General features: G+C 48.9%; 6 protein-coding genes and 2 pseudogenes across 10 annotated transcripts in view; 4 read left to right on the top strand and 4 right to left on the bottom strand.

Moving 5' to 3' along the window:
• Positions 1–8,840: 8,840 nt before the first annotated feature.
• ZNF135 (zinc finger protein 135) lies at positions 8,841–19,488 on the bottom strand. 4 transcript variants are annotated; one of them, XM_030912844.1, is made up of 5 exons: positions 19,420–19,485; positions 18,711–18,777; positions 16,840–16,966; positions 15,039–15,134; positions 8,841–11,507 (listed from the first exon to the last, which is right to left on the bottom strand). In XM_030912844.1, exons 2-5 carry the CDS (start codon positions 18,741–18,743, stop codon positions 9,787–9,789), a joined length of 1,977 nt encoding a protein of 658 aa, XP_030768704.1. In that variant the 5' UTR covers positions 18,744–18,777; positions 19,420–19,485; the 3' UTR covers positions 8,841–9,786. The 4 variants fall into 4 exon arrangements, with proteins under 4 accessions (XP_030768704.1, XP_030768705.1, XP_030768703.1 ...); XM_030912845.1 differs by having other exon boundaries at positions 18,711–18,772; positions 19,420–19,455; XM_030912843.1 differs by lacking the exon at positions 18,711–18,777 and having other exon boundaries at positions 19,420–19,488.
• A 4,316-nt stretch (positions 19,489–23,804) lies between these two features.
• ZSCAN1 (zinc finger and SCAN domain containing 1) lies at positions 23,805–46,336 on the bottom strand. Its single transcript, XM_010386971.2, has 6 exons — positions 46,204–46,336; positions 44,427–44,468; positions 42,391–42,865; positions 40,043–40,137; positions 25,799–25,937; positions 23,805–24,990 (listed from the first exon to the last, which is right to left on the bottom strand). Exons 3-6 carry the CDS (start codon positions 42,758–42,760, stop codon positions 24,368–24,370), a joined length of 1,227 nt encoding a protein of 408 aa, XP_010385273.1. The 5' UTR covers positions 42,761–42,865; positions 44,427–44,468; positions 46,204–46,336; the 3' UTR covers positions 23,805–24,367.
• A 6,732-nt stretch (positions 46,337–53,068) lies between these two features.
• LOC104680888 lies at positions 53,069–59,337 on the bottom strand (annotated as a pseudogene).
• On the top strand, positions 58,629–85,289 carry ZNF606 (zinc finger protein 606). Of its 2 annotated transcripts, XM_010386973.2 has the most exons (7): positions 58,629–59,051; positions 60,068–60,149; positions 60,694–60,750; positions 61,544–61,632; positions 73,001–73,127; positions 73,421–73,516; positions 82,075–85,289. In XM_010386973.2, exons 2-7 carry the CDS (start codon positions 60,119–60,121, stop codon positions 84,051–84,053), a joined length of 2,379 nt encoding a protein of 792 aa, XP_010385275.1. In that variant the 5' UTR covers positions 58,629–59,051; positions 60,068–60,118; the 3' UTR covers positions 84,054–85,289. The 2 variants fall into 2 exon arrangements, with proteins under 2 accessions (XP_010385275.1, XP_010385276.1); XM_010386974.2 differs by lacking the exon at positions 60,694–60,750 and having other exon boundaries at positions 58,634–59,051.
• Positions 85,290–87,910: 2,621 nt separating this feature from the next.
• Positions 87,911–104,532, top strand: C12H19orf18 (chromosome 12 C19orf18 homolog). Its single transcript, XM_010386975.2, has 6 exons — positions 87,911–88,130; positions 88,239–88,343; positions 89,927–89,968; positions 95,171–95,273; positions 101,966–102,126; positions 104,249–104,532. The coding sequence occupies exons 1-6, from the start codon at positions 88,010–88,012 to the stop codon at positions 104,365–104,367; spliced, it is 651 nt and encodes a 216-aa protein (XP_010385277.1). The 5' UTR covers positions 87,911–88,009; the 3' UTR covers positions 104,368–104,532.
• Positions 104,533–113,375: 8,843 nt separating this feature from the next.
• On the top strand, positions 113,376–119,769 carry ZNF256 (zinc finger protein 256). The gene is made up of 3 exons (XM_010386976.1): positions 113,376–113,658; positions 116,564–116,690; positions 117,955–119,769. The coding sequence occupies exons 1-3, from the start codon at positions 113,626–113,628 to the stop codon at positions 119,676–119,678; spliced, it is 1,884 nt and encodes a 627-aa protein (XP_010385278.1). The 5' UTR covers positions 113,376–113,625; the 3' UTR covers positions 119,679–119,769.
• An 81-nt stretch (positions 119,770–119,850) lies between these two features.
• Positions 119,851–119,956, bottom strand: LOC115892436 (annotated as a pseudogene).
• A 5,874-nt stretch (positions 119,957–125,830) lies between these two features.
• The window catches only part of ZNF418 (zinc finger protein 418), a 7,106-nt gene continuing 5,215 nt past the window's right edge, over positions 125,831–127,721 (top strand). Inside the window, exon 1 of the mRNA XM_030942361.1 lies at positions 125,831–125,908. Coding sequence (XP_030798221.1) covers positions 125,876–125,908 — 33 coding nt within the window. The 5' untranslated portion in view covers positions 125,831–125,875. The remainder of the gene's footprint in view (positions 125,909–127,721) is intronic.

Here is a 127,721-nt window from a genome sequence, read left to right as displayed (position 1 = left end):
TGGCTTCTGGGACATGGGAAATCTAAGCTCCCCAGCTCCTCACCAAGGCCACTGGGACTGCAGAGGTCTCTCCAGCTATGGCTCTGCCTGTCTTTTCATAGAGGTTTGCCCTGATGCCATGGTTTTAATGTGATGTCTCTCACCCCATTCACCAAACACAATAATCCTCAAGTTGTTATCATCTCTGGCTGGTATTCATCTTATCCTTTTTTTTTAAATGAGACAAAGTCTTGCTCTTGCCGCCCAGGCTGGAGTGCAGTGGCACAATCCCAGCTCACTGCAACCTCTGCGTCCCAAGTTCAAGCGATTCTCCTGCCTCAACCTCCCAAGTAGCTGGCATTACAGGCGCCTGCCACCATGCCTGGCTAATTTTTGTATTTTTTAGTAGACACGGGATTTCACCATGTTGTCCAGGCTGGTCTTGAACTCCTGACCTCAGGTGATCCACCCGCCTCAGCCTCCCAAAGTGTTGAAATTACGGCATGAGTCACCGTGTCTAGCCCGTCTCATCGTGTTTTCTCCACTATGACTCACCTTGCTTTTCTTCTGATGACCTGCTTTGCCTATCTTGCCCACTAGCTTGCAACCCGCATAGGGCAAGGGGCATTTTCTGTATGGTTTACACTTGTTTACTTTGGGCTCAAAGAGAAGAATAAACTAATCAATTCCTTTGACAGTAAACCCTGAGGACTTCCCTTAAAGCCCTCACTCTCCTAAAAGAAACATAACTTGGGGGTTGAATGTGTTGCAGAAATGCATGGAGCATGGTGGAGTGGTGGCTCATGCCTATAATCCAAGTGCTTTGGGAGGCCAAGGTGGGAGGACTGCTTGAGTCTGGGAGTTCGAGACCAGCCTGGACAGCATAGTGGGCCTCTGTCTTTACAAAAAATAAAACATTAGCTGGGCATGGTGGTGCATGCCTGTAGTCTCAGCTACTAAGGAGGCTAAGGCAGGATTGCTTAAGCCCAGGAGTTCGAGGCTGCAGTGAACTATGATCACACCACTGCCTTCCAGCCTGGGTGACAGAGTAAGACCCTAAGGATTAAAATATGAAAGAAAGAAAAAGAAATGCATGGAGCGGCCTTTGAAGGCAGGAAAGTCTCCCACCAGAAATCTAAATCACTGAGTTCGGATGTGGGCTAGAGCCAGCGACATGTGGTTTCATGGTGTCACTCTTGGCTTCTCCTAAGGACAGCTAAAGCTTTGACCACCTCCTGTCTATATGAATGTGTACGGTATGTAAATATATACGTCTGTGTGCTGCTATATAAAGTGTGTGTACTATAACAAAGAGACTGTCTTCAGAAACAGCCTCTTCTTTTGGGCATTGAATGGGCACGACAGTTTTACAAGTGACGCAAATGAACAGATGTTTTACATACACTTTATACTTTGCCACATGCTTGGGATTCCAGGAGCTCATTTAATCATCACTGCACATTGAGGGGCAGGCAATTACCAGTTGTGTGTGTGTGTGTCTGTTTCTTTTTTTTTTTTTTTTAAGTCAGAGCCTCTCTATGTCACCCAGGCTGGAGTGTAGTGGCGCAATCCCGTTTTACTGCAACCTCTGCCTCTGGGGTTCAAGCAACTCTCCTGCCTCAGCCTCCCAAGTAGCTGGCAGTAAAGGCATGCACCACCACACACGGCTAATTTTTTTTTTTTTTGTATTTTTAGTAGAGACAGGATTTCACCATGTTGGCCAAGCTCGTCTCAAATTGCTGACCTCAAATGATCCATCCGCCTTGGCCTCCCAAAGTGCTGGGATTACAGGCGTGAGCCAACACACCCAGCTTACCAGTTGTGTTTCTTTTTTTTTTTTTTTGGAGATGGAGTCTCGCTCTGTCACCCAGGCTGGAGTGCAGTGCAGTGGCGCAATCTTGGCTCACGGCAAGCTCCGCCTCCTGGGTTCACACCATTCTCCTGCCTCAGCCTCTGGAGTAGCTGGGACTACAGGCGCCCACCACCATGCCTGGCTAATTTTTGTATTTTTAGTAGAGATGGGGTTTCACCGTGTTAGCCAGGACAGTCTCGATCTCCCGACCTCGTGATCCGCCTGCCTCGGCCTCCCAAAGTGTTGGTATTACAGGCGTGAGCCACCATGCCTGTCTGTGTTTCTTTAATTGGATTGAATTTTCTGTTACTTGCAATGGGGGCTAAGCCAAAAAGGAATGTATTGGCTCAGGTAACTGAAAAGTCCAGAGAGGCTGGGCACAGTGGCTCATGCCTATAATCCCATCATTTGGGAGGCCAAGGCAAGAGGATCGTTTGGGCTCAGGAGTTTGAGACCAGCCTGGGCAACATAGCAAGACCCCATCTCTACAAAAAACTTAAAAGCTAACCAGGCGTGGTGGCACATGCCTGTAGTCCCAGCTACTCAGGAGGCTGAGGTGGGACAGATCATTTGAGCCCAGGAGGTTGAAGCTATAGCCTTGGTGACAGAACAAAACCCACCTCAAAAAAAAAATAAAATAAATAAATAAGTCTAGAGGATTTGGGGTTTCCCTTTTTTTTTTTTTTTTTTTTTTTTTTTTTTTTGAGGTAGAGTTTCACTCTTGTTGCCCAAGCTGGAGTGCAATGGTGCGATCTCGGCTCACCGCAACCTCTGCCTCCCGGGTCCAAGAGATTCTCCTGCTTCAGCCTCTTGAGTAGCTGGGATTACAGGCATGTGCCACCATGCCCGGCTAATTTTGTATTTTTAGTAGAGATGGGGTTTCTCCATTTTGGTCAGGGTGGTCTTGAACTCCCGACCTCAGGTGATCCGCCTGCCTTGGCCTCACAAAGTGCTGGGATTACAGGCATGAGCCACTGCGCCTGGCCTGGGGTTTCCCTTTAGACCATGTTGTTTCTACATAACGCTTACTGTGTAACGTGCGCATAACATCCTAATTTCTCTTTATTTTCCATTTCCCCACCAAAATATAAGCTCCTGAGGCCAGGAGTTTCATCAGTCTGGTTGCCAGAGTCCGGAATTGTTCTTGAGCTACAGTTGGTGCTTGGAAAATACTTGCTGCCTGAAAGAATCTCCCTCTCACATACAGTATAAATGGAGGCTCGCCGGGCGTGGTGGCTCACACCTGTAATCCCAGCACTTTGGAGGCCGAGACGCGCGGATCACCTGAGGTCAGGAGTTCGAGACCAGCCTGACCAACATGGAGAAACCACATCTCTACTAAAAATACAAAATTAGCCAGACGTGGTGGCGGGTGCCTGTAATCCCAGCTACTCGGGAGGCTGAGGCAGGATAATCGCTTGAACCCGGGAGGTGGAGGTTGCAGTGAGCCGAGACTATGCCATTGCACTCCAGCCTAGGTAACGAGTGAAACTCCATCTCAATAATAATAATAAACGGAGGCTCAGGAGGGACAGTGACTACCACATGTCAGTCCTACCCAGTGCTTCCATGAAACTTCCAAGGGCCCTGGCTGTTTTAGTCTGTTTACACTGCTATAAAGGAATACTTGAGGGTGGGTAATTTATAAAGAAAAGAGGTTTATTTGGTTCACTGTCCTGCAGGCTGTTTAGGAAGCATAGTGCTGACATCTGCACTATGAGGAGGCCTCAGGAAGCTTCCAATCATGGCGGAAGGCAAAGGGGAGCTGGTACATCACATAGTGAGAGAGAAAACGAGAGAGGGAAGGAGGTGCCAGGCTCCTTTAAATAACCATCTCTTGGGTGAACTCATAAAATGAGAACTCACTCATTACCATGAGGACAGCACCAAGCCATTCAGGTGGGATCCACCCCATAGCCCACACACCTCACACTAGGCCCCACCTCCAACACTGGGATCACATTTCAACATGAGATTTGGAGGGGACAAATATCCAAACCATTGCATCAGCTTTCCTGACTTTTTTTCAGAAACACAATCGGAAGCCAAAGCATAGTTAATTCTCTACTTTCTATGATTCTTCCACCCAAGATGCAGTTTTGACTGCCAGTCACCAGAAATCCAACTCAAAATTGTATACAGTTTAGGATATTATTTACTTATTTTTTTTAGAAACATGGTCTGGAGTGCAGTGGTGAAACCATAGCTCACTGCAGCCTCAAATACCTGGGTTCAAGTGATAATCCTGCCTCAGCCTCCTGTGCAGCTGGGAGTACAGGCACACACTACCATGCCTGGCTAATTTTTTGTCTGTTGTAGAGATTGGGGTCTCACTATGTTGCCCAGGCTGCTTTTGAACTCCTGGGCTCGAGCAAGCCTCCCAAAGTGCTGGGATTACAGGCATGAGCCACCACGCCTAGCTGAGTGTATTATTTACTTGCTATGAAAGACCAGGAGGCAAGGTCCAGGGTGGGGCCCCTGCTTGAACTGTAGATGAGCTTGGGCTTTGCCGTCTTCTCTGAGTTGACTTTGTCCAGGCTGGTCCTCTCTGTGCTTGCAGGTGGTAGGCAGCATACTTCTCCCTTTACATCCAGAAAGAGACAGAACCTTTCCTTGCCAAAGAACCAGACCTTCCTCTCAGTCTCATGGCTGCACGCCCAGAAACTGTGGTCACTGTGTTAGGCCGTTCTTGTGTTGCTATAAAGAAATGCCTGAGATTGAGTGATTTATGAAGAAAAGAGTTTTTTTTTTGAGACGGAGTCTCGCTCTGTCACCCAAGCTGGAGTGCACTGGCCAGATCTCAGCTCACTGCAAGCTCCGCCTCCTGGGTTCACGCCATTCTCCTGCCTCAGCCTCCCGAGTAGCTGGGACTACAGGCGCCCGCCACCTCGCCCGGCTAGTTTTTTGTATTTTTTAGTAGAGACGGGGTTTCACCCTGTTAGCCAGGATGGTCTCGATCTCCTGACCTTGTGATCCGCCCGCCTCGGCCTCCCAAAGTGCTGGGATTACAGGCTTGAGCCACCGCGCCCGGCCAGAAGAAAAGAGTTTTAATTGGCTTATAGTTCTGCAGGCTGTACAGGAAGCAAGGCACTGGCATCTGCTCAGCTTCTGGGGAGGCCTCAGGACGCTTTTACTCACGGTGGAAGGGCAAGTAGGAGCAGACATATCACATGGCCAGAGGAGGAGCAAGAGAGTGTGGGGTACAGGGGGTGCCCGCACACTTACAAAACCAGACCTCAGGCCGGGTGTGGTGGTTTACTCCTGTAATCCCAGCACTTTGGGAGACCGAGGTGGGCAGATTACCTGAGGTCAGGAGTTTGAGACTAGCCTGGCCAACATGGTGAAACCCTGTCTCTACTAAAAATACAAAAATTAGCCAGGCAAGGTGGCAGGCACCTGTAATCCCAGCTCCTTGGGAGGCTGAGGCAGGAGAATTGCTTGAGCCCAGGAGGTGGAGGCTGCAGTGAGCCTTGATCATGCCATTGCACTCCAGCTTGGTCAACAGAGCTAGACTCTGTCTCAAAAAAAAAGGGGGGGGTGGCATATGCAGGGATGACTTTTGTCAGCTCCACCATGTTTGGGGCCTCAGGTGGGAACCTGAAGGCTGAGGTACCTTGAAAGCTGGGAGGCTGGAATCATCTGAAGACTGTTCTCTCACATGCCTGATGAGGCTGGGGAGATTCAGACTAGGAGTGAACTGACATCCTAAGCAGAGTCTATGTGGCTTCATCCTCACAGCATGGTGGCCTTGGGCCAGTGGGTTTCTCAAGTGGTGTCTCAGGGGTCCAAGCACAAGTGTTCCAGCAGAAAAAGATAGACGCTGTATGGCCTTTTCTGAACTAGCCTCAGAACTCTCCGTTTCTTATTTAACCTGCATGCACCTATTTTCCCACTTGATCTTCTGCTTGTGTGCCAATAACTGAGGCATAGTAAGCAAGGTTCTCTAGACTCAGGAGGGTGTAACCCCCACAATGCCCTTCCACTGGCTTGGCACCATCAGGGAAAGGAATCTCGTCTCTTTCCCTGGCTTAGGAGAGAAGTGATACTGTGGGCACCTCTCTGTAGTTTCCAATCCTTGCTGTATTTCCCCTGTGTCGCTGAAGGAGGTCTGATGAAGAGGGGCTGAGCGGAGAGGAAGGAACTCCCATTACTGTTTCTTGGTGATTATGCCAATCTAGGACTTTCAAAGGACTGCAAAAGAGCATGCACTAAATTCCATTTTAACTGAACTGAATTGGAATAGACCGGCCATAATCTCTTTCCTGAATGTAATGCTCTGTGATAAGAATAATACCTTAGGCCAGGCATGGTGGCTTATGCCTGTAATCCCAGCACTTTAGGAGGCTGAGGTGGGCGGATCGCAAGGTCAGGAGATCGAGACCATCCTGGCTAACACGGTGAAACCCCATCTCTACTAAAAATACAAAAAATGAGCCAGGCGTGGTGGTGGGCACCTGTAGTCCCAGCTACTCGGGAGGCTGAGGCAGGAGAATGGCGTGAACCCGGGAGGCAGAGCTTGCAGTGAGCCAAAATCGCGCCACTGCACTCCAGCCTGGGGGACAGAGCAAGACTCTGTCTCAAAAAAAAAAAAAAAAAAGAAAAGAAAAAAGAAAAAAAAAAAAATATCCTAGAGAGCCTGAAATGAGTAGGCACCTGTCATTCCAATTACCTAAAACAGCAGATCTTCCTAGCACATTTAGTTTCCTTGAGCATAAGATGCTACACAAGGATAGGAACACAGGGAAAGGCAGGAGAACACATGTAGTAAAGGGAAGGAGGACAAAACAGCTGACCAAAGACCAAGCTGTTGAGCTGCACCAGTACAGCCACCAGCTGGCTACATGTGTCAAATGGGCACTTGAAATGTCACTATAGTGAACTCTGAGATGTGATGCAAGTATAAGATGCACACTAGGCCAGGAGTGGTGGCTCACACCTGTAATCCCAGCACTTTGGGAGGCTGAGGTAGGCGGATCACCTGAGGTCAGGAGATCAAGACCAGCCTGACCAACATGGAGAACCCCATCTCTACTAAAACTACAAAATTAGCCAGGCATGGTGGCACATGCCTGTAGTCCCAGGTATCTGGGAGGCTGAGGCAGGAGAATCACTTGAACCTGGGAGGCGGAGGTTGCAGTGAGCCGAGATTGAGCTACTGCACTCCAGCCTGGGTGACAGAGTGAGACTCCGTCTCAAAAAAAAAAAAAAAAAAAAAAAAGATGCACACTAGATTCTGAAGATGTCATGTAACAAAAAGAAGGCAAATATCTCAATACTTGTTTATATTGACATGTGAAACTGCTGACATTTGAGATATATAGGGGTAAACATTAGTTTCACCCGTTTCTTCTTGCTTTTTCTTTCTGAGACAGTCTCGCTCTGTCACCCAGGCTAGAGTGCAGTGGTGCAATCTTGGCTCACTGCTGCCTCCCAGGCTCAAGCAATTCTGGTGCCTCAGCCTCCCGAGTAGCTGGGATTACAGGTGCATGCCACTGCACCAGGCTAATTTCTGTATTTTTAGCAGAGACATGGTTTCACCATGTTGGCCAGGCTGGCCTCAACTGATCTGCCCACCTCAGCCTCCCAAAGTGCTGGGATTACAGGCATGAGCCACTGTGCCTGGCCCTCTTCTTGCTTTTTAAATCGGGCTACCAGAATATTTAAAGTTATTTAGGTGACTTGCATTGTTTCAGTGAGACAGTGCTGCTATGAAGCATGTACGCTGGCTTTCTCCAGTGGCTTTTATTTTTTTAGAGATGGTGTCTCGCTGTGTTGTCCAGGCTGGAGCACAGTGGCTATTCACAGGCACGATCCCACTGATGATCAGCATGGGAGTTTTTTTTTTTTTTTTTTTGAGGTTGAGTTTCACTCTTGTCACCTAGGCTGGAGTACATTGGCACAATCTAGGCTCACTGCAACCTCCACCTCCCAGTTTCAAGTGATTCTCCTGCTTCAGCCTCCCAAGTAGCTGAAATTACAAGCATGCACCACCGTGCCCAGCTAATTTTGTATTTTTAGTAGAGATGGGGTTTCACCATGTTGGTCAGGCTGGTCCCGAACTCCTGACCTCAAATGATCTGCCATCCTTAGCCTCCCAAAGTGCTGGGATTACAGGTGTGAGCCCTACCAGCATGGGAGTTTTGACCTGCTCTGGTTCACCCCTACATAGGCAACCTGGAGGTCATCATATTGCCGCCGAACTTAGTGTGGACACCCAATCAGCAGAGCACACTACAGCCCAGAACTCCTGGATTCAAGTGATCCTCCTGCCTCAACCTCCCAAGCAGCTGGGACTAGAGGCAGGTGCAGCCACATCTGGCTCTTCAGTGGCTTGTAAATGACAAAGGCATTTATCCCAAGAGGCACTCCACAATCATACTGAGAAGCAATACTGGAAGACTGTCTGCAACATGGTTTCCCCAAGAGAGAAATATCAAGTAACTGGAAATTTATATCCCAGCATTTGGATTAGAAAAATCAAACTGATGGATGTAACCACAACTGACAGGTGATAACCAAAAACAGCCAATGCAATTTCTTTTCTTTTTTTTTTTTTTGAGATGGAGTTTCGCCCTTGTTGCCCAGGCTGGAGTGCAATCTCAGCTCAACGCAACCTCCATCTCCCGGGTTCAAGCAATTCTCCTGCCTCAGCCTTCCAAGTAGCTGGGATTACAGGCATATGCCACCATGCCCGGCTAATTTTGTATTTTTAGTAGAGATGGGGTTTCTCCATGTTGGTCAGGCTGGTCTCGAATGCTCGACCTCAGGTGATCCTCCTGCCTCGGCCTCCCAGAGTGCTGGGATTGCAGGCGTGAGCCACCGCGCCCGGCCAGCCAATGCAATTTCTAATGAGGGCAGCAAGTCAACATTTAAAGGTTATAGTTGTCAGAAAGACTGCTATTTGTGGACTTAGGCTTTAACAAAATGTTAAATTGTATGAAAACAATGAAAAAGCAGTTTGAGAGGATTAACTTGAACATTTCCCAAAAAAGATGAATCTTGCAAAACAGAAGTTTCTAACACAAATTTGCTATTGCTTATAAGATGATGGTTTAACAAAGGAAAGATCTTCCTTTTTGTAAAACAAATACCTGTGTTTCTAACGCGAGTTCTGCAGAGAAATGTAGAGGGAGAACAGAGTAGCAAAAGCCATCTCAGAATCAGTGAGACTCTATGGAAGCAACTTTACATTTTAAGTCTTCCCATACAAAGCTTTTCAATCTCATTGCATATAAAGATTAATTGCAAATATAATGCAGGGATAACTAAAAACCTGTTTATAGTACACTGATACTTTGTCATATGGAATTCCAATCAGTGACTGGCTGGCACGTACCCTGATCAAACAATATACACACAAACCAGACAGCTTTTTACTGAGACAGTCAGTATCCATAGTGATTCCATAAAGATGCCACTCTCATTTCTGGAACACTCTGCCATATTGTCATTTCGGAATATCAGAGTCAACCTGCACCATTCATAAGCACTTTCCCCCCACAAAATGTGATGTGCAATAATGGCAAATTCTGACTCCATTTGGTTCTTGTATATATGAAAGGCATTTGTTGGGTTTCTCACCAATCTGAACATCTCTGGTTTTGGAATATGGTGAATCCTTGGACAAAAGCTTTCCCTGATTCCACTACACTTGTTCCATTTCTTTTTTGTAGGTTCTATAACGTAGCACTAATGGGCATTCGAGGGTGAAGGTCCTGAGTGCTGATTATCTCCACATTTCCCTATTATTTGGATACAGGGATGGACGACCTAGAGCTTGGTAGTCCTATGGTCATTTCCCATCAGTGTGAACTCTCTGAGGTGTCTGAGGGAAGTGCTGTGTGAAAAGGCTTGTGTATGAATATACATTTATCATGTGTATGATTGGGTCAAATCTGGAAAGGGATGAGCTATGGCTTAAGGTCTTCCTATGTCCCCAGCACATGTGGATGGGTTTATCCAGTGTGAGTTCTCTGGTGCTTGGTAAGGGAGGAGCTGTGTGTAAAGGCCTTTCCACAGTCCCTGCACGCATACGGCTTCTCTCCTGTGTGGATCCTCCGGTGCTGAGTGAGGTGGGTGCTCTGCCTAAAAGACTTTCCACAATCGTGACACTCATAGGGCTTTTCCCCAGTGTGCGTCCTTTCGTGCTGGCTGAGCGAGGAGCTGTGGCTGAAGGATTTCCCACACTCATTGCACCCATAGGGCTTTTCCTTGGTGTGAATCCTCTGGTGTTCGATGAGAAGGGAGCTCTGGCTGAAGGCTCTGCCACACTGGTTACATTCATAGGGTTTCTCTCCTGTGTGGATCCTCTGATGCTGAATGAGGGGAGCAAGCTGGCTGAAGGCTCTGCCACACTGGTTGCATTCATAGGGCTTCTCCCCAGTGTGGATTCGCTGATGTTTGGTGAGGGATGAGCTGTGGCTGAATGCCTTGCCACAGTCATTGCATTCATAGGGCTTCTCCCCCGTGTGGATTCGCTGGTGTTGAGTGAGGTGTGTGCTCTGCCGGAAGGCCTTCCCACACTGACTGCACTCGTAGGGCTTCTCTCCTGTGTGCGTCCGCTCATGCTGGCTGAGCGAGGAGCTGTGGCTGAAGGTTTTCCCACACTCGTTGCATCCGTAGGGCTTCTCTCCTGTGTGAATCCTCCGATGCTCGGTCAAGAGTGTGCTCTGGCTGAAGGCTTTCCCACACTCGCTGCACTCATAGGGCTTTTCTCCTGTGTGGGTCCTCTGGTGCTGAATCAGTGGGGTAATCTGGGTGAAGGCTTTTCCACACTCATGGCACTCGTAGGGCTTCTCCCCTGTGTGGATTCGCTGGTGTTTGGTCAAGGACGAGCTGTGGCTGAAGGCCTTGCCACACTCACCACACTGATAGGGTTTCTCCCCAGTGTGGATTCGCAGATGCTGGGTGAGGTGGATGCTTTGGCGGAAGGCTTTCCCGCACTCGCTGCACTCGTAGGGCTTCTCACCTGTGTGAGTTCGCTCGTGCTGGCTGAAGGAGGACCTAAAACTGAAGGATTTTCCACATTCGCTGCACTCATAGGGCTTCTCGCCTGTGTGAGTTCTCTGGTGCTGGATCAGTGGGGCAATTTGGTTGAAGGTCCTCCCACACTGAGTGCATTTATAGGGTTTCTCCCCAGTGTGGATTCTCTGGTGTTTGGTAAGTGCCGAGCTGTTCCGGAAGCCTTTTCCACATTCGTGACATTCGTAAGGTCTCTCTCCTGTATGTGTCCGGTGGTGTTCGATAAGTGCTGAGCTGTGACTAAAGGCCTTTCTGCATTCCTGACATTTGTAGGGTTTCTCTTTTACACACGTTTTCTGTAGAACATTTAGGTCTGGCTTCTCCCTTTTTCCACATGTTCCCCACATGTGGGGGCCTTGTCTTTCAGGAGTCATTGGTTGATGTGGGAGATTAGGGTTCAGACTTACGTTTTCCCCAAACCCATTCCTCTGCCACTGCTCCTGAACAGGCGTCTTCACAGGCGTGAAGGCCGCCGGCACTGCCAGGCTCTCCAGGCTTTCACAACTCCATTCCCAGTGGCCCTCAGTGTCCTCACCCCTGTAGTACCACAGACCATCCCACAGGAATCTTTCTACCAAGATGACACTGTTGGATATTTCTTCAGAGATGCCTTGTTTTAGAACTGACAGTTTGACTTTGGGTTTAGTTTCCAAGTCTGAAAGAAGCAAAAACTGGAAATGTCCCTTAATCTCTGTTCCAGGGCAAAAGAGTTTGTGGTGAGATGGGAAGAGGAAGGATAAAACTAGTGATTTTGAAAGGTTCAAGGTTCAAGTGGCTTTGACCATTTAAAAATATAGTTTTGCAAACCAGGAAAGGAAGAGAGGGAAACACAGAATAAGGAAGAGGAAAATAAGGAATAAGGAAAGGAAGTGGAAAGAACAGAATAAGGAAAGGAAGAGGAGAGGGAGGAAAAAACAGTTGGCACAAGAAATATGAATGGAATCTGTGAGGGGAGCACAGAGGCAGGTGCAAAGGGGATGCCCAGGAGACAGCACTACAGAGGCACTGGACTTGGAAGGAAAAGTGTGGCACCCAGGCCCCAGCTACAGTGGCCTCCACGATGCCAGGTGGCAACAGAGAAAACGGTGCTGCATGGGGAAAGTCGGCTGACACCCAGCTTCTTCCTGGTAGCATATGCTGTTGTACCACCTCACTCTAGATGTGAAGGAACCTATCTGCTCCCCACAAACAGGAATAGCTGCAACATGCATCACTAAGAGGAAGATAAATGACCCGTGGTGTAACAGAGTACTTTGATCTGCCTTATTTTGTCCATTTCACTAACTGGGAACCTCTTGAGGGTAGGGGTTTCTGTCCACCTTGCTTACCACTGTATCTATAGCCCACAGCAAGAGCTCAATATACATGCTTAATGAATGAACAAATGCACTCCCTCCTCCTCCTTCCTGGCAGGACTCTCTCTTTGCCCTGGTACCCAGTCCTCTCTGCACAGCCATGACATGGGTGCCTGCTGCCCCTACCCTGACCCCATAGTGGCCTAGAGGTGTGATGTGGGCACCTTCCCCATATTGTTATGTTTCAGTGAAAAGTTCAGTTAAAAAAAAAAAAAAAAGTTAAGCCAGGAGTGAATGGCAGAATAGTGGCTTCCCAAAATGCCCATATCCTAACCCTAGAACCTGTATGTCTCCAATTACATGGGAGGGAGGAATTAAGGTTGCTAATCAGCTAACATTAAGATACAAAAATTACACTGGATTATCTGGGTGGACCTGTGTAATCACAAGGGCCCTTAAATGGGGAAAAGAGGCAGAAGGGTCCGAGTCAGAGTGAATATGATGTGTGACTTGACCAGGGCTTGCTGACTGTGAAGATGGACAAGGCCATAGCCAAGGAATGTGGATGCCTCTAGAAGCTGAAAAATGCAAATAAATGGATTCTTAGCCAGGCACAGGGCTTCATGCCTGTAATCTCAACATTCTGGACAACTGAGGCGGGAGGACTCCTTGAGCCCAGGAGTTCAAGACATGCCTGGGCAAAATGATGAGACCCTGTTTCTACAAAAAATAATAAAAAAATTAGCTGGGCATGGTGACACACACCTGTAGTTTCAGCTACTCAGGAGGCTAAGGCAGGAGGATCACCTGAGCCCAGGAAGGTCGACGTTGCTGTGAGCCATGATCATACCACTGGACTTCATCCTGGTCAAGAAAGCAAGATCCCATCTCTTAAAAAACAAAAGGGAAAGAAAGAAAGAAATGGATTCTTCCCTTCCCTAGAGCTTCCAGAAGGAATGATGCCCTGCTGACATCTTTATTATATCCCAGAGAGACCCATTTTGGACTTCTGATCTTCTGAACTTTAAGATAATTTGCTTTGCTTTATGCTATGAAGTTTGTAGTACTGTTGACCCTTGAACAATGAGGAGGCTAGGGGCACTGACCCCAGTACAATAGAAAATCTGCGTACAGCTTTTGACTCCCCAAAAACTTAACTACTAATAGCTTACTACTGACCATACTGATAAAATAAATAGTTAACACTTTGTTTTCTTTGAGACGTGGTCTTGCTGTGTCACCCAAGCTGGAGAACAGTGGCGTGATCTTGGCTCACTACAACCTTCGCCTCCTGGGTTCAAGCAGTTCTCCTGCCTCAGCCTCCTGAGTAGCTGGGACTACAGGCGCGCACCACCATGCCCAGCTAATTTTTTTGTTGTTGTTGTATTTTTTTTTTTTTTTTTTTTTTTTTTTGAGACGGAGTCTCGCTCTGTCGCCCAGGCTGGAGTGCAGTGGCCGGATCTCAGCTCACTGCAAGCTCCGCCTCCCGGGTTTACGCCATTCTCCTGCCTCAGCCTCCCGAGTAGCTGGGACTACAGGCGCCAGCCACCTCGCCCGGCTAGCTTTTGTGTTTTTTTTTTTTAGTAGAGACGGGGTTTCACCATGTTAGCCAGGATGGTCTCGATCTCCTGACCTCGTGATCCGCCCGTCTCGGCCTCCCAAAGTGCTGGGATTACAGGCTTGAGCCACCGCGCCTGGCCGTTGTATTTTTTTTGTAAAGATGGGGTTTCACCATGTTGGCCAGGCTGGTCTTGAACTCCCAACCTCAAATGCTGCCTGCCTCGGCCTCTCAAAGTACTGGGATTATAGGTGTGAGCCACTGTTCCCAGCCCTTAGTTAACACATATTTTGTATATGTATTATATAATGTGTTCTTAAAGTAAGCTAAAGAAAATGCTACTTTAAAAAATCATAAGGAAGAGAAAATATATTTACTATGCATTAAATGGAAGTGGATCACCATAAAGATCTTCATCCTCGTTGTCTTCACAGTGAGTAGGCTGAGGAGTAGGAGGAGGGGTTGGTCTTGCTGTCTCAGGGGTGGCTCAGGCAGAAGAAAATCCATGTATAAATGGACCCACACAGTTCAAACCCATGTTGTTCAAGGGTCAATGGTAATTTGTTGCAGGAGAAGCAATAGAAAGCTAATATATTGCGTAAGGGCTGACTCTTATTGATGTGGAGGGACCCTACCGTGACCCTCTCCCACACTGGCCATCCCTCCTGGACTCTGGTGATAGGCCAGTCTTCCCACCTGATGCCAATGGGAAATTGACTGTCATTAGACTGGGATACCTCTGCTACCTACCAATCACCCTACAGGCACATGGCAGGGCCCAGCATGGATCCACTGACCCACAGACACATGAGTTATAAACAATTATTTGGTTTAAGCTACTGAGGTCGGAGTGCTTTTCCTACGCAAGAGCTGACTGATGCATGACTTCGGGCCTTTGCACCTGCTGTTTCCTCTGCCTGAAATACTACTATTCACTCAGACTGCCCCATGGCTCAGGCTTCAAGTCACATGTCACACCCTTGGAGAGGCTATCCCTCATCTCTCTGCTAAAGTCTCCTCACCCCCATCCTAGTCTACCTCATTGCTCATTTTCATTTTCTCAGCATTCATCACAATCTGTAATCATCCAACTCATTTTATTATTATTATTTTACCGATTTATTGTTGTCTCCCCGACTCCCTCACCAAGAATGTAAATTCAGTGGAGATGAGGACTTGCTGTCGTCACTCACAGCAAAATGGGTGCCCACTAAATCTTCACTAAGGCTGAGTAGTAAATTTTCTGTGAAGAATTAGAGAACAGATGCAGAGCGAGAAACCAGGAAGCAAGCATGGACAGGCTTCTCTCAGCCCCAGAGGGCTCCCATCTCACCTGGGTACACGCCTGGGGGAACTCCAGAGTCCACCGCCCGTGGCTCTGCCTCTTGCTCCAGCAGGGAGACGACATTCGGCTTCGGTAACCAATGTCCTACTCAGGGAGAGACCCACAGAGTGAGCATTTGTATCCCAGGACCCTTTCTGAGCCTCAGCCCATTCCACCTTTGGTCTTCCAGGTCCCAGATGGCTGGGGGCCCCTGAGAGACTTCAGCTGTCATACCCACAGCCCTGGATGTTCCCCAGGGACTCATTCCCCTACTCTCAGTCCCTGACCCTACCCCTGCTTCTGGGGTGGACATGTGACCCAGGCCTGGACAATGAGAACTCTGGTTCCTCCCCTGCCCGCTGGCAATAATGATCACTGTGAAGAAGACTTGGCAGCCAAACCAGGACAACCCTGGGACACAGACCCTGTCTTTTCTGCTGATCTTGGTCCCAGGAAAGGCACCCTGGCAGTTGTCTTGTCACCTCCAGGGAAGCTTCTCTGGAAATGAAGCCAGAAGGAGATTGCTATGGTCTGAATGTCGGTGTCCCCCTAAAATTTAGGCTATGCATAGTGGCTTATGCCTGTAATTCCAGCACTCTGAGAGGCTGAGGTGGGAGCTTTAGCCTAGGAGCTTGAGGGCAGCCTGGGCAACACAGCAAGGCCCTGTCTCTACAAAATTTTAAAAATTAGCTGGGTGTGGTAGTATGCACCTGTAGTCCCAGCTACTTGGGAGACTGAAATGGGAGGTTTACTTGAGCCAGGAGGTTGAGTGTGCAGTAAGTATGACTGTGCCACAGCACTCCACCCTGGGCAAGAGAACAAGACCTTGTTTCTTAAAAATAAAAAAGGTTCAGGCCAGGCACGGTGGCTCACGCCTGTAATCTCAGCACTTTGGGAGCCTGAGGCAGACAGATCAGCAGGTCAGGACCATCGAGACCATTACGGCTAACACGGTGAAACCCCATCTCTACTAAAAATACAAAAAAAAAAAAAAATTTAGCCGGGCGTGGTGGCGGGTCCCAGCTACTCGGGAGGCTGAGGCAGGAGAATAGTGTGAACCTGGGAGGTGGAGCTTGCAGTGAGCCGAGATCGCACCACTGCACTCTAGCCTGGGTGACACAGCAAGACTCCGTCTCAAAAATAAAAAATAAAATAAATAAAAAATAAATAATAAAGGTTCAAATGTTGGAACGTAATACCCAATGTGATAGTGTTGAGGTGGGGCCTTGGGGAAGTGATTAATTCATGAGGGCTCCACTCATGAATGGGATTAGGGCCCTTATAAAAGAAGCTTGAGAGAGCTCCCTTGCCCCTTATGGCATGTCAGGACACAGGAAGGAAGTGCCATCAGTGAGGAGCAGGCCCTCATCAAACACTGAATTTGCTGACACTTTGATCTTAGGCTTCCCAGCCTCTGGAACCATAAGCAACAAATAACTATTGTTTATAAATTACCCAGTCTAAGGTATTTTAGCAGCCCTAACAGAGTAAGACAGAAGTGCAGAGGGAGGTGTTAAAGAAGGAGGGGCTCCCGACAGCTCTACAGAAGACCCTGCTCTACCCTGGGATTCTGTAGTCTTGAGACCCAGTATGTTTCTCTGCTTCTGTTGATTTCAGGTTGAGCCTGAGACTTGCTGATATTAGTCCTAATTGATATTTCCTACATTAAAACAGTCAGGTTCCTAAAGCCCAAGACATACAGCCCCAGGCATTTGCTATTAAAGCTCCGTCCTATACCCATATTTAACCTAGTAGAATCAGAATGCATGTCAGGGACAGACCATCAGATAGGATATGGGTGTGGCCTTACCCACAGAGACCAGAAGCCTGAAGGTGTCCAGCATCACATCACGGTACAGGGTCCTCTGGGCAGGCTTCAGCTGCCCCCACTCCTCCTGGCTGAAGTCCACCACCACGTCCTCAAAGGTCACTTGCTCCTGAAACATCACACAAGTGTCCTCAGCTAAGCCAACCCTGGCACTGGCTGTTGGTGGGGTAGCTGGTGAATGCCAGCCAGGCTGGGTCAGATGGAGTTCTCGTTGGTCTGGGGTTTTGGGTCAGGTTTTTCTGTGGGGCCTGGATGGGGGCCCTGCTAATGAGGTTCAGGATCTTAGAATCTAAGGCATCATTCCCGTTTCCAATAATTTGTCTCTTGAAATAAGAAATGGTGCAGAGGAGCCAACAATAAAGGAGTGGACCAGTCCAGCATGGTGTCACACGCCCGTGGTCCCAGCTGTTCAACAGGCTGGGGGGGAGGATCACTTGAGCACACAAGTTTCAAGCTACAGTGAGCCGTGACTGCATCACTGCACTTCAGCCTAGGGGGTAAACAAGGTTATAAAGCTAGTAGCAGCAAGTCTAAAGACTGAATCTGAGTTTTTTTATTTTTATTTTTATTTATTATTATTTTTTTTTAGACGGAGTCTCGCTCTGTCGCCTGGGCTGGAGTGCAGTAGCCAGATCTCAGCTCACTGCAAGCTCCGCCTCCCGGGTTCACGCCATTCTCCTGCCTCAGCCTCCGGAGCAGCTGGGACTACAGGCGCCCGCCACCTCGCCCGGCTAGTTTTTTGTATTTTTTAGTAGAGACAGGGTTTCACCGTGTTCGCCAGGATGGTCTCGATCTCCTGACCTCGTGATCCGCCCGTCTCGGCCTCCCAAAGTGCTGGGATTACAGGCTTGAGCCACTGCGCCCGGCCTTATTTTTATTTTTTTTTCCAAGACGGAGTCTCGCTCTGTCGCCCAGGCTGGAGTGCAGTGGCGCGATCTCGGCTCACTGCAAGCTCCGCCTCCCGGGTTCACGCCTTTCTCCTGCCTCAGCCTCCCGAGTAGCTGGGACTACAGGCGCCCGCCACCACGCCCAGCTAATTTTTTCTATTTTTAGTAGAGACGAGGTTTCACCGTGTTAGCTAGGATGGTCTTGATCTCCTAACCTCGTGATCCGCCCGCCTTGGCCTCCCAAAGTGCTGGGATTACAGGCGTGAGCCACCGCACCCAGCCTGAATCTGAATTTTTTTAATTTTTTAGAGACTGGGTCTCGTTGTCATCCAGGCTGGAGTGCAGTGGCACGATCATGGCTCACTGCAGCCTCCAACTCCTGGGCTCAAGCAATCCTCCCCCGTAGCTGGGCTTACAGATACAGCTACGGGCCACCGCACCAGTCCCCTTGTATGGGTTTTCTGACATTCCCACAGGAGGCTGGTTTCTTTCGGGGGCTTATGGGTGGGGTTAATGTCATCATAAAATGGCGAGTTCCGCCCCCTTGGCCTCCAAACCGTCTGAGGAAGCAGCACTCGATGCGCCGCCATCTTGGAGCGCAGAGCATGCAAAGGCCTTCAACTTCAGACTGCAGAGTCAGCACCTACAGTTGTCTGACATCACCCAGCCTCAGGTATGCAATGACGGCCGCACAAACATAAAGCGCACTCAGACCGGGACCCGTGCCCGCTGACCGCCAGCGCAGCGTGGGCAGAGCAGAGGCTGTGGTTGGGGAGCCTGGCGCGGACCTCAGGAGGCCGGGCGTGCAGGCTGAGGCCGGGCACGAGCAGAGGCCGGGCACGCAAGTAGGGGCCCGGCGCAAGGAGGAGGCTACGCGCGAGTAGGGACGGGGTGCAAAGAGGAGGCCGGGTGTGAGGAGGCCGCGCACGAGGTGGAGAACACGCGCGAGGAGGCCGAGATTCTCACCGGGTCTGTGGAGACGCGCAGCCCAGGGGTCATGCCCTGGCTTCTGGCAGGAACGGCTGGCCCTGCTCTGTGGGAAAGGGGAGGTGAGCAGCTGGGCAGGCCGAGGCGGTGCTCAGGTCCCCAAGCCGCGGAACTGCGCCAGAGCCTAGCTCCGTGGAGAGCCCTCCAGGGCCCCGCGCACCCGTTTAAGCGCCTGCTGTGTGGGGGGCGGCCCCCCGCGCGGGGTAGGGCAGCCTAGGGTTTTCCCGCCTGTCTGAGGGAAGCGGAGGGCCTGGCGGGTGCCGACACATGCCTGCTGCGCAGACTCTGGGCCTTAACACTACAGTGACAAGGGCCGGGTGGTTGCGGTCCCCTGGCCCTGGGCACTGTGCCTCACTTTCCCTCTTCTATCAACAAGGGTGGCGGCCCAGTGCCCGGGGTAGGGCAGAGGTGGGGCCGGGGGCGGGGCGCGCGTTCCCTCAGGGGCTGTCGGAGCAGCTCCAGTCCAGCTGAGCGTTGGGCCCCGCCCTCCTCTCAGACCAGGGATGCCTCCCAAAGCCTGCCCCCGGCAGCCCCGAAACGGCCTTCCCCAGGCCCCGGGCAGCAAAACGGACTCCACACAGACGCGCGCTGCTGGAAACTAGCCCCGCCAGGGCCCCAGGAAGATCCCCGGACCCCCGCACCCGGCCCAGCCTGGCCTCCCCTCCCCCACCTCGCCGGCCTAGCTCACCCGCCTGACGGCTAGACAAAGGCCGCGGCACCGGCGGCCGACACTGCGCCTGCGCGCGCCTGACTCCATTTCCCAGAGAGCCGCGCGCGCATTTCCGGGCGCCAGTCCCCACGTCGCTCTCGCACTTGGCGTTGGCGGCCTCTCAGTGCTGCTGGAGCTGGAGTCACGGGGACTGGTGAAACAGGGCGGGCGAGGTGCCTGGGCATCAACGCGGGATCGGGGCCACCTGGAACGCCGTGAACTCCTGGCGCGACCACACGGGCTTTTGTGTTGGAAACTCTACCGTCAGCTTTATTGCTGCAAACAAAGCAGTGATTTTTCAAAACACATACTTTAAACCAAAGCATTCACCAAGATCGCACACACGGGAGTCTTTGCATTTTCCACACTGAGGCATTCATGGAGACTTCCCGCTGTATTTATTACATGGTTATAAGGAACATCATGTGCAAGACACTAACAATTATGACGACTTCGGACATTGCTAGGTAGTTGTCAAAATTGTGCATTTGAACAGCAGCATGATATTCAAAGCTGGTGTGTTCTCGCGGACACGAAATGAATTGTCATTTTTTGAACATTCACCAAAGCCTGCCAGTCGCTAGGCCCAGGTTCAGCAGCACACAGTAGCGAAGCCCCCATTCAAGCGGGCTTGGTTTCACCAGCATACGTCACACGTGCATGGAGCAGCCAGGCCAGAGGAGCTGGGAAAGCCAGGACTGAGCCTTGTGCTTTTGCCCTTTTAAGAGAGGACTGATTAATTCCAATCAGCCTGGGCTTGGGAACTGTATTTGAAGCTGCGGAAAAGTTTTAAGACGGGGCATTTTTTTTTTCTTTGAACTCTGAAAGCAGAGAACACAATACGAATTCTCATACCACACGCAGACACTTGAAAAGGTTTAGCTGGTTGACACATAAGTTAAGACTTTAAGCCCTAAAACAGTGGCAATTATGAAGAGATATAATGGCTCAAAATCATAATGCACTGATGTAAACAAAGCAAAGGCAAGCTTCTTGGCTTTTAAGGGTGTCCTGTACGTTCGAAGAGCTGTAAAGCCCCACATTAGTGACTGTCACACTGAAAGCCAGCCTGCTTTTCACTCTGCTGCAGTAAAGAGGCTTTCCATTATACATAAAATGCTATTTTTCAGTTCTCTCACTTACAAACCCAAATGCCACAAAACATTTTGTGTGTCTGTTTTTTTCTTTCACAAAATGTATACTCTTTTGTCCCCTGCCCCCACCCCACCTCCTCCACCTGTTTCCTTTTACTGGATCAAAAGGTATGAACACACAACTTATGGTGAAGTCTTTTTCCCAAGTGGTCTGACAGTCCTGGTGAGAAGCTGTCGGTGGTGCCACACTGAGCTCGCTCAGCCCTGATGGTGGTCAGGAGGCCCTGCCCAGCTCCCTCACACTTGCCCCTCTGTTTCCTTCCTCAGACCTTCTGATCCTCGGTTTTTCTCAGCCAGGTTTCTAAACCGTACATGCCAGCAGGGGCGGGCTCTTTCTACAGGGGCAGGTGCTGCTTGGCTCCAGTCAAGTGGGGTCTTGCAGACTGGTAAGCCCAGCGTCCCAGGTCTGGATTTCTCAAAAAAACCCACAGATCGTGATTTCTGTGTGAAATCTCTTGAGTTTTAAAAGCTGGTAGGGATTTCAAAGGCTTTAATAACACCACCAGTCAAATAAGATGAGCTGGAGGCTACTCCGGTGCCGCCCTTGCTGTGGTCTGAACCTCCTGCTCTCTCGTAACCACTGGCTGGGCCCTTCTCAGCTCCTTCTTGGCTTTCTGTCCGAATCTCCAAGCAGAGCATTGCTGGTTGCCTCTCTGTGTGGCCTGGGACAGGACCCCCCCACCATGAGCAGGTGGGCTGCACATCAGTGCAGCTTCCAAGCAATCCTGCAATCACAGCATGGATAGCAGAACTGTGTCACGCTGTATGTTAATGTTTAAAAAGCTAATCTGTTCAACATATACATTTAAAATATACTGTGACAGTTATAGCTCCCTGGACATATTTCTCCCTTAAAAAAATTTTTTTTGAGAGCTTCAAAACCTAGCAGTGTCTAGCCCTCCTCTGACCCAAGAGACCCTGGCTGCCAGGGAGAAAGGTGACCTGTGAGACTCCAGTCTTCCAGAGCATTAAGTGCCCAGGGCTGGGCTCACAGCTCCTGTGACAAGAGCTGGAGGACAGGAGACTGGGGCACATTATGATGGGGGTGTTGGGGTCTTTGGGGGGTGCTGGCAGAGGAAGGCACAGGGTGAGGGAGGCGTGCTGAGGTGCTGGGGCTTCCACAGCTGGGGTGAACCTAAAGAGAAGAGAGGGGCCAGCGCTGTGTCTCCCTGCAGCTGAGGCAGGGTCTTGGGACTGGGCAAGTTGGGCGAAGAACACCACGTGGTGGCTTTCGTGAGTTGCGGCAGCTGCCACAACTGCTCCAGGACCCTGGGCCACGTCCTTGCTTCTGTCAGCTAAGGTGGAGCGTGTGAGAGTGGCCCTCCAAGGGTGGCCCACCTCCCCTCAGAGGTTGAGGGAGGCTTCCCCGGCTGGAAACTGCAGCCCACAACGGTGTCTCAGTTATCTCCACAGGGACTTCCCCTCACTCAGAGTCATCCCTTCACTCTGCAGGGCCTGTTGTATGCTGAGTGTGGTCAAGTGTGGCAGTGGAGACTGTTCTAGGCACAGGAGGGGGCCAGGGTGAGAGGCAGTGTGGAGTTAGGCAGAGACACAGTGAGTTAAGGACACCAGCCTCCACCATCCCAGTGCTGGGAGCTGTGGAGGCACCAGGGCCACAAAAGACACGATGGAGCTGCCCTGCTGGGCTTTGTCTTTTCAGTGTCTGCATTTTAGAGGGACCCTGTTGGCTGCAGGATGGGGATGGGGCAGAGGGAAGGGGCTGGAGGCAGAGTTTGCTTAGAGGCAGCTGCAAGCCTTCAAGAAAAGGGGAGAGAGCCTGGGGCTGATGGTGCAGAGAAGAAAAGAGAACTGAGAGGGGTTGGGAGGTGGGTTCCCAGGGCAATCAAAAATCCTTCTGGGGCCTTGGAAGGTGGTGGTCCCTCTGAGGAGAGTGGGAACCCCAGAGGGGAGGCAGTTTGCATGTTTTTTGTTGTTTTTGCACAAGGGAAGATGAGTTATTTGGACAAACTCAATTGGAGGACTGAGGGACACGAGATGGATGTCTGTGGGGCCAGCCCGGGTAGGCTTGAGCCTGACTGATGCCCTGTGTTCAATGGCACCCACTTTCTTGTGCAATTCTTGCACCAACAAACAGCTGTGATTGTGCCTCCAGCAGGTGGAGACCGAGATGGAAACTGCATGGAATGAGCCCCTGGCTCCCAACAAGTGGGGGCACTCGAGAGAGCTATCTCTACATATCCCGTTGTCCGAGAGGATCGATCTGCCCCTGAGAGAAGGCTCAGGGGGGCTTCCGAGAGTAATGGGCTGACTGCGGGGCCAAGACCCCACCCTCCATCCTGAGCTCGGTAGAAGAAGCTCCTCCTTTGCAGGATGAGAGAGAAGGCCCCAGGAGGGGAGCTGGAGCCCACCAGCAATTAAGGCATAGGATAGAGCCAGGCGCCCCCAGTGGGGACTGCAGGGAAAAGCTGGGGATGCCGGAGGGTCCCCGGGAAGCGAAGTCCAGAGGCCCCGTTAGGGGGCGCTCCAGAAGGCAAGCGTGAGAAGGCAAGCGCGGCAGCGAGGATGAAGTGAAGGCAGCGGTGGGTCCGCGGGACCTGCGCAGCCCGTGAGGGCCTTAGGGGACAGAGGCCGAGAGTGGGGGCAGATTGGTTGAGAATCAGCAGCAGGCGGATGTGACGTAGGTAGGTCCAAAGGCTTTTGAGTTAGAAGGCGACTTGGAAAAATGTCTGCCTGTGCAGATTCACAGTCAGCCCAACACTGTGTTTCCAAGTGAAGTTGGAAGGAGAAAAAGAAAAAGACAAAAACTTTTAAGGCTTGAAAGAGGACAAGTGTCCGGCAACAATGAGTTAGGGATGGGTGAGACGCTGAATCTGAGGCTGGCTCCCCGCTGTGACCTCACCGCCTGCCCACCTCTGCTCCAGTCTAGCAGGAGAGGTGGCCCCACTCTTTGGAGACCATCTGGTTCTTCCCGGCAGACCAGATTGCCAGATTTTTATGGTTTAAACAAATGTTGGCATCTTTCTCAAAAAAAACTCCTTCTGTAAGTCAAACAAAATATAGGCAGGTCAGTTTTGGTCAGGTCTAAAGACTGTGCCGGAAATCCTTAGAGACAGGAAGCAGATTCTGGTTGTCAGGGCAGGCGGAAGGGCGAGGGCGTGGTGAGGCCTGTGGGCTCTTTCTGGCCGAGATGAAAATGTCTTTGGAGCTAGAGTGCTGGTAGTTGCACAGTGTTGTGAATGTGTTTAATGTCACTGAACTGTGCGTTTTTAATGACTGAAATGGTAAATTTTATGTTTCCCAAAAAAGGAAAAAAAAAAACAAAACCCTGTTTATCTGTTAGGTTCCAAGGGGGCTGAGCTGGCAGGAGGGCAGCCGGGGTCAGCTGCACCCTTCTCTGGAGTTGGAGCTGCCCAGGCCGGCTCCCGCCCTCATGGCCTCAGGGATATCCACAGTGAAATGAAAACCCAGTGGCAGAGTCTGCCCCTGAGTCAGGTGCTCACAGGGAGACCTGGACAAGGCTTCTGAAAGACGAGACGTGAATGAAACTCCTCTTCAAGCCACTTACAAAACACAGTGTGCAGGACTGACCAGGTTATGCTGTGGAACTGCTGCTACTCAGCCGAGATCCTGGGAAGCCATGCTGGGCTCTGGAACAGGTGTCCAGGATCTTCTGAGAAGCAGCCTGTGTCTTTCAAGAGGAGTCCCATGGTGGCCAGGGGTTGGTGGGGCTGGGGGATGTCCCCCATCTTCTGGGGCCCATCGGTGCTCCCCAGGGACACAGGCCAGGGTGGCCAAGGCCCGAGGCTGGCCATTCACATGTGGCCGTGGGCCGTGTGGAGTTTCTGATGGTCGATGAGGTGGACCATCCAGGGGAAGGCCTTCCCGCAGACACTACACTGGAAGGGTCTCTTGGGGCTGCGAGGGGCCACTGAGCCTTGGGCTCTATCCCTGGGTGGGGCGGACTCCCGGAGGCCCTTGCTCCGGGGGACTTTCTTCCTGGGTGGCTCCAACAGGTGGATCTTGCCGTGCTCAGCAAGGACAGAGCTGTGCAGGAAGACCCTGCCACACTCAGGGCACGGAAAGGGCCCTTCCTCGCGATGGGTCTTCTGGTGCTCGATGAAGTGGGTGACCCAGGTGAAGACCATCCCGCAGTCGGCACACTGGAAGGGCCGCCCACCCCGGGGCCCACGCAGCGTTGCCGAGACCCCTGCAGCAGCCTCTTGGGTGCCACCTTTGGTGTGCTTGAGGGATGGCTGGTGGCGGCCGCTCTGGTCAGTGTTCCTGTTTCTCCTTCGGGGACTGATTCTCTGAGCACTCGGACCCTTGGGGCCTGAGATCACAGCTCCTTCTGCACGCAGATCTGAGGAGGGCCCTGCGAGAAGATCCTCAGGCTCGTCCCAGATACATGGCTTCAGAGACAGGCGGGCCCGGGACCCTGTGGAGGGCGAGGGAGACGGGTCACCTGTAGTGAGTGGACGGCTTTGGCATCTCCCTGTGCCCCCCAGGGGTGTGGAGGACCCCAGTGACTGAGCCAAGTCTGGGCCCTTCTTCTGCTCAATATGTCCCCGTGCCCTCCGTTCTGTCCTTTAAGACACAAGGGCACATGTGGCCGGGTGCAGTGGCTCACGCCTGTAATCACAGCACTTTGGCAGGCCGAGGAGGGTGGATCACGAGGTGAGGAGTTCGAGACGGGCCTGCCCAACATGGTGAAACCCCATCTCTACTAAAATACAAAAATTAGCCGGGTGTGGTGGTGGGCACCTGTAATCCCAGCTAGTCAGGAGGCTGAGGCAGGAGAATCGCTTGAATCTGGGAGGCGGAGGTTGCAGTGAGCCAAGATTGCACCACTGTACTCCAGCCTGGGCAACAGAGCAAGACTCCATCTCAAAAAAAAAAAAAAAAAAAGAAGGTCATGTGTTTTGGGAGCAGATCCCACAGCACTGGCCCCTTGTTCCTACCTGGCTGGCCCTCTGGGTAGCCCTGTGCTCCAACACTCTCAGACTGTCTGCCTTGGCTGCCATTCAGGTGGGGAGGCTGAGGCCCTTCTCGTGGGCTGAACGATGTATGTGGCAGTTCTAGGGGCCCCCGATCTCAGTCCCCACAGGAGGTGTGCATGGTTTCTGGGGGAAGTGTGGAGTTCACCACCGAAGCCCCCAGCTCCACCCATTAACAAAGTCTGTGACTTTGGGTTGAGGTCCCAAACTCCATTTCCAACCCTTAATCCACGCAGGAGCCAGACTCACCCAGCAAGCCAGGGGCACGGGGCGCCTCGGCCTCCGCCCTGGTGTGCAGACTCTGCGGGAGCTGGGTGGGCTCCAGCCACTCACTTTCCTCAGGGAGTGCTGGGGCTGCTGCTGCTGCATCCAGAATCAGCTCAGACGCCTGGAATGGCAAGCACAGGACTGTTCGGCAGCTGCCCCTCAGGAGCCGTCCTCCCCACCACCACGGAACAACAAAGGAACGGGCGTCATCCCCAAAGGCTCTCTCCCAGGGCGGTGTGCGGTGGCGCGCCTGTTGTTCCTGTGCTTTGGGATGCTACTGCTGGAGGATCGCTTGAGGCCAGGAGTTTGGGACCAGCCTGGGCAACATAGCAAGACTCCGCTTATACAAAAAAATAAGTAACCACTCCTAAGGAGCTCTTACCAGGACCTGAGACATAATTCGAGGGGCCCCTGTACAAAATGGAAATGCAAATCCCCTTGTTCAAAAATCATTGATCATTTCAGGACGGTGACAACAGAGCATAAGATGGAGCCAGGGGACCTGTGCCACGGCTCAGGTCACTGTTATCCGCTGGGGCTCCTAACTCCCGTCCCCCAAGGCTGCACTGTCCTTGCCCACAAGCCCAGAGAAGGTGGGCGACTGCACAGACTTCACATCCCACCTGCGACCTATGACCTCTGAGGCACTTAACCCTGTCCCGCCCAAAGCGGGGATCACCACTTCCTGGGAGGAGACTGAGCTGTGGTTGAAGAGCAAGAATTCAAAACAGAGGGGCTTGGCTTGGTGTCCAGGCTCCAGCTCTGCTCGCTCTGTGACCCTGGCTGAGGAGCTTTAGCTCTCTGGGTTTCCAATGAGGATGTAGGTTCTACATGCCCAGAGCCTGGTACCAAGGGTTTGGTAAACTGCAATGGGGTTGTGTCAAAGGAAAACACAGTGACACTTATCAATGCAAATCAAGTTGGTGGAGGTGGTATGTCGAGTCAAACAAAGCATGAGAAGAGAGACCAGGAGTCAAGCACGCACTGATAAGGTCTTGAGTGGGTCTTCGTTTTCTGCTGCCCCAACCCTGACTGGATGCACAGGGACCTCAGGAAACTGTCCAAGATTCCCAACAGCTGGGCAGAACCGGAGTGGAGGGATTGCTGGGCTAGAGACAGAGGAGGGAGGGAGAGAGGGAGCTGGTGGCAGGAAGGGAGTTAAGGCACAGGAGTCTTCCTGCTCTCACATTGGGAGTATGTGGATGGTGTGTTTGGCTGGGCTGTTGATTTTTATTTCTTATCAAATGCTAGTTTTGATTGTAAAACAAGTTGAATTCTGAAATCGTCACCAGAGGAACCATCATCTGCAAGAGTAAAGGCGGGACTCCCTTTTACGCCTCTTTCCGGTACCTGGCTTCTGGGGGCCACTGTGGACAGTCAGCCTCCTCCCTACTTCACTCACCTTGGTGTCTATGACTAATCAAGGGCAGCAGAGGGGCTGCGTGGAGAGAAGAGTGGGTGGCCTGTGTGTGTGTGTGTGGAGACGGGCATGCTTAGTTCCCCTGACTCTCGGGAGGCATCTGAGGATCTATCGGCACACGTGGGTCGGGCACAGAAACCAAGACATTCCCCGGGCCCTATCTGTACCTTCAAATACAAACACATCCCCATAGCCCCAGTGAGCCACTGGCCACAGATCTGGGCTCTTATCCTTCCAGAGATGGACCCAGGTTTATTGTCTCAGAGATGACAGGTGGGAAGATTGGACAGGGGAGGGAGACGCAGTTACACCCTGGGAAAGTCCTAATGCAAACCAAGCAACCGAGAAAAAGAAAACAAGAATGAGGGTCCAGGCATGGTGGCTCGAGCCTGTAATTCCAGCACTTTGGGAGGCAGAAGCGGGTGGATCAAGAGGTCAGGATATCGAGACCATCTTGGCCAACATGGTGAAACCCATCTCTACTAAAAATACAAAAATTAAGTGTGGTGATGCGCACCTGTAGTTCCAGCTACTTGGGAGACTGAGGCAGGAGGATCACTTGAACCCGGGAGGCGGAGGTTGCAGTGAGCTGAGATTGCACCACTGCACTCCAGCCTGGTGACAGAGTGAGACTCCGTCTCAAACAAAACAAAAACAAGAATAAAGGAGAAATGTGAATGCCTGGCAACTTACTGTTTTTAAGGAATTATCTTAATGGCTCTATTTTATTTATTTATCTAGAGACAGGGTCTCGCTTTGTCACCCAGGCTGGAGTGCAGTGGTGCGATGTCAGCTCGCTGCAACCTCCACCCCCTGGGTTTAAGCGATTCTTGTGCCTCAGCCTCCCGAGTAGCTGGGACTATGGGCACGTGCCACCACACCCAGCTAATTTTTGTATTTTTTGGTAGAGATGAGGCTTCACCATGTTGGCCAGCCTGCTCTTGAACTCCTGACCTCTAGTGATCCACCCACCTCAGCCTCCCCAAGTGCTGGGATTACAGGCGTGAACCACCGCACCTGGCCAGAAATTATCTTAAGTTGGGGCAATGTTGCTGGGTTATTTTGGAAAAAAAAGAAAGGAAAGAGTGGAGCAACATCACCAAGACGGTGGAGTAGGAGATACCAGCCTTCATTTCGCCCTCCCTCTACCCACACACAAATCAACTACAGATAGATATTCACAAGCCAGAATAGTCCAGAATGCTTAAGGACCCATTGAAGATCTGCAGCAACACAGTGGAGTAAAACGAAAAAACCCGAGAATGTCCACATGAAAAAGTTCTCTGGTGAGATAATGCATGCCTGAGATGCCAGGAGAACGCTGTGAACAAAGAAGAAAAGCAGAGGCCACGAGTATCAGCTACACGGTGGGAACCACCAGGGACCCCAGCAGTTTGCTCCACAGAGGACACTGGCATTACTTACCACTGAGGTTCCAACAGTCATTCCCGCCAGGGCCTCCCGGAGCTACACCCATGTGATCTCAGGGACCTTAGAGTGCTACCCCCAAAGGGCTTCAGGCAGCTACCCTTACAGGCTTCTGGCAGCTCCCCACATGGGATGATGGCGTTTCAGTCAACAACGGACCGCACACACCACCGTGGTCCCGTAAAATTATAATGACTGTCTTCCACCACCATTCGAAATCCAACTCCATAGCATACACTGCTTCCTTACCCTGAGTGTGCACCAGCAGCCCCCTGCCTACAACTCCTCCACCAGCAAAGACCTGAATGAGTACCGCAAGCAATACAGAGGAAATCACAGAGGGATCCAACATCTGCAGGATGATGGTACAGTGTTACAAGCAAAAAGATCTGGTGATGTGTCTTGACTTAGGCAAGTTGCAGACTGCACAGTTAAAACAGTTACTGGAAGATCAAGGGGATTTGTATTTGTGCTTTTGCAAAATGCTAGTGCTGTTAGGGCCTTGGAATGGAAAGAACAGAAGCTGGATGGCAAATTGACAGGACCACCCCCCACCCCTGCCACAAAGAGCCAAAGCGTGAAAAGGGAAAGAACCCCCGGAAAGGTTTTTGTGGGTGGATTGAGCCCAGCTACTTCTGAAGAACTAACTAGTGGCCGGGCGCGGTGGCTCAAGCCTGTAATCCCAGCACTTTGGGAGGCCGAGACGGGCGGATCACGAGGTCAGGAGATCGAGACCATCCTGGCTAACATGGTGAAACCCCGTCTCTACTAAAAAATACAAAAAACTAGCCGGGCGAGGTGGCGGGCGCCTGTAGTCCCAGCTACTCGGGAGGCTGAGGCAGGAGAATGGCGTGAACCCAGGAGGCGGAGCTTGCAGTGAGGTGAGATCCGGCCACTGCACTCTAGCCTGGGCAACAGAGCGAGACTCCGTCTCAAAAAAAAAAAAAAAAAAAAAAAAAAAAACCTAAAGAATACTTTGGAGGCTTTGGAGAGATTGAAAATTTTATTTTATTTTATTTTATTTATTTTTTTATTTTTATTTATTTATTTTTTTTTGAGACGGAGTCTCGCTCTGTCGCCCAGGCTGGAGTGCAGTGGCCGGATCTCAGCTCACTGCAAGTTCCGCCTCCCAGGTCCACGCCATTCTCCTGCCTCAGCCTCCGGAGTAGCTGGGACTACAGGCGCCCGCCACCTCGCCCGGCTAATTTTTTGTATTTTTTATGTAGAGATGGGGTTTCACTGTGTTAGCCAGGATGGTCTCGACCTCCTGACCTTGTGATCCGCCCGCCTCGGCCTCCCAAAGTGCTGGGATTACAGGCTTGAGCCACCGCACCCGGTCAAGATTGAAAATTTTAAAGGCCAGGTGCAGTGGCTCGTGCCTTAAATTCCACCACTTTGGGAGGCCAAGGCCGAGACTGGAGAATTGCTTGAGACCAGGAGTTCAAGACCAGTGTAGGCAACATAGCTAAGTCCCATCTCTACAAAATTAGGAAATTACCAGGCACTGTGGCTCAAGCCTGTAATTCTAGCCGAGATGGGAGGATCACTTGAGTCTGGGCAGTCAAGGCTGTAGTGAGCTGTAACTGCACCACTACACCCCAGTCTGGGGAGACCCCGTCTCAAAAAAAGGAAAAAAGGGCTGGCCTCAGTGGCTCATGCCATGATCCCGGCACTTTGGGAGGCCAAGGCAGGTGGATCACTTGAGGTCAGGAATTCGAGACCAGCCTGGCCAACGTAGTGAAACCCCGTCTCTACTAAAAGTACAAAAATTAGCCAGGTATGGTGGCGTTCGTCTGTGGGGCAGGAGAATCGTTTGAACCCAGGAGGTGAGGTTGCACTGAGCTGAGATCATGCCACTGCACTCCAGCCTGGGCGACAGAGCAAGACTCCATCTCAGAAAAAAAAAAAAGAAAAAGAAAAAGAAAGTAACATGGTCTCGCTCCATTGTCCAGCCTTATCTCCAATTCCTGGGCTTGGGTCATCCTCTGGCCTTGGCCACCTCAAGCACTGGGATTACAGATGAAAACTCGGCTCAAACCACATCATTTACACTTAACCTACATGCCCCAGGGCAGTTAGTATACTCATTAGGAAACACTTGCAGGGTTAAAGCTATAAAATGCCTATTCATCAATTTTTTTGAGAATTCGTAAATATTAAGGATCTAGGCCGGGCGCGGTGGCTCAAGCCTGTAATCCCAGCACTTTGGGAGGCCGAGACGGGCGGATCACGAGGTCAGGAGATCGAGACCATCCTGGCTAACACGGTGAAACCCCGTCTCTACTAAAAACTACAAAAAACCAGCCGGGCGACGTGGCGGCGCCTGTAGTCCCAGCTACTCGGGAGGCTGAGACAGGAGAATGGCGTGAACCCGGGAGGCGGAGCTTGCAGTGAGCTGAGATCCGGCCACAGCACTCCAGCCTGGGTGACAGAGCGAGACTCCGTCTCAAAAAAAAAAAAAATATATATATATATATATATATATATATATTAAGGATCTAAAACAAACTTCTTTCTCAAATAATTGAAATCTGAAAGCCTTTGGAAGCCAACTGTCCCTGCACAAAGGTTTACAATTGAGAAATATCTCTTGCTCCTATTTTGTCAAGTTTCTCTAATGGCTGAACAAAAAGAAGCTTTGAGTAATGGAGAAGGCATCATCTGAGCGCAGCTGCTTTCCTGGCTCCCTGTGCTGTTCCTATGTCTTCCAAATCCTATGCTTGGAGGCCCCTGGAGGGACATTTTTGCCAGGAACCAACCTGATCTTAAAAAGATGAGTGTGAAACAGCCGGCTGGGCAGGATCGTGGAGGTGGCCACAGGACACTGCCTGCCCACGCCCTGCCAGCCCGACCATGCTGCCGAGTGCCGAGTGCGGGGAGGCCGCCCTACCCAGAGGGCACAGGGCAAACCCTAAGCACTGCAGGTGTTGTCATTGAAGCCCCAGGGGATGCCCTGTGCTGCGTCATCTTTGTAGCTTCGTGCTTCAGTGACCAGCCTGCTTGTTAAAGGAGCCCAGGGGCCTGAGCCTGCAACACCATAAGGGTTAAGGGCATGCTGGCCGGGTGCGGTGGCTCAAGCCTGTAATCCCAGCACTTTGGGAGGCCGAGACGGGCGGATCACAAGGTCAGGAGATCGAGACCATCTTGGCTAACACGGTGAAACCCTGTCTCTACTAAAAATACAAAAAAAAAAAAAAAAAAAAACTAGCCGGGTGAGGTGGCGGGCGCCTGTAGTCCCAGCTTCTCCGGAGGCTGAGGCAGGAGAATGGCGTGAACCCGGGAGTCGGAGCTTGCAGTGAGCTGAGATCTGGCCACAGCACTCCAGCCTGGATGACAGAGCGAGACTCCGTCTCAAACAAAAAAAAAAAAAAAAAAAAAAAAGGGCATGCTGCTGTAGGTGCATGCGAGGTTGAGGTTGCAGTGAGCCGTGATCATGCCACTGCACTCCACCCTGGGTGACAGAATGAGATTCTGTCTCAGAAAGAAAGAAAAAAAAAAGTAAAGCAAAAACTTACAGTTAAATAAATTATATTGAAGAAGGAAATATATTTGTCAGTTTAGTAGCCTCAGTGTGCCATGTTTATACAGTCCACAGCACAATAACTTCCCAGGCCTTCACATTCACTCACCACTCAGACTCACCCAGAGCAACTTCCAGTCTCACAAGCTCCCTTCCTGGCAAGTGCTTTATACAAGTGTACTATTTGTCTTCTATTTTGTATTTTTACTGTATCTTTTCTACGTTTAAATACACAACATTGTGTTACCGTCACCCACAGTATCCAGTGCAGCCCCGTGCTGTGCAGGTCGGTAGCCTAGAAGCCATGGGCTGTGCCGGCTAGGTGTGTGAGTGCCCTCTGCGATGTACGTACGCATGGTGACCAAACCGCCTAAGGAAGCAGTTCTCAAAAGGCGTCCTGATGCTTAGGCGGTTGTACTTGCTCAGCGATCGCCAGTTGTGCCCACTCCACAGTGCCTTCTGGCGAGCCCGGCTGCCCCACGCAGAGCGGCTCCACCTCTGCCTCCTCTGTGCTCCCACTCTCCAATCCCCGGCGGCTTCAAAAGCAGAGGTACCTCAGGCAGTGTTAGCTCCCTGGCAGCGGGAATGCCTGGACCGGCGCGCACCAGCACCATCAATGCCCCATCCCGGAGCTGCCGTCGCTCCACGCGGGCGCCAGGCCTAAGCCCTAAGGCCCCTCCCTCCACAAGTGCCGCTCACTCAGGGATGCTGGGGCACCCCGCTGCGGCTGAACCCCCCCCACAGCCACACCCAGCGCCAACAGGGATCCTCTCAGCAGCCTTCCCCACCTAGACCACCCAAAAAGAGAGTCCTTTGAGTTGCTGTGTGGTGAAGGGATGGCCTCTGAGCGCAGCTGCGGTTTCCACGTGGAGTCTGGGATGGGAGAGGGAGTCAGATCAGCACATCTGCCCGCAGAAGCTGAGGAAACCCGTGGCCGACAACTGTGGTCTACCCAGGTTAGATGCCTCCGTTAGATGCACAACAGAGACCACGGCCCACGAAACTTTGTTCTGGTGCAGGAGAGGGGTTCTCATGATGATCTTTAAATTTATTTTAGGGCCAGGCCCGGTGGCTCACGCCTGTAATCCCAGCACTTTGGGAGGCTGAGGCAAACAGATTATGAGGTCAGGAGATCGAGACCATACTGGCTAACATGGTGAAACCCCGTCTCTACTAAAAATACAAAAAAATTATCCGGGTGTGGTGGTGGGCACCTGTAGTCCCAGCTACTCGGGAGGCTGAGGCAGGAGAATGATGTGAACCCGGGAGGCGGAGCTTGCAGTGTTCCAAGATCAGGCCACTACAATCCAACGTGGGCAACAGAGCCAGACTCCGTCTCAAAAAAAGAAAAAAAAATTGATTTTAAAGTTAAATGGAAAAAACGAACATAAAGACTACTCCAGCCTGGAATATATTGATCTTTATACCAGTGTGGTCATAAAATATGTAATTAAAAATTTTTTTTCTTGAGACAGAGCCACCCTGAAGAGCCCGTGTCCCAGCAGCAGGGTCACGCTGGCAAGTGTTGGGTGGCTTGTGCAGCTCCCCACAGCAGGGAGGCTCTCCGGGGCCACAGAGATCTGCCGGGAATGATGATAGAGTGACCAGTCTAAGGACAATGAGGTTACCAACACTGGGTACGCAGGGTTCCTCCCAACTGCCTGATGCCAACACATCTTCGTACTTAGGGACTCAGGCTGGCTTGCCTCAGGCTGGTGTCAGACACAAGAACACAGTAGGCGGCGCCAGCAGCAGTGCTCACCTCTGACCCTGACTTCCCCCAGGTGGCGCAGGCGGTGCAGTCTCAGCCTCCCTTGGGTGCCCTCTGGAACCTCTGACACCATCCCCGTCCCCCTAAATGAGCCCTTCTCTGCTCTATACTCTTGAGAAGGTGACCATATCACATCTGAAAAATGGGTATGCCTCACATTCACGGTAGCTTGGCCTATATTTCTCACAGTCATCATCTCCATTGCTGTATTGGGCATTTTTTTTCTTTTTTTCTTTCTTTTTTTTTTTGAGACAGGGTCTTGCTCTGTCGCCCAGGTTGGAGTGCAACGGCGCGATCTTGGCTCACTGCAGCCTCCACCTCCCAGGTTCCAGTGATTTTCTTGCCTCAGCCTCCTGGGTAGCTGGGATTAAAGGTGTGAGCCACCACACCTGGCTAATTTTTGTATTTTTACTAGAGATGGGGTTTGGGCATGTTGCCAGGCTGGTCTCGAACTCCTGACCTCAGATGGTCCGCCTGCCTCGGCATCCCAAGGTTCTGGGAATACAAGCGTGAGGCACCGCGCCTGGCTGGGCATAGATATTCTGACACAATAAACAATAAATTAAAATTTGGCCAGGCCCAGTGGCTAATACCTGTAATCTCAATACTTCAGGAAGCTGAGGTGGGCAAATCACTTGAGCTCAGAAGTTTGAGATCAGTCTGGGCAACATAGAGAGACCTTGTCTCTAAAAAATATGAAAAATGTAAACAGGCATGGTGGCATGTCCCTATAGTCCCAGCTACTTGGGAGGCTGAGGTGGGAGGATCACTTGAGCCTGGGAGGTCGAGGCTGCAGTGAGCCATGATTAGGCCACTGCACTTCAGCCTGGGCGACAGAGTCAGACCCTGTCTCAAAATAATAACGATGATAAATAAAAATTAAAGTAAGTCTTTGTCACTTAAAAATTAGCCAGATATGATGGGACTTCATGAACTCCCCGGTAAAGTAGTTCATATTGTAAAAAATAAAGTAAGGCTGGGCGCGGTGGGTCACACTTTTAATCCCAGCACTTTGGGAGGCCGAGGCAGGTGGATCACAACAAGGTCAGGAGTTGAAGACCAGCCTGGCCAACATGGTGAAACCCCTTTCTCTACTAAAAATACAAAAATTAGCTGGGCGTGGTGGCATGTGCCTGTAATCCCAGCTATTCGGGAGGCTGAGGCAAGAGAATTGCTTGAACCAGGACCCGAGAGGTGGAGGTTGCAGTGAGCCAAGGTCCGACCACTGCACTCCAGCCTGGGCTACAGAGCAAGACTCCATCTCAAAAAAAAAAAAAAGTAAAGTAGAGGTGCAGACTTTCCTCTGCATCTAATTAGGAATAAATAGTAACTTCTGTTTTTTTTTTTTTTTTTTGAGACAGAGTCTCGCTCTGTCGCCCAGGCTGGAGTGTAGTGGCCGGATCCTGGCTCACTGCAAGCTCCGTCTCCCGGGTTCACGCCATTCTCCTGCCTCAGCCTCCCGAGTAGCTGGGACTACAAGCGCCCGCCACCTCGCCCGGCTAGTTTTTTATATTTTTTAGTAGAGACGGGGTTTCACCATGTTAGCCAGGATGATCTCGATCTCCTGACCTCGTGATCCGCCCGTCTCGGCCTCCCAAAGTGCTGGGATTACAGGCTTGAGCCACCGCGTCCGGCGTAACTTCTCTTAAGAAGCAAAATTTATTAAAAGACCTGTGCTAACATTCTTAAATATCTGCTAGCTGTAATAAAAAAAAATCAATGTACTTTATGTTCTTAGCTCCCACAATTTAGCCTAAATATTTACCCTGGCATGCTTATACTGGTCCAAGGTTATAGCTTGTTTCTCTTCCTTATTTGAAGGTGTTTTTACTTTTCTCAGCATTCCACAAGTTACTTCCTCCTTCCTTTGTTCTCCTCTGTCTTTGCCTCTTTTAAAAAGTTTTTTTTTTTGTTTTTTTTTTTTAAGATGGAGTCTTCCTCTGTCACCCAGGCTGAGTAGAGTGGAGCGATCTCGGCTCACTGCAACCTCTGTCTCCCAGGTTCAAGCTATTCTCCTGCCTCAGCCTCTTGAGTGGCTGGTACTACAGGCGCCTGCCACCACACTGGGCTAATTTTTTGTATTTTTAGTAGAGATGGGGTTTCGTTGTGTTAGTCAGGATGGTCTCCATCTCCTGACCTTATGATCTGCCCACCTCAGCCTCCCAAAGTGCTTGGATTACAGGCAGGAGCCACTGTGCCTAGCCGCCTCTTTTAAAAAGTTCTAAGTTACTAGCCAATTAGGACAAATACAGAATGTAAGGTCCCCTTCCAGCCAATGGAAACCGGACACAGCAGTAGGGTGGACACATCAGGTTATAAATGACCCTGTCTCCTTTGTTCAGTGTACTCTCATAGCAAAACTGCTAGTGACTGTACCCTTTCTGCAGAAAGTAAAAATGGCCTTGCTAAGGAAATTAAGTTTATGTTCAAGTGCTATTTCTTTACGGCACCAGGGAACAAGCATTTCAAACAATATGGTCACATGTCAGTTAAAACAGGACCTTCATGGATTAAAACTCATTATCTATAAAAGCTAATTAAGGCCAGGCACCGTGACTCATGTCTGTAATCCCAGAACTTTGGGAGGCTGAGGCGGGTGGATCACTTGATCAGGAGTTCGAGACCAGCTTGGGAAACATGGCAAAACCCCGTCTCCACTAAAAATACAAAAATTATCTGGGTGTGGTGGGGCACACACCTGTAGTCCTACCTACTCAGGAGGCTGAGGTGAGAGGATCACCTTAGTCTGGGAGTTTGAGGCCACAGTGAGCCACGATTGTACCACTGCACTCCAGTCTGGGCAACAGTGAGATACCCCCTCCCCAAAAAACAGAAAACATGGAGGAAACCAAAGATGCTGCAAGGCTGTGAGTGGATGGTACAGAGGGCTTGGGGGGCTTGGAGGGGAGGCCTGCAACCTCAGTCAAGGATGAAGGAAGCTGGGTGGCCCTGAGGGAGAGGTGGGGTTGTCCTGGGGCTGCCCAAGGTGTCGACAGTGTGCTGGAGGGATTGAGGTCCCAACACAGCCGGGGATTGGCAGTTATTTTTCAAGAGGACAAAGAAGAGAGACAAGGTTATCATTCAGAGAAGGAGAGAGAGGCCTGCGGTCTGAAGAAGAATGAGGACATGGCCCTGTCTGTTCAGTGCCAGAGGGAAGGGGAACCGATTCGATTTTGTTGCTGCTCTGGTCTGAATGTTTCTGTCTCTATGAAGTTCATATGTTGAAGCCCTAACCCCCAAATAGATAGAGGGGATTAGGAGGTAGGGCCTTTGATAGAGGATCAGGTCATGAGGTTGAAGCCCTCACAACTGGGATTAGTGCCCTTTTAACAGAGCCCCAGAGAATTCTCTTGCCCTTTCCACCCTGTGAGGTTACCTGTGAATGAGGCAGCCGACCCTCAGCAGACACTGGATCTGCTGGCAGCTTGACCTGGGACTTCCCAGTCTCCAGAACTGTGAGAAATAAGCTTCTGTGGTTTGTTTGTTTTGTTTTGTTTTCCCCAGGTGGAGTCTCGCTCTGTTGCCCAGGCTGGAGTGCAGTGGTGCCATCTTGGCTCACTGCAACCTCCACCTCCTGGGTTCAAGCGATTCTCCAGCCTCAGCCTCCTGAGTAGCTGGGATTACAGGTGTGCGCCACGACATCATGCTAATTTTTGTATTTTTTTTTTTTTTTTTTTTTTGAGATGGAGTCTCGCTCTGTCGCCCAGGCTGGGGTGCAGTGGCCGGATCTCAGCTCACTGCAAGCTCCGCCTTCCGGGTTTACGCCATTCTCCTGCCTCAGCCTCCCGAGTAGCTGGGACTACAGGCGCCCGCCACCTCGCCCGGCTAGTTTTTTGTATTTTTTAGTAGAGACGGGGTTTCACCGTGTTAGCCAGGATGGTCTCGAACTCCTGACCTCGTGATCCGCCCGTCTCGGCCTCCCAAAGTGCTGGGATTACAGGCTTGAGCCACCGCGCCCGGCCTAATTTTTGTATTTTTAATACAGATGGGGTTTCACCATGAGTTTGGCCAGGCTGGTCTCAAACTCCTGACTTCAAGATCCTCCTGCCTTGGCCTCCCACAGTGCTGGGATTACAGCCATTAGCCACCATGCCCAGCACTTCTGTGGTTTATAAGCCATCCAGGCTCTGTTTTTTTGTTTGTTTGTTTGTTTTGAGACTGAGTCTAGCTCTGTCACCCAGGCTGCAGTGCAGTGGTGCGATCTTGGCTCACTGCAACCTCCACCTCCTGGGTTCAAGCGATTCTCCAGCCTCAGCCTCGCGAATAGCTGGGATTACAGGTGTCTGCCACCATGCCCGGCTAATTTTTTTTGTATTTTTAGTAGAGATGGGGTTTCACTGTGCTGGCCAGGCTGGTCTTGAACTCCTGACCTCGTGATCTGCCCGCCTCAGCCTCCCGAAGTGCTGGGATTACAAGCGTGAGCCACCGCGCCCGGCTGTTTTTGTATTTTGAGTCAGGGTCTCACTCTGTCATCCAGGCTGGAGTGTAGAGACGTGGTCATCACTTACTATAGCCTTGAACTCCTGGGCTCAAGTGATCCTCCTACCTCAGCCTCCAGAGTTGCTAAGACTACAGGTGCATGCCCCCACACCTGGCTATGGTTTTTTTTTTTTTTTTTTTTTTTTTTTTTTGAGACGGAGTCTCGCTCTGTCACCCGGGCTGGAGTGCAGTGGCCGGATCTCAGCTCACTGCAAGCTCCGCCTCCTGGGTTTACGCCTTTCTCCTGCCTCAGCCTCCCGAGTAGCTGGGACTACAGGCTTCCGCCACCTCGCCTGGCTAGTTTTTTGTATTTTTTAGTAGAGACGGGGTTTCACCATGTTAGCCAGGATGGTCTCGATCTCCTGACCTCGTGATCCGCCCGTCTCGGCCTCCCAAAGTGCTGGGATTACAGGCTTGAGCCACCGCGCCCGGCCTTTTTTTTTTTTTTGACATGGGGTCTTGCTATGTTGCCCAGGCTGTTCTTGAACTCCTGAGATCAAGTGGTCCTCCCACTATAGCCTCCCGTGAGGCCTCACTCAAAGTGCTGGGATTACAGGGATGAGCCACCACACCCAGTCGTGTTTTGTTATAGCACCAAGAATGGACTAAGTCAGTGGGAGAGACACGTGCAGTCTTTCAGCCTGTTACTCAGCTGCCTGAGAGTGGGCCCTGGGCTTAGAACATCTCCTTACCAAGAGATAAGGGGTCCCCGCAGTTTGTGCTGGGTGCAGTGCCTTGCATGGGGGTCTCTGTTTCCTAATGTGTGCCCCTTTGTTCTGCTCAGGCGTGTGCTTCACGTGGCATCTAGACAGCCCCACTGTGAGGTCAGGTCCCCTCTAGGAGGGACCTGCTGGCCCGGGCCTGACAGCTACATGGGCAGACGGTGCTTTGCCCCCGTCTCTGCTCTGTGAGCAAAACCTCCCTCCATCCATTGTTCGACCGTGCTGTGTTTCCCTTGGCGGCTCCAATACCAAGATCCAGGGGCAGAAAGTGTTCAAACTCACGGTAGCCCTGATCATACGAACACATGCTACTCACTTAGCGGTTCTTACTTTTGTTCTTTTGTGATTTACCCGTTACCCCTGTATTTCTCTCACACATCTGCACGGCCCCACCCCTGATTTTAATCTCTCCAGCCACACCAAGATCTGCTAGGCTCCCAACCGAGCCGGGCCCCTCCCGTCGCCTTGAAGCCTGTGCACCAGCAGGTCTAGCTGCCGGGGAGCCCTCAGCGTTTCCTTCTGGCCCCGCCCAGAATCCTGGGTTCACTGAGAGAAGGTGATCAGGGGCAGCAGGACTTTCTCAACACACCCAGCATCTGGTGCTGGTGACACAGGAGGATGGGTCCTAACTGCGCGGTTTGGAAAGGACAGGAGGGGCTGGGGTGAGGCCCAGAGGCGCACGGCATACACACACCTGCACTCACTGCCCTCGCCCAGCACTGAGCCCCAGGAAGGTTGGGGAATCTGTGGGGCAGGCGGAGAGTTTGGAGGCCGGGCTTCTTGGGAACGTTGGGGACAACCTCACACAGTCCTTGAATGGGGGTCCTTGAGGCCGTCACGCACGCCCTGGGGTACAGGAGCACGGAGCAGGGGACCCCAGGCTCACCTGGGATGGTTCTCTCTGGGACCTTGGACTCTTCCCATCTTCCTCCTCACCGAAACTCCAGTCCTGGTGTTCGACCGAGTCCAGAGATACCAGAACTGTGCGGGAGAAAGGGATCGTGAGGGGCCTGTTCTTCCCAGAGCCCCCAATTCTCCAGACCTTCTGGGGAGGGCAGACTTTCCCCAAACATTCCTGCAGCATCCCTGAGGCGCAGGCAAGAGCGACGGCACGGCTGTCATTCTGTCCCTCCATGTGGCTGCTGGGCAGGAACCTGTGGTGACACTGAGGGCTGCTGAGGACAAGTACCCTCTCCACTCACACTCCACACCCCTGTGTGCCTCCAGAAGCCCACAAGGACACGCACTGCAACACTGACCAACTAGGGAGGCCCGGAGACCGTGAGCCTACTGCTCCCCAAGACCCCCGGGGCTGCTGTGCACAGAGAGGATGATTGCTGAAGCAGGGTTCAGGACACCATTTACAGAAGGGTCAAGATACGGGAACCAGGCCAGGCACGGTGGCTCACACCTGTAATCCCAGCACTTTGGGAGGCTGAGGCAGGAGGATTGCTTGAGACCAAGAGTTTGAGAGTAGCCTGGGCAATACAGTGAGACCCCTCCCTCTATTTATTTTTTAATTAAAAAAAGAAAAATTCAAGACCGTGGCCACTTCTGGGGGTGTCAGGCAGAGTGAGGGCCAGCAGGACTAGGAGACGTGCACGGGGTTTCAGCCAACTCCACTAGTTAGTCCTTTTTTTTTTTGAGACAGAGTCTTGCTCTGTCGCCCAGGCTGCAGTGCAGTGGCATGATCTTGGCTCACTGCAATCTCCACCTCCTGGGTTTAAGCGACACTCCTGCCTCAGCTTCCTGAGTAGCTGGGATATAATGTAGGCATGTGCCAGCACGCTCGGCTAATTTTTGTATTTTTAGTAGAGACGGAGTTTCACCATGTTGGCCAGGCTAGTCTCGAACTCCTGCGTTGTGATCCACCCGCCTTGGCCTCTCAAAGTGCTGAGATTATAGAGGTGAGCCACCGCGCCTGGCCATGGGTATTTCTTTTAAAACAACTGCAAGTCAGCCTTTCTGGAGGTTGGGCTTTGATAGGGCTGGGTGGCATGTGCAGGGCTGTTCATTATACTTGCTCTACTGTTCCGTAGGCTCAAAATATGGAATGTAAAAAGCAGACCACCGCTATGGAAGACAAATAGAGCTCTTTGCTCAGAAACGATGAAGAATTTCGAGAGTGACCATGGAACATTAAACCTAGCAGGGGTGGCTCTGGGCTGGGATGGCTGTGAGGTCCACAGAGCACCAGAAGCCAGTGGTCTTGGGCCCTCTGCCCCAGGAGCAGAGAGTTCAAAGGGCCAATTCATCTGGCTCCTGCCTTGCAGCTTACAGGGCTACCCTTGTGCCTCTGGAAAGCTCACGGGCTGCCCTGAGGCAGTACGGGGACCCTGGACCCTGTGTTCTTCAAACTGCTTGTCACCGTTAGCCTATAGGAAAGCTGTAGTCGGAGGGTGCAAAGGGAAAGCCTGTTCCTCTCCCTTGCTCCAGCCCTCTTTTCTCTGAGCCCTGATCTTACCCTTGTCCCTCCCAGCCTTTGCTCCTGCAGTGTGGCTGCCTGGCATACCCTCCTTGCTGGGGCCCTGCTGAGGAAGCCCTCCCCAGGCCACAGTGCCATGACTGCTCTCACCATTCGTGGCTGCCTCTTTTGGCCTCCCGGTGTCCAATCCCTGCACTTTCGTCACTAGGAAAGAAAGAGCCTCACTCATGGGACTGGGGCCTGGGTGGATGGAATCTCCACGTGGGGTCACAGGGGCAAAGATGCAGGATGACAAAGCCCTCTCAGGGGAGAAGGGAGCTGAGAGAGGAGACAGGGAGGAAGCCCAGTTTCAACCCCACATTTCCCAGCTCCCAGAGTCGGGATGCAGACCTAAGCGTCTCTCCCCACCATCAGCCAACGATGGGGCCTGCGCCCTGTGAGGGCTTAAGGATCTCTAGGATTCCTGAGTGTTGCAGGAGGCGCTGCAGGTGGCTGGGAGGAAGTGGCGGGGCAGCGTCCTTCCCAGAGAGCAGCCGGTGAGGAGCAGCGGACACAAAGCCACAGGACAGATGGACGCATGGGAAATGGAGGCATCTTTAATCACTGAGTGAGAAACTCCAGGCAGATGAGGCGTGCAGCACATTTATATGTAAAAATAATTAAAAACACAGCCGCGGTGCAGGAGAGGTTTGCTGGTCGGGAGGGACCGGGCAGGGGTGGGAGTGATTCGGGCGGGAAGGAGGGCAGTTCCGTCCTCGGAGACGTCAGGCCCCCTGCCCGTCCCAGGGCACGGAGCCTGCGCCTCTCACCTTCCTGCTGGCACATCTGTGTCAGGTCCTCCACCAGGCTGGCGGCCTCCCTGCAGCTTCGGGGGCCCTGTGACTGCACCCAGGTCCGCATCTTGCTGGGCAGCGCGCCCAGGAACTGCTCCAGCACCAGCAGCTCCAGCATCTGCTCCTTGGAGCGCGCCTCGGGCCTCAGCCACTGGCGGCACAACGTCCAGAGCTGGCCCAGCGCGAGGTGAGGCCCGCTCGCCACGTGGTACTGGAACTGCCGGAAGCGCAGACGCTGGGCTTCGGTGTCCCTGGGGCTTGCTGGCCCAGGGTCTGCGTCCTGCTCACTCAGGGTTGGGGTCTGGGGGCGTCTGGGGGAGGCAGGGGCTTTGGGCCGTGGGAGCATCTCTGGCCACAGGGCCTGTCTGAGGGGTGTGTGTGGACTGGACCCCGAGTCCCAGTGGCTCTGGACAGAGCCGGTGTGGCAGGCAGGCAGTCAGCAATCAGGGGCCTGCAGAGAGGGGCAGGGACAGAGGGGCCACATCAGATGGTGGCCCTCCATACTCAGGATGCCCCTCGGCTCCCTGCTTCCTTGTCCTGATCTCCAGCACCCCAAGGAACTAACCTGACCTCTTCCCACCTCCTGACCTTATCTTCCACATGCCTCTCATGGGCTGCTCTGCACTGAGTTCAAGCCACTGGCTGCCCCAGGACCTTTGCACCTGCCATCCCACCCCAGCTCCTCCCCCTTCCCCCCAGCTCCTCCCCTTGCAGATATCCCAGCCATCATTCTCATGGCACCCTCTTCACAACCCCTATGACTTTCTGAACATATCTTTTTCCCTTAGTTTAGCATCTATCTCCCTCTCATTTAGTCACTCAACACACATCGACTGAGCTGTGGGAACAAAAATGCCTGCCCTGTGGTGTGGCCAGCACTGCCCAGCGCAGTTCCTACAGGGATGTAAACATTCTCTACTCATGCAGCCACCTACAGGTGGCTGGGAGCACCTGAAATAGGAACTGAATTTTAAATTTAAATTCCATTTAAATGGAAGTAGCCAGGTGGGCTACATAATAATGGATGACAGCACCAGCAGCAGCAGCTCTGCCCATGGTGTTATCTTTGCTGTCTTCCTGCCTTTCCTACCAAGTCCAAGTTGGGAGAGGAGACCAGGAAGAGGGCAAAGGAGACTGGAGACTCTGAAAAGAGAGGGAAAGTGGGAAGGGCAATTAAAAAATAACCTTTTGTGGCCGGGTGCGGTGGCTCACACCTGTTATTCCAGCACTTTCGGAGGCCAGGGTGGGTGGATCACCTGAGGTCAGCAGTTCGAGACCAGCCTGACCAACATGGCGAAACCCTGTGTACTAAAAATACAAAAATTAGCCAGTGTGGTGGTGCACACCTCTAATCCCAGCTACCTGGGAGGCTGAGGCAGGAGAATCGCTTGAACCCAGGAGGCAGAGATTGCAGTGAGATTGAACCCAGGAGGCAGAGATTGCAGTGAGACTGTGCCACTGCACTCCAGCCTAAGTGACAGAGTAAGACTCTGTCTCAAAAAAAAAAAAGAAAAAAAAAAAAGAAGTTACCTTTTGTACATTTTCCAAGCCCACTATGGTAAACATATAACTGAAGAAAACATTAAAAGTTGTGAAAATAAAAATAAGCAGGGAGGTTTTGGTTGTTTGTCTTTAACTATTGTACCCTGGACTGATCTGCTGGTGAGAATATAAATTGTCACGACCTTTCTGGAAAGCACTGTGGCCACTTATATATCAAGAACACTTGGTAGATTGTGTGCAAGATGTGAGATTCAGGCACCAAGATTCACTACAAAAGTGCCCAACAGTTGAACGTGGTGGGATCAACTACCTTCCCCATCATGTGACGGGAGTATTCAACTGTGTCCAGTACACAACACCATGACATGACCATGGGGAGTAGACACACGATGTACAGATGACATGAGACATAGGGAATGTGGGATGCAGGATGATGCATGAGTATCATAGAAAGGGAGTGCTGGGAAGAGGCCCACGGGGGGCAGCCAAGTGCTTTGTGCTCTTCATACTTCTCTGAATCTCCTCCAAATGGTGTCAGGATCCCATGTGACCTTCATCAACATGGAAAAACAAAAACAAAACAAGAAATCTTTAGGAAGCATTTTTAACCGTATGGGAAATGCTTATGACAAATGAAAAGGAGGGATTCCATGGGATTTTTCCCTCTTCATCCTCTGCTGCATTTTTCACACACTCTACAGTTCTTGTGCATCTGGTTTTACAATCCAGGAGAAAGGAGAGGTGCAGGGTGGCAGAAAAGGCAACTCACGGGGACTGTGCCCAGCCAGCCATCTTCCAGTCAGCGTACCCAGCCACCCGCACCCTGATTGGGAAACTACCAGCTTGGACTTCCCTGCCACAGGCAAAAATGCTCTCTTATGTTGTATTCACGCTTTTATATATGTAGTTTTGAGTAAGAAAAAAAGGCCCATTTTGAAGCTCCACAGGTTCAAGAAGTCCCTTTGCCCTGGGGCCTCAGACCTTACACTCTCTCAGGTGCTCATGGCAGCTCACCCTGGAGACTCCAGGGAGGGGGGCTGTAGCCCCTCAGCATCCTCCAGGGTCTTGGGCTGGGGTCTGTGGGAGGAGAGGCTAAGTTTATCCAGGATGAGGGTAAAGAGGAGGTCTTAGCAGAAGGCACCAGAGGTTCATGGGTGTGTCTGGGGTCTATATGGGGGCTGACGGAAAACCTGGGCCAATGTGGGGGTGCCTGAGCTGATGAGAGTCCAGGACTGATGGGGGGCCACTTCCGGAAGATGAAGAGGGCCTGCGATGATGTGGAGGGGACTGAGGTCTACATGGCTGGTGAGGAGGATCTGGGCCCCCCATGGGCAATGCTATGGTGGCCCTGGGGTCCTAGAGGTCTACTTTGGTGGGAGTCTGGGATTAATGCTGGGGATGTGTGTGTGTGAGTGTCACTTGGAGGGCTCAGTGCCTGTGGAAGGGCCAGGTTCACCTGACATGAGCACTGAGATCTGCAGCCCCAGCCCCAAATTCTATTGTGGGGATGGGTGAAAGGGCTTTGCCCCTGATGGCCGATGCTTAGTGACATAGTAGATGTGTTCCCTGCGACAGTCAGTGAATGGCTCTGGCTCTGAGAAGGGGGCTTAGAGTGGGGAGGGCGTTGGGAGCTTAGGATGCCACTCGGGGGAGCTCCATAATAAATGGGCTGGGGAAGTGTGCACTGGGAACACGGGGGAGGGGCAGCGACAACGGCTGGTCGGGTTGGGGATGGGTCGCGGGGGCTCCTCAGGAGGGATATGGGCCGGGGGCGGGGGGGAGCTTGTAGGGAGGGAGACGGGTCGGGGGCTGCTGTTCCAGTGGGGGATGGGCCCGGGGGGTGGTAGGGAGGGAGATGGGTCCGGGGCAGCTGTTCAGGAGGGAGATAGGTCACGGGATGCCGATCAGGTGTAGAAGAGAGAACTTGGACGCGGCCGAGCGGTGTCTGGGTGGACAAAGGGGGTACGTAGAGGGGCTTCGGCCTCAAACTGACAGGCGGATGCCAACGGGGGTCGGGGTCCCTGAGGAAGGGGCGGCCCTAGCCCCCAAGTGCCCCGCGCCGCGTGGCCTCTAGCCTTCCCCTCCCCTCCGGCGACCTCAGGACTCCGGACGGGCTCTGGAACGCCGGCCCGGTCCGCCCCCGCCCGGGCCCTCCTCCCCCGACGCGCGCCCCTGGCCCGCAATCCCGAGCCAGCTCCCGCCGACACGACGCCGCGCCACTCCCGGGTGGGCGTCCCGATGGACGCTCTGGCGGGCGGAGGGACGGATGGGCCGCGGCGGACTCACCGCGCGCGGGCTTCGCTCGGGCCTGGGCCGCTCAGTCATGGCGACCCCTGGGCTGGCGAGCGCGCCCAACGCCGCGGGCGGACCCCATCCCGGCGCCCCGCGCGCCGCGGGCGGCCGCCATTGGTCCGCTGGAGCGCGCCGAGCGTCGGCTACATGTCACGCGCCGCGGGACTCCCAGGCAGGGGCGGGGCTGTGACGCACGAGGCGGCCGGGGCCAGTCAGAAGCCGCCTGGAATGAGCGCCCCGCCCCCGCCGTGCCCTCCAGTAACCTCCGGCCGCGGTTACGGTCGCCTTGGCAACGGGTCGCGCAGCGTAGCGGGCGCTGCTAGGGGATGTGGAGAAGGGGGCGGCTGCGGGGATGCGCATGTAGGATGCGGCCGCTGGGCAAAACGAGGACGTTCTAGACACGCAACCGTTTTTTACAGTATCCAAGAGTAGTATGTGAAAACATTGTTTTTAATATAAATATGTTGGCCGGGCGCGGTGGCTCAAGCCTGTAATCCCAGCACTTTGGGAGGCAGAGACGGGCGGATCACGAGGTCAGGAGATCGAGACCATCCTGGCTAACATGGTGAAACCCCGTCTCTACTAAAAAATACAAAAAAACTAGCCGGGCGAGGTGGCGGGCGCCTGTAGTCCCAGCTACTCGGGAGGCTGAGGCAGGAGAATGGCATAAACCCGGGAGGCAGAGCTTGCAGTGAGCTGAGATCTGGCCACTGCACTCCAGCCTGGGCGACAGAGCTTCTCAAAAAAAAATAAATAAATAAATAAATAAAAATAATAATAATAATAATATAAATATGTTTAGTACGATTATGTCCCAGACTAGGATCGCCAGACTTAGCAAATAAAAATACAGGACGTCGGCCGGGCGCGGTGGCTCACGCCTGTAATCCCAGCACTTTGGAAGGCAGAGGCAGGCGGATCACGCAGAGGTCAGGAATTGGAGACCAGCCTGACCAATATGGTGAAACCCCGTCTCTACTAAAAATACAAAAATTAGCTGGGCGTGGTGGCGCATGTCTGTAATCCCAGCTACTCAGGAGGCAGAGGCAGGAGAATCACTTGAACCGGGGAGGAGGAGGTTGCAGTGAGCCGAGATCACTCCATTGCACTCGTTTTCCAGCCTGGGTGACAGAGCGAGACTCCGTCTCAAAAAAAAAAAAAAAAAAAAAAAGGAAAAGGAAATAAAAAGAAAGCTCAGTTATATGTAAACTGAAGAAAAACAAGTAGGCTGGGTGCGGTGGCTCACGCCTGTAATCCCAGACTTGGGAGGCTGAGGCAGGCGAATCACCTGAGGTCGGGTATTTGAGACCGGCCTGGCCAACATGGTGAAACCCCATTTCTATCAAAAATACAAAAATTAGCCAGGCATGGTGGCGCGTGCCTGCAATCCCAGCTACTTGGGAGGCTGAGGTAGGAGAATGGCTTGAACTGGGGAAGCAGAGGTTGCAGTGAGCCGAGACCTGCCAACACACTCCAGCCTGCTCTGGGCAACAGAGTGAGACTCTGTCTCAAAAAAAAAAAAAAAAGAAAAAGAAAAACAAGGAATTAGTATCAATGTGTCCTATATTTCATATACTTTAACGAAACATTACATAAGTACATTTCATATACATAAGTTTTAATATTGTCTACAATGTAACCATGTGCCAGAATAGTAGGATTCCACATATATTCTGTTTGTATCTGAAAATCAGGTGGGGGTGAGATCATGATGCAAGGAAGGTCCTCAGCTCTGGGACTGAGCTCAGGGTAGGTGAAGCTGCCCATTGCGGAAGAAGCAGCAGGAGAGTGTGAGCTAAGGAAGGAGAGGAGGACCCACCTCCAGGGGCCTGGGCCTGACCACCATGCATCTGCTGAACAGCTCTTTATTGAGGGCCTATATGTAACAGGCACTGTTCTGGACACTGGGGTGGGAGCACGTCAGTGAGAGGGACTGATAGGGCTTTAGCCCCTTGGAAGCCCATGTTCATGGGGCAAACGCCAGTAAACAAAGCAGATGCTTCATGGAAATATAAATACCTAGAAGAAAATAAAACACGGCCTGGAGATTAAGAGTCCCAGGAGTGGCCGGGCGCGGTGGCTCAGGCCTGTAATCCCAGCACTTTGGGAGGCGGAGGTGGACGGATGACGAGGTCAGGAGATGGAGACCATCCTGGCTAACACGCTGAAACCCCGTCCCTACTAAAAATACAAAAAATTAGCCGGGCCTGGTGGCAGGCGCCTGTAGTCCCAGCTACTTGGGAGGCTGAGGCAGAAGAATGGCGTGAACCCGGGAGGTGGAGCTTGCAGTGAGCCAAGATCGGGCCCCTGCACTCCAGCCTGGGTGACAGAGTGAGACTCCATCTCAAAAAAAAAAGAAAGAAAGAAAGAAAAAAGAACTTTCATTTCCTATATGATCCAGTCATTCAACTCCTAGGCATTTATCCAACAAGAAAGGAAATGTGTGTCCTTAGGAAGACTTGTACACGAATGTTCACATAAGTTTATTTTATTTTATTTTATTTTTAGTTTTAGTTTTTTGTATTTTTTAGTAGAGACGGGGTTTCACCGTGTTAGCCAGGATGGTCTGGATCTCCTGACCTCGTGATCCGCCCGTCTCAGTCTCCCAAAGTGCTGGGATTACAGGCTTGAGCCACCGCGCCCGGCCATAAGTTTATTTTTAACAGCCCCAAATAGAAACAGCTCACATGTCCAGCGTGATTAACAATTGTGGTGCATCCATGAGATGGAACACCATTCAGCAATAGAAGGAATGAGCTACTTACATATGCAACAAAATGGATAATCTCAAAATAATTATGCTGAGTAAAATAAGCCAGATCACAAAAGAGTACACTCAAATGTGTCACTGCATTTATATACAAGTGTTAGAAAATCCAAACTAATCTATATATATAACAGAAAGATTGGCGGTGGTTTGAAAGCAGGGCAGAGGGGCGTGGAATGCTGAACGGAGGGGCTTCAAGAGTCCTGGGAAACCAGAGCTAGTGATGGTTTTGTGGGTTTAGGTATTTGTCAAAACGCATGCAGGCGACCGCAGTGGGAGGGAGGGAGGGCGGGCGGGTGCACAGCTGGAGGCCTCCGGGGCTGGAGGAGGCGCTTGCCGCCTGGCAGGGTTCCCCTGTCATCTGCTGGGCGCCGAGCCCAAGCGGCGCGTTACCCAGGTAACCCGCGTGGACGCTGAGGCTCGCGGTCGCTGTGACCGGCTTCTGGTTTTCTGGTCGTCTGGTCTTTCTGGGCGGGACCGAACGAGGTGAGGCCGCAGAGTGCGCCACCGTCGTCTGGTATTTTGATGCCAAGGAACGGGAGGCAGCCAGACGAGCATCAGCGTCAGGGCGGAAAGGAGCCTGTGCCCTGGGGAGAGTCACTGCCTCCTGCCGGCATCCCAAGCCCGCCCGCTTCTCCGGCCTAGAATGCGGAGTGAGTCTCCCACCCCTTTGGCCACGGCACTTTTGCACTGGGCCGCCGCTGCTTGGGCTGGGTGAAAGGTGCCGAGAGGAGCATGGGTGTGGAAGTCCTGTCAGCTAGAAATAAAAGTTTACCTCAGGGCTCCAAGACAAAAAAACTTACAACGTTACTCACTTCAAACATGTGCAGTTTATCTGCAGTGTGCAATGACACTACAATTAAGTTGATTTAAAAAAAAAAAAAACACAAAAACTTAGAATAGGTAGGATACTATTTTTAGGACTAGATGTAGTTGGGATCTTGAAAGTAATACATAAAACACAAGTTATGAAAGAAAAAATATTTCTAAAGAATCTTTTTCTTCAAAAGACACCATGGATGAAGTAAAAGGCAAGTCCAGGCTGGGCATGGTGGCTCACACCTGTAATCCCAGCACTTTGGGAGACCAAGGCGGGCGGATCACTTGAGGTCAGGAGTTTAAGACCAGCGTGGCCAACATGGCCAAACCCCATCTCTACTAAAAATAGAAAAATTAGCCGGGCGTGGTAGCGCACGCCTATAATCCCAGTTACTCAGGAGGCTGAGGCAGAATCGCTTGAACCTGGGAGGCGGAGGTTGCAGTGAGCCAAGATGGTACCCTTGCACTCCAGTCTCCCATAATAGGCGCATCCGCGGCCGGGCGCGGTGGCTCAAGCCTGTAATCCCAGCACTTTGGGAGGCCGAGACGGGCGGATCACGAGGTCAGGAGATCGAGACCATCCTGGCTAATACGGTGAAACCCCGTCTCTACTAAAAAATACAAAAAACTAGCCGGGCGACGAGGCGGGCGCCTGTAGTCCCAGCTACTCGGGAGGCTGAGACAGGAGAATGGCTTGAACCCGGGAGGCGGAGCTTGCAGTGAGCTGAGAGCCGGCCACTGCACTCCAGCCTGGGTGGCAGAGCAAGACTCCGTCTCAAAAAAAAAAAAAAAAAAAAAAAAAAAAAAAATAGGTGCATCCAAGATGACGGTGTGGTCCTGCCTCTGCCTATTCACAGAAGAGAATAGGGTGCTGCCCAGAACACTGGGTAACTGGAGTGGGAGGGAGCTTGGGCCAGAGGGGAGCAGTATCTCCATACACTTGCAACTAATTTCCTACCCATCAAGGCCCTTGGTGAATAGCTCTGTATTGAGAGGCCTCCTTTATGTCCTGACTCGTTCTGGACATTATGGGCTATATTGCCCCTTAGGATGCAAAACCTTGAACCTACGGTCTGTTGGCTCTACCTTTAAAGTATCAGCATGTTCCCAATCCAGCCACTGATCACCAACCTCATCCAAGTGGCTATCATCTCCCACCTAATTACTACATTGGTTTCACACATCACTCCATTGCTTCCCTTGGTTAGTTGACTCTCCAGAGGCTAGAGCCCATCAATGGTCTACTCAGAACCCTGCCAGAGCCCCCATGATGCCTTCAGCTTTCTCTACCATCTGGCCCCCTTATTGCCTCTCTGTGTTGTTCCTGCAGCTGACTAGGCAGGCCGTACACCAGGGGGTTTGTTCTAGCTCTTCCCTCCGGTATCTGCATCCCTTTTTTTTTTTTTTTTGAGACGAAGTGTTGCTCTGTCACCCAGGCTGGAGTGCAGTGGCACCATCTTGGCTCACTGCAAGCTCTGCCTCCCAGGTTCACGCCATTCTCCTGCCTCAGCCTCCCCGAGTAGCTGGGACTACAGGCGCCCACCACCACACCCGGCTAATTTTTTTGTGTGTGTTTTAGTAGAGACGGGGTTTCACCGTGTTAGCCAGGATGGTCTAGATTTCCTGACCTCGTGATCCGCCCACCTCGGCCTCCCAAAGTGCTGGGATTACAGGTGTAAGCCACTGCGCCCGGCCGTCTGCATCCATTTCCTTTCAGTCCTTGCTCAGATGTCACCTCAATGAGGTGACTCTGACTCACCCTCAGCACCTAATACGGCAACTTGCCCTTCCCATCTGGGCACTACATCACCTACACTGTTCTTTTTCTTTGTTCCAAAGTTGTTGCCTTCTAACTACTCTTTTTTTTTTTTTTTTTTTTTGAGACGGAGTCTCGCTCTGTCGCCCAGGCTGGAGTGCAGTGGCCGGATCTCAGCTCACTGCCAGCTCCGCCTCCCAAGTTTACACCATTCTCCTGCCTCAGCCTCCCGAGTAGCTGGGATTACAGGCGCCCGCCACCTCGCCCAGCTAGTTTTTTGTATTTTTTTAGTAGAGACGGGGTTTCACCGTGTTCGCCAGGATGGTCTCGATCTCCTGACCTCGTGATCCACCCGTCTCGGCCTCCCAAAGTGCTGGGATTACAGGCTTGAGCCACTGCGCCCGGCCTCTAACTACTCTTTAACTTACTTATGTTTATTGTTTATCTTGTGCTTCTGTAAGTGTGGCGTTTGTTTTTTTCACTTTAGGGCCTGGCACAGAGCAGGTGCTTCATAAATGTTTGCTGATGATTGAGTGATGTATGATCCTTCTCTTGGGAAAGTCATTTCCTCAGTTGGCTTCCAGAGGATGAAGCACTTCGAGAGGCCTTCATCTTGCTTCTGTCTCCAGGGAAGGGGCAATTCAAGGGCAAAAACCCTCTCTCACTGGTCTTACCTGTCCCCCACCAGGGGCCAACAGCTTCATAGCCTCTCACTTCTGGGCTGAGAAGTGGCAGCCTGAGGCAGCAACTTCCTCTCTGTTCCCTAGTGCTTCCAAGTTCCCCAGTACCCAGTGACACTCCTGTGAGACAGTGGAGCTGGGCTTTTCTTCCAGCCTTCCTCTTCCTATTGCTTCTCTCCTCTTCTATCCCTCCTACCTTTTAATTCATCCAATCGTTATCACGCAGAAGATACTTACAGAAGCTGGGGCTACAAATGTGGAAGCAAAAGACACCCCCTTATCTTTCACATTTTAATCGAAATACAGTGTAATTACATTACAGTACACTACTAAGTATACAGCTTGATGAATTCTTAACATGCATATACCTGTGTAACCACCACCCAGATCAAGATATAGAACATTTCCAGGCCCCAGAAGACCCCTTTGTACCTCTTTAGTCAACACCGCCACCCCCAGGGGTAAGTACTTCTTTCACCATGGATTAGTTGCCTGTTCTTGAACTTCATATAAATGGAATTATACAGTATTTATCACTATACCTGTGATAATGCAATATTGTTGTGTGGATATGTGGCTAATTATTATTATTATTATTATTTGAGACGGAGTTTCGCTCCTTTTGCCCAGGCTGGAGTGCAGTGGTGCAAGCTCGGCTCATCGTAATCTCTGCCTCCTGGGTTCAAGCAATTCGCCTGCCTCAGCTTCCCGAGTAGCTGGGATTACAGGCATGCACCACCACCCTGGCTAATTTTGTATTTTTAGTAGAGATGGGGTTTCTCCATGTTGGTCAGGCTGGTCTTGAACTCCCAACCTCAGGTGATCTGCCTGCTTCGGCCTCCCAAAGTGCTGGGATTACAGGAGTGAGCCACCGCACCCGGCATGGCTAATTATTTTTATTGCTAAGTAGTAATCCATTAAACTGATGTATCAAAATTTCTTTATTCATTCTCTTGGTAACAAGACATTTGGATTATCTCCTGGTTTGGACTGTCATCAATAATGCCACTGTGAGCATTCTTGTACATATCTTTTAGCAGACAGATGTTTTCCTTTCTTTTGAACAAATAAGAGTAGAATCTCTAGATCATAGTACAGGTTTATGTATAATTTTATAAGAAATTGTCAAACTTTTTTCCAAAGTGACTGTACCACATTATACTCCCATCAGCAGGGTATGAGAATTCCAGTTGGCACCATGTCGTCCCATTTGATGCTGTCAGTATTTTTATTTTTGGTCATTCTAGTGGATGTATAGTGGCAACATCCTTTATTTTAGGGTAAGAATCAGCAATAATAAAAAAAGAATCTATGTAGCAATTACCTTGCCCTTTGTTTATACAGAACAGTTCCAGCTTCTTTACTGGACTAAGATCTAAAACCCCAACTCTGATTACATTTACCTCACCCCTTCCTATCTCAGGAGTTGTCTTAGTCCATTTGTGCTGCTATAATAGAATACCTGAGACTGCGTAATTTACAAAGAAATGTACTGCCTTCCGGTCTGGAGGCTGGGAAGTCCAACATCAAGGTGCTGACGTATTTGGCGATGATGATTTCAAGATGGTGCCTTGGACACTGCATTCTCACATGATAGAAGGTAAAGGGGAAGGTGGTGGAGGGGTAGGGGTGGAGGGAGAGAAAGAGAGAGAGAAAGAGAAAGAGAAAGAGCATGCAAGTACACGCAGAATCTCTCCATGAGCCTTTTACAATGGCATTGTTGATGAAGAGTCAAACCCTGTAAAATATTTGAAGAGATTTACTCTGAGCCAAATATGGTGACCAATGGCCCCTGACACAGCTCTCAGGAGATCCTGAGGACATGCCCAGGGTGGTTAGGGTACAGCTTGGTTTTATACATTTTAGGGAGACATGAGACATCAATCAATACATATAAGATGTACAATGGTACAGAGAGTTTCCAGGTTATAGGCAGATTTAAAGATTGCTGATTGGCAATTGATTTAAAGAGTTATTGTCAATAGAAAGGAATGTCTGGGGTTGTGCAGCTCAAGGTTTTATCATGCAGATGAAACCTCCAGAGATAACAGACTGTAAATGTTTCTTATCAGACTTAAAGAGTCTGTTCTATCACTAATTCCAGAAGGGAGGAGGGTATAATGAGGCAAGTCCAGCTTCTGCTTCCCATTATGGCCCAAACTCATTTTTCAGGTTACCTCTGGAATGCCCTTGGCCGAGGTCTATTCATATAGTTGGGGGGGGCTTATAATTTTATTTTTTGGTTTACAACATTAATCCATTCATGACGGCAGAGCCTCATGACCTACATAAATCCCATTAGACCCTGCCTCCCAATATTACTGCACTGGGGATTAAGTTTCAACATGAATTTTGGAGGGGATAAAAACATTAAAACCATAGCAGGGGTGTTTTTCTTCATCGGTTTCCTGACACCTTTAGGTCAAAGGTATCTCTCTTATTTGAGTGCTCTCTCAAAAGTGAACAGAGCTACCTTATCTCTCTTTAGAATATGAATTCTAGTCTTATATGAACATTGAGGTTCGTGTAGCAGGTATTAGGTGATTGCCTATCACAAAACTTAGCTTCTGTACGAGACAATCAGTTATGACTTTAGATATTGATATGAAGAAAATAAAAAGAGGGTAATGTGACTGAGAATTAGGGAGGATGAGTCACAGCTGGCTGTTATCAGGATGTGACTTCTGTGCTGAAATCTGAATGAAGGAAAGAAAACCCTGTGGCTGTACAAGGAAGAAGATTCCAGAAGAGGAAACAATACATATAAAGGCCCTGAAGCAGGAATGGGCTTACCCTGTTTGAGGAATGGCTGGAGTCAGCAGGAGTGACAGGAGATGAGCTTGAGGGACTGAGGTGGGGTGTGGGATAGGACAGAGGCTAGTCCTGCTGAGTGTTCCAAGCTGCGAGTTGGAGTTTGGATTTTACTCTAACTACTTGGGAAGTCAGTGCAGAATGTGAGGCAGGGACCTGATGTGATATCCTAAAAGTGCCCTTGGCTGCCTGCTGGAGGATGAGCTGTAGGGGGCTGAGTGGAAGCGGAGAGATACTCCTCTTATTTCTGTCACTCTTCCTTCTCCAGCGTCTCTTTCTTTGCTTGAGCCTGAGATGGAAATTGTGGCTGTATCATCCATAGATTGCTTTCCTCTCAGTGCCCACTCTGCCTGGGTTCACCTTCCTGCCAGCTGGGGCCTGTCCCAATACCTTGCCCCTTCCACCTTACCTCTCTCTTAGTCCTCTCCCTTGAATTTCAGCCTGTTCTACTTGAACTTTTCCTCTCCCTCTGAAAGGGCTACTCCCCTTTGCCCACCCACAGTGAGTGCCAACACCACCCAACAACAAAAGCTCAACCCACAGGCCTGCTTTTTAAAATGATCCTCCGTTACCAGTAGAAATATCTTCAAGATCTCTCTTGCCCAGTGCTCACTCAAGTCCAGCTTCCTAAATGGCCATGCTTTGGTATCACCACCTACAGTCCCTCAGTCTCTTCTTTTTTTTTTTTTTTTTTTGAGACAGAGGCTCGCTCTGTTGCCCAGGCTGGAGTGCTGGAGTGCAATGGCTTGATCTTGGCTCACTGCCACCTCCATCTCCTGGGTTCACGTGATTCTCCCGACTCAGCCTCCCAAGTAGCTGGGATTACAAGCAACCACCATCGTGGCTGGCTAATTTTTGTATTTTTGTAGAGACGAGGTTTCACCATGTTGGCCAGGCTGGTCTCATATTCCTGACCTCAGGTGATCCACCGCCTCGGTCACTCAAAGTGCTGGGATTACTGGTGTGAGCCACTGTGCCCAGTCTATTGACACAGGATGTTGTTCAGGCTGGAGTGCAGTGGGGCCATCTTGGCTCACTGCAGCCATGACCTCCCAGGCTAAAGTGACCCTCCCACCTCAGCCCCCAGAGTAGCAGGGACTATAGATGCCTGCCACCACACCCAGCTAACTTTTGTATTTTTTGTAGAGACAGGGTTTTGCCACATTGCCCAGGCTGCTCTCAAACTCCTAGGCTCAAGTGATCTTCCCACCTCAGCCTCCCAAAGTGCTGAAATTACAGGAGTGAGCCACCACACCCAGCGCTTTTTTTTCCTTGCACGTTCATTGAGCACCTACCCTGTGATAGGTATGGAGGTGTTCAAGACAAGACTTGTTTGTAGCCTGTGAGGATCCACACCTACAGAGGATGACAGGGAAGAAATGTGGTAAAAGTGGCTCAGGAGTGGGGTGTGTGTTTGTGTGTGTGCATGGGTTTCAGAGAAGCAAAGGGTCAGCTCTATTAGAAAGGGGAGAGATGGCCCCAGATCAGGTGTTGACTGATGCAGGACATTTACACTGGATATGGAACAAATGGAAGAGGTTGTCTAGACAAAGGAAAGAGTGTGTGCAAAGGCTTAGGAGCATGTTAGGAGATAAGTAACTGGCTTTAAGTTGCTGGAATGGAGAGTGTCAGAGAGCAACAAAAGTGGGAGGAGAAATAGGAGTGACGAGAGATACAGCTTTTATAATGAAGTTACAGAGACCCTTGAAAGATTTTAGGCAAGGAAGTAGTGAGGTTACATGTGAATTTTAACAAATTAGGCAGCTAATATAAAGAAGGGACTGCGCTGGGCGCAGTGGCTCATGCCATCTCTACTAAAAATACAAAAAATTTGCTGGGCGTGGTGGCAGATGCCTGTAATCCCAGCTACTTGGGAGGCTGAGGCAGGAGAATCACTTGAACCCGGGAGGCAGAGGTTGCAGTGAGCAGAGATCACGCCATTGCACTCCAGCCTGGGCAACAAAAGCAAAACTCCGACTAAAAAAAAAAAAAACAAAATAATAAGTAAAAATGTGCAAGCAGCAAGCAGTGGGTGCATGAAAAGTGGGTCTCTCACTGAGGTGCTGAGTAAGGGAAGACAACCAGCCCAGATCAGACCCTAGCAGCAGTGGGAATGAGGGTGGACAAAATAGAGGAGGAGAGTGAGGAGCACAGGGACTGGGCATGGGGAGGGGAGTGAGCAAGGAAGCTCTGGGTTAGAGTCATCCTTAACAGAGGTGAGGAGGTGGCTCTGTGAGGACCCCAAAGGGGCGTCATGGGCTCTGCCAAGGGGATCCTCCAGGATCAGGCTGGGGGTCAACACCTCAGGCTCCTTCATTTTTAGCCTCCCTGTTTGTGTTTTTCAATGGCGGCCGCCAAGGCAGAGTCCTTAGCCGTGCTCCCTGCTCTATTTCCCAGCGCCTCTCCATGTGTGTGTGTGTGTATATATATATGTATACATTTTTTTTTTTTGAGATGGAATTTTGCTCTTGTTGCCCAGGCTGGAGTGCAATGGCACAATATCGGCTCACTGCAGCCTCCGCCTCCTAGGTTCAAGCGATTCCCCTGCCTCAGCCTCCCCAGTAGCTGGGTACAGGTGCCCGCCACCACGCCCGGCTAATTTTTGGTATTTTTCGTAGAGACGAGGTTTCATCATGTTGGCTAGACTGGTCTTGAACTCCTGACCTCAGGCGATCCACCTGCCTTGGCTTCCCAAAGTGTTGGGATTACAGGCGTGAGCCACCGCGCCCGGCCTTTTTTTTTTTTCTTAAGGCCGGGTCTTGCTCTGTTGCCCAGGCTGAAGTGCAGTGGTGCGATCCTAGCTCACTGCAACCTTGACCTCCTGAGCTGAAGCAATCCTTCCACCGCAGCCTTCTGAGTAGCCGGGACTACAGGCGCGCGCCATCACACCGGGCTAATTTTTGTGTTTTTTTGTAGAGATGGGGTCTCGCTATGTTGCCCAGGGTGGTGTCGAACTCCTGAACTCAATCGATCCTCCCGCCACAGCTTCCCAAAATGCTGAGATTACAGGAATGAGCCACCGCGCCCGAACCGCTCCATACATATTGATACAGGAAAACTCACAGGATGCGTCGCTGGTAATCCATGCTCCCATAAAGGCTGGCCTCTGGAAAGAGACCTGGGAACGAGCCCTGACGTTCTCAGCCGTGGGGCTTCACAGAGAGGGGTACCTCGAATTAGGTTTCTTATCTTAAATAAAGAGAATAACAGCAGCCACGTTTTCACAATCTTGCGAACGCCAAATGGAAGGATCCCTCGAGAGCGCTGAGAACTCGCGGAGCTCCTCCCGGGAAACCCGGGATCACGAGGCGCCATTTTGCGGACGGGCAAACTGAGGCCCGCGGCGCCGCGACTTACCCAGGCCCTTTTGCAGTGGGAGGCGGCGGTGGAGGAGGGTGGTCTGGGGCCGGGACAACAAAGTCCACCCTGCCGCCGGCTTCCACGCAGCTGCCAGAATGGTCCTTACCCCGCCCAAGTAGGGCGGTGCGAGGCGGGGCAGCCCAGGCAGCTGTCATGGCGGCGCAGTTGTCCGACGCCGGAAGTGCCCGCCTGGAACTCCAGCTCCCAGCAGACCCCGCGGCGCGCCCCGGTCGAAGCCGGGGGAGCAGCCGCCATTGTCCGCGGCTGAGGCGAGGCCTTTGCTCGGGCTGTGGGGCTGCTGTAGCTGCGGGGCTCGGGGGTCGGGAGAGCCGGCGGGGAAAGGCGGCGCTAGGGCGGGTCCTGCGCCTGCCCTTTCCGCGCCGGCTTTGCGCCCCCGTTGCCTTCGGCTCTCCAGCCAGCAGCCTGCCTCCGGCCTCCCGCCCCCGGGCGCTCTTCCTTGTCTGGCCGGACGGGCCTGGGTGAACTCTGCACGTCGGCTCCGCGCGCCTTTGTCCCCGAGGCCGCGCCTGGAGCTCCCAAGCGCACTGCTGGCCCGGACCTCGGCGCGGGACAAAAGCCAAACGCCCCAGGCGAAGCGACCCCGAGCCTGCTGCGCCGCTTTCAAGGGGGACCGGCGGCTGCAAGCCAGGTGAGGCCGGGACGAGCTTCTGCAGCGTCGCGGCCGCGTCGGTGTCGCGGAGGAAATTTGGGTCGGGAGCTCTGGAAGCAGGTGATAAGAATGCTTCCGAGGCCATTGATGGGACGGATAACCCCGTTCATTCCCCAGCCGGCGTTTCTTCCCCCCGCCAGTTCACACAAAGCACTGTGAAGGACGTCAGACCGGGGTTGGAAACAGCTCCGGGTTCCCTTAAACATGCAGTGACGGTGGCGGTCACTGTCAAGTTGCAAATAACGGTGCAAAATACGGTTTGCATTCTGCGTTTTCGCGCTGATTCCGGTGCTCCTGAGGCCCACTGTGTGTTCTAGTGCTTTATACACATACCCAGGAATCCAGTCGAGAGGTTGCTGACTTGTACAAAGATCTGGAACCTGAGGAGTTAGGGGTCTGGGCGCCAGGCCCATCCCTAAGTCCTCCACACACACACAAGCTTAGGCTTAGTAAATCTTGGACGTGAATTTCTTTTGGAGGTGGGATTAAATTTGCATAACGTTCACCACTTTAACCACTTAAAAGTGTGTAATTCACTGGTTTTATTGTATATTAATAAAATTGTGCAGCCATCCCCATTATCTAATTTTAGAACATTTCATCACCCCACAAAGAAACCTTTGTTCCCATTAAACAGTCACTCCACGTTTCATTTTTCCCCCAGCTCTAGGCAACCACTAATATATGAGGATTGCAAGTTGATTTTACAATAACTGTTGTCAACCCAAAAGTTCCATTTGTGTGGTGACTGGCTGTCTCTTGGGAATGGCTGACAAATTTGTACCCTCATTCAGGATCATGCTTTTTTCCAGCTTATGCAAATTACCCTTCATTTCTCTCCAGGAATTGTTACTTTTTTGACATGTAAATTCTCTTTTCTGATGATGCTCCTTACAAGTTTTTTTGTCGCTTCTGTGGATGGATTCCCTTCTTTGTTCCCACTTGGTCTTCTGTGAGAAAGGACTAGTTTTGTCTTTTTTCACTTTTGTCACTAGGTTGGAATTTGCAGTATTCCTGAGCAGGTGCCTGGTCAATCAGTCCTCAGGATGGCAGCCATCAACCCATGGGCCTCCTGGGGTGAGTCCAAATTGTGTTTCTTCTGGGCCTCCCCCAACATTAGCTGCTGCAGTCATGGGTCAGAGCTGGGACAGGCTGAGGACTTTTGAGGATGGAAGGGGCTCTATCTTGGTACAAAATTAGAACTGATTGGTGGTAAAGGAGGAAAATTGTTGGCATAAAAGACACTAACTTTTATGTGTTTTATAGTCATCTCCTGAGAGGTGTCATTAGTTTTAAGAGATTTTCTGGTGGTTTATGGGGTTTCCTAAACAACAGTAATACATATAAGAAAATATTGTCTCTACTGCTCCCATATATATTTTTAGCTTTGTTGTTTTTACTTATATAGCATTGGTTGGTAACTTTAAAACAGTGTTAAGTAATAGCGACTCACCTGTGCATCGCCTGTGTGAATCCAGCTTATGTTGGATTTTTTTACATGCCTCTGGGCTCTGTTTATGGAATTTTGTAGTGCCCATTAGCAAGTCAGTCTCCTCTTGTATTTTGTCGCCTCGAATCACTAGGTTTGATGTCACAGTCCTAACCTGATCCTTCTGTGCAGGTGCCCTTACGGACCATTCTTGGGGGTTGACGGCTGTTGACCCATGGGCCTCCTGGGGTGAGTCAAGAGCCCGGTCAGCTGTGGGCTGCCATATTGTGGCCTCTCGCTGTAGTGCTCTGCCACAGCTGGAGATTAGAATGGGGACCAGGTGGGCTGGGCACGGTGGCTCACGCCTGTAATCCCAGCACTTTGGGAGGCCAAGGCGGGTGGATCACAAGGTCAGGAGATCGAGACCATCCTGGCTAACACGCTGAAACCCCATCTCTACTAAATATACAAAAAGTTAGCTGGGCGAGGTGGCGGGCATCTGTAGTCCCAGCTATTCGGGAGGCTGAGACAGGAGAATGGCGTGAACCTGGGAGGCAGAGCTTGCAGTGAGCCGAGATCACGCCACTGCAGTCCAGCCTGGGCGACAGAGCCAGACTCCATCTTAAAAAAAAAAAGAATGGAGACCAGGTGGGGCTTTAGGGCAGGTGGTCCAGATCTGTCTCTGTGCAGAGTTGGAGCAAGGAAGAATCAGAAAACTAGTGAGCAATAAGGTGATGGTGACGTCTCAAGATGCATGAGAATTCATGTGTGGCCATTTAGGGTTCAGGCCCAGGAAGGTTGTGACCAGTCATTGCTTCTCAGAGATGGTACCTTATAGCACAGGGGGGGCAATGAGAGATTCATGTGTTCAGGTACTTTCCTGATCTTCTCTGAGCCCTAATTCCTTCATCTATAGAATGAGGAAGTGGGTCTCTTGCCTCATTCAAGGGGGAGGGGCAGGGGCTGGTCCTCAGCCCACCAGAAGGACAGGTGAGCTCCTGGCAGCGAGAGCTGCCTCCATGACTTTTTTCTCGTTTCCTAGCTCTGTGTCCTCAGGATCCTGCCTGGCATGTGGAGGGAAGCCTCGAGGAGGGGAGGAGGGCCACTGGGCTCCCAGCAGCCCAGGTTCAGGTGAGATGGGGCTGTTCTGTTCCCAAAGGATGATGTCCAGGTTATCCCTGGTCATCCCAGTTGATGTGGCTCACCAGTTTACAACAGTTGGAGTTTGGGTAGGGAAGGAAGCAGCTGGAAGTTAATGCTTCCTGAGAGCAGGCAGGGAGAATCAGGCTGTTTTTGGTGCCTCGGAGCCTGGCCTTGCGGACCAGCCTGTCCACAGTGCTGAGCTCCGACTAGCCTGGCCGCTTGTGGGGCATGAGGGGCAGCCCTTTTGGCTGGCAGCCCCACTTCTCTCTTGCCACCTTCACTCATGTCTTTAGCACCTGATTTAGGCTTATGCTGTGCAGTGCCTGCTGTGAGGGGAACAAGGACAGGTGTGAGCCTCCACCCTGAGGAGCTCCCAGACCCTTTTCCAGGGTTATTCACTCAGCTGAGGACATCTCACGGCCTACCTGGAGCCACACATGCAGTGTGGGACGTGAGAAACCTGAGACGGGTAGGGTAGGCCCGGAGGAGCTCAGTCACCTGATGAGTTGGGAGATGGGACAGAGTCTGTGTGAGGTCAGCTTTTGCTGTGGAGGGGAAGGCTGCTTGGGAGACCTGGGCCAAGAGGTGAAAAGAATGTATCAGCCAGTTGGGCACAGCCTGGTGAGTGGGAGTCTGGCCTCCTGCAGCACTACAGGGGTGGGGGTGGCAGGCACACTACGTGACCAGTGTTTGAGTGAGACTGACTCCAGTTAGATTTTAAGCTAGAGAGGCCAGGATGAACCCAGCCAGGCCCTGAATGCCTGCTGCAGAGCCTCAGAAGTCTTGGGATCAGGGGGCACCAGGGTTCGAAATGTGATGATGGGTGTGGAAGAGGAGGGCTGTGGGAAGCAGGCTGGTGTTTCAGGCTTCAGTCTGACCAGGACCTTGGAACTAGGGAGGAGAGGTATAAGGAAATCAAAGCAGGGTCCTTTGTGATTATGGGGACAGGGTGGCTCCTGAGAGAAATAGGACAATGGAGTCACTTAGGAAAGGTATCATCTCTCTGTGCTCCTCCTGCCCAGCCTCCTCACCAGATGCAGCCACTTAAAAAACATTTTATAATAGCTTTATTGAGATGGTACTGACATACCATAAAGTTTATCCTTTTAAAGTTTATAATTCTGTGGTTTTGGCCGGGCACGGTGGCTCAAGCCTGTAATCCCAGCACTTTGGGAGGCCGAGACGGGCGGATCACGAGGTCAGGAGATCGAGACCATCCTGGCTAACACGGTGAAACCCCGTCTCTACTAAAAAATACAAAAAAATTAGCCGGGCGAGGTGGTGGGCGCCTGTAGTCCCAGCTACTCGGGAGGCTGAGGCAGGAGAATGGCGTGAACCCGGGAGGCGGAGCTTGCAGTGAGCTGAGATCCGGCCACAGCACTCCAGCCTGGGCGGCAGAGCGAGACTCCGTCTCAAAAAAAAAATTAATAATAATAATAATAATAATTCTGTGGTTTTTAGTATAGTCACAGAATTGTGCAACCATCACCAGTATCTAATTCTAGAACATTTTCATCACCCCAAAAATAAATCCTGTACCCATTAGTAGTCACTCCCTGTCCCCCTACTCCCTCCCAACCACTAGTGTATTTTCTGTTCCTAGGAATTTGCCTAGTCTGGACTTTCATAAAAATGGAATCATAATATGGCACAGCCTTTTTTGTCTGGCTTTTTTCACTTAGCATAGTGTTTGCGTTTTCAGGAGTTATCCATGTTGTAGCATTGCATCAATACTTCTTTTAATGACTGAGGCAGCCATTTTTAACTTCTTGTTTTCAGTTTTTTAGAGTTGTCTCTATTTCTAAATGGGAGATTTTTTAAAATTTGTTTTTTCTAATTCATCAAAGTTACATTTACCCTGTTAACTCCCTGCTATGAAAGATGAAGAAAAACAGTTTCATTACCTTTTTTTAGGTCTTTTATTTTTAAATTAAAATAATGAATCCAGCAGATGTGAGATACTTGGATATAAAACGATTTAAAAATCATGTCTCTACTTTGTGCCTCCCCCTGAAATTAAAAAATGTTAATGAAACCGCCCACAGTTTCAAATCTGGTGGGTAAATTATGTCATAAGTATGCTGTCCCCACTTTGCAGCGTTGCTATCCCTGGTCCAGATGAGATGGGAAGCAGAAGGGCTTGAGCCATATGATGCAAGGTGATTGTTGCCTGGTATCAGAACTTGGGCAGCTATGAGGTGTGCTGCTGTTACAATGTACAGTCATTATTAAATCCTAAAACAGAATCATCAGTAGTGAAGCTAGGCTAGCCTGAAAGATGGCCCGTGAATCAGACTCTGAGGAGTAGAAGTTAGCTGTAATAAAACACCGCGAAGAAGCCCTGTTAACCACCATGCTACACTCTGCTGTCAATTTATGCTAGGCTTTCTGAGAATTATCAAAGTTAATGCTGAGAAAATAAAACAGAATTAAAAATAACAACACTCTCCAGTGTCTGAAGAGTTGTGATTTCTGATAACATGCTCCTGGCTGGCCCCCCTCCCCACATTTACGTTGGATTTTTTCCTGTGGGAAACTTGGATTTGACTGCTGTGTGTTTTTAACTAAGTGAGATCTTCAGGAATGCAAAAGAACCCTGTGTCCTTTATTGTTCCCTCCGAGTTTAAATCTTTATTGAAATAAAGCATTTATCTGGTGAAAACATGAAATGCTGTCATCCCTCATTATCTGAATAGTCCATTCATGGAAGTATGTTCAATAGTGAGGTTTTAACTACAGAAGCCCAGATCCCCTTATTTCTAGAAATAGGGGGAAATAATAATTGTAGTGATAATATCTCATTCCATCTAAAAAACCCCAACCAGCCTGTCCAAATATGGAAGCATTCAAACCCCTCTGTAACAATCCACCTAGGATATCTGCGTAACAAACGTTATGTACATAAAACACCAGTAATAATCTGCACTCATCCTTGGTCAGACTTAAGGATGTGCACAGTCTAGTTCTGTTTTCCTTCTCTGCGGTGAAATCTACCATAGAAGCCATCTGAATTGCCCCAGGTTCCTTGAAGGGGGAGCAGTTGGGTAAGATCTGTTGGCAAACATCTGAGACCCGGCTCAGCACCCTTGGTCTTCTCTCCTTGAGACTCTCACAGGGTTTATATATGTGGCTGGTTTGTTAGCAGATTCCATAAAGTGCTTTAGAATGCCTAGATAAGTGCTTATACGTGTGTACAAAGTGATGTGTGCAAGAATGTTTATGAGAATTTGGGTGAAACACATTTGCAAGTCATCCTAGGATATAATTGGAAAATGCAGATGCAGATCCTGAGGGTGACCTGTGGAACAGAAGGGTTTGCTCCTCCCTCTAGCAGGACTCTTCTCTCTTTAGCACCCTTACGGTAACCTCAGCATCAGGCAACAGTGAAACCTGCATTTCCTCTCCTATCCTTGAAGGGTCCCTCTCATCTCCACAGCCCGTGAGACTAGGTTCCTGTCTTCCACCATCTCTTCCTTCTGGCCTTTCGGTTTTGCATTTTCCTTTGCAATTCTAGGCTGAAGGTGTTTACTGTGTCCCCTTACCATTCATTTATTTATTTTTATTTTTGAGGCAGAGTCTCATTGTGTTGTACATACTGGAGTACGGTGGCACGATCTCGGCTTGATGTAGCCTCCCCACCTGGGTTCAAGGGATTCTCATGCCTCAACCTCCCGAGTAGCTGAGATTACAGGCGTGCACCACCACACCCGGCTAAGTTTTGTATTTTTAGTGGAGACAGGGTTTCGCCATGTTGGTCAGTCTGGCCTCAGACTTCTGACCTCAGGTGATTTGCCTGCCTTGCCCTCTCAAAACGCTGGGATTACAGGTGTGAGCCATTGTGCCCGGTCCCGTTACCATCCTGGAGGTGAGGCCTCCATGATTTGTGGGCCCGGACATGGTTACATGTTCAGCTGGGGGCACCTTTTTTTTTTTTCCTGCTTTTTAGCCCATGGGGCTTACAGTTTGAAAATGTCCCCTTTTTCATTTCTGAATTTTTTTAAAATTTATTTTAATTTTAACTTTGACAAATTTCGTAATTACAGAAGAGTATAAAAAGGAAGCAAATGGCATCACCATCAGCGAACAATTATTACTGTTTTGTCATATTTGTTATCTTTTTCTTCTTTTACATAGTACTCTTTGTCTTTCCACCATTTCTCAGGCAACCACTCATGGATTCAGTTTGTACACAGCTAATTCATTTTCATATGCATACGTAGATGATAAACTGTATAGACATAGACAGTCTTTTTCTTTTTTTGAGACAGAGTCTCACTGCATTGCCCATACTGGAGTGCAGTGGGAGATCTCGGCTCACTGCAATCTCCGCCTCCCGGGTTCAAAGGATTCTTGTGCTTCAGCCTCCCAAGTAGCTAGGATTGCAGGCATGTGCCACCATATCTGGCTAATTTTTGTATTTTTAGTAGAGGTGGGGTTTTGTCATATTGGGCAGGCTGGTCTCGAATTCCTGGCCTCAGTGATTTGCCTGCCTCGACTTCCCAAAGTGCTGGGATTATAGGTGTGAGCCCCTGCACCCGGTCAAACACTCTATTTTTTTCCCAGTAATTTTTTTCTACATGTAGTTTTCCTATAGTTTTCTTTTTTCAAGTTTGAGGTCCATCCGTGTTGATAGATACAGAGAAGTCAGGCTTGTTCCTTTTGTGCTGCCGAGTGTGTCCATTAGAGAAGTGCACCTCTGTTCATAGTTTCTTTTATGGACAGGTTTATAAATTCCTCTTTCCCCCATTGTTTTTGCTGCTCCAGCCAAAGCTGTGTGAACATTCCTGTAGCTTCACTTTGTGCACGTGTTTATGTAGTTTTTTTTTATCTAGGCATACCCCTAGAAGCAGAATTGTACCTGGTTTTAGGTATGTACTTTTTTTTTTTTTGAGATGGAGTCTTGCTCTGTTGCCCAGGCTGCAGTGCAGTGGCGCAATCTCAGCTCACTGCAACCTCTGCCTCCCCGGTTCAAGCGATTCTCCTGCCTCAGCCTCCTGAGTAGGTGGGACTACAGGTGCATGCCACCACACCCAGCTAATTTTTATATTTTTGGTAGAGGCGGGCTTTCACCATGTTGGCTGGGATGGTCTCCATCTGTTGACCTCATGAGTCACCTGCCTCAGCCTCCCAAAGTGCTGAGATTACCGGCGTGAGCCACCATGCCTGGCTAGGTATGTACTTTCAATGTTACTAGTGCTGCCACATGTCTCTCCAAGGGGCGAAGCTACTTCACAGTCTCCCCACTCTGGGAGAAAATACCCATTTTCCTGCATTTTTGTCAACACTTGACATTATCAGGTGTTTTAAATATTTGCTTACCTCAGGACCAGAAAGGTGTATTGCATGTCTTTAATGTGCATCTTCTTGATTGCTAAGTACCTTTTGATGTCTTTATTGTCTGTCTGTATTTCCTTCTGTCTTTGTTTCTCTTCCTCCATCCCTGGATTTCTAGAGACCAACTTTAACGTAGGTATTTCACACACATTCTGAATCCTAATTCTTTGTCACATATCAACTGTCTCCTCCCAGTCTGTAGCTTGTCTTAACTGGTGGTGTCTTGTCAGTCAGATGTTTGAATGTTGGTATGTCTTTGTCAATGTGCCTGTCTTTGTTTATGGCTAGTGTTTTTGTGTGTCTTTTTTTTTTTTTTTTTTTGAGACAGAGTCTCGCTCTGTCTCCCAGGCTGGACTTCAGTGGCCGGATCTCAGCTCACTGCAAGCTCCGCCTCCCGGGTGTACGCCGTTCTCCTGCCTCAACCTCCAGAGTAGCTGGGACTACAGGCGCCCGCCACCTCGCCCGGCTAGTTTTTTGTATTTTTAGTAGATACGGGGTTTCACCGTGTTAGCCAGGATGGTCTCGATCTCCTGACCTCGTGTTCCGCCCGTCTCGGCCTCCCAAAGTGCTGGGATTACAGGCTTCTTAAAATAAGACACACAAGGGCCGGGCACGGTGGCTCAAGCCTGTAATCCCAGCACTTTGGGAGGCCGAGACGGGCGGATCACGAGGTCAGGAGATCAAGACCATCCTGGCGAACACGGTGAAACCCCGTATCTACTAAAAATACAAAAAACTAGCCGGGCGAGGTGGCGGGCGCCTGTAGTCCCAGCTACTCTGGAGGCTGAGGCAGGAGAACGGCGTACACCCGGGAGGCGGAGCTTGCAGTGAGCTGAGATCCGGCCACTGTACTCCAGCCTGGGTGATAGAGCGAGACTCCGCCTCAAAAAAAAAAAAAAAAAAAATGAAGTCTTGTGTTATTTAAAAAGTAATACTACCCTCTTGTCCTTTTCCTTTATGTTCTCTTTCTGGGCTCTTCTATTAGGTGGTGGACCTCCTGAACAAATTGCCATGTCTCTGATCTCTTTATATTCCATGTCCTTTTCTTGGCGGAGTTTGGGGGTGTGATCATGTTCTCACCACAGCAGAACTCTCTAGGGCCTCCTGAACTAATTGCTATGTCTTCTGGTCTTTTCTTACTCTGTGAAGGCTTTCCTCTTCTCTCAACCTCTCTTGTAGCATCCTGTCCCACTTTATACTGAAATCACTCTGATCTGAGAATCTGAGAATAGGAATTACACTTCTCTGAAAGTTGAATGTGGCTGTTGTCTGGATTCTCTGGCCTTGTGGCTGCTTAGTTCAGTCTCTTGATCTGCATCAGGGGTTTCTCATGTCCTCATGTCCGAGAGTCGTCTGGCCTAGGGCAGGGCTGTGAGGCTGGAAGTCCTGCTCTACTGTAGCTGCGTAGATCTGACTCCTGATTGGTGCCTTCCACTCCCCTCTGCCCTCCTGGTGAGGCATGCCCTGGGTTTCATGGGCCTGCATGGGCCAGGGTCAGCCGGTCAGCTGTACTTCCAGTTTCATAGATAAAGAGCTGTGAGGCCACAGACTCCCTTCTCTTCTTCATCTGGTGGGACTGAACAGGTCTCCACGCATCTGGGCAGCCTGAGAACTTAGCCGCAGTCTCAAGTCTGAGGAGGCTCCTGGGATTTTTGCCTGGGTATAAGTGCATGGCTGCTGGCAGTGCCGCCCACGAGGTGGGGCACTTGCAAAGCTATTCAAGTGCAGGCTTCTGCCTGCTGTTTTCAGCCTGACTCCCTCCTGCCTCTCCTAGAGTCCTCTTGGAGGAAGCACCTGCTTCACCATGGTGCCTCCTAGTGTGGGGCTGGAATCACCTCTGGTCTAGTTGGTCAGCCTCACCTTCATCTGTTTTGCCTCTGGGAGGAATGAGTGGAATTCAAGGTGCTGACGCCCCCATTTTTTTTCACTGGCTGGGTTATTTCTTTAACTTTCTTTAAAAAAAAAAAAAACTTTTTAGGAGATTTTTGACCCCCAAAGTAGAAGATGAACCCTGTATTTGTTTAGTTTTATGTTGCTATTGTAATAGACTACCACAGACTTTATGGCTTAGAACAGCGTTCTGCAGCTCGCAAGTCTAAAATGGGTCTGCGGGGCTGTTTCTTCTGGAGACTCAAGGGAGACTGCTTCCTGGCTCATGTCCTGTCCTCTGTCATGAGCCATTTCTTGGCTCATGCCCTGTCCTCTTGTCTGCAAAGTACATCACTCCGACCTCTGCTTGCGTCATATCTCCTGTGACTCTGACTCCTGCCTCCCTCTCTCACTGATAAGGACTTTGGTGATTACATTGGGCCACCTGGATAATCCAGGATAATCCCACTAAAGATTCTTAATTATATCTGTAAAGTTCCTTTTATCATTAAGATAACAGTCACAGGTTCTAGGGTTAGGACATGGGCATCTTTTGGGGGGTGTCATTCAGCCTGCTCCAAGCACCCATGTTGACCAGCTTCAGCAGCTGTCAGCTTTCTGCTTTCTGCATTTCTTTTCATCAATTCCAACACAACCTTTTTTAAACTGGAGGCTTTGAAAGCAAATCTCAGAATTGTATCATTTCACCTGTGAGTGTTTCTGTGTATGTATCTAAGAGATATGTACCCTTAAGGAAGAAATCATAAATGTTTATCATACTCAGCAAAATTACCCATAATTCCTCAATGTTACCTGATATCCAGTTCATACTGTTTTCTCTACATGTCCCTAAAATAACTTTTTACAGTTGTTGGTTTGTTCAAATCAGGATCCAAACAAGGCTCACACACTGCACGTGCTTCCTATGCGGAAGAAACTAGGTCACTGGTCTCGTTGATTTGCCTGATTTTTGCCTTCATGATGTCATTGAATACATTCCTCCATCGCCTCGTCTCCTGTGAGCAGTAGTTGGACTAGAGGCCTGAGTAGACTCATCTGGTATTTTTGGAAAGAATACTTCATAGGTGGTGCTGGGTTCTTCGTACTGCTTGCATCCGTGAGCACGTGATGTCTGGTTGTCCCATTTTCATGTATGGTGGGTTAGTGGGTGCCGGTACTGTCAGGCTGACCCCTCCATTATAAAGCCACCTGTCTGCATTTCACCTGCGGTTGAGCAGTCATTGATGGTCATTGCCATTGTCCACTGTTTTATTAGGGACCACAGAACCGGTCTCACGATTTCATTCCTCTTATGTTTATTAGACCTAATTCCTGTATTTTTAAACATATAATGATTCCACTGGGGTCTTGGGAGGGGTGGGAAGTGAATTTGTGGCTTGGTCTACCAGCTGGACAGCCATTAGGGTGTGGGTTTGCACCTTGTTAGTGTAGGTGAACATTGAAGCCATCTAAGAAGGTGCTACCCCAGGGAGGTTAGGATGTGTGAGACAAGCACCGGGTCAGAGCCACCCTGGGCTATCAGCACAGCTGCCTAGCTGGCTCCCCAGGTGCTGTTGCTCTGTGAAAGTGCATCTGGCGTAGGTGTGGTGCACTTCTCTGTCCATGTGACATTTATTTTTTGTTTTTTGTTTTTTTATTTTTTGAGACAGTTTCACTCTGTCGCCCAGGCTGGAGTGCAGTCGTGCGATCTTGGCTCACTGCAACTTTGCCTCCCGGGTTCAAGGGATTCTCATTCCTCAGCCTTCTGAGTAGTTGGGATTACAGGAGTGCCCCACCATGCCCAGCTAATTTTTGTACTTTTAGTAGAGACGGGGTTTCATCATCTTGGCCAGGCTGGTATCGAACTCCTGACCTCAAAGGATCCACCCACCTTGACCTCCCAAAGTGTTGGGATTACAGGCATGAGCCACTGCTCCCAACTCCATGTTACATTTAAATTTTAAAAAATTACATTACCATACAATGTAGAAACAGTAGCCGTCAAGCATACTGAGATCTGGGCAGTCTGAGAGGAAAACCAATTAAGTTGTCATTGACCATGGGGGTTTGGGAGGGTATCATAGAGGGAGGTTGTGGCTAGCTAAATGCTGCATAGGCCAAGAAGGTAAAGGCGGCCGGGCGCGGTGGCTCAAGCCTGTAATCCCAGCACTTTGGGAGGCCGAGACGGGCGAATCACGAGGTCAGGAGATCGAGACCATCCTGGCTAACATGGTGAAACCCTGACTCTACTAAAAAAAATACAAAAAACTAGCTGGGCGTGGTGGTGGGCGCCTGTAGTCCCGGCTACTCGGGAGGCTGAGGCAGGAGAATGGCGTAAACCCAGGAGGCGGAGCTAGCAGTGAGCTGAGAGCCGGCCACTGCACTCCAGCCTGGGTGACAGAGCAAGACTCCGTCTCAAAAAAAAAAAAAAAAAAAGGTAAAGGCAGAAATCAAACTTTGGACTTGGCAATCACGAGACATTGGTGAGATCTTGGTGAGAGCTTGGTAAAAATAAGACTCATATAATTATTGCTCAAAAATGCTTCAATATAGATCAGCAAAAATGACAAATATTCAGAAAAAATTTCCATTACCAAGGAACAGGAAAAGGGATAACAAAGGCAGAGAAGGAACTGCCCTGGGGCAAGGCCGGACGACAAGGAAGGAGAGAAGGTGAGAGTGCACTGTACCTGGCAGGAGGAGGTTGACTGCCAGAAGCAGTGGGACGAGGGTGCAGGAGATGTCTCTACAGGGGGTGGGAGGCTGCAGGGGGGTGACTCTGTGCCTCTGAGGACATGAGACACAGAAGAAGTGGGACAAGGGTGCAGGAGACGTCTCTATGGGGGGTGTGAGGCTTTGGGAGGGATGATTCTTTGCCTCCGAGGATGTGGGACACAGAGGTGAGATTCAGCCATAGAAAAGAGGATGGACAGTCCTTGCCGTGGGGTACAGTAAGGCTGAGCCTGGAGGGTTGTGAGCAGGAGTTGACTTTTCAGGGTATGGTATTTATTGGAGCAGAAGCAGTTCTTTGTTTTAAGCCCATCATGTGAAGGTAGAGGGGAAGCAATTGAGACAATAAAAGTTGATACACTGAAGATTCAGCAGGGAGGGCTGGCTCAGATCAGGACTCGAGGCTGGGTGCAGTGGCTCATGCCTGTAATCCCAGCACTTTTGGAGGCCAAGGTGGGCGGATCACCTGAGATCAGGAGTTCGAGAGCAGCCTGGTGAACATGGTGAAACCCCATCCCTACTAAAAATACAAAAATTAGCCGGGCGTGGTGGTGCACGCCTATTGTCCCAGCTACTCAGCAGGCTGAGGTGGGAGGATCACTTGAACCTGGGAGGCAGAGGTTGTAGTGAGCTGAGATCGCACCATGGCATTCCATCCTGGGCAACAGAGTAAGACTCTGTCTCGAGAAAAATAATTTTAAAATAATAATAAAAGGACTTGAGGGATGTATTCGTAGGAAAAATCAGACTTAGATTACCTTTCCTTTTTCCTTCTAGTTTTCCAGTTTTCTTGCTTTCATTTAAAAAAAAAAATCAGTTTAGATTGTAACTAAAGTGCTTTTGATGGCAGCTGTAACCAATTTTCCTTGGACTGGGCTGCTCTGGGGCATCCTGCACACCCTTAGCTTCAGTCCTTGGGACAGAGATGAACTGGGAATGGAAGGCTCCCCATCATGGCCAGAAAGACAACTTGTGAATGTACAGATCACCCTTTCAGGTCCTTGATCTGGGTGTTGAAGCAAAGACTCCATCCTAAAGGTCTCTGGCTTGCAACCATTGCTTATAGCCTGTTTCTGCACCAGTCCAGGCCTTATTACATGACTGCCTTTCCAGAAGAGGGGCATTGCCAAGGTGGGGGACATAGCCAGTGTGCTGGAATTTGGCAAGAGTCTTGGAAGAGACCTGCTCAGCTTTGCTGTGGTTCTTGTGGGCCCAGGTATCTAATTCCCTAAGAATATATACCAAAGATGGGGTCTTGAGTGGTTCTCAGTGAGCCCTGCCTCACATTAGTCAGACTTGTGAATAACCAGGACAGTTTCTCTATATCCTGTCTTCTCTCCCCAGGGCTGTCAGCCTCACTCCATCCCTAGAAATATTGGAGGCGGTGGTCACAGGCTGAGAAGGAACATTTGTGTTCTTTTAGGAACCAGTGACCTTCAAGGACGTGGCCGTGGACTTCACCCAAGAAGAGTGGGGGCAGCTGGACCTTGTTCAGAGGACTCTGTACCGCGATGTGATGCTGGAGACCTATGGGCACCTGCTCTCTGTGGGTAAGGCAGGTGCTGCCCAAGTAAACGAAGCTGTTCCCATGGTAATGCCTTCAGCTGCTCCATGTTTTAGAAGCTTGTTGCAGGGGCAAGGGTGGTGTCTCAGAAGAGCTGAGATGATCTTGGGCCCTGAGGTTCGGGGACGAAACTCCTAATGCTTACAGAACATGGAGTGGGAAGGACCTTGCGTATTCTGCCCAGGTTGAGAAGTCACAGGGAGCAGTAGGCAAGAGAAGCTTTCTTTGGCTGTCCCAAAGCCTCATGACACGAGTTCCATGCTTTTCCTCCATGCACAGGAAATCAGATTGCCAAGCCCGAGGTCATCTCCCTGTTGGAGCAAGGAGAAGAGCCATGGTCGATGGAGCAGGCATGTCCTCAACGCACTTGTCCAGGTGAGGGCAGAGCCCAGGCTGAACAAGGAACTTCCCCCCCAGGCCCTCTTTGTTAAGAAATGGAATAAGGCCATGAAGAGTTACCTTCCTCAGATACATTTAGAATTTCCTCTAAGGAGCTTTCTTCTCTTGCTGCTTTTGATTTAGAGCAAAGAAGCATCACCATCCTAATAAGGCAGCCATTTTCACGTGCTGCAGTTTCCCTCCCTTGCTGTTGGCTCTCTTGATGGCTCCTGTTTTCTGCGGTCCCTTCCTCTTACGTTACCTCTCATCCATGTAGCTACTTAAAATGTTTCCCTTATTCCCTCTGTTGCCAAACTTGTAACCTATAACTACAGATACTTCTTTAAAAAAAAAAAAAGGTTTTTTGGGCTTTTTGGTTTGTTTGTTTCGAGACAGAGCCTCACTCTGTCGCTCAGGCTGGAGTGAGTGGTGCGATCTCGGCTCACTGCAACCTCCGCATCCCGGGTTCAAGCGATTCTCCCGCCTCAGCCTACTGAGTAGCTGGGATCACAGGCACCCGCCACCATGCCTGGCTGTTTTTTGTATTTTTAATAGAGACAGGGTTTCACAATGTTGGCCAGGCTTGTCTCGAACTGCTGACCTCAAGTAATCCACCCACCTCAGACTCCCAAAGTGCTGGGATTACAGTATGAGTCATGGTGCCCGGCTTGGGCTTTTGTTCTTTGTTACTTAGATCTTCTTGGATACCAAACAAAATAGATTTTTAAAATATAGGTAATGTTCAAATATCTGAAAGCTACTTAAAATATGTAAACTAAAAAAAAAAAAAAATCTCCTTTATTAAAAATATTAGCTGGGCTTTGTGGTACATGTCTGTGGTCCCAGCTACTCAGGAGGCTGAGGTGAGGATTGCTTGAGCCTGGGATGTTGAGGCTGTAGTGAGCTGTGATTTCACCATTGCATCCAGCCTGAGTAACAGAGCAAGACCCTGTCTCAAAACAGCACCAAAAATAACACCAAAAATAATTCATTCATACTCCCTGTTCTTAGTCACATTACTATTATTCCCCCAAAACAGAGATACACAGAGGCATACACACAGGTAACCACTTTTCTTTTACTATAAAATCTTGAGTTATTTTGGCCGGGCACGGTGGCTCACACCTGTAATCCCAGCACTTTGGGAGGCCGAGGTGGGTGGATCACGAGGTCAGGAGATCGAGACCATCCTGGCTAACATGGTGAAACCCCGTCTCTACTAAAAATATAAAAAATTAGCCGGGCGTGGTGGCGGGTGCCTGTAGTCCCAGCTACTCGGGAAGCTCAGGCAGGAGAACGGCGTGAACCCGAGAGGCAGAGCTTGCAGCGAACTGAGATCATGTCACTGCACTCCAGCCTGGGCGAGAGTGTGAGACTCTGTCTCAAAAAAAAAAAAAAGAAAAGAAATCTTGAGTTATTTTCTTGATAGTTGCCCTGGGGATTACAATTAACATCTTTTGAGACAAGGTCTTGCTCTTCTGCCCAGACTGGAGTGCAGTAGCACAATCTTGACTTACTGCAAACCTCTGCATTGCAAGCTTAGGCAGTCCTCCCACCGCAGCCTCCTGGGTAGCTGGGACTGCAGCCATGCACCGTCATGCTCAGTTAATTAAAAAAAAATTTTTTTTTTGTAGAGACGAGGTCTCACTGTATTGCCTAGGCTAGTCTTGAACTCCTGTGCACAAGCAATCCTCCTGCCTTGGCCTCCCAAAGTGCTAAGATTATAGATGTGAGCCACAACGCCTGGCCTTACAATTGACATCTTGATTTATGACAATGTAGTTTGGATTAATACTAGTTTAATATTAATAGCATACCAAAACTTTGTTTCTGTATAGCTCTGCCCTCCTCCTTTTATGCTGTTTTGTCACAAATTACATCTTTATACATTGTGTGTTCATGAATATAGATTTATAATTATTGCTTTATGCAGGTGTCTTCTAAGAGACTAAAAAAGGGAGCTAGAAACAAGAATTGTCTTTATATTGTCTTTTCATACTTATGTAGCTGCCTTTATTGATGTTTTTTATTTTGAGTTACTGTTGAATGTTCTTTCATTTCAGCATGAAGGACTCACTTTAGCATTTCCACTCTGTTGCCCAGGCTGGAGTGCAGTGGCATGATCATAGCTTACTGTAGTCTCAACTTTCTAGGCTCAAGTGATCCTCCCATCTCAGCCTCCTGAGTAGCTGGGACTATAGGTGCACACAACGATGCCTCACTATGTTGCCTAGGCTGGTCTTGAACTCCTGAGCTCGAGTGATGCCCCTGCCTCAGCATCTCAAAGTGCTGGGATTACAGGCATGAGTCACTATCCCCAGCCAGCATTTCCTATAGGACAGGTTTGCTAACAGCAAACTGTGGCGTTTTGTTTATCTGGAAATCTCTTGATTTCTCCTTCATTTTTGAAGGATAATTTTACTGAGTGTAGAATTCTTTTGTTTGTTTGTTTTTGTTTCTGAGACGGAGTCCACTGTGTCCTCCAGGCTGGAGTGCAGTGACGCAGTCTTGGCTCACTGCAAGCTCCGCCTCCCAGATTCACGCCATTCTCTTGCCTCAGCCTCCCGAGTAGCTAGGACTACAGGCACCCGCCACCATGCCTGGCTACTTTTTCTTTTTGTATTTTTCAGTGGAGATGGGGTTTCACCGTGTTAGCCAGGATGATATTGATCTCCTGACCTCGTGATCAGCCTGCCTCAGTCTCCCAAAGTGCTGGGATTACAGGCGTGAGCCACCGCGCCTGGCAGAATTCTTGATTGTCATGTTTTTTTGTCTTTCTTTCTGGCCTGAATAGTTTCTGAGAAACAAGCTGTTAATCTTCTTGAGGATCCCTTGTATGTGATGAGTTTCTTCTTTCTTTCTGCTTTCAGGATTCTCTCTTTGGCTTTAATTAAATTGAATTAATTAATTTATTTATTTTTTGAGACGAAGTCTTGCTCTGTCACCCAGGGTGGAGTGCAGAGGCGCGATCTTGGCTCACTGCAACCTCTGCTTCCCGGGTTCAAGCGATTCTCCTGCCTCAGCCTCCCGAGTAGCTGGGATTATAGGCACCCACCACCACGCCCGACTACTTTTTTGTGTGTGTGTGTGTTTTTAGTGGAGACGGGGTTTCACCGTGTTAACCAGGATGGTCTCAATCTTCTGACCTTGTGATCTGCCCACCTCGGCCTCCCAAAGTGCTGGGATGACAGGCGTGAGCCGCGCCCGCCCCTAGTTTAATTATTATGTGTATGCATGTAGCCTTCTAGGTTGGAGCTTCTCAGAGTCCCTATAGACATCTCATTCCTTAGTTCTTTCATTCTTTCTTTTTGACTCCTGTGTTTTGGGCCCCACCTGTTTGCCATCACCTTGGGCAATGGTGACTTTAAAACATTGCCTATAAATGTTAGAAAAGTACGTCCTCCCTGGAGGCTTTTTTTTTTTTTTTTTTTTTTTTTTTTTTTTTGAGACGGAGTCTCGCTCTGTCGCCCGGGCTGGAGTGCAGTGGCCGGATCTCAGCTCACTGCAAGCTCCGCCTCCCGGGTTTACGCCATTCTCCTGCCTCAGCCTCCCGAGTAGCTGGGACTACAGGCGCCCGCCACCTCACCCGGCTAGTTTTTTGTATTTTTTAGTAGAGACGGGGTTTCACCATGTTAGCCAGGATGGTCTCGATCTTCTGACCTCGTGATCCGCCCGTCTCGGCCTCCCAAAGCGCTGGGATTACAGGCTTGAGCCACCGCGCCCGGCCCCTGGAGGCTTTTTAACATTATGAGAGTTCTGTGTCAGGCAAAATAAAGACCAGCTTTTTCAGTGGAGTCTTCCAGGGAGCCACTAGGCAGGTCTAGTAATCACTGTTCTTTGGGATTGAGGCTTTGAAAAAGCTCCAGCTTTGTTCTGCTCACTGAAGTACCAGAAGTGGGAGCTGTCATTTTCAAAGGCTGTTACTGAGCCAGAGATGGGACCAGGGTAAGTTAAAACACCATATAGCTTACTGTTCTTATTAAAATTTACTTTTCTGGAATAAATGTTTCCTGGTTGCTGCAAGGTTTGGTTAATTTACAGAATTTTGAAAAACTGCCTTCTGACAGGTTTGCCAGTTTTTTAGTTGGTTTTACAGAGTGTTGAAATTTTAGATGTCTTTACTTCACCATTTTCACTGACATTCTGCCCCAGGTAATCGCTTTTAGTAATTTCTGTTATGTGCATAACAGAGTTTCCTTATGCAACTATAAGCATGTAGGAATTTGTGTTACTTTTCACGTTTTCAACAGTAGGACTATTATACACATTGTCTTTATCTTACTATTTTTGGCAATGTGCCACCATCTCTTCTCGAGTCCTGAAGTTGGATTATCTTCCACCCAGTCTAATGGAGGGACTTTGGTGGAGAATCTCGCCAGTTGTTTTCTATTCAGATTGGAAACTTTCCCCTAAGAGCTCATGAATTCCAGGAGCTTTAATTCTTCCACCTTCAGTGCTGCCCGTTCTTAATTACCATCCAGAGCACTGCAATTCCACCACCCCTGTCCTTACACTTCTCCCTTTTACAAAGCATCTCAGCTGTCTCCTTGATCACAGCCGATAGAACCAGTAATCTTGTCTCCTCTGTCTAGATGTTTTCCCATCTTCCTGAAATGTATTTCTTCATGTCCCCTAAGCTGGAGATTAAGAAGTCATCTTGACTTCCTACTCTTTCCTCTCCAAGAAGTAATCTCCCTTCTAACTCCCAAGATTTTCTTCCTCTGAAATGTTAGTTATGTCATTCAGCTTCCATCATCACTCTCAGTCCAGCCCCTTTCTCATAAAATTCCAGCCCAAGTTGATGAGGAAATTCTCACTTCTTGTTAGCCATCTCAGGTATTATTTCTAGGTTTATATCCCTGAAATCCTTCATTATGAGGTCCCTGTCAGTCAACCTAGAGTGATTCTAATTGCCTTTTAACAAAACAACTGGATTTCAAGACCTTCTATTTTTTCTATTGTTTCTCTCATTTCCTGAATAGTTCCTGGAGTTTATTCAGCAGGTATCCTTATCTTCCTCCTTACACACTGGTCACGCCATGCATGCCTCTGCTCATGCTGAGTGACTAGTCATTCTGTACCCAGGTCGTGCCTCAAGGCTGAGCTCATGTTGTTTCTTTTGTGTGAACCATCCTCGATCACTTCAGTTAGTGCTGATCTCCTTTTTTGATCTCCCACCCACTTAGCATCTATTCTATAACCCCACTATCTCAGAGTGATGTTTCTTTTTTTTTTTTTTTTTTTTTTTTTTTTTGAGATGGAGTTTCGCCCTTGTTGCTCAGGCTTGAGTGTAGTGGCGTGATCTTGGCTCACTGCAACCTCCGCCTTCTGGGTTCAAGCAATTCTCCTATCTCAGCCTCCCGAGTAGCTGGGATTACAAGCGCCTGCCACCACGCCCGGCTAATTTTTTTGTATTGTTTTAGTAGAGATGGGGTTTTACCATGTTGGCCAGGCTGGTCCTGAACTCCTGACCTCAGGTAATCCACCTGCCTCAGCTTCCCCAAGTGCTGAGATTACAGGCATGAGCTACCGTGCCCAGCCTCAGAGTGATATTTCATGTATATTCATCACTGTTTGGTATGACCTCTCATCACATAGATTCTGACTTCCAGGGAGACCATACTTTCTTGCCTCGTCTCTGGTGCTGGAAACTCAGTAGACTACAAGTACTGAGCGAGTATAAAGTTGGACAAGAGCTGTTCATTTGGTCTTTCAGTTGGTCTTTCATTTGGTCAGGGAATTGGTCAGCTTCCATTTGTAAAAAAGCTTTTACTGGAAGGATTTAAAATCTATATGAAGATAATTCAGTAACTTTTAAGAGCTGAGCTTGAAATTGATAATAAATGCCAGTTGTGCAGAGTAGATCCTCTGTTATAATGGTCATGGGGGCCAGGATGGGGGCTCACATTTGTAATCCCAGTGCTTTGGGAGGCCAGGATGGGAGGATCATTTGAGCCCAGGAATTTGAGACCATCCTGGGCAACATGGCAGTACCCTGTCACTACAAAAAATTTGAAAACATTTAGCCAGGCATGGTTATGTGTACAGGATGCACGCCTGTAGTCCTGTTACTCGGAAGGCTGAGGTGGGAGGATTGCCTGAGCCCAGTAGTTTGAGATTACAGTGAGCTATGATGCCTGAGTGAGACCCTGTCTCAAAAAAATTGAACAAAAAATAATGGACTTGGGTGGTAAAAGGGGGGAAATTACATACAGTAAAGAGAGAAAAAGAAGCAGAGAGAGAGGACAGGGTCTAGTTCTTGTTGGGACTTGCCTGGGACTTCAGACCCTGTGGCAATCTGGATAATGACTTCCCCTACAAAGATATCTGCATCCTAATCTCCAGAATTTGTGAATAGTGCACCTTGTATGGCAAAAGGGACCTTCAGATGAGAATAAATTAAGGATCTTGCTGTGGGGAGATTATCCTGGATTGTCTGAGTGGATTCTAACTGTACTCACAAGGGTCCTTTTACAAGATTGCGGTGGGAAGGTCAGAGACACAGGGAGAGGAAGTGATGACAGAAGCAGAGGTCAGAGTGACGAGCTTTGCAGATGGAGGAAGGAGCTGTGAACCAAGGAATTTGGGCAGCTTCTAGAAGATGGAAAGGGCAAGGATATGGTGGATTCCTTAGAGCTCCTGGAGGGAGCAAACCCAGCCGATAACTCCATTGTAGTTCAGTGAAAGCCGTTTTGGACTTCTGACTTCCAGAATGGTAAGATCATAAATTTGTATTATCTGAAGTCACTAAATATGTGGTAATTTGTTACAATAGCAAAAAGAAACTAATATAGCCTCGTTTGGTTGTTAGAGAACTGATACTTCAGCAGTGACAATAGGCAGCTCCTGTGTATTAAACTTGCCAGGAGTTTGGCTGGATTCTGAGTCTCATTAGTTATCAGAAAAGTTCTCTAAGGATAGCAGCAGGGCCATTGTTCAAGGTATAGGTTAGCAGACTGTGACTCCTGTGTCTGTTTTTTTACACTATGCTGTCTTCCTAGTCCATCTATCATTGCTCTAAAAATATTCTGTGGTGGATAGAAGTGTAACTTTAGGGGTATCCATAAACTGTGATGATGTTTGCCTTTTGGGTTGGCGGATCTTGTGTGATTGACTGGATTCTGTGACATAGGAAACAATGTGATAGCATTTTGTCATAGGTAACAGCCTGGCTTGAAGCCTTGCTTGGTGATACTCTCTTAACACCCACTCCTCCTTTTTTCTGCATTTGTCAATATATGGGAGTAGAAGGACATTATGACACAGAAGTGAATTAGAGCACTCATGATGTAAACATTACTTGCTAAAGGCCTCGTGTGCTCACCTACCTACCTTTTGTTAAGATGAAAGGCTTTATTCTCTTTTTTTCTTTTTTAACCTTAATCACATTCACTGTGTCCTTTTGTCAGGGATCTTCAGGACCACCCCAGGTTCACTGATTGACTATGAGGACTTAAAGGACTCAAAAGTCATTATACTTAGGATTATGGTTTATTACAGTGAAAGGATACAAGGCAACATCAGCAAAGGAAAAAGGTGCATGGGGTTAGACCAGGTACAAGCTTCCAGTAGCGTACATGGGGCACACTTAATTCCTCCAGCGAGGAGTTGTGACAACACACGTGAAATGTCTACTAGGAAACCTGCCTGAGTCTAGGAGTCCGGTGTGTTTATTGAGAGGTTGGTCGTACAGGCACATAGTGCTTGCGTGACTGACTGCAATCGCTGAAACTCCAGGCCATCCAGAGGGAAAGCAGGTGATCACTATGAATGACATTGTTTGCACACATATCTAAAGAAATTGGTAAATGTGCTTCAATACCTTGAGCATGCAAAACACTCTTACTAGTTAGAACATTCCAAGATCTTAATTCCCAGGAGTTGGCTAAGGGCCAGTTAGGAAACAGGCCACCTTTACAAGGTTTGAGCATGTCAGGCCTGCAGAGTTAACTCTTTCTTGCACATTGTTTTTTTTTTGTTTTTTTTGTTTTTTTTTTTGAGATGGAGTACTGCTCTGTCACCCAGCTGGAGTGCAATGACGCGATCTTGGCTCACTGCAAGCCCCACCTCCCGGGTTCACGCCATTCTCCTGCCTCAGCCTCCTGAGCAGCTGGGACTACAGGCGCCCGCCACCACACCTGGCTAATTTTTTGTATTTTTAGTAGAAACAGGGTTTCACTGTGCTAGGCAGGATGGTCTCTGTCTCCTGACCTCATGGTCTGCCTGCCTTGGCCTCCCAAAGTGCTGAGAGTATAGCACTGGGTAAGCCACCGTGCCCAGCCTCTTTCTTGCACATTCTTATCCTGGTCTTCCTTTTCATGGAGAGTACTTTTAAATGGTTTCATTAGTTTTCAGTACACACTTTATTCCGGTTAACTGTTGTTTACTTTTCCCTATTCTTTTCCCTATTATGATCTTTCTCTGAGTTCTAAGTCTGATCTTGAAAACAAATTTATACTTGTCTTTTTGATAATATGGACAGTGAATCTCACCATTCCCACTTTATTCTAATGTCTTTCTCTATGCTCTCATAGCTTCTTTTCTCTCTGTTTCAGAATGGATGAGAAATCTTGAAAGCAAAGCATTGATCCCAGCACAGAGCATTTTTGAGGAAGAACAATCCCATGACATGAAGTTGGAAAGATATATATGGGGTGATCCTTGGTTCTCCAGGTTAGAAGTTTTGGGATGTAAAGACCAATTAGAAATGTATCACGTGAACCAGAGTACAGCTATGAGGCAGATGGTCTTCATGCAAAAGCAAGTACTATCCCAGAGAAGCTCTGAATTCTGTGAACTTGGGGCAGAGTTTAGCCAGAACTTAAACTTTGTTCCATCTCAGAGAGTTTCTCAGATAGAACATTTCTATCAGCCTGATACACATGCTGAAAGTTGGAGATGTGACTCAGCCATAATGTATGCAGATAAGGTTACCTGTGAAAATAATGATTATGACAAAACTGTTTATCAGTCCATTCAGCCTATTTACCCTTCAAGAATACAAACTGGAGATAATCTTTTCAAATGTACTGATGCTGTTAAATCTTTCAATCATATAATACATTTTGGTGATCATAAAGGAATTCACACAGGAGAAAAACTCTATGAATATAAGGAATGCCATCAAATCTTTAACCACAGGCCATCATTTAATGAACACCCAAGGCTTCATGTTGGAGAAAACCAGTATAATTACAAAGAATATGAGAATATCTTTTATTTTTCATCCTTTATGGAACATCAAAAAATCGGTACTGTAGAGAAAGCATATAAATACAATGAATGGGAGAAAGTCTTTGGGTATGATTCATTCCTCACTCAGCACACAAGCACTTACGCTGCAGAGAAACCCTATGACTACAATGAATGTGGGACATCTTTCATCTGGAGCTCTTACCTTATTCAGCATAAGAAAACTCATACTGGAGAAAAACCCTATGAATGTGATAAATGTGGAAAAGTTTTTAGGAATCGTTCAGCCCTTACTAAACACGAACGGACTCACACTGGAGTAAAACCCTATGAATGTAATAAATGTGGAAAAGCCTTCAGCTGGAATTCTCATCTTATTGTACATAAGAGAATTCATACAGGAGAAAAACCTTATGTTTGTAATGAGTGTGGGAAATCTTTCAACTGGAACTCTCATCTTATTGGACATCAGAGGACTCATACAGGAGAGAAACCTTTTGAATGTACTGAATGTGGGAAATCATTCAGCTGGAGCTCCCATCTTATTGCCCATATGAGAATGCATACTGGAGAGAAACCCTTTAAATGTGATGAATGTGAAAAAGCTTTTAGGGACTACTCAGCCCTTAGTAAACATGAAAGAACTCATTCTGGAGCAAAACCATATAAATGTACTGAATGTGGAAAATCCTTCAGCTGGAGCTCCCATCTTATTGCCCATCAGAGAACTCACACGGGAGAGAAACCGTATAACTGTCAGGAATGTGGCAAAGCTTTCAGAGAACGCTCAGCCCTCACTAAACATGAGATAATTCATTCTGGAATTAAGCCCTATGAATGTAATAAATGTGGAAAATCCTGTAGCCAAATGGCTCACCTTGTTAGACATCAAAGGACTCATACTGGAGAAAAACCCTATGAATGCAATAAATGTGGAAAATCCTTCAGTCAAAGCTGTCACCTTGTTGCTCATCGGAGAATTCACACTGGTGAGAAACCCTATAAATGTAATCAATGTGAAAGATCCTTTAATTGTAGTTCTCACCTCATTGCACACCGGAGAACTCATACTGGAGAGAAACCATACAGGTGTAATGAATGTGGAAAAGCATTTAATGAGAGTTCATCCCTTATTGTACACCTAAGAAACCATACTGGAGAAAAGCCCTACAAATGTAATCATTGTGAGAAAGCGTTTTGTAAGAATTCTTCCCTTATTATTCATCAGAGAATGCATAGTGGAGAGAAGCGCTTTATATGCAGTGAATGTGGAAAAGCCTTTAGTGGTCACTCAGCCCTTCTTCAACACCAGAGAAACCACAGTGAAGAGAAGCTGAATTGAATGTATGCGAGTTTTTTGTTCATCGTACATTTTGACAACACATTGAGGAAAACCCTATAAACATAATCAAGAGGGGACATTTTTCATTAAGAGTTCAGTAAGACTTCTCCCGCATTATTTACTAGAAAATATCTATCTTAGGAGAAACCCTGTGAAGTAAAAGAATAGGGAAAAGCTTTCAGCGGTTATGTAGCCCTTATTCAAAATCAGATAATTACAGTGAAGAAAACTCTAAACTCCCCTTACGGTCTACCAGTAATTCATACTGGAGGACCGTGACTGTGGGGAATGAGGCACCTTTTAGCAAGAGCTCTCACCTACTTGTAGATTGGTGTGAATTGCTAAGGGAAAAACCTTACGCAGAGAAAAGTTTTTGACTGGAAATACACTGTTTTGCATCAAGCTGGAGTATTGGATGGAAAACTTTACAATAACATTTTGTGCATAATTGTAGAAATACAAATTTTGTTGTTATAAGGGGAGGGTCTAGGTGCTCAGGAGTAGAATATGAAATGCTAAATCTGAATGTAAGAAAAATAGTATTGAATGGGGTATTTACTGTTGATTAACCTCCTTAGAGAAAATTAATGAATGAGATGACTAATGGTAGAAAAGTTATTGCCTAGGAGTATGAGACTGATGTTGCTGGACAGAAAGTGATCCTTAGCCCAGTGTGTCAGCATCCATTGTTACTCATCACTGCATTGTTGGGCAATTAGTTTGTATTTTGTTTTAGGCAATCACTATAAATTATAATTATGGACACTGCATCAGTATACATAACAAAGGAATAAAAATGATACAGAATTGTATATACATATTTACTGTAACAGATCTAAAAAATGTGTATGGATAAAGACCTGAAATATCCATGGAAAAATTAACCCAGTTAATTTGAGATTTTAAAAAAGTTTTACAAATACATATAACAATTATGTGCTGGGCTTTATTTTAAATGCTTTCCAAGTGTTAACTTGTTTAGTCCCCTTAACTCTATGAGATAGATACTGTTACCCCAGTTTTACAAATGGCTAAGCTGAAGCATAGATGTTGAAGGATCCTACCTAAGGGGCACAATTAGTAACGGAGTAGAGCTGAGATTGTTTGGCTCCAGAGTTCTTGTTTTCAGCCACCATTTTATGCTGCCTCGCCAGTGATTTTTTTTTCCATTTTCTTCAGTGTTTCTATAGTAGAGATTTGATAATAAAAAGAAAATCCTAAACAATGAGGAATAAAGTTACCTGGTTTCTCTGTCTTGAAGGATTTATAGTAACATGAGAACTAATATCCCTTTGGAATATGAAGTCTGTTGGACATTCAGAATCACGCATTTTCTGGGACCTGAGTTCCCTAGAACTTTGCTTCCTACAACCCCAAGGATTACAGGGCAACAGGGCCTGGAGGACTTGCTGGAGGACTGGGCAAGTCCCTTGGTGGGTTTAGAATGCCACTTACAGAGCAGAGGACAATGATATTTGTTCCTTTCCATAACCAAACACCACTGCACTTCAGAGCACCATTTCCCAAGGTTTACCTTGAATTCAGTGTTTATTTTTTCAAAATCTTCTGCAGATGAAAAGCTTACTTGAAGGAGCAGAATTCAGAAGGGAAGAGAGCTAGCCATTCCACCTAGAGTAATGAAGTCTCAGTGTTCACAGGGGAAAGACGGATCCAAAGACTTGGGTGGCTTCTCTCCAGTCATAAGTATTTCCTGTGCTCTCTACAACAGGGCTCTAACTGGGGGCCAAGGATCCTTCCTGGATAGGCTTCAAGGGCATTGAGTGGAACTCTGGGGTTCATAAAGCTCGTCTAATTTTTAAAGGGCCCATGGCTCCCCGGTGGTTGAGAGATGATGGCCTAGTGATGTCATGGGGAGGCTGTTTTCACCCTCTGACTCCCAGCTGGGGCTCACTTAGGTATGCAACATTTCATTGCAGTCCTTTTAGGGCCTGACACGTTAGTAGTCACCTGATAAATGTGGCAGGGCAAGTTAGTTATTGATGGATTTTTTTTTTTTTTTACATGATGTATGCAAAGGCCCTTGGAGAGAATGAAGTCAGCAGCTCAGCTTAGAGAAAGCAGCATAATATACCCAGAATCATACTACCAGTAGGATGTGGATATTGTATTGTAATACCCAAAGTGAATCCAAATTCTCTGATTTAGAGATTCCAAAGGATTTCATAAGTCATATGCAATATTTCACAAGCATCCTGGTAACTTATAACCTTATTGTCAAGATTATTATCTTGAAAAAATTTCTAGGCCAGGCACCGAGGCTCATGTCAGCATTTTGGGACATTTGGGACAGGAGGATTACTTGAGCTGAGGAGTTCAAGGTCAGCCTGGGCAACATAGCAAGATCCCATCTCTGTTTAAATAGATACAGTTTTTTTCATGTCTTAAAGGGCTTCCTGGCAGGGCACAGTGGCTCACTCCTGTCGTCCTAGTACTTTGGGAGGCTGAGGTGGGTAGATCATGAGATCAGGAGTTCGAGACTGGCCTGGCCAACATGGTGAAACCCCATCTCTACTAAAAATACAAGAATCAGCTGGGTGTGGTGGCGGGCGCCTGTAATCCCAGCTGCTCCAGAGGCTGAGGCAGGAGAATCATTTGAACCCAGGAGGTGGAGGTTGCAGTGAGCCAAGATTGTGCCGCTGCACTCCAGTGTAGGTGACGGTAAGATTCCATCTCAAAAAAAAAAGGCGGGGGGGGACCTCCTGTGGCTCAGATCACATCACGAGTCAAAAGAAAGTCCCAGACTTCTGCTTCTTCCGGGAAGTATTCCCTTCCTGTCACCTATCATGCACAGCCTGGACACTAAAGAATCAAGATTGATTTCGGTGTTCCCTAACGTCCAGGACTCCCAGGTCCCCTCTGTCTCCCTCATACATGACTGAGTTCATTGCCTTCTTGAGCCCATTTTCCATTCCTGCCATCTCTGAAGCCTAGGGCCCACTTTCAGTCATCAGGAGTCCCCCTTCACCTTCCTGCTATGGGTCTCCCTGGTGCACATTGCCTCCCTTCTAAGGGTGACTGCTTTCCTTCCACTTTCTTTTCTTTTTCTTGCTTTCTTTTTTTTTTTTTTTTTTTTTTTTGTTTGTTTGTTTGGAGACACAATCTTGCTCTGTTGCCCAGTCTGGAGGGCAGTGACACGATTTTGGCTCACTGCTACCTCTGCCTCCTCAGCTCAAGTGATCTTCCTGCTTCAGCCTCCCGAGTAGCTGGGACTACAGGTACACGCCACCATGCCTGGCTAGTTTTTGTTTTTGTTTTGGCGTTTGTTGTTTTATTTATTCGAGACAGAGTCTTGCTCTGTCGCCCAGGCTGGAGTGCAGTAGCATGATCTCAGCTCACTGCAACCTCCACCTCCTGGGTTCAAGTGATTCTCACACCTCAGCCTTCCAAGTAGCTGGAACTACAGGTGTGCACCACCACGCCCAGCAAATTTTTGTCTTTTTAGTAGAGATGGGCTTTTACTATGTTGGCCAGGCTGTTCTTGAACTCCTGGCCGTAAGCGATCTGCCCTTGACCTCCTAAAGTGTTGGGATTACAGGCATAAGCTACCATGCCTATTCCTTTTTTCCTGAACATTTTCCAAGTGAGGTTGGTGGAAATCACGGATGGGGAACTACGCATGCAGAGGGCTGACTGTAATTGATTTCTTTCTGCCTCCTCACTAGTCTGCACACTGCAGGCAGGGACCTGGTCTAATCATGCCTGCACCTCCAAGCACTGCCCTCTTCCACTGTCGTCTCCCCATTGGTCAGCTTGGTTCCATGAAGGAACTCCGTTACCACAGCAAAGACTGACCTCACACTGGTGGCTCCAGGTCACTGCCCGAACATTCTGAAGGGAGTAGAGCTTGATTGCTCAGATAAATAGAGGGCAGATGCTGGACTGCAGCAGAGTATTTCCTTTCATCCATAGGATAAAATACTGTTAATTTGAAAGTGATGGACAAGGTTCAGAGTGGTTTCCTCATTTTGGTTTTGTTTGTAATGGAATGCCCACTTCATTTGTGCTTGCCGTTTGCAGATGGACTCCATCCCGCTGGAAACGTAACAGGCTTACCAGGTAGCTTCAACCACTGGTTTTACGTGACTCAGGGAAAACTGAAAAGCTGTTTCAGGAGAGAGAAAAAGAGGGTAATGACATTTCACCGCAAAACGTTTTCTTTTCAAGGCAATAAACAATCACAACCACCCAGAAACATCACCAAAGGGCCCAAAGTGTTCTCTCGTAAAACCCAGTTACCTGGGATTCAAGGGGCTGCCTCGAGATCCGTGGGTGAGTCATTGAATTCCTCATTCAGTGAAGTGAGAATCGTAGCCTGGAGTCCTGTCTTATCTGCTATGGGAATGTGTACTGTGTGCTTGGTAGTAGAAAGGTTCATAAAATAGAGTGTAATTAGATAAACATTTGCTTGGAAATTAGATCTTACGCTCTTCACTCTCTGTTAAGTTGTGCTTTCTGTTTAGGGATTGCCACTTTCTTCTCTTTCTTCTTCTTTTCACTTTAATTAGCACACACAAAAACCTTGATCCCATCCAGATTACACAGATTGTCTGTCTGACTTGAATTGTAATTTGGTGCATGTTTTGGCAGTAGAGCATGCAAGTCTAGACACAGAAGGTTTACGAGTGTAGAGAATTTTTATTCTTATTATTATTTTTTAGACGGATCTCGCTGTGTCGCCCGGGCTGAAGTGCGGTGATGCGATCTCAGCTCACTGCAAGCTCCACCTCCCAGGTTCACGCCATTCTTCTGCCTCAGCCTTCTGAGTAGCTGGGACTACAGGCGTCTGCCACCAGGCCCAGCTAATTTTTTGTGTTTTTAGTAGAGACGGGGTTTCACCATGTTAGCCGGGATGGTCTCGATCTCCTGACCTCATGATCTTCCTGCCTCAGTCTCCCAAAGTGCTGGGATTACAGGCGTGAGCCACCGCACCTGGCCGAGAATTCTTTATAAGCATTTTCTGTGGTTCCTTTCTAATTTGAGTACTAGAGGATGTCTGTTTATCTTACAACAGCAAAACCAAGCCCAACAATCTTTGAAGCTCAGCAACCCTTTGTGGAGATACATGATGCTTATAAACAATGTCCATTCCATGCAAAGGAAATGCTGTGTGATACATCTGCATCTAATTTGTGTCCAAGGAAAGGACACTACTGTTGGTTCCCTGGCCTCTCTGCCTGGCTCTCTGATCTTTTTTTTTTTTTTTTTTTTTTGAGACGGAGTCTTTCTCTGTCGCCTAGCTGGAGTACAATGGCACGATCGCAGCTCACCACAACCTCCACCTCCGGGTTCAAGCAGTTCTCCTGCCTCAGCCTCCTGAGTAGCTGGGACTACAGGCGTGCACTACCACGCCTGGCTAATTTTTGTATTTTCAGTAGAGACCAGTAGAGACAGGGTTTCACCCTGTTGGTCAGGCTGCTCTCGAACTCCTGACCTGGTGATCTGCCTGCCTCGCTGGGATTACAGGCATGAGCCACTGTGCCCAACCCTCTCTGACCTTCTAATGAGGTCATAGCCCCTCCAACTGAAATTCCCTCCAGGTCCTCAATTTGGGCAGAGATTTCCCAACTTGTATGACTGCAAAAGGAGGCCAGAAACCAAAAGTATCCTGTTCCTAAAGGTCATTCTTCATGATAGGGAGCACCAGATGCAAAAAGAACACCAGGCTTCTGCAAATTAACCCGCACATTGCTGCCAGGCGTTGGGAAGAATGTATTAGCACATGCCATCTGAGATATTTGGAAGCTGTGTGTTAGGCTGCCTTCTCTAATGCCAAGTTATTTCCTTGTTTTCCCAAATTCATCTTAAGCCATCTTAAAATCTCTTCTTTTTGATCCCCTTTGATGGCCTTTTAGCGGCATCACCTACGCACCCCATGAAATTCCTGAGGAATAAAGGTAAGTCAAGGGATCTGGGAGGGCGGGCGGGCGGGTGGACCCGCAGCATTCCTGAAGCTGTGGTGATGTGTGGCTGCAGAGGGTGCTGGGTGGTCACCAAGGAGTCTGCACAAGGAGTCTGCGCCTTCACGTGTGTTAGACAAGGTGCCCCCTCTGGAGGGGAATGCACAGTGACGCCGTCTGGGGCGGGTGAGAAGGTGGCTGAACTCCATGGGCTGGTGTTGTAGTGAGTAGAGCACAGGCTGTGTCTGAGATCTCTGTGGAACACACAGAATGCATGGGCACACACAGCGACCCCGTCAGCAGCCTTTCTAGCAACTCTCCCTACCATGGCTTGTCCTGGAACCTCCTCAACACCACTCGCTTCAGAGTCCTCCAAAGCAGAAGGCACCTCGTGTCCTGCTGCTGCTCCCGCCCCAGAGCATCCTTCCTTCTCCTCTGCACATTTGCTAAGTGCCTGCAACAGGACTGCTACTGAGTCAGCTCCGCCCCCCACCCATCCCCACTGCTTTAGCACGTAGCCACCATTTGTTTTAATCACATACGCTGAGTGAGACATGCAGACGCAGAAATGACTGTCGTGAAGGAAGAAGCCTGGTACTCACGGGTCCCTAGAAGTAGGAGGCCACACAAGGAAGCACCAGGGTTGGTCAAGAGGCAAAGGGAGCCAGGAAAGTGTGAGCAAAAGCCTTTATTCCGGGCCGGGCGCAGTGGTTCATGCCTGTGATCCCAGCACTTAGGAAGGCCGAGGCGGGCAAATCACTTGAGGTCAAGAGTTCGAGACCAGCCTGGCTAACATGGTGAAACCCCATCTCTACTAAAAATACAAAAATTAGCCGGGAGCGGTGGTGGGTGCCTGTAGTCCCAGCTATTCGGGAGGCTGAAGGGGGAGAATCGCATGAACCTGGGAAGTGGAGGTTGCAGTGAGCTGAGATCGTGTCACTGTACTCTAGCCTGGGCAACAGAGGGAGACTGTCTTTAAAAAAAAAAAAAACGGGCCGGGCGCGGTGGCTCAAGCCTGTAATCCCAGCACTTTGGGAGGCCGAGGCGGGCGGATCACGAGGTCAGGAGATCGAGACCATCCTGGCTAACACGGTGAAACCCCGTCTCTATTAAAAGATACAAAAAATTAGCTGGGCGAGGTGTCGGCGCCTGTAGTCCCAGCTACTTGGGAGGCTGAGCCAGGAGAATGGCGTGAACCTGGGAGGCGGAGCTTGCAGTGAGCTGAGATCCGGCCATTGCACTCCAGCCTGGGCGACAGAGCGAGACTCCGTCTCAAAAAATAAAAAATAAAAATAAAAAGAAATAAAAATAATTTTGGCAAACCATAGGGATGGTTTCTAGTTGTCCAGTATTTGACCCTGGAGTGATTTAGGGCAGGCAGGGAGAGATTGGCTTAGTGTGTGAGTTTGAAAAGGAGATGGTTGGGGTGTGGGCTCTGGATTGGTTGGTTTGTATATCAAAGGTGTGCTTGCAGGGGAGTCATCTGCTGTCTCTAAGAAATAACTAGCCCTGGGAAGGGAGGTCTCTCCAGGATTAAGGCCCCAAATGCCAGAGCATCAGGAATTCAGAAAATAAGAAAATATAATTTTCTTATTTATTTTATGGGATAAGTATGGGGTAAGTATTTTATGGGATAAGTATGGGACTTATCCCACCTTATGGGACTACAGGTGCCTGCCACCACACCCGGCTCATTTTTTTTTGTACTTTTAGTAGAGACGGGGGTTTCATCATGTTAGCCAGGGTGGTCTCGATCTCCTGACCTCGTGATCCACCCACCTCGGCCTCCCAAAGTGCTAGGATCACAAGTGTGAGCCACCATGCCTGGTCTATTTCTAGGAAATTTTATTAAAAATATGCTATTCATTTTCCTAGTCTACTTCTCCCATCCTGCTTGGTGACTTTCTCATCTATTTCTCTAGCTCTGCAAATATCTCAGTGTATTCTACCCCAGCCTTGCGCTCCCAGAATGCCCTTGTTTGCCTCCTTCACAAACAAAATTTAAGCAGTTAAAAGACAGTGTCCACACCCTCCTGTCTAACAGCAATCACACCCCCTTTCTCCGTTTCCTGCTGGAAATTGAACTGTCAATGCCAAGGCTGGCCTCTGTCCCAGCTTCCATCCTCTTAGGGCAACTCAAGGACTTTCCTGGCAATTCCTTTTCCCTTTCCTGCATGCTCCAGTCTGAATGCTGGTGTCCCCCAACCCCATATTCATGTGTTGAAATCCTCATCTCAAAGGTGAGGATATTAGGAGTTGCAGCCTTTGGGAGATGACGAGGTCATGAGGGTGGAACCCCCATGATTGGGAATAGTACCCTTACAATAGAAGTCACAGAGAGCTATCTCACTCCTTCCACCTTGTAAGGACACAACCAAGAATCCACCCTCTGTTGAACCAGAAAGTGAACCCTTGCCAGCCAGCAAAGCTGCTGATACCTTGATCTGGGACCTCCCAGCCTCCAGAATTGGGAGAAATCAATGTCTGTTGTTTCTTTGTTGTTTTTTTTGTTTGTTTGTTTGTTTTTTTTTTTTCCCATACAGAGTCTTGCTCTGTCGCCCAGGCTGGAGTGCAGTGGTGTGATGTCTGCTCACTGCAACCTCTGCCTCCTGGGTTCAAGCGATTCTCCTGCCTCAGCCTCCTGAGTAGCTGGGATTACAGGCATCAGCCACCATGCCTGGCTAATTTTATTTTGTATTTTTAGTAGACACGGAGTTTTGCCATGTTGGTCAGGCTGGTCTCGAACTCCTGACCTCCTGATCCACCTGCGTCGGCCTCTCAGAGGTTTTTTTTGAGACAAGGTTTCATTCCCATCACCCAGGCTGGAGTGTAATGGTGCAGTCTCACCTCACTACAACCTCCCACTCCCTATCTCAAGCAATTCTCCTGCCTCAGCCTCCTGAGTAGCTGGGAGTACAGGCACCTGCCACCTCATCTGACGAATTTTTGTATTTTTTGTAGAGTCAGGGTTTCACCATGTTGCCCAGGCTGGTCTTGAACTCCTGAGCTCACGCATGATCTGCCCACCTCCCGAAGTGCTGGGATTACAGGAGTGGGCCACTGCGGCTGGCTGTGTCTGTTGTTTCTAAGCCACAAAGCCTGTGGTGTTTTGTTACAGCAGCCAGAAGGAACTGGTACTGTAGTATCACAATTCACTGTCTCATTCCCATTCACGAACGTGCTGCCAATGTTCACGTCTTAAAAACAAGATCCGTCTCTCGATCTCTTAGACTCCTCCAGGAGCTGTGCCCATTTCTCTTCTTTCTTTTATACAAAGTTCCCCAAAATCATTTTCAAAATTCACGGTTTCCAGTTCCTTTCTTCTCACTCCCTCCTGAACCTGCTTCAGTTGTGTCCCCACCACACAGCTAATATGTCCTCTGCCTGGATCTCTGATGACCTCCTGGATGCCCCATCCAGTGTCCGTTTTCAGTTTTCTTTAGTTTTCTTTTTTTTTTGGACAGAGTCTCACTCTGTCATCCAGGCTGGAGTGCAGTGGCACAATTTCGGCTCACTGCAACTTCTGCTTCCCAGGTTCAAGTGATTCTCCTGCCTCAGCCTCCTGAGTAGCTGGGACTACAGGTGTGAGCCACCACACCAGCTAATTTTTGTGTTTTAAGTAGAGACGGGGTTTCGCCATGTTGCCCGGAGTTGTCTTGAACTCCTGACCTCAAGTGATCTACCTGCCTTGGCCTTCCAAAGTGCTGGCATTATAGGCATGAGCCAGCTCGCCTGGCCCATTTTCAGTTTTCATCACACCTAAACTATCTGCAACCTGTGTTCTTTTCCTTCCCAAAATATTTCCTCATGAAAATTTGAAAACATACAGAACAGTAGACAGAACTGTAGAGTGAACGCCCCATATCCCTCACCTAAAATCTAGTTATTCATGTTACACTCTTAGCTTTTTCATAGTCCAGGCTGTTTTCAGCATGCTGTTTCCACTGAGGGATGAATCTCAGGACGCTTTTCAGCTCAGGTGGCTGAACCCCTCGCCCTGTGCCAGTGAAGAGATGGCAGTCAGGGGAAGGCCAGGCATGAGGCAAGGGGGAGCTGCCTCAACTTGTCAGATTTTTTTTTTTTTTTTTTTTTTTTTTTGAGATGGAGTCTCGCTCTGTCCCCCAGGCTGGAGTGCAATGGCACAACCTTGGCTCATTGCAACCTCTGCCTCCTGGGTCAAGCAATTTTGCTGCCTCAGCCTCCTGAGTAGCTGGGATTACAGGCAGGCAGCACCATGCCGAGCTAATTTTTGTATTTTCAGTAGAGACAGGGTTTCACCATGTTGGTCAAGCTGGTCTCGGACTCCTGACCTCAGGTAATCCACCCACCTTGGCCTCCCAAAGTGCTGGAATTACAGGTGTGAGCCACGGCATCCATCCCAACTTGTCAGATTTTACAAGTGGCTGAATAATGCACTTACTTCACCAACTGCTATTTTGTTCAGTTTGCACAAACAACTTGTTATTTTTTCACATTTCAGATAATATGAAGGAGGATGACACACCTGAGCCTGCAAAGAACAGCCATGATTTTATAGCACGTTCCGTAGTCCTAAAATTGACACCTGGAATGCAGGTCCATGGAATTCCATCCTAAGTTGTCCTGCAATGTCCTTTCATGAGAGCACCACACAATCTGAGACCATCAGGGCAGCACCCAAATCATAAGATGAAGGCCACTTCCCCTTCAGCTGCATACACAGCAGGTGTTGCCACACAGAGTCAGGGACCCAGAGTCTCTACAGCGCAGAGGGGAGGGCTCCAGCCCAGGATGGAAAGTGAACTTGAGTCAGAGATTGTTGGGAGCAAAAATTATATTTGTTCACATAGGCCGTAAAATCTAACTTCGGTATTTTCTAAAATTAAGAAAGCCTGAGCAACGTGGCAAAACCCCATCTTTACAAAAACATAAAACAATTAGGCAAGTGTGGTGGCGCATGCCTGTGGTGCCAGCTACTTGGGAGGCTGAGGCAGGAGAATCGCTCAGACCCGGGAGATGGAAGTTGCAGTGAGCTGTGATCATGCACTGCACTCCAGCCTGGGTGATAGAACGAGACTCTGTGTCTAAAAAAAAAGCTATTTTTTTAAAGTGTATCTGGTTTTGACTTCTATTCCCCTCTGTAAGGACAAATACATTAACTGAAAGACATAGCTAAAATGAACATTTTTGAGCACTTATTTTCTTTTCTTTTCTTTTTAGCAATAATTCGGCATAGACCTGCTCTTGTTAAAGTAATTTTAATTTCGAGCGTAGCCTTCAGCACTGCCCTGATAAGTGGGATGGCAATCTCCTATATGATATAGTAAGTATCTGCTAAATAACATCTGCTATCCTTAAATGGGACAAGTCAACTGATTATTATTTAGTGTCAAAGGATGATGATGACACATCTTATAATTGTTAAGTTATTACAGTCATTATAAATTTCCAGATGAGTGTTTTTCAAAATGTGGGTTGTACTCACGTTGAGTCATGATATACATGAAAAAAGAAAGAAAACCATCATTCTTAGCAAACTATCACAAGAACAGAAAACCAAACACCGCATGTTCTCACTCACAGGTGGGAACTGAACAATGAGATCACTTGGACTCGGGAAGGGGAACATCACACACTGGGGCCTATCATGGGGAGGGGGGAGGAGGGAGGGATTGCATTGGGGAGTTATACATGATATAAATGATGAATTGATGGGTGCTGACAAGTTGATGGGTGCAGCACACCAACATGGCATAAGTATACATATGTAACAAACCTGCACGTTATGCACATGTACCCTAGAACTTAAAGTATAATAAAAAAAAAAAAAAAAGAGAGAGAGAAAGAAAGACACAGGACAGAATACAATTCAGCAGAATAGAAAATATATATATTATATATATATATATATTTTTTTTTTTTTTTTTGAGACGGAGTCTCGCTATGTCACCCAGGCTGGAGTGCTGTGGCCAGATCTCAGCTCACTGCAAGCTCCGCCTCCCAGGTTTACGCCATTCTCCTGCCTCAGCCTCCCAAGTAGCTGGGACTACAGGTGCCGCCACCTCGCCCGGCTAGTTTTTTGTATTTTTTAGTAGAGACGGGGTTTCACCGTGTCAGCCAGGATGGCCTTGATCTCCTGACCTCGTGATTCGCCCGTCTCGGCCTCCCAAAGTGCTGGGATTACAGGCTTGAGCCACCGCGCCCAGCCTCTTTTTTTTTTTTTTGAGACAGAGTCTTGCTCTGTCGCCCAGGCTGGAGCGCAGTCGCCGGATCTCAGCTCACTGCAAGCTCCGCCTCCCAGGTTTACGCCATTCTCCTGCCTCAGCCTCCCGAGTAGCTGGGACTACAGGCGCCCGGCACCTCGCCCGGCTAGTTTTTTGTATTTTTTAGTAGAGACGGGGTTTCACCGTGTTAGCCAGGATGGCCTTGATCTCCTGACCTCGTGATTCGCCCGTCTCGGCCTCCCAAAGTGCTGGGATTACAGGCTTGAGCCACCGCGCCCAGCCGCAGAATAGAAAATGTTAGAAAATATTACTTAAAATATTAATGTAAAAGGCTGATTTTTAATCTTTTCAGACACACGTGAGACATGTACACACACAGAGACACATGGTTGTGAAATAAAATATATTTTTTGGCCGGGCGCGGTGGCTCAAGCCTGTAATCCCAGCACTTTGGGAGGCCGAGACGGGCGGATCACGGGGTCAGGAGATCGAGACCATCCTGGCTAACACGGTGAAACCCCGTCTCTACTAAAAAATACAGAAAACTAGCCGGGCGAGGTGGTGGGCGCCTGTAGTCCCAGCTACTCAGGAGGCTGAGGCAGGAGAATGGCGTAAACCCGGGAGGCGGAGCTTGCAGTGAGCTGAGATCCGGCCACTGCACTCCAGCCTGGGCGACAGAGCGAAACTCCGTCTCAAAAAAAAAAAAAAAAAAAAAATATATATATATATATATATATATATTTTTTTTTTTTTACTGGGAGTCATGATCAAAAATGTGTGAAAGACACAGTTTGAGATGCTGGCATCCTCCCAAAATTCAGTATTTTATTTTTTTACTTTTTTTTTTTTGGGTGGGGACGGAGTTTTGCTCTTGTTGCCCAGGCTAGAGTGCAGTGGTACGGATCTCGGTTCACTGCAACCTCTGCCTCCTGGGTTCAAGCAATTCTCCTGCCTCAGCCTCCCAAGTAGCTGGGATTACTACAGGCATGCGCCACCATACCCGGCTAATTTTGCATTTTTTGTAGAGATGGGCTTTCTCCATGTTGGTCAGGCTGGTCTCAAACTCCCGACCTCAGGTGATCCGCCCGCCTGGGCCTCCCAAAGTGCTGGGATTAAAAGTGTGAGCCACCATTCCCAGACCCCAGCATTTGGTGTTTTAAAATGAACTTGAGGCCGGGTGTGGTGGCTCATGCCTGTAATCCCAGCACTCTGGGAGACTGAGGCGGGCAGATCACCTGAGGTTAGGAGTTCGAGACCAGCCTGGCCAACATAGTGAAATGCCGTCTCTACTAAAAATACAAAAATTATCTGGGCATGGTGGCAGGCACCTGTAATCCCAGTTACTCGGGAGGCTGGGGCAAGAGAATCGCTTGAACATGAGAGGCGGAGGTTGCAGTGGGCAGAGATAACGCCATTGTACTCCAGCCTGGGCAACAAGAGCAAAACTCTGTCTCAAATAATAAATAAATAAATAAATAAATAAATAAATAAAAAATGAACTTGTTACTTTGGAAGGAATCTCAATAGTGCACAGCAGAAAAGAGCGACCACGCTCCCTTTCACTAGAAAGGTGTCAGTGCAGTCTGGGGTGATAGCATCTTTGGGGGAAGATACGTCACTGTCTTTGCAAATAAAGCTTGGGGTCAAGCTCTTTTGAGTGATGTAATCGTTTTGAAATTCACGGTAGAAAAAGGTGAGACACACTGTGACCTCATGTGGTTCTGACCAAACCAACAGGCTCTGACTCCTACTCTATGATTCTGTGCTAGGATTCCGTTGTTATCGCACCAGAAACAGCTTGAGAAGTACAAAATTACTTGCTTCATTAGAATTAAGTATGAAAACAGGATATATTGCCATGTGTGGGATATTTTTTGAGGCAGCTATGTTGAGACCACCTTGGAGTAGGTCACATGAAGGCAAAGTGACATTAAAGGCAAAAGAGGAAAAATGTTGCTAATGAGAGTGTAACCTGCGTGCTTGGTTGTGGGTTATCTCCACTACATCCACTTAATTTATGTAACCGTATAGGCTGGGGGCAGTAGCTAACACCTGTGATCCCAACACTTTGGGAGGCCGAGGCAGGTGGATCCCTTAAACTCAAGTGTTTGAGACCAGCCTGGGCAACATGGTGAAACCCCAGCTATACAAAAAATACAAAAATTAGCCAGGTGTGGTGGCACACACCTGTAGTCCCAGCTACTCTAGAGGCTGAGGTGGGAGCATGCTTTGAGCCCCAGAGGTGGAGGTTGCAGTGAGCTGAGGTTGCACCACTGCACTCCAGCCTGGGCGACAGAGTGAGACCGTGTCTCAAAAAAAAAAAAAAAAAAAAAAAAAAAAAAAAAAAAATTATGTAACTGTAGCTTCCGTATATTTCATTATTATAGACAACACTATTAATAAATATAAAGTTTTCTAATGCAACTCGGTAAAACATATCTCCTGGACACTCAGTGTTGAATTGAGTTGTTGAGCTAGTCAATTCTTATTGTTTTCACATTTGTATTAGCACTAAGCTAGAGGGGAGCCTGAGGCCAAAACCCAAACAAACAAACACAAAAAAACAAAACCACCTATTCAAAAATACAAGTTTTATGTAATTTTTAATGGTTCATTTTTTCCAGAATTAGATTTTGAAAATACTATTGGTAAGTTTGCTTTTATTTAAACCAGGAAAGTAAAATTACAATTAATTTTGTTTGGGGTATAAACGGTTTTTTAAATAATTTTTATTTTTTTTTGGAGATGGAGTCTTGCTCTGTCGCCCAGGCTGGAGTGCAGTGGCGCGATCTCTGCTCACTGCAAGCTCCGCCTTCCAGGTTCACACCATTCTCCTGCCTCAGCCTCCCGAGGAGCTGGCACTACAGGCGCCGCCACCACACCTGGCTAATTGTTTTTGTTTTTTTTTTTTTTTGAGACGGAGTCTGGCTCTGTCTCCCAGGCTGGAGTGCAGTGGCCGGATCTCAGCTCACTGCAAGCTCCGCCTCCCGGGTTCCCGCCATTCTCCTGCCTCAGCCTCCCGAGTAGCTGGGACTACAGGCGCCCGCCACCTCGCCCGGCTAGTTTTTTTTGTATTTTTTAGTAGAGACGGGGTTTCACTGTGTTAGCCAGGATGGTCTCGATCTCCTGACCTCGTGATCCACCCACCTCGGCCTCCCAAAGTGCTGGGATTACAGGCTTGAGCCACCGCGCCCGTCCCATTTTTGTAGTTTTAGTAGAGACGGGGTTTCACTGTGTTACCCAGGATGGTCTCAATCTTCTGACCTCGTGATCTGCCCACCTTGGCCTCCCAAAGTGCTGGGATTACAGGCGTGAGCCACCATGTCTGGCCTAGATAAAATATTTAAACTTAACGTTGTGACTTTTCATACACCAGTTTTCAATTATTAAAAATATTCTGGCCGGGCGCGGTGGCTCAAGCCTGTAATCCCAGCACTTTGGGAGGCCGAGGTGGGTGGATCACGAGGTCAGGAGATCGAGACCATCCTGGCTAACACGGTGAAACCCCGTCTCTACTAAAAATACAAAAAACTAGCCGGGCGAGGTGGTGGGCGCCTGTAGTCCCAGCTACTGGGAGGCTGAGGCGGGAAAATGGCGGGAACCCGGGAGGCGGAGCTTGCAGTGAGCCGAGATGGCGACACTGCACTCCAGCCTGGGCGGCAGAGCGAGACTCCGTCTCAAAAAAAAAAAAAAAAAAAAAAAAAAAAAAATCTGAACTTCTGAAGTGTTTTGGAAAAGAATAAGCATTTAAAAATACATTAAAACATATATATAGGGACTCACACCTTTCCTTTTGACTGAAGCTCCCCTGTTGTTCAGCACAGCACTGTTGGATCCTATCTCTGTTTACAGTTTTGACATTTGGTATAGCCTGGATTTTATTTATTTATTTATTTATTGCTTCATTTCAATTTTTAAAATTATTGAGTTAAGGGCTGGGAGTGGTGGCTCACGCCTGTAATCCCAGCATTTTGGGAGGCCAAAGTGGGTGGATCACCTGAGGTTGGGAGTTCAAGACCAGCCTGATCAGCATGGAGAAACCCCATCTGTACTAAAAATACAAAAAAATTAGCCGCGCGTAGTGGTGCATGCCTGTAATCCCAGCTACTCGGGAGGCTGAGGCAGGAGAATTGCTTGAACCTGGGGGGCACAGGTTGTGGTGAGCCGAGATCGCGCCATTGCACTCCAGCCTGGACAGCAAAGCGAAACTCCATCTCAAAAAAAAAAATACTCATCTTCATTTTTCAGTGTTTGGGTCACCTCCTTACATTTCACACTGAGGTTAGCACCTCCCTCTCGTCACTCAATTCTTGCTCCTGCCCCAGCCTTTTGACGATCTTTGGTGATGTTTGTAGCCAGCTCTGCTGCCTCACAGCTTCTAGAGTGCCCACACCCTTCCCCACCACTGCCCCTGGCACCCAAAGGAGCCAACCCTCTGCTGGGATTTGGCTCTCAGCAAGAAAAACAAAAAACAAGCTAACCCTAAAAGTTTTTTATTTTTTATTTTTTTGAGACGGAGTTTCACTCTTGATGCCCAGGCTGGAGTGCGATGGCGGGCGCGATCTCGGCTCACTGCAACCTCTGCCTCCTGGGTTCAAGTGATTCTCCTGCCTCAGTCTCCCAAGTAGCTGGGATTACAGGCATGCGCCACCACGCCCTGCTAATTTTGTATTTTTTTAGTACAGACGGGGTTTCTCCATGTTGGTCAGGCTTGCCTCGAACTCCTGACCTCAGGTGATCTGCCCGCCTCAGCCTACCAAAGTGCTGGGATTACAGGAGTGAGCCACTGCGCCTGGCCCCTAAAAGTATTTTTTTATTACATAATTCACACAGTACTGGGAAGGTAAGCATGTTAAGAAAACACTGTCATCCATTTCCACACCAAACAGAAATAGCTGTTCAATGATCCACTTCCAGGATTGGACCTACAGTGAGGTAGAAACATCAGTAACACCCTTTCTGTCCCATTTTGTTCATCACGGATTTCTTGGCATTAATTTTTATTTTGTAAAATATTACACTGAAATATGACTGTGGCCGGGCACAGTGGCTCACACCTGTAATTCTAGTGCTTTGGGAGGCCAAGGAGGAAAGGTAGCTTGAGCCTAGGAGTTTGAGACCATCCTGGGCAACATAGCAAGACCCCATTTCTACAGAAAAATACAAAAATAATTAGCCGGGCATGGTGCCAATGAGCCTGTGGTCCCAGCTATTCAGGAGGCTGAGCAGGGAAGACCGAACCCAGGAGTTCGGGGCTGCAGTGAACCGTGATTGCATCAGTTCACTTCTAGGCTGGGCGACAGAATGAGACCTTGTTCCAAAGAAAGAAAGAGAGAGAGAGAGAGAAAAAAAAAAAAGGGGGAAAAAGGAAAGAAAAAAAAGAGAAAAAAGAAGGAAGGGAGGGAGGAAGGACAGAAAGAGGAACAAGAAAGAAAGAGAAAAGAAAGAAAAGAAAAAGAGGAAGAAAGAAAGAGAAAGAAAAAGAGAAAGATGATTTGTCTGATTATGGAGTTTTTTGTCAACAGCTTAAGTTTGGAACCCGATGTGAGTGCCTTGCTCACGTCTAGTCCTGGCTTTGATCCATACTTTGGGATAAGAGTTACTCCTTACTCCAGGAAATGACCTGACCATGTAGACATTTGAGATCTGACCATGATTACTCTGGTTTCAAAGTCTTACTTCTGCACCCTCCCCAAAAGCAACTCCTTTCCAGTCAAAAAGTGGCATGACTGAGAAATGTATTATTCACCATGAAAACTGTGCTTCTAAATTTATTTATATCATTCTCCAGTCGACTGGCACAGGCTGAGGAAAGACAACAGCTCGAGTCGCTTTATAAGAATATCAGGATACCATCATTAGGAGACCAAGAAGAGGGCTCAGAGGACGAAGATGAGGCCACGCACCTACTTCCAGAGAATGAAAAGGAGCTGGAGAAGTTCATCCACTCAGGTAACGTGACCTGTCAGAGCCACTTGCAGGAAGGCCAAGCTGGCAGCGGTGGCTTGGTTTTCTTTTCTTTGTTTCTTTCTTTTTTCTTTTTTTGAGACGGAGTCTCGCTCTGTCGCCCAGGCTGGAGTGCAGTGGGGCGATCTTGGCTCACTGCAAGCTCCGCCTCCTGGGTTCACGCCATTCTCCTGCCTCAGCCTCCCTAGCAGCTGGGACTACAGGTGCCCGCCACCAGGTCCATTACATTTTTAGTAGAGACGGGGTTTCACCGTGTTAGCCAGGATGGTCTTGATCTTCTGACCTCGTGATCCACCTGCCTCAGCCTCCCAAAGTGCTGAGATTACAGGAGTGAGCCAATGCACCCCAGCTATAGAATTTTATTTATTTATTTATTTATTTATTTATTTATTTATTTATTTATTTTTTGAGACAGAGGCGTCTCAAAAAATGGAGTGCAGTGGCAAAATCTTGCCTCACTGCAACCTTTGCCTCCTGGGTTCAAGCAATTATCCTGCCTCAGCCTCCAGAGTAGCTGGGATTACAGGCGTGCACCATGACACCTGGCTAATTTTTGTACTTTTAGTAGAGATGGAATTTCACCAGTTAGCCAGGCTGGTCTCGAACTCCTGAACTCAAGTCATCCACCTGCCTTGGCCTCCCAAAGTGCTAGGAGTATTGGCGTGAGCCACCACTCCGGCTCTTTTTTTTTTCTTTTTTCTTTTTTCTTTTTTCTTTTTTTTTTTTTTTTGAGGCGGAGTCTCGCTCTGTCGCCCGGACTGGAGTGCAGTGGCCGGATCTCAGCTCACTGCAAGCTCCGCCTCCCGGGTTTACACCATTCTCCTGCCTCAGCCTCCTGAGTAGCTGGGACTACAGGCGTCCGCCACCTCGCCCGGCTAGTTTTTTTGTATTTTTAGTAGAGACGGGGTTTCACCATGTTAGCCAGGATGGTCTCGATCTCCTGACCTCGTGATCCGCCCGTCTCGGCCTCCCAAAGTGCTGGGATTACAGGCTTGAGCCACCGCGCCTGGCCTTTTTTCTTTTTTTTGCGATAGAGTCTCACTCTGTCACCCTGGAGGCTGGAGTGCAGTGGTGTGATGGCAGCTCACTGCAGCCTCAACCTTTTGGGCTCAGTTAATCCTCCCACCTCACCCTCCTGAGTGGCTGGGACTACAGGTGCAAGTCACTATGCCCAACTCTTTTTTGTTTTTGTTTTTGTTTTGAGACGGAGTCTCGCTCTGTTGCCCAGGCTGGAGTGCAGTGGTGCGATCTTGGTTCACTGCAACCTCCGCCTCCTGGGTTCAAGTGATTATCATGCCTTAGCCTCCTGAGTAGCTGGGATTACAGGCGCGTGCCACCGTGCCTGGCTCATTTTTGTATTTTTAGTAAAGACAAGGCCTCACCATGTTGGCCAGGCTGGTCTCGAACTCTTGACCTCAAGTGATCCGCCCTCCTCAGCCTCCCAAAGTCCTGGGATTACAGGCATGAGCCACCACACTGGGCTAGTTTTTGTATTTTTAGTAGAGACAGTTTTCGCCATGTTGCCCAGGTTGGTCACAAACTCCTGGGCTCAAGAGATCTTCCTGTCTTGGCCTCCCAAACTGCTGGGATTATAGGTCTGAGCCACTGAGCCCAGCCTAGAAGTTCTGAGATTCGTGGGTATCTGTTTAAAAACTTCTAGAGAGAAACCTATAGAGAGTGCAGTGTGTGATTCAGCCGTACTAACCATTCCTCACATGGACTTACTCTCTAAAAACTCCAGACATAGCCAGAAAGAGGCAGAACGACCAGAGCAGGAGAGATCACTGATGCTCACTGAGGCAGAGGGCTTTGTCATAACCTGTAGAGAACACTTTCCCAATGTCTCTTTACCACACTGGATTATAACTTTTCTACATTCTTCTTCTTCTTTTACTGGGCATGTATACAACTTGAATACAAAATATGGGAAAATAATTTTAGAATTTAATTTTCACTATCCTTGTCAGACAAATAACATTCATTATGAATCCTCTGAAAATTCCACTGTTGGTACCTCCATTTTTCCAGGCTTTTTCCCTCAACTCTTTTGTCTCCAATTTTAATCCTCACTTTTTACTATATGGATAACATCGTTTCTACATTTTAGTTATTAGATCAAAAAGAAGGAAAAATATTAAGAAGAAGAAACTGAGGGAAGAGAAAAACTCAGTAACACAAAAAGAAACAAAGAATGCGTCACATAATGGAAAAATGGAAGATTTGTGAACACAGATGACAGAGGTGCCGGCTGAGGCAGAGGAGAGACTATGGGGGTGCTGGGAGACTGAGCCCGTGGGCGTGGCTTGTTCCCAGAGAACCTTGTGGAAGAGGACATCAAAGAAAGAAACGCCAAACGTGTATCCCAGAAAATAAAGCCACATGATATAGCAACTCTTGCTTATTGGCTCTCATAGTTCATGAATAATTATAACTTAATTGGAAAATAGAAAAGAATCTAACTTTGTTAAGGGTGAAGAGAACTTATCAGGATTTTCTTTTCTTGCTCCTGACCAGAAATACTGCACAAGTAGTTTTGGGGGGCCATCTCCCAGACTTTGCCAGGGAATAGCTTTCATGAAGCCAAACTTTCCTGGTGAGATTACCTGTCAGTTCCATACCTTGTCTCCTTTGTACACATGAGGAAACTGAGGATGTCAAAATAAATATGACACCGGATTAAAACACAGTCATTAGTCGGGCCTGGTGGTGCGCGCCTGTAATCCCAGCTATACAGGAGGCTGAGGCAGGAGGATCGCTTGAACCCGGGAGGCGGAGGTTGTAGTGAGCTGAGATTGCACCCCTGCACTCCAGGCTGGTTGACAGAGCAAGATCCTGTCTCAAAAATTAATTAATTAATTAATTTAATTTAATTAAATAAATAAGTAAATAAAACATACTCATCCAGGCCAGTCATGAGGGCTCATGCCTGTAATCCCAACACTTCGGGAGCATGAGGCAGGCAGATTGCCTGAGTCCAGGAGTTCAAGAGCAGCCTGGACAACATAGTGAGGCCCCATCTCCACAAAAAAAGGAAATATACACTCATCGCTGTCAGGTTCCAGCTCTCTCAAGGGAAACAGGCCCACAGGCAAGGAGCTAAGAAACACAGCCAGAGGTAGCAAGTGGACACCAAGGGCTGTGGGAATGCAAAGAGGGAAGATTGAGTGAAATGGTGCAACTGCTTTGGAAAACAATCTGACGATTCCTCAGAAAGTTCAACACAGAGTTACTTACGACCCAGCAATTCCACTCCTAGGTATACATGCAAGAGAATTGAAAACACATGTACACACAAAAACCTGCACACTAATGTTCTTTTTTTTATTTTGAGACGGAGTCTTGCTCTGTCGCCCTGACTGGAGTGCAGTGGTGCGATCTCGGCTCACTGCAACCTCCGCCTCCTGGGTTCAAGCCATTCTCCTGCCTCAGTCTTGTGAGTAGCTGGGATGACAGGCGCCCGCCACCATGCCTGGCTAATTTTTGTATTTTTGGTAGAGACGGAGTTTGACCATGTTGTCCAGGATGGCCTTAATCCCTTGACCTCGTGATCCTCCCACCTCAGCCTTTCAGAGTGACTTCATTCTTTTCTGTTGCTGAAAAATATTTAATTGTACAGATAGACCACATTTTGCTTATCGACTTATTGGTTAATGGAAATTTGTGTTGTTTCCACCTTCCAATTAAACCTCTTTCCTTTATAAATTACCGCAGTCTTGGGTATGTATTAGCAGAGTGAGGACGGACTAATACAGGGGAATCTGAAAGGGCTATAGTAAAGTGACATTTAGCCAGTGACTTGAAAGGAGCAGGCAGCAAACACTCCATGCGGCTATTTGAGAGGAAAACAGTTGGGGCAGAGAGATCTGAAGTTGTTACTGGAAAAGGGTCCTGATCTAGGCCCCGAGAGAGGGTTCTTGGATCTCATTCAAGAAATAATGCAGAGGCCGGGCGCGGTGGCTCAAGCCTGTATTCCCAGCACTTTGGGAGGCCGAGATGGGCGGACCACGAGGTCAGGAGATCGAGACCATCCTGGCTAACACGGTGAAACCCCGTCTCTACTAAAAAATACAAAAAACTAGCCGGGCAAGGTGGTGGGCGCCTATAGTCCCAGCTACTTGGGAGGCTGAGGCAGGAGAATGGCGTGAACCCGGGAGGCAGAGCTTGCAGTGAGCTGAGATCCAGCCACTGCACCCCAGCCTGGGCGACAGAGCGAGACTCCGTCTCAAAAAAAAAAAAAAAGAAATAATGCAGAGCAAGTCCACAGAGTAACGTGAAAGTAAATTTATTGAGAAAGTAAAGGAATCAAAGGATGGCTACTTCATAGACAGAGCAGGGCATTCCCAGAAGTAAGAGGAGGAACATGCCCACCTTACGTGCAGTGCTTGTTTATATATAAGATAACAAAGCAAAAAATCATACGGGAGGTGTGCTCTACCACAAGAGTTCCTGACAAAGGATTGTTAATCGTTGTGTAACTACTGTCTTCCACAACAATCTCTATTATTAACATTAAAATGAAACTTATTTACTTCTTTTTTTTCTTTTTTTGAGATGGAGTCTTGCTCTGTCACCAGGCTGGAGTGCAGTGATGCGATCTCAGCTCACTGCAACCTCCACCTCCTGGGTTCAAGCGATCCTGTTGGCTCAGCCTCCTGAGTAGCTGGGACTATGGGCATGCGCCACCACGCCCAACTAATTTTTTGTATTTTTAGTAGAGATGGGGTTTCACCACGTTGGCCAGGATGGTCTTGATGTGTTGACCTCGTGATCTGCCTGCCTTGGCCTCCCAAAGTGCTGCGATTACAGGCGTGAGACACCGCGTCCAGCCTAAAGTGAAACTTTTTTTTTTTTTTTGAGACGGAGTCTTGCTCTGTCGCCCGGGCTGGAGTGCAGTGGCTGGATCTCAGCTCACTGCAAGCCCCGCCTCCTGGGTTTACGCCATTCTCCTGCCTCAGCCTCCGAGTAGCTGGGACTACAGGCGCCCGCCACCTCACCCGGCTAGTTATTTGTATTTTTAGTAGAGACGGGGTTTCACCGTGTTAGCCAGGATGGTCTCGATCTCCTGACCTCGTGATCCGCCCATCTCAGCCTCCCAAAGTGCTGGGATTACGGGCTTGAGCCACCGCGCCTGGCCGAAACTTATTGTTAAAGTAAGAATGCTTTTGTTCTTAAGGTATTGAGACAATAGGACATTTCCTGGGTCCATTAATTTCTGGGTTGGTTAAGTCCTGAGTCTGTCTGGAAAACATGATTAACCTGTTCCCTTAACAACTTCTGGCGACATGGAATGCCTAACCTCCTGGGAACACAGCCCAGCAGGTCTCAGTCTCATTTTACCCAGCCCCTATTCAAGATATAATGGAAACATTATGGTGCCATTGTGGCTCAAGTGGTGAGATGGGTATGAACTTCTAGGAGAACAAAAATTGAGTGTTGGGTCCAGACAAAGCCTTGTAGGGTCATGGAAGCCACTGTGAGAGCTAAAGGCTTAACTGAGGGAGGGGAAGGCACTGGAGAGTTTGGAAAGGGAAGTGACCAGATTGGACTGGGGATTGAAACACGTCCTTCTGGCTTGTGCTTGGAGAACAGACAATGGTGAGTGAGGAATGGAAGAGGAAGACCATTTAGAGACAATTGTAAGAAAGCAGGTGTGAGATGATGGTAGCGTGGTCCATGGCTTTCACGTATGTATTGATGACAACAAATTTCATTCTGGTTGAATTTTGAGTCTAGGTCAAGCTTTGCTGAAAGATTGCACATGAGGCCTCCGTGAGTCAAAAAAGACTCTAGCTGGATCAATGTTGTTAACACATGCAATGCGGAAAAATATTAGATTCTTGTCCCTGGAAAGCAGAACACAACTTGCTCACAGGCTCCACGTGGGCATGCAGGAAAGGAGTGAAGCATGATTATTGGGTTGTCTACTGAGGAGCCAGAAGGTCTGAGCTGCCACTGCTGAGGGGGTGACTCTGGGGCTGCAGATCTGGGAGCAGGGGCTTTGGGATAACCTTTGGACAAGTCTAGTCTGAAAGGCTGATTACACAACCAGCTGGACAGGCTGACACAGCAAATGGATCCCGTCTGGGGAAGTGTGAGCTGTAAATATAAATAAGGGAAATGGCCAGGTGCAGTGGGTCACACCTGTAATCCCAGCACTTTGGGAGGCTGAAGCAGGCAATCACTTGAACTCAGGAGTTTGAGACCAGCCTGGGCAACATAGTGAGACCCCCATCTCTACAAAAAAATACAAAACTTAGCCAGGTATAGTGTGCACCTGTAGTCCCAGCTACTCTGGAGGCGGAGATGGAAGGATTGCTTGAGCTCAGGTGGTTGAGGTTGTACTGAGCCGTGACTGCACCACTGCACTCCAGCCTGAGTGAGAGTGAGACCTTGTCTCAAAAGAAAAGAAAAGAAAAGGAAGTCATAGAGGTGGAATCACACTGTGTAGCCTTTTCAGAATGGCTTCTTTGCTTTTTAATACACATTGAAATGCCCTCCATGTCTCTGACAAAGATTTTTCACATCCCACTTTATGATAGTGCATAAATAATAGAAAGCAACATTTTATTTTGTATTAGGAAAACAAACATGCGTTGAGTTGAGAGTTGGTGGGGTTTTTCCCCCAGTCGCAGCTCAAAAATCCTGCAGATTTAGCAGATTTAGAAGGGATCCCTGTTAATTGTGTGAAAGTTGACCATATGAATTGGGTCCTTCTTGTCGTACCCACCTAAAACAGAGTTGAAAGAGCTGTGGGAAGAAAAGCACTCAGGGCACGTAACACTGATCCAAAAATGTAATTCTCTGGAAGCCTGGCTGCTGAAACTCCCTGCCATAACCTGAAACAAGTTTTATTTCATGGCTACTGAAACGACACACTGCAACTCTAAAACTAGTTTTGTAACTGAACAGTCTAGCCTGAAAATGCACTTTGAAAGTTTTTTTCCTTTTTCTCATTTTTCCCTAGTCTTGCGATATAACCTTGAACCTTACCGCAGAATCTTTTCTTCTTCTTAGTCTTAAAATACAGCCTTGAAATGTACTTTCTTTGAAACACCATGTCCACCACTTCTCACCATACACTCCCTTAGACCATGCACATTTGTCAATTGTATGCTAGTATCTAATTATGTGCTTACTCAGAAGTTCCTGGGGATAATCTTGAGACAGACTTGGTAGGCATATGGACCTATCTGTGAAATTTCAGAGATTACTTCAAGGCAGTTAGTCAACCACTGGGCCATTATTGAAATGCGGCTAGCCCACACTCCAGGTGGACCATGACTTGAGACAGCCACCAGAACAAGACATGCAGACCTAGTACTCAGCACCCCTCCTGCACACCTCCCAGTCCAAGTTCACATCCTTGGACTCCAAAAGTCCGTTTTCAGCAAAACTCCGTCTCAAAAAAAAAAAAAAAGAAAAGAAAAAGAAAAAAAACCAAACCAAACCAAACCAAAAGAGTTCTGTGAGACCTTCACTTTTTTCACCAGCTGATACTTCCCAAACACGATTCTGCCACCATTTTTGAATGACCACATAGTCATCATAATGGCAGCAGTGGCTGATCTGGAGGGGCCGCTGTGATGATGCCAGCTGCAAATGGGGAGGCACAGCCAGAACTGCATGGTCCGTGGAGCCCATGGGGGCTGGAAACGGGTGATCCCAGTGGGATCCCAGCCCCAAGCCGTACTGAGTTGTCAGGACGGGAGCCCTGTGCTTCCAGGCGCAGCTGCAGCCACCTAGTCGCGGCTCCAGACAGGGCGTCCCTGCACTCTTGGGGACCTGGGACGCACCCTTTCTCCACAGGCCCAAAAGTGCCCGCTCCTACTCCCTGGCCTCTCCCCACTCTCAGCACCTGCTCCATGGCAGAGCAAAGTTGTGGACGTGTCAAGATAGCCAAGCCTGGGAGCTATCACGACCCAGCCAAATGTGTGTGCACTCGGGGCAGTGATGACATGCCAGCCCCCACCACTTCGACCTGCTCCAGAAACTGCTTCTGAGGCTGAAACTTTGTGCACCAAGGACAGGGGAAGGAGGCCGGGGGCACTGAGGGTGGCTCGGGGCGGGCCTGCAGGCGGCCTTCAGCATGGACAGCCTGGGCGTCATGGACAGCATGTTGATGGCCATGAGAGGCAGACAGGTTCCTAGGTGGCAAGGGGTGGGTTTTCTGTGAAACCCCACCTTCAAGCCACAGATGGTCTGAAGCCTGGAAGCCATGCTGCCAGGTCCAGGTGGAGTCTGTGATCCAGAGAGAGAAGTTCCTTGATGCCTTTCGGCCAATGGGATGGTGCTTTTCCCAGGCCTGCCCATGGCTGACCATGGGCCAATCAGCATGCACTTCCTCCCACCCATGGGCCAATCAGCACACAGCGTCTCCATTCTGAGCCCATTAAAAACCCTAGACTCAGCCAGACTCAAGACATTGGAGACTCTTTGTATGCAGGTGCGAGCTACTCACTTCAGGTTTCCTCTCCACTGAGGGCTGTTGGGTCGTCCAGTAAAGCCCTTCTCTGCCTTGCTCACCATCCAGTTGTCTGCATAACCTCATTCTTTCTGGACGTGGGATAAGAACTTGGGGGACGAGAACTTAGGACCCAACGAACAGCAGGAGAGAAAGGGGCTGTAACACATTCCTGGCTGAGTAGCCATGTTCCTGGGCTGCATGAGTGAAAAATGGCGGCCGGGCGCGGTGGCTCAAGCCTGTAATCCCACCACTTTGGGAGGCCGAGGCGGGCGGATCACAAGGTCAGGAGGTCGAGACCATCCTGGCTAACACAGTGAAACCCCGTCTCCACTTAAAAAAATACAAAAAATTAGTCGGGCGAGATGGCGGCGCCTGTAGTCCCAGCTACTCCGGAGGCTGAGGCAGGAGAATGGCGTGGACCCGGGAGGCGGAGCTTGCAGTGAGCTGAGATCCGGCCACTGCACTCCAGCCTGGGCGACAGAGCGAGACTCCGTCTCAAAAAAAAAAAAAAGAAAGAAAAATGGCGACTCTTCTGGGGGCCCAGACTTTGGGATTCCCAGAGCCAGAGCTGTAACACTGTAGCCCTCCTGCCCTCAGCCAGCACTGGGTGGCTGCCCCGGACGACTGGAAGCAGCAGCGAGCCAGAGCAGGGCGGCGGGACTGAAAGAGATATATCACAAACAAGCTGAAAACACACCCCTCCCAAAACACACCTCCCCGCTTGCCAGGCCGAAAGCGACGGGAAGAAGAGAAGAGCTGTGGCTCTTCCGGGAGCCCTGACTGAAGACTCCGGAGCCAGGGCTGTGACACGCTGCAACACCCTCTTTGGGGCTGTACTGTTCATGGTGTCTCCGAGCTTTCCAGCGCCACCACTTTTCTCTCGTCTAGATGCTGGTGCCTGCAGCAGAAGCCGCCTGTAGTTTGTGTGGTCCAGCCGCAGCCTTGCAAGGAGCCGGCGCCTGTGCCAGCGCCTGGAGCTGCCCGCCCCACCGCAGCAGCCAGCGTGCCTGGCTGTGTGCAATGGCCGAACCCTTCACTTGCTCGTTCACACACCCCTTGCGGCTCCGCGCGTGGCTCACCCTTGGTAGCTGTGGGATCCAGGTGCTGCCTACTGGGCCGAGTGTGTGGAACGAGCCCAGCGGATGTGAGCAAAACTCAGGCAGAGGCGCGACCACAGAGGTTTCTGGCTGGCGAATCGACACCCATTATTACTAGCTTTCTGTAATTTGTATTTTACAATTCTTTTCCTGAGATCATATCAATTTTTTAAGCATAACAGCCCTATAATAATGGGGGCAAAGTGCCGGGCGCAGTGGCTCATGCCTGTAATCCCAGCACTTTGGGAGGCCGAGGCGGGTGGATCACCTGAGATCAGGAGTTCGAGACCAGCCTGGCCAATATGGCGAAACTTCGTCTCTACTAAAAATACAAATACAAAAAAAAAAAAAAAAAAAAAAAATTAGCCGGGCACGATGGCGGGCGCCTGTAATCCCAGCTTCTTGGGAAGCTGAGGCAGGAGAATCGCTTGAACGCGGGAGACAGAGGTTGCGGTGAGCCAAGATCGCACCATTGCACTCCAGTCTGGGCAACAAGAGCGAAACTAATGGGGGCAAAGATAATCATTTCAGGGATGAGAAGAGATGTTGAATTTAAGATACTCCCTACATTTGGGATTCAGAGCACCCTTTGTTCCACCTGTGAGTGCTCTGGCTAGCCATCCTGCCTTTTCAAAATAGCATTCCTTTTGTTGTTCTCTTTCTGAGCTTGATGTCAAATTATTAAAAGGAAGTGAATAAAAAGACATAGAGAAAGTGAGATTAGATGCATACAAGTGTTGCTTAGTAAACTGGACACAATGTTTAACTATACACGCATGAGAGTTATTTTCTGTGGGGCCCGGAGACAGGGATCTACTTATGTCCTGTTGCTATAGGGTGCTTCCGTATCCCACCTTCATCCTCTTTGTCATGAACCTATGTGGTGTGTTTTTTTTCTTGTCCCTAATCAAACATACAGAGACTGAGAAAACTGACTCCAGGGCTTGAGTGCATGCGTTTGAATTACAACATTATCTTTTTTTTTTTTTTTTTTTGAGACAGAGTCTCGCTCTGTCCCCCAGGCTGGAGTGCAGTGGCGTGGTCTCAGCTTACTGCAAGCTCCCCCTCCCAGGTTCACACCATTCTCCTGCCTCAGCCTCCGGAGTAGCTGGGACTACAGGCGCCCGCCACCTCACCCAGCTAATTTTTTTGGGGGGGGGGGTATTTTTTGTATTTTAGAGACGGCATTTCGCTGTGTTAGCCAGGATGGTCTCGATCTCCTGACCTCGTGATCCGCCCGCCTCGGCCTCCCAAAGTGCTGGGATTACAGGCTCGAGCCACCGCGCCCAGCCGCAACATAGTCATTTTTATTTGCTTTCTCTTCCAATGGATATATTTTGTGACTGATTGACTGCATGTAATAATATGTGCATTTGGGTATGTGCCTCTGGGAACACAGGAAATGACACGTCTTCAAACAAATAAACACTCTCAGACAGCAATCGGTAGAAACCTGGGTACGTCTCCTTTAAGAAACAACGAGGCCCCGCCTCCGCCCCAACCTGGAGTGTGCATTTCCCAGCGCCCCCTACAGAGGTTTGGCCTTTACTTCCGGAAGGAGGTGGAGGCGACCCTCACTCTTCCGCAGTGCCTACAACATTACCCAGAATGGCCTGCGTTGGGCGACGGCGACCTTCAGCCAATGAGGTCTCCGAAAGGTGGCGTTTCCGTACGCGCTCGCGCGGTCGCGGCGGGACTTCCGTCGTCCTCCCGGTGGCGGTCGTTTTGGCATTTGTCTGGACTCTTTCCTTGGTAGAAAGCAGCGGCGCGATAGTCAGCATCATCCGTGACTGACTGAGAAGGCGCAAAAGGAGTCTTCCCCGCTGCACAGAGGCGAAGCTGAGGTTCGGCGGCACCCGGGGTACCCCGGCCCGGCCCGGAATAACGACTTCCTCTCCTGTCCCGCTCCGCCCACAGAGTCCGATGGCGGCGGCCGAGCTGACGGCCCCGGCCCAGGTATGTGCCGCGTCCTCCGGACCTTCCCCGCCCTCCCCACGCGAGTCGTAGCACCCCGAGGGCGCCTGGTCGCGGCCCTGCAGCCCAGGACAGGACATGGGGGCTCGTCGGAGGGGCGCCCGTTTCCAACACCTAGGAAAGGGAGGGCGCGACTGCAAGGTGCCCCTGATGAGAGGCGCCACCGAGCCCTGGGGCACAGAGGTGACACAGCCAGTGCGAGGGCACCCGGCTCCGAGGCCAGGCATGGGGCTTCAGGGAGGCCTGAGCCCGATTAATACCGCCATGGATGCCCTCTGAGGCCTGGCTCTTCCCACGTTTCCGTTGGCTGTAGAGGGGGTTAGGAAACGTACGTCAGGAAGGGGAGGGTTTCCCAGTCTCTCACTAGCCTTAACTCCCATCCACAGGTTGTCTGGGTTGCGGAGTGCCATTCCCCCAGCCCTTAGTTCTGAAGACATTGGGTGAACCCCAAGCCCAGGGTTCTATGTCCATGTGAGTGTGTATATAGAATTGTTCCAATTTCTGGCAGCCAATATGAACAGGTGTGGAAGGTTTTTCCAGAAAGGTACAAGATGTGCAAATGGTTAGGTGCAGCACGGAGCTGGAAGCATTTGTGAAGCCACAAGTCTCCTTGCTTTCTGGTGGGAAGCAAAGAACAGGAGGATAGGCGTTAGGACTGCAGTGGCTGCCTGAGAAGTTGAGTGTGTTTTCAGGAGGCAATAGCAAGTTTGAATCAAAAAGTAATTTACCAGGGTCTTCACAGGCTTCATCTGTGTGCACAGTGGGGCACAAACTGTGGGGTTGAGGGAGGAGGAAGGAAAATCAGAGTAGACTAGTCCAAGTGAGGGTTACTGGCCAAGGATCGTGGTTTAGGAGATGTGGTTAGATTCTGGATGCGCGGTTTCAAAAGGGACAACTAAATTACATAATGTAGGTGGTGAGGGAGTGAAACCGAGGATTCAGAGAAGACCCCCAGGTTTTTGGTATTAGTAGCTGTAGGGAAAGAAGTTTCATCAACTAAGATGAACAAATTGGCAATAGGAGTAATATGCACTAGGGATATCAGGTTTATTTGGGTCATGCTAAGAGTCACATCTTTCAGAGCCTACTAAATGCAGGCGTTAAGTGGGCAGATGAACACGCAGGTCTTGAAATCTAGGGAGTAGTGACCGGGCGCGATGGCTCACGCCTGTAATCCCAGCACTTTGGGAGCCTGAGGCGAGTGGATCAGAAGATCAAGACCATCCTGGCTAACACGGTGAAACACCGTCTCTACTAAAAATAGAAAAATTAACCGGGCATGGTGGCGGGCGCCTATAGTCCCACCTACTAGGGAGGCTGAGACAGGAGAATGGCGTGAACCCAGGAGGCGGAGCTTCCAGTGAGCCGAAATCGCGCCATTGCACTCCAGCCTGGGCAACAGAGCGAGACTCCGTCTCAAAAACAAAACAAAACAAAACCAAAAAAAAAAAAACAGTAGTTCAGGGTGCAGATATTCCAGATGTGGCTGTTGTGTGCACCGAGGTGAGTGAGCTGTGGGTCACAGTTAAGCGGGGCAAGCTCTAGATTTTGGTTGTAAAGCTGTTAGTGGGCCAAGATGGGGAGGATGATGATGGAGTAAGTGGTCATGAAGGCAGGGTATGTAAAAGACAGTGTAGTTTGGCAGGGGCCAGGGCTTCCAAGAGAAGAATGGACATGAGATGGATGCAAATTCATAGGCCACTCAGGACAGAACTCGTGCTTATTCACCACTTTGTGGGTATCCAGGATTTTGTGATAACTTGAGGAGGCCTGGGTGTTTCATTCAGGCTGGAAGATTAAATTAATGTCATGTGGTCATTTGTGAGAGTCATTGTGTGTGGGATGAGCGACCAGTGAGGCTCGGATTTAAAGAGCTTTAGGTGTATAGTGACTGCCAAGGGGATGGTAAGTGCAGCACAGAAGTTGAATAGGGCCATGGTGTGAACCCGGGAGGCAGAGCTTGCAGTGAGCTGAGATCTTGCCACTGCACTCCAGCCTGGGCGACAGAGCGAGACTCTGTCTCAAAAAAAAATGAATAAATAAACTGTTGATCTCATTTGTCCAATGTCACGTGTCTGTATTTGGCTGTTGGTTATCCATTCTCTCTTTTTTTTTTTTTTTTTGTGGGGGGCGGGGGGAACTCAGTCTTGCTCTGTCACCCATGCTGGAGTGCAGTGGCACGATTTCGGCTCACTGCAACCTCCACCTCCTGGGTTCTAGTGATTCTCCTGCCTTGCCTCCCGAGTAACTGGTACTACAGCCCCGTGCCACCACGCCTGGCTGGCTAATTTTTTGTATTTTTAGTAGAGATGGGATTTCACCATGTTAGCCAGGATGGTCTCGATCTCCTGACTTCGTGATCTGCCCACCTCAGCCTCCCAAAGTGCTGGGATTACAGGCATGAGCCACCGCGCCCGGCCCAGGTTATCCACTCTTTCACCCAGGTAGCATGTGGGGAGGCCAGGATTTGCCTGTGGTATGGAACGTAGTGGTGGTCACGGTCATATGGCAGTGGGATGTGGAGACCTGAGGTATATGCAGTATAATGAATGATATGCACTTGGAGAGGGAGTGTACCAGATGGCCCCAGTGCCCCTGTTGAGACTTACATGACCTTGGTCATACCAGAGGAATGCTTGTCAGGAAGGAGTGGTTGCCCTTACGCCACGCCCATAGCTTAGATACATGCATTTGTTCACCTACCTCTTGTTACTGATGGCTGGAACCGGTGACCAAGAGCCCCATTAGGAGACAACAGCACCAGCTGACTGCTTTCCCCTCTGAGTTGGGGAACTTGGAAAGAGGATGGAGTAAATGTGTGAGGGGAAGGATTATGGATCCTGAGAGGAGGAACCGTTTGTGGTTTCATCTGTCCCCATCCTGGCAGGGCATTGTGACGTTTGAGGACGTGGCTGTGTACTTCTCCTGGAAGGAATGGGGTCTTCTCGATGAGGCTCAGAAATGCCTGTACCATGATGTGATGCTGGAGAACTTGACACTTACAACCTCCCTGGGTAAGGTCCTCACACCCACCTCTGTGCCCCGAGCTAGTCTTTGCTCTTACCCTTTCCCCAGGGACAGATATGTCTTCACAGAAGGACCCTTGATACAGCTTCCTGTTCCTGGGTAGGTGCTGCAGTTGGTAGGGCTAAGGTTGCATGTTGCCTGCTTTTCTCCTTGAGCCGGCAACACCTGCTTCCCTTTCATGTGGAAAGATTCAGAGTCAGGCTTTTTATAGTCAGTCAGCCTCATGGATCTCACCTTGTTTGCGTCTCCCTGACCAGGTGGCATTGTCCAGATCTGAGGCTCCTGGAGACCCAGGTTCTACTTCCTTCCTCTAGGGTACACTTCCTCATGCCTGCCTCTGCCAGCAGTTATGTGGACTATGAGTGTCTCTTGCAAAATCCTCTGAATTTCTCCTTGTATTGCTTTTTTTTCCTGTGGGCTATCATGTGCAGAGTCATTCTGGGCTGGTCTTGGGTACTTACATATTCCAAGTTCCATGTTCTTGATCGTAGGGGTCAGGTGTACAGGCCCTATGGTTCCGAGGATGGCTGTGATTCCCCATAGCAAGGTGAACTCAGAGGGATCCTGGCCCTAGGAACCGCCTAAAGGAGGACATTCTGTCAGGGTTATGTCCAAATCATACCAGAAACGTATCCTGTTTGATCAATATTTTGGTGCTAATGACATTTGGGGCCAAACCTCATTACTGCCTTTTCTTTCCCATTCTGGACACTTAGCCTGCTTGTCAGCTCTGTACCTGGTTTCTGTGTCTCTTACTTGCAGCCTGGGGTTAATCCCCACATCTCTGGACTCCATGTCTCACCCATTTTTCTCACTGCCGTATCTGCAGTGCTCTTCAGTGTTGGCCTCTACATCGCATGTTATGAGGTGTCCAGTGTCCACGTATGTCAGCTGCTATTTTGTTGTCACATTTTCTTGGACCAGGACACATACCTGCACACAATGCACGTGTTAGCAGGAGAACAGATCTCACTGAAAATTGCTCTAGAGGAATGAGTTGTGTATCCTGCTGCTTCTCCATGTTTCTCATCCCATGGCTGTGTTTTTTAACTCAGGAGCCCTCCCCAGTTCCGTGATCTTTAGAGGCCCAGTTCTGCTAGGCAGCCCCATCTTCAACTTGAACCCAACACCTTGGTCCTGAAAACAACCCCATGGACTCAGTTCCCGGGTTTGTTGGATGCACATTTGTCTGTGGGCTACCCCCACTCCACTAAAGTCAGCATGCTGTTCACCATCATTTCTTTCTTTCAGGTGGTTGTGGAGCAGGGGATGAGGAGGCACCTTATCAGCAGAGCACTTCTTCACAGTGGGTGTCACAGGTTAGGCTTCCTAAGGCCCTTCCTTCTCCCCAGAAGACCAATCCCTGTGAGATATGTGGCCCAGTCTTGAGAGAGATTTTGCACTTGCTTGAGCACCAGGGAACACACCATGGTCAGAAACTGTATACAGATGGGGCATGTAGGAAACAATTACAATTTACTGCATACCTTCATCAGCACCAGAAGCAGCATGTTGGACAGAAGCACTTCAGAAGCAATGGGGGCAGAGACATGTTTTTGAACAGCTGCACATTTGAAGTATCTGGGAAGCCCTTTACTTGGAAAGAGGTTGGGAAGGATTTCCTGGCGAGATCAAGATTTCTTCAGCAACAGGCTACTCACACCAGAAAGAAGTCAAACAGAACCAAGAGTGCAGTGGCCTTTCACAGTGTAAAAAATCATTACAACTGGGGAGAATGTGTGAAAGCTTTCAGCTACAAACATGTACGTGCTCAGCACCAGGGAGACCTCATTAGGGAAAGATCTTACATGTGCAGTGAATGTGGGAAATCTTTTAGCACAAGCTGTAGCCTCAGTGATCATTTGAGAGTTCACACTTCAGAAAAGCCTTATACATGTGGGGAATGTGGGAAATCCTATAGGCAAAGCTCTAGCCTTATTACGCACCGAAGAGTTCACACTGGAGTAAGACCTCATCAATGTGATGAATGTGGAAAATTATTTAACAGGAAGTATGACCTTCTTATACATCAGAGAGTTCATACTGGAGAAAGGCCTTACAAGTGCAGTGAATGTGGGAAATCCTTTAGCCATAGCTCCAGCCTCATTACACACCAGAGAATTCATACTGGAATGAGGCCTTATGAGTGCAGTGAATGTGGGAAATCCTTTATCCATAGTTCTAGCCTTATTACACACCAGAGAGTTCACACTGGTACAAGGCCTTATATGTGCAGTGAATGTGGGAAATCCTTTAGCCAGAGCTGTCACCTCATTAAACACCGGAGACTTCACATTGGAGAAGGGCCTTATGAGTGTAGTGAATGTGGGAAATTGTTTACTTATAGATCTCGTTTCTTCCAACACCAGAAAGTTCATACTGGAGTAAGATCTCATGAATGTCATGAATGTGGAAAATTATTTAGCAGGAAATTTGACCTCATTGTACATGAGAGAGTTCACACAGGAGAAAGGCCATATGAGTGTAGTGAATGTGGAAAATCCTTTACCTGTAAATCCTACCTCATCGCACACTGGAAAGTTCATACTGGAGCAAGGCCTTATGAATGTGGGGAATGTGGGAAATCATTTACCCATAGCTCTACACTCCTTCAACACCAGAGAGTTCACACTGGAGAAAGGCCTTATGAGTGCAATGAATGTGGGAAATTTTTTAGCCAGAGCTCCAGTCTCATTAGACATAGGAGAAGTCACACCGGAGAAAGGCCTTATGAGTGCAGTGAGTGTTGGAAATCCTTTAGTAACCGCTCTAGCCTCGTTAAACACCAAAGAGTTCACACTGGAGAAAGGCCTTATGAATGCAGTGAATGTGGAAAATCCTTTAGCCAGAGCTCTAACCTCAGTAATCACCAGCGAGTTCACAGTGGGGAAAGGCCTTACGAGTGTAGTGACTGTGGAAAATCTTTTACCTTCAACTCCAACCTCCTAAAACATCAGCATGTTCACAAGGGATAAAGGTTAGGTAACACACATAGGGCTGTTATGGACTGAGAAGTGTCCCTGCAGAATTCATAGATGTAAATAAATAAATATGTATTTTCAATAACCATGCTTTATATTTAGTATATGTTCTCTGAATTTTGTTTTATACAAATAAATTTATATGTATACGTACTACTTTGTCTCTCTTATGTCCACACATAAAACCAAATGGTTTCTTTTTTAAAAAAAATTCTTTGTTTTTAAATGGACAAATTATACACTTGATCTTAGCCAAAAGGCCGAGAAGCGATAAATGGACAAATTATAATTGTCCATGTTCCTGGAGTACATAGTGATGTTTTTATGATACCTATAATTTAGAGTGATCAGCGTAATTAGCATATCCATCATCTCAAACATTCGTCATTCCTTTATATTGAGAACATTCAGTCTCAATTGCCATTCTCCCAACAACCTGAAATTATATATTATTAACTTTAGTTCTCCTGTAGTGATATAGAACACTAGAACTTATTCCTCCTGTCTAGTTGTAATTTTGTAGACTTTAACCAATCTTTGTCTGTTCCTGCCTACCCACTACCCTTCCCAGCCTCTAGTATCCTCTGTTCTACTTTTTACTTCTAAGAGATCAACTTTTGTTTTGTGGGGGTGGGGTGGGGGACAGTCTTGCTCTGTCTCCCAGGCTTTTTTTTTTTTTTTTTTTTTTTTTTTTTTTGAGACGGAGTTTTGCCCTTTTTGCCCAGGCTGGAGTGCAATGGCACGATCTCGGCTCACCGCAACCTCTGCCTCCCGGGTTCAAACGATTCTCCTGCCTCAGCCTCCCGAGTAGCTGGGATTACAGGCTTGTGCCACCACCCCGGCTAATTTTGTATTTTTAGTAGAGACGTGGTTTCTCCATGTTGGTCAGGCTGGTCTTGAACTCCCGACCTCAGGTGATCTACTCGCCTCGATCTCCCAAAGTGCTGGGATTACAGGCGTGAGCCACCGCACCCAGCTTTTTTTTTTTAAAGCTTCCACATACGAGTGGGAATGTGCATGTTTATGTTCCTGGCTTATTTCTCTTAAATAGTGTCCTCCATTTCCATCCATGTTGCCTGAGGTGATAGGATTTCATTCTGCTCTTTGAATAGTATTCCTTTGTGTGTATAAACCACATTTTCTTTATCCATTTATCTGTTGTTGGACATCTAGGTTGATTCCATATTTTGGCTATTGTGAATAGTGCTGCAGTAAACAGGGTGTCGATGTGTCTCCAATGTGATGATTTTCTTTCCTTTGGATAAAGTCCCAGTAGAGGGATTGCTGGATGATATGGTAGTTGTATTTGTAGTTTTTTTTGTGTGTTCTTTTGTTTTTTGAGACGGAGTCTCACTCTGTTGTCCAGGCTGGAGTGCAGTGGCGTGCTCTCGGTTCACTGCAACCTCTGCCTCCCGGGTTCAAGCGATTCTCCTGCCTCAGCCTCCTGAGTAACTGGGATTACAGCCGTGTGCCACCACGCGCAGCTAATTTTTGTATTTTTAGAAGAGACGGAATTTCACCATTTGGTCAGGCTGGTCTTGAACTCCTGATCTCGTGATCCACCCAGCTCAGCCTCCCAAAGTGCTGGGATTACAGGTGTGAGCCACCGCCCCCGACCATGAGTTCTCTTTTCTCTGCATCCTTGCCAGCATCTGTTTTTGTCTTTTTGATGATAATTATCCTAAACGGGGAGAGGTGATACCTCATTGTGGTTTTGATTTGCATTTCCCAGATAGTGATGAGTGTGTTTTAATATATTTGTTGACCATTTGTATGTTGTCCTTTGAAAAATGCCTATTTGCCGGGCGCAGTGGCTCAAGCCTGTAATCCCAGCACTTTGGGAGGCTGAGACGGGTGGATCACGAGGTCAGGAGATCGAGACCATCCTGGCTAACACGGTGAAACCCCGTCTCTACTAAAAATACAAAAAAAAACTAGCCGTGCGAGGTGGCGGGCGCCTGTAGTCCCAGCTACTCGGGAGGCTGAGGCAGGAGAATGGTGTAAACCCGGGAGGCGGAGCTTGCAGTGAGCTGAGATCCGGCCACTGCACTCCAGCCTGGGCGACAGAGCGAGACTCCGTCTCAACAAAAAGAAAAAAAAAGAAAAGAAAAGAAAAATGCCTATTCAAGTCGTTTGACATTTTTAAATTGGATTGTTTGAGGGTTTCTTTGCTGTTGAAATATTTCGGTTGCTTGTGTATTGTATTCTGGCTTTATTTATTTATTTATTTATTTATTTATTTTGAGACGGAGTTGCTGTGTTGTCCATGCTGCAGTGGCACGATTTCAGCTCTCTGCAACTTCTGCCTCCCGGGTTCAAGCAATTCTCCTGCCTCAGCCTCCTGAGTAGCTCAGATTACAGGTGTGCGCCACCACACCCAGCTAATTTTTGTATTTTTAGTAGAGATGGGTTTTTGCCATGTTGGTTAGGCTGGCCTCAAACTCCTGACCTCAAGTGATGTGACCACCTTGGGCTCCCAAAGTGCTGGGATTACAGGCATGGCCACTGCATCTGGCCTCTTTCTTGATTCTTGACAGTTTTCTTATACTGTCACTGAGTGGGTTCTACATCAGAAAAAGATGAATAGGCCAGGTGTAGTGGCTGAATCCTATAATGCCAGCATTTAGGGAGGCCGAGATGGGAGGATTGCTTGAACTCAGGAGTTTGATACCAGCCTGGGCAACATGGCAAAACCGCATCTCGACAGAAAATACAAAAATTAGCCGGGTGTAGTGGTGCACGCCTATAGTCCCAATTACTCCAGAAGGCTGAGATGGGAGGATCACTTGAGCCTGAGAGGTTGAGACTGCAGTGAGCCTTGATCGTGCCATTGCACTTCAGCCTCGACAACAGAGTGAGACGCTGTCTCAAAAAAGGAAAAAAAAAATAGAATGTGGAGATAAGCAGATTTCAAATGTGAAGTGAAAAAGAAGCTTTTCATTGTTCAAACCATATTGCTAAGCGAGAAAAGCAAAGTACAGATATGTGTAGAATCTATGACTTTTTTCCTATAAGATGAAAAACCTATAATATAATTGACACACACTGAATAATGAGCAAAGGGAGACACAATTCTATGAGGATAATACTATACTGCAAATTTCACCTTCTGTTTTTACTTATTCATTAAATTATTTATTTAGAGACAGGGTCTTGCTCTGCTGCCCAGACTGGCCTCAAACTCCTGTGCTAAAGTGATTCTCCCTCTAAGCCTCCCAAGTAGGTGGGTGAACAGGCACACTTTTTCTCCACCTTGGTATTGTTCAATGTTTTTAATAAAGAAAAAGAATCTCATTATAATGACAAAACCAACAAGGGGACCATTTTTAATCACATGCTGACCTTAATTCCATGTCTTCTTAGACATCACTGTTAAAACTTCTGGGCCAGGTGAGGTGGCTCACGCCTGTAGTCCCAGCACTTTGGGATGCCGCCTCTGGTGGATCACCTGAGGTGAAGAGTTTGTGACCAGCCTGGCCAAAATGGTGAAACCTTGGCTCTACTAAAAATACAAAAATTAGCCGGGTGTGGTGGCAGGCGCCTGTAATCCCAGCTATTTGGGAGGCTGAGGCAGGAGAATGAATTGCTTGACCCAGGAGGAGAAGGAGGTGGCAGTGAGCCGAAACTGCGCCATTGTACTCCAGCCTGGGCAACGAGAGAAACTCCATAAAAAAAAAAAAACCTGTAAAGTCAGCTGGGAGTGGTAACTTACACCTGTAATGTCAGCAGTTTGGGAGGCCGAGGAAGGGAGATCAGAGATCAGGAGTTTGAGACCAGCCTGGCCAACATGTTGAAACCTTGTCTCTACTAAAAATACAAAAATTAGCTGGGCGTGGTGGCAGGCGTCTGTTATCCCAGCTACTTGGGAGGCTGAGGCAAGATAATCGCTTGAACCCAGGAGGTGGAGGCTGCAGTGAGCCGAGATTGTGCCACTGCACTCTAGCCTGGGCAACAAGAACAAAACTCTGTCTCATAAATAAATAAATAAATAAATAAATTAGCTGGGCACAGTGGCGTTGTGCCTGTAATCCCAGCTACTCCGGAAGCTGAGGCAGGAGAATCGCTTGAACCCAGAAGGCGGAGGTTGCAGTGAACCAACATGGCGCCACTGCACTCCAGCCTGGGACAGAACGACACTTTGTCTCAAAAAAAAAAAAGAAAAAAAAGAAAACTGTGAAGCGTAAATTTTTGTCACCATCCACTAATATTTCAATAGAGCTATTTCTGTCATCATATTTATTAGATAGTCGTTGGTAATAAGTTTCTGTAACTGGCATTTCTCCTCTTTCTGGTGTCATATTCCTCATGCAGAACACTCCCCGCTGTCACAAGAGAAACAAATGATAATCACTTCCCAGGAAAGATACAAGCTCGATAATTCAACATACGCCCAATGTCTCCAGGTGGAGATCATCACCGCCTGGGATTTCTCTCATTGTTCTTTACCTGAGACTGACTTCAAGTTCCTAAAATGGGTTGAAAATATAAGTTAGATGCCGGGCGCGGTGGCTCAAGCCTGTAATCCCAGCACTTTGGGAGGCCGAGACGGCGGATCACGAGGTCAGGAGATCGAGACCATCCTGGCTAACACAGTGAAACCCCGTCTCTACTAAAAATGCAAAAACTAGCCGGGCGAGGTGGCGGGCGCCTGTAGTCCCAGCTACTCGGGAGGCTGAGGCGGGAGAATGGCTCAAACCCGGGAGGCGGAGCTTGCAGTGAGCTGAGATCGGGCCACTGCACTCCAGACCGGGCGACAGAGCGAGACTCCGCCTCAAAAAAAAAAAAAAAAAAAAAAAAAAGAAAATATAAGTTAGAATACCAAGTAAGGGACATTACATGAATAATGTTTTGCTTAATGAATTGGACACAATAATTGACTATATAAGCGGGAGAGTTGTTTTTCCATGGGAACAACTGATTCACCTTTGTACTCTTGCTTTAGCCTCTCCTCTGTCTTCCTGGGCATGGTCCTATCTGGATTAGTTATCTTGTTCCTGGCAGACTGAAAAACCAACTCTAATGCCTCAGAGTGAGGCGGGAGAATAGGGAATTAGGGGAACCAAGGATGAAGCCATAAGCGAAAGAACAGCAGGTGCAGCTAGTTCTAGGCAAGATGAGGCAGCACACAGGCCATATCCTCACTCCTGTGATAACAAGACAGAAGTCTCCACTTCAGCCTGATTGGTTGTGCACCAATCCTTCATAGACTTGGAGGCCTTTAAAGAGCTCTTGGGGTACTATAAAATTCTAGCTTATTATTAATGGCAAAAACCGCAATTACTTTTGCAGCAACCTAATAAAACCCTAAAAAACATTGTAATCGGGGTTCTTGAGCCCCTTGGTCGCCTGTTCACACACCTGCATTCCACTTCTGTGGAGTGTACTTTCACCTCAATAAATCGCTTTCATTGGTTCGTTCTTTCGTTGCTTTTTTTGTGCGTTTTGTTCACTTCTTTGTTCACTGCACCAACAACCTGGACAATTCACAGTCAAGACTTTCCATCCGGTAACAGGAGTACATTCATGTGAATTATAACACAGTAATATTTATCAGTCTCTACTTCCAGTGCAGGCATTTTGTGTCTAAACGATTGTATAAAGTGATACACGAATTTGGATTTGTAGCCTTTGGGAGCATTCACAATATTTTTAGCGCCTGGGAGCTTAAATTTCCAAAAATGTGAATTAATATTTTTGCAAACACTTGGGTGGTCAGTTACAAACAGGGATTCCCCAGGAATCTCAATATAGCCTCTAAGGAGGGGCGAGACCATCCTCTGCCCTAAAAGGATGCGCGCTTTAATGAGCCCCCTGAGGTGGAGCTGGGACTTCTGCAGAAGCGCCTTTGGGAAGCGGCAGCTTTACTACCTTGGAACCTGGGGAACTACATTACCCAGTAAGCTCTACATTGAATGACAGCGCTACAGAACCAGTAAGGGCTCAGAATAAAGGCGTTTCTGTGTGCGCACGTAACGTAGTGGTGGGATTCTCAGCGTTCACTGGTAGCGGCCATTTTGGTTCATGTTGGGTGTGTGTGTGGTTTGTGAGGTGAGAGGCGCTGGAGCTGTGGGTCCGAACCGCGGTGTCTGAACCCAGAAGTTGGAGAAGAGTCCTTCTCGCTGCACAGAGGCGGATCGTAGGCCCCGTAACGGCGCCCGCCTCTCCCGGCCGTGCTTTCCCCACGTACTCGGATGGCGGCGGCCGCACTGAGGCTCCCGGCTCAGGTAATTGTGCCTTCCCTGTCCTCAGGTCACCTCATCCTAACCCGAGTCCTAAAGCAGCGAGCGAGCGGCGACTGTTCACAGGTCTGCAGCCCGGACCCGGCGTCGGGATACTGAGGCGTTCGCGGGAGAGGTCCCTGTTTCTGACACCTATGGGAAGCGGTGGGTAGAGCGACAGGCACAGGGGCCGGCGCGGGCAATGGCCTGGAGTTGGACGGACCCGGGAGGATGGAACCGGGGGTTCACAGGCGCCCGTAGGGAACAATGTGTGAGGCGAAGCTTCTCTTGGAAGAGCAGGCTGGGGGCTGTGTATTCACTGTGAAGACGCTAGAAGCCATGGAGAGTTTCGAAGAAAGGAGGGATGCGATCCAAGTCCAGGCTTTTAATGTTTCCCAAAGGTCAAAGGAAGAACATAGTAGAGGGAATGAGGACCTTGGGGTTCTGGGAGGTTGACTCCTTTGTTGATAGATCACATAGGTGGTAGAGATGACATTTTGCACTGAGACACGCAGGTCGGACAGCCACTCCGAGGTCACCTGGCTCCAGCGATAAGAACAGGTTCAAGGAGACCTCAGCTTATCAGATCCCCATTGTAACGTCTGCCTTCCCCTCAGACACTCCTGGCTGCAGAAGCACTTAAAGAACCCACTGAGGGGGCCGGGCGAGGTGGCTCACGCCTGTAATCCCAGCACTTTGGGAGGCCCAGGCGGGCGGGTCACCTGAGGTCGGGAGTTTGAGACCAACCTGACCAACATGGAGAAACCCCATCTCTAACAAAAATACAAAATTAGCCGGACATGGTGGCGCATGCCTGTAATCCCAGCTACTCGGAGACAGAGGCAGGAGAATTGCTTGAACTCGGGAGGCAGAGGTTGCGGTGAGCCGTTGCACTCCAGCCTGGGCAACAAGATGAAACTCTGGCAAAAAAACAAAACAAAACAAAAAAAAACCTACAGAGGGAACTGGAAGGTGTTCCATTCCTTCACTGGCCTTATTCTCCATTCACATGTTCTCTAGTTTGTGATGTCCTGGAATACGGCCATGGATATCTGAAGCCACACCTGGTTCTGTGGGGGTGTGGAGCCATGCAAGAAGGCTTTCACAGAATGACTTGGGAACTGCATTGCTATTGGGAACCATGAGAATTCTGTGGTAATATTGGATCCTGTTTGAATTTGCCAAGCATACGCTGAATTCTGTCAGCCACATTGTGGCATGAGGCCAAAAATGAAAGCCCAATGTGATGGGCCACCTTGATGTGTGGTGATACTGTATGACCTCAAATGGCCTGAGCGCAAACCCCCTTCCCACTCTGTTCTATTGGATAATGTATCCTGGCCTAACAACCCTTTTCATTAAGGGATCAGGCACAGTTTCTGATTATTATACTTTGTTCTGAGTTTCAATTCCATTTCTACTCAGAATTATTTAAGCAAGTCAGTGGAACCCTCTTGAGAAATCAGGGGCTATCACACCCTTTCCATCCTACAAAGTGCGCATAACACAGTCCCTGGTTTCCCTCTGTTGTCCACAGTGCAACCCCCATGTGGTCCTGTCTGCCAGGCTGTGAGTTATTTGATTTTGAAATTGCTGTTAATGGCATCTGTACTCTCAGGTGTCAGTTGTTTCCCCAACACTATAACCCTAAGGGGAGAATCCCACTCAGAGCAGTAGAAGGAAAAGAAGGGGATTAAAATACTTTAAGTTGTTGACCAGGCTTCAAGGCTCATGCTGTAATCCCAGCACTTTGGGAGGCTGAGGTGGGAGAATTGCTTGATGCCAGGAGTTTGAGATCAGCCTGGGCAAGTTAGCAAGA

Source organism: Rhinopithecus roxellana, chromosome 12, assembly GCF_007565055.1.
Source record: "Rhinopithecus roxellana isolate Shanxi Qingling chromosome 12, ASM756505v1, whole genome shotgun sequence".
NCBI classification, from domain to species: domain Eukaryota; kingdom Metazoa; phylum Chordata; class Mammalia; order Primates; family Cercopithecidae; genus Rhinopithecus; species Rhinopithecus roxellana.
The sequence above is the reverse complement of the archived record's forward strand: the minus strand, read 5'-3'. Positions and strand labels throughout refer to the sequence as shown.

Bases quoted from the DNA above. Each gene is read 5' to 3' on its own strand.
- ZNF135 (XM_030912843.1), bottom strand. From the start codon at position 19,488: ATGGAGTCAGGCGCGCGCAGGCGCAGTGTCGGCCGCCGGTGCCGCGGC. The intron at 16,967-19,419 runs GTGAGCTAGGCC...GTGATGTTTCAG, and splicing joins TTTGTCTAGCCGTCAGGCGG to GAGCAAGTGACCTTTGAGGA. The intron at 15,135-16,839 runs GTAAGGCCACAC...CTCCCTGAGTAG, and splicing joins CAGGCTTCTGGTCTCTGTGG to GACATTGGTTACCGAAGCCG.
- ZSCAN1 (XM_010386971.2), bottom strand. From the start codon at position 42,760: ATGCTCCCACGGCCCAAAGCCCCTGCCTCCCCCAGACGCCCCCAGACC. The intron at 40,138-42,390 runs GTGAGAGGCGCA...TCTCCCGCACAG, and splicing joins ACAGATGTGCCAGCAGGAAG to TTCTGGTATCTCTGGACTCG. The intron at 24,991-25,798 runs GTGAGTCTGGCT...CGCCCTCCACAG, and splicing joins CCGTGCCCCTGGCTTGCTGG to GGTCCCGGGCCCGCCTGTCT.
- ZNF606 (XM_010386973.2), top strand. From the start codon at position 60,119: ATGGCAGCCATCAACCCATGGGCCTCCTGGG. The intron at 60,150-60,693 runs GTGAGTCCAAAT...CCTTCTGTGCAG, and splicing joins CAACCCATGGGCCTCCTGGG to GTGCCCTTACGGACCATTCT. The intron at 61,633-73,000 runs GTGAGATGGGGC...GTGTTCTTTTAG, and splicing joins TCCCAGCAGCCCAGGTTCAG to GAACCAGTGACCTTCAAGGA.
- C12H19orf18 (XM_010386975.2), top strand. From the start codon at position 88,010: ATGGACAAGGTTCAGAGTGGTTTCCTCATTTTGGTTTTGTTTGTAATG. The intron at 88,131-88,238 runs GTAGCTTCAACC...TTTCTTTTCAAG, and splicing joins AAACGTAACAGGCTTACCAG to GCAATAAACAATCACAACCA. The intron at 88,344-89,926 runs GTGAGTCATTGA...ATGGCCTTTTAG, and splicing joins GGCTGCCTCGAGATCCGTGG to CGGCATCACCTACGCACCCC.
- ZNF256 (XM_010386976.1), top strand. From the start codon at position 113,626: ATGGCGGCGGCCGAGCTGACGGCCCCGGCCCAG. The intron at 113,659-116,563 runs GTATGTGCCGCG...CCATCCTGGCAG, and splicing joins AGCTGACGGCCCCGGCCCAG to GGCATTGTGACGTTTGAGGA. The intron at 116,691-117,954 runs GTAAGGTCCTCA...TCTTTCTTTCAG, and splicing joins GACACTTACAACCTCCCTGG to GTGGTTGTGGAGCAGGGGAT.